Consider the following 110,784-nt stretch of genomic DNA (forward strand, 5'->3'; position numbering starts at 1 on the left):
GGGATTTGATGACCTAAAAGCGAGCAACGGATGGCTTCAAGGCTTCAAGAACTTGAATTCTTGAAGAATCCTTGGGTTGAAGAGAAACTACCAGCAATTATGGAGCGCTACGATGCGTCCAAAGTCTACAACTGTGACGAGACGGCTCTTTTTTATCAGTTGTTCCCGAACCGCAACCTTAGCCCGAAAGGCGACGTCTGCCACGGAGGCAAGCAGAGTAAACTTTGTGTACCTGTTTTGCTTTGTGTTAACTCAGATGGGACTGACAAGCGCGTCCCACTGGTTATCGGTAAGAGTGCCCGCCCCAGGTGCTTCAAAGGAGCGCACCGGATGCCCGTGAAATACGTCGCTAACACGAAAGCACGGATGATGCGGGCCATATTTGGTGACTGGTTGAAAGCGTTCGATGGAAGATATCGAGAAGCAAGGCAGCAGAATTTGCTTATTCCTAGATAACTGTGCTGCGCACCATGTTGCAGAGCTCGACCTTTCAAATATTGAACTGCAGTATTTTCCCGCGAACTGCACTTCACTAATTCTGCCGCTCAACAAAGGAATTATCAAAAGCGTGAAGTGCAGCTACTAGTGTAGACTCATCCAGAAGCGGCTCCAGAACATTCGCCTTCAGCGGAAAATGAAAGAGGACATTTTCCAAGCAGTTGAGATGCTTGAAGCATCGTGGCGAGAAACAAGTGTGAACATTATCACCAACTGCTTCAGAAAAGCCCGTATAACCAAAGAAGTTCACACTGCGCAAAGTGACGAAGAGGAGCCCTTAGGAGTGGAGCCTTCCGGGCCGCCCGATCTCGCCAAAGTTTGGGGTTTACTGCACGTGAGTGGAGCAGACCCTGATGACGTGCAGCTCTCTTGACTTTTTGTAGCAGACTGTGCCGTGACCACTAAAGAGATGTTGGATGAGGCGCTGGTTGAAAGTGTCCAATGTCAGACCGGCGATGATGATGGATCTCCAGAGGTCGAGTCAGCATGTGCTATGCCTTCTACAAGTGAAGTGTTGGATGCCATTAACGTTTTGCGACGCGTCACGGGCTCGCTAGATGATGGGGGCACAGCTTTAAGTGCCTTGATGTCCTATGAGCGATCAGTGGTGTCGACCGTCGTCAACAAACAGCAGAGCAAGATCACTCATTTCTTTTCAGTGCAATAAATGCATTCTGGGCAAGTTCACTGGCCTTGATTTTCACCTTAGTTTCATTTCTGTATGTATTTTTTGAATACTTGGCCTACTGTAGGCCTACAGTATGTTCTAAATAAATAAATAAATAAACTTTCTCGCGGAAACTGCATATAACGAAAACCTCCCTATAACGAATATTTTTCGGGCATCTTCAGTTTTGTTATATCCAGGTTTAACTGCATATGCCTGACCATGCCCTCGTCGTCAGGTTGTTGCTTCCTCTGTCTGGCATTTCGTGTAGCTCTTGCCAGGACGTTTAACCCTATTTCAGCAGTGCAGTGAGGCAGTTTTATCAAAAATCTTCCACATCAACACTGGGCAGGTTAAATGCAAAGATGCACTTCATCATCATCATCATCAGCCTGACTACACCCACTGCAGGGTAAAGGCCTCTCCCATGTCTCTCCAATTAACCCTGTATTTTGCCAGTGGCGGCCCCCGTATCCACGCAAACTTCTTAATCTCATCCGCCCACCTAACTTTCTGCCGTCCCCTGCTACGCTTGCCTTCTCTTGGAATCCACTCCGTTACCCTTAAGGAGCAGCGGTTATCCTGCCTTCGCATTACATGCCCTGCCCAAGCCCATTTCTTCCTCTTGATTTCAACTAAGATGTGATTAACCCGCGTTTGTTCTCTCACCCACTCCGCCCTCTTCCGATCTCTTCAACATTACACCCATCATTTTTCTTTCCATAGCTCGCTGCGTTGTTCTTAACTGAAGCTGAACCCTCTTTGTTAGCCTCCACGAACTGCACTTGGGCAGATTTAAAGCAAAATTTTTACCGTGGCGTTTCTGGAAATTCGGGCAGGTCTGTGCACCCATACGCATACCAAATGTGCAGACCACCACACTCGGTCCTCGTGCTGTCTTCGTCACACTGCAGTGGAAGAAATGCTGCGCAAGTATAAGCAAGGTGTGGTAAGGTATGACATGGCATGGTGCGAGCACATCAGGGAGATATCACTTACCAGCACAGGATGCTTCCCAGAGACACTCCAGCAGAACGTACCAAAGGTACCACACAAAGGTACCGGTGCCTAGCTGGCCCCTGCTGCATCAGCTGCATGTGAAATCTCGCTCACCCAACAGTCCCGCTGGCAAAGGCAGCCAAGTGCCGTAATCATCAGCCCAGGCCTCATCCTCATAAAGGCCAAGGGAATGGCCTGACTCCTCTGCAGCACAAGGATCCAGTTTCCGCTGTGCAGAAAAAAAAGAAAACATGCGCAACTTGGCACAATCTCCTAATCCATGCTCAAATACAGCACATGGTTTGAGTGGCAATATGTCAATTAAAAGCATGTCACCTATTCATGCGTCAAATTCAGGGTCACCATGCACAGATTATTGATTCGTATTCACTTCACTTTATTACATTAATCAGACAACTAGCCTATCAGACATACGTACACCCAAAGCTCGAATACGCCTCATCCATCTGGCACCCTTTGCAAGCTTACCTTACAAATGAATTAGAAGCCATCCAAAATCGAGCTGCGCGGTTTATCGTCACAGTACTCACGTGATAGTAGTGTCACCGCACTGAAACGAGCCCTTTCCCTCCCAAGTCTCCAATCACGTCGCATCGTATCACGCCTATGCCTCCTTCATTCCTTTTTCGACCGCCCTATTAACAGGCATCCTTTGCTACAGCCGCCATCAAGAATATCCCCTCGCCTAAACCACACTCATCCCATAGCTCCCATGAAAGGCCGCACGTCAGCGATGAATGATTCATTCTTTCCAGACGCAATAGCCCGATGGAATGCCCTGCCTGATAGTATTGCTTCTTTTATTTATTTATTTATTCAACATATCCCTAAAGGCCCTCATTCGAGGGCATTACATTCTTGCTCAGATCAAGCAATTTTCCGCACTAAATTAGCGAGTCATCTGTGTATTACGTGATGTATGCGGCTTTACCAAATAATCTGATCCTGTGTTACTGTCTCCTTTCATGATTTTTTTTTGCTTTGTTTCATTCCTTTTTTTTTTTTTTTGAGCTGGTATCATATGTTGTTACACACTGTTCTTGCCTCCGCCTTATGTAATGCCCACGAGCCCTTAAGGCTTCAATAAATGAAATGAAATGAAAGACCCCACTCTAGGGGTATTACATAAGGGGTGGGAGCACAAATATACCAGATTGAATATGATTGCCTACATGATATTTATGAAGTGCATTAATTGGCAGCAAGGCATATGTGAGCATTCTCTGATTCACATTTGTACTGTAGCTGTCAAAAAATAATGCAATGGCAAGACACAAAATATACTTCATGTACTCCTCAAAGATAAACTATTTGTTGAATTGCGGAGCTTTTTGACTCAATAAAAACATTCTAGACTTTTCACCCTCTTCTGGATGAGGAAATCACCACATCCACAGTACTGTTCTCCAACGTCCTACTTCCTTAGAGCATCTACTGCAAGGCACTCACCTGTACCACACTGTCACATGCTCATGTTTGACCACTCCGTGGTCAAACCAGATATTAAGGCGGAAGCCTTCTATGCCTCATTGTTGTAAGGAGTTGTTGACAGAAATGTCACACTTTTCAATTGGTCAAAATGGTCATGACGTCGCAGTGCACGAATTTCAAACGGAGCCAATTGTACCTTGGCTAGTAACCATGCAACCAATTAAAGGGATGGTATAGTGATGCTCCAAGTAAGTGGGAATGAGTTTAGTTAATTAACCAATTAGACTAACTAACCTTTCTAGTCAGACCAGACAAATAAATAAAACAGAGTAAGAAACTGGTCGAGCTGGGGAATCGAATCAGGGTCTCCGGAGTGTGAGACGAGCACGCTAACCACTCCGCCATGCCAGCTCGATGGTTTGGAATGAACAAAGGCGCGTCTAGTGAATAGGTGTCTTCATTCACTCCCATCTTCCTCCCTTCCCTTACAGCGAGATTCAGGTGTCCACCATGATATGCGAGACAGATACATTTCCTTTCCTCAAAAAAATGGCATTCTGTGGACTCCCTGGCAGCGCTGCAAGATGCTGTCGCGTTCCACTCTTAGAGGCGAAGCTTAACATCTTAACCTCACATCAATGATACAAGCAGCAACCCCATGCTTAACGCTTTCGCCTCACCGCACTTTAGGTCAACACAGTGCCCCCCTGAATTTTTCACCTGTGACAAGGCGATAAGCTGAAAGATATTCTGTCTACCCGAGGGGGAGTCCTTTGTGACAACAATACAACACACAAAAACTGCTAAAAAGTCCTTCTCTATGGGAAGAGGCTGCCATATTAGTCTCATTTTCAGTAGAGACTGAAAAAACCTCTACCCTTCTCAGATAGTTTGTCCAAACATATACAAAAATCTGAACAAAAGCTCACTTAGTAAAACACGTTGCGGGGCTAGTTGGTTATGCATTTTCTTTCGTTAAAATTTAAGCAGCGCTAACTTTTAGCACGAATACACAGAGGACAGCGCCCGTCCTGTCATGTCCTCTGTGTATTCGTCCTAAAAGTTAGCGCTGCTTAAATTTTAACGAAAGAAAATGCTGAACAAAAGCGGTTGCCTTTATTCCGCTTTCGCGCGTACCGGGGTACCGGGACGCAAAAACGATGTGGGCCCCACACATTCATTCGCATACCACAAAACAATGACCAAGAACAGCTGAAAATAATTTGGCAGTACTTTTCACGAAAAGTAGCCTTTCAGTCCGCAACCAACATGGCAGACAGTATAACACAAGCTGATATGTAGTTTTCTGCAGTTCACATTCACTTCCACTACCAGGCCCGCAACAAGAGCTCATTCCGAACTAACAACGACCGCAAAATGCTTTTCCGAGTCAAACTACAGAGGCATCCGATGAGATTTTGCATGCAGACACCACAAAAAAACTTCCGCCAGCGTGCACCCGGGAGAAATGCACTGTGTGATCAAGTAATCAAAAGTGTTTGTAATGCGCGGGAAAAGACCGAAAGGCGTTCTCCTGCAAGCCAACCACGCGAAATCGAAGGGCAAGCTCGCTTTCACTAACCTACAACGCCACAAACACGAAGGCTCAAGTGACAAGCACACCTTCACTCAACGCTGCACCCGACACGGCGGCCTTCGGATGAGTTCACTGACATGCCCAGCGGTTGCGCTGTTATGAATAAAAATGTGCCCTGTGGATTGACAGCCTTTGAGCTATTTACTTAGGCAGTCAAAAAAGTCTAAACGAAATGAAAAAAAAAAAAAAAACGTTGTCTTACTTCGAATACATGTGTAAACACTCGCCATGTGGTCCCGAGCGACTCGCTCAAACGCGGCTGAACGCTGTTGAAACGATGCATAGATGGATAAGGATGACAAAGCGGCCAGTTAAACCCTTAAAGTCGAGTGGCGGCTTGCGCCACCTAGCCGTGACTCGTAAATGGAAATGAGGAACACATCAGAACGCACCACTATTAAGGCCATAGAGATAATATAACTAACTATAACCAAGGCGGAAGCCTTTAATGTCTCATCGTTGTAAGCAGGAGTTGTAAATAGAACTGTCACGCTTTTCAATTGGTCGAAACGGCCGTGACGTCAGAGTGTGCGGATTTCAAACGGGGCTATTTGTACTTTGGCTTGTAACCATGCGACCTACTAAAAGGATGGTATAGCGATGCTCCAAGTAAAATAAATAAATCAATAAATAAAACCGATTAGGAAATTGGTCGAGTTGGGGAATCGAACCAGGGTCTCAGGAGTGCGAGACGAGCACGCTAACCACTCCGCCATGCCAGATCGATGGTTTGGAATGAACAAAGTCGCGTCTAGTGAAAACGGTGTCTTCGTTCATTCCCATCTTTCTCCCTTCCCGTTACGGTGAGGTTCAGGTGTCCACCGAGATATGTGAGTCAGATACATTTCCTTTCCTCGAAAACCAATTTCCCCATGGGCAAGGCGTGGAGCTGAACGGGCGCTGGCGTTCTGTGGACTCCCTGGCAGCGCTGCAAGACGCTGTCACGTTGCACTGTTAGAGGCCAAACTTATCATCTTAACCAACCATCAGTGACACAAGCAGCAACACCGCGCTTAAAGCTTTCGCCTCACCACACTCTAGGTAAACAGAGCGCCCCCCTGAATTTTTTTTGGTTATTACCCGTTTAATATCTATCTTTCTTCCCACTGTCCTTAAACCCCACTGATCTCCACTAGGGGAGCTGGATGCCGCATCGGGCGCCCGAAAGTGAAGCCACCGGAAGTAAGCGGCCTTGTCCCGGAAGTCAGCCTTTGGCAGTGCATGAAATCGGAGCTCAGCACGGTTTTTCAGTTCCAGTTTTGTTTTCACACTTAGCATTTCGTCTTTTCGCCGTTCTCGTCTTTTTCCATGACAATGCCTACCTTTTGCGCCGCCAACTGAGCGAGGAGACCAGTGAAGTCTTCGGGAAGGACGTTTCAAAAATAAGGGCCCATTGCATTTCAATGGGGCGACACTAGCAGACGACAGGACGCCGCTACGCACAGCAAGTATGGAGCCTCGTCTACTCGGCTCGGTGTCGTCTCGTTTGCCTAGTTTCGCCAACTGTGCTCTTTACTGCGATGCTTGTTCCCACGCTCAAGCCCAAGTTATGCTATCAATGGGGGATAAATATAAGAAAGAATAGGTTGAAACATTCACCAGGCAGCTTACTTTGCAGCGACCATTTTACCGAATTATATTTAGACCGAACCGGAGCGAGGGCTAGGCTACTATCTTGTGAGGTGTCGACGGTGTTCGGTTGGTTCACATTAGCGCCTCCAAAAGGTATGGTACTGCTTTTTCGACGGAGCGTGTCATGTACTGTTTCTTGCTATAGCAAGTTAAGCCTGAATGGTCTTTAATTCGTGGTGCTTGGTGCAGTTGACTTCTAACAGCGCTTCTCACGCGCACTGCACCATTCGCCTTTCTTGTCAGTCGTTCCTCTCGCGCTGTGCCTTTTCTTTGCTGCACGAAAATTCGGCTTTAAGATGGCCTAGCCTCATCGTCATTCCACTACTTCTCCTTTACGCTCGGAATACAAGAACCAGGCAAGAACATAGTGTTTAATGCACGTACCCCTTTGCCGAGGCAGGGTGAGACCTGCATGCCTGTTTTCTTCACTTTCGCAGAAATTACAGGGTTCTGCACACAATGCTCACATTTCTCACGTTCAGCTTGCTTGTTCCTTTCATATAACAGCAGACATCACACGAAAACAACGCAAAAAACTGAGAACGAAAGGGCGAAAGACGCGACTTTTTGCATTGAAATACACAGCAGACACCCGACTTCCGGGACAAGCGGTCCAACTTCCGGTGGTTTCACTCGCGCTCGTCTCGGAAAGCGGGAATGCGGCATCCAGCCACCTAGTGGAGATCAGTGTTAAACCTCAATGCTTTGAATAAATCAGCCCCGTTGCTAACTGATGTCTACCGGAGATGCATTCGTATTATATTAGGTATCCCTGAACCTCACAAAAGGCCTTAGGAACTGCGATTTTGTTTCTCTGGACTTTTGGATAGGCACAACTACATTGCAGTAACATGCACTCAATTGTTGCTTGCGGTTTAGTACAAACTACGGAAAATTTTATGAAGCTGCGCATTACAGGTTGAATGGAGAAGCGAGTGAACCCTGATCTCGCTGTGCGCAGAGGGATTGTCCCACGAGTTGTTAAATGATTAGAATTCTCCTTTTCCGCTTTTACACAAGCATTCCAGAGGCAGATCATGGAGAGGTCACACGGTGACATGCCGCCAATTTGCATTTATAAAACTTATGACATCACTAGGGAATACCCAAATACTTATGCATGTCGCTAGGCTATGGTGGGCTTTGACATATATCAGAAAATACCGAAGGGTTTTCTCCATATGTGCTTTAGGAGTTAAAAACTAAACAGCTCTTCGGTCGCCACTAGTAAAATGTAGCAAATAGCGCTAAGGATTATGATCTATCATTCAAGGCCCTTGCTAACTGGGTTTGATAACCAACTTGCTCAATCTCAAACATCCGTGTGGTTTGAGATAGTGCACTTTTTCTATATGAAGATAGACTGCAGCGCAAGCCATAACACCATGGCGGAAATTTTCCTTCCTCCAAGCATAACACGGAAAAGAAGATGCACGTATAGACGTACACCGGTCTGTGAAGTAAGATGCGTTGGCGTTGCTGTCGCCAGTTGAAGATAAATTATCGGGTTATTCTCTATAAAACAAAATATTTTAAAACACTGTTCTGTTTTCGTCGTGACCCTATAAAATCGTCTCTTCGTGAAAGAAACAAGCCGAGTATTTCCTACTTTGTCGAATCTTTTGGAGAAATCCATAAGAATAGCGTATAGTTACTGTTATATATATATATTGATGCGGCAAAGTCGTGAGCTGTTTCGACTAATTATGTGCATGAAAAATAGCTTCTCCTAAATCCGTGTTGAAATTTAGTCAAATCAATATGCTTATCTAAATGTTCTAATTGAAATGTGTTTATGTATAATATACTCGAGCATTTTGCAAACTGTAAAAGTTCCTGAAATCGGGCGGTAATTAAAATTTGGTTTTTCTTTCCAGTTTTCTCAAGTGCGGTGAGAGAGTTTTCGCTCGTATAATGAGATAACAAGATAAATTCCTTGTATGGGCTCTCCGGGACTAAAGTTAAATTGGTAGGAAAGGCCCAGCAGTACTTAGTAAAAATCGTAAGTCAGTTGATTAAAGTGAAGTTTAGTCTCTTTGGCTTAGGCCTTTGCAGCCTAGATTCTGCATATCTCCAACACAATTTCAGACACCAAAGAACTTCTTTTTCTGTGGTACGTCTCATACAGCCTTATAACACCTAAAATTGTAGAATTGGGGAAAGCCGATCGAGGCATAACTACGGAGGGCCACAGATGAACGACAGTGATGTGACCGAGGCAGCAAAAAGATAAATATAGACGCCTTGTTCACTGGAAATATTTCAAGCATGCCTTTATTGTAATAAGATAAAAATGGAATTTGCAAGATTACATTTTTTCTCATTAGCAATACAGCGCATTGTTAAAAGTTTGCGAAAATGTTCCTAAGATAAACTGCAATGCAGCAGTCCCCCAGTTACATGGCAGACTGAATGTACAAACTTGTGGCTGCCATTAAAATGTTTGCGGATCAGCGTAGCACTCTGTTCATTCCGAATGCCATTCTGTGCCTCGAAATTTAAGTCATTCGGCTCATAGTTTGAGTTAGAGTATTCGTGTGGCAACAGTCTAAATCATACCAAAAAGTTCACACTTTTTAACCTTTGCTACAGGCGTCGCTTGAAAATTGATCCCCCAGCTACTGAACGCAACGCGGAATTAATCGACAGGTGCGGTTCTTTTTAATTCTTTGTGACCTCACGTATACTCCCACCCGACTCCACAGGGAGAAAAGAGCACATTCCTGCCCTTTCCTTAAACTCTCCTCCTCCCACCATTCGCTTCCTCTCTGCGGAGTACGAAGCGATCTCTGGAATTAAGGCGCTAATCGCAGCTACTCTAAAACACCCGAGAAAAAGAAAGGGAGAGAATGTTTATAAGCTGCGCACGTGCTACGCGGAAAGTGAAGGTGTTTTTCTTGGCTCGTTATCGCAGCATCTTTCGTGCGGCCCATGACCGCAATGCGGAAATTTGGCGAGATAGCGTCGAGGGGCGCTCGGCATGAATGTTTGCCTACGCTTAGCGACCGGGACACGTGTGCTCGATCCCACCCCGTCGAATGATTGCTTGCATCGTTCATCATACTGTCTGGACCAAAAAAGTAGCGTTGAGACAGCGCACAAGAAAGCCGAAGAAAGGACGGGCGCTACACTTGCAAATGGATGAAATCAGGATACGTCCCATCAATGAGTAAATAACTTTGGTGCGTAATCGTTCAAAGAGTGAAGAAAAACAACGATGATAACAAAACCTGAAGACCAACGACTGAAACATTTATTTATGCCGAGTACATTTCGAAGTAGGGATCGGAATTCGACATTCCCTTATTGTGAAAATCGTACAGCCTTCGCTGTTATAGCCATTTTGTTAATAGCTTTTCACACCAGTTGCTTCAGAAGTGAAATGTAAAATATCTTAAATTACACTCACTGAAACTTTTTACGCTCTTTTATAAGTGCCTCTATACGTTTTAATACACGGTGTGGAGCTAAAAAAAGCGGCCAAGAAAATGCGACATGAGGATAGGGATAGTTAACGCTAGTCGTGGTCTGATGAATATCAAAAACAAGACGTCATCGACCAGACAGTGAGACATAAGCTCCCCCAGGAAGTGTGAGGGCTCGCTTCAGCTATTTGCTGAAGTCAACTTAGTATCGCTCGTGCATAATGCGATAAGCACGTGCCACCAGGCCAGGTATACACCTCGGGCGCTTTTTGGCAATGTGAATGTGTTCGTGCCTCTTATAGAAGGGAGCATTTTCTTCCGTTTTCATTTCGTCCTTATTGGCTGCTTCTTTGGAGTCAACGCGAAAACTTATCTCAAAGCGCAGCAGCAACGAATTCTCCTACACTTTCTAGGCACTCCTAGCTAGATCTAAGCGTTCCGTCAGTCCAGTCATGAAAAAGTGACAAAGGAGTTTTGCATTTTGGAGTTGGTCTTCTTTCTTTCTTTTTGTGTTGCATTGAAATTCGCCGCCCTAATATATCGACTCTTCCTAACTAGAGTACGTTGGCGCTCTCTGTCGTCAGCAACGATGAGTGCGCTTGTGGTATTAGTCCTGGCTCTCCCGGTCGTCGCCTGCGCTCAGCGGCCCACAGTGGACAACGCGACAGCGGCTGGCTTCGAAGGCAAGGAGTCGACGGCACTCGTCTCGACAGCGACGACTTCGGCCATGGGGCAGGAACGGGACAGCGCCAACTACGCACAAGCTCTGAGGGATGTTGTAGCCTGCGGCATGGCCACCATACCGGCGTCGATGCGCAACAAGCTACTCGGTGCGGAGATCCGAACCGAGTGCAGCGTCGCACTGCTCCGGACCATGCGCTCACTGCAGAACCTGGATCCGTGGGTTTTGAGGCGTGAGTGGACGGATCCTTCTTGTTTTTATTCTGTTTCCTTTTCGATTTTTTGATTTTAGATCGCAGCCTGTGCGGTAAGAAACGGGGACCAGGTTTTCATGTTGTGAAGGTGTAGGTTGCGCAACCATGGGACGAACAACGAAGAAAAGACACTGAGACACTGTCTCAGTGTCTTTTCTTCGTTGTTCGTCCCGTGGTTGCGCAACCTACACCTTCACAACATCATGTACCAACTAGGCCCAACCCACGTTTTATTCAGGTTTTCATGATTTAAGATGCCAAACTTTATTAAATTAACGACTAATCTGATGTTCTCAAGTATAACCCCGGAAAAGGTTGCTTCTACCTATGATGCTGCCAACGAACGTGCGATTATATTCTACAATTTAGCGCACAAAGCATGAAGTGAGGAATACGTTATTCTGACACGAGAAGAGTTTTACTTGGCCAATATATGGATGTCCTTTCTTTTCGATGCGAATTGGCAGAGTGTTGCGCTCTCAGAGAAGAAGTGATGCGCCTCGCACCGCAAATACTATGTATCTGCTCTTTTACTTTCACGCACATTTTCGAATCAGCTCTGCATAAACAATACGCATGCGGTCATTGCACTAGACGTGGCGCTAGCTTAAGAAGTAGGCTGGGAAATTGTATACATACTACTGGATGTCTGCCAGAACGAAAGGCTTCAGGGATATTTGCGGTTTGATTATGTTTCGTGGTGTTTTCCCTTGACTCAACATCTGAAAACGCTCATTGCAGTCCCGGCAGCGCCATTATTGGGCAAGCGTTTTTACCTGTAGTGACTACGTGTAAAATAGCGGCGTGCAAATCTTCACACCTTTTACACTCGTGTGTTTTTTTCTATTTTCTGAACTAGTATTTGTTTAGTTTTGCGTCGGTATTGCACCCGCCTTCAATAATGCTGGAATCGACCGCCACAAGCATTGCAATCAATTAACAAATAAATGCATGTATCATGCAAGAAGCATGGGTGATATTGTCATGCAGTGACGACTTCAGTCTGGAGAGCAAGAAGACAGCAAGAACGGCTTCTAAACGAAACTCTTTATTTGGGCTGACCTGGGCCCGCAAACAAGCGTAGCAACAAGCGTAGTCGGCGGTCGTCCAGCCGAATGCCGGCAGCTCCCGGCCATGCTCTTTTTAAAGCTGATAGCGAACTTTCCAGAAAAATCTTGGAAAGTTGCTAGAACTTTCTGGAACAATGTAGAATCAGCTCCGCCTGGATGCGATCAATAGAGATATATCTAGGCGCGTCTTGCACCACAAACAAAGCGATAAAGCGGCGTGCCGGCAACTTCGAAGAATGAGGAAACACTACAAACGTTCGCGGCAATATACACACGGCGCACAAGGTTAACATGCTCAATGATAAAAAATGCTCACGTGCAGAACTCTATTGCTGTGTTATGATAGCGGTAATCGAGGTCTCATGACCATGTTTTGTTCTAAGTGAAATCTGTATAAGTGATGGGGAAATGTCGGCACAAAAGAATCGTAGTTAGTTTTTCAAGAAACCCTGTAGTGTTTTTTTTTTTTTTTTTGGGGGGGGGGGGGGGGGAGGATTGCATATCACACCGTGTAGAAAATGTCGATTTTGCGTTTTCTCTAAATTGATAGTTTGGATCTCTGCAGAAGTAAAATAAAATTTTGCACGACCTGATTCTGTTTTCAATCAATGTGTGCGAAACTTACTGTGGGAAACAGTGCAAAAATATTTATTGGCTCTTAAAAATATGCTGCGAAAAAACCACGAATATTGCTGAAAAAGTAAGGCATTCCAGGAAGGGCAGTTGTTAGGACAACAACTGGACAAGAAGGAGTAAGAGCCTTAAGCTGAAATTTTTTCTCGGTATTAATCCGTTTTGTTTACTATCCGCAGAAGAAATTTGCACTTGCTGATCCGGCAGATGATTTTTATATTAGTCGTTGAAATCATCTCGAATTAGAAAAATTCGAATAAAAGCGAACTTTGACGGAGATTTAAAACAAAGACCTCTTCAATATTATTTAAACTTTCCCTGGAACATCTTCAGTACGTGAAAATTTTACACCCGGGAAAAAGATTTGCATTACATTGTCTAGACTATAAAATTAAAGGTCTAAAATAGAGCCCATTTCCTTCAGTTACAATTACTGAATGTGTGTAAAAAACGACAGCTGTCAAGAATTCTGCTCTGAACTGAGTGCGTGTGGCGGCATTTTAGTTGGCACGATGGCAAAGTTTCTGAAAATAACTCGTAAATATCGTTGCAGGTTCAATTATTGCTCTGACTTTTTCTACACAGGACACTGGCAGCACGCATTAGCCCAAAAGCGCTCTCGTCTCTTGCGTATATGGAGTTATAGGGTTATGATGGTCCTATATGTCATAGTCTTGACAAAACTTATACTGCACTTAAAAAATCGTTTCAATTTCAGTGCCTTAGGGGAAGCGCGAACTTTTCCAAATTAAAAAACTTTTTCAGACACATGACTCCGCTTCCGTAAGCCGTATTACCAAATAAACAGGAACCGTCCATTCTGTCCGCTATCCCAAACATTCGCCATCCCCCACAAAGAGTGGTCTCTAACCGGGTGATAAATTTTTACTGAACTGATTGCACCTTTAAACAGTGGTGTATGCCAGCCAAGCATAGCCTAAATTGTATTCAACCTCTTTACACGTTGAATCCGATTCATGTGGTTATCATAGACTAATGGGCTCAATCACGTTCACTCGACAGTTTGATGCCACCCTGCTCAATCTTAGGTCTCCAAAAATTTTACCGAAAATGGCGAAAAAAGTAGAAAGGTCAAGGAAGAGGAAGTAGGTGAGGTTTTTAAATAAAATTTATTTTTAATTTTTAATAAAATTTATTTATTTATTTTTAAATAAAATTTATTTTTTATTTAAAGCCAGCGTTTTAAATAAAATGATCGTCTTTCCTTCTCATCTGTTAGCGGAGTGCCCTGTCTCTGTCTCCGGACTTCGTCTGATGTCAAACGCGTCTTTCAAAATGGGTTTCTGAAGCTTGTAATGTAAACATTTATTTACGGTTACATTCCTCAACCTCATGCAATGCTTAATTTTATGGTTACTTTTTTTTTCGCAGCACTTTTGTTCGCCCTTGTATTTTTGGTTCTCTGCTCACCCGCTTTTTGTATGCTTTCTTTTTTTTTTAGAAGTAGCCTTTTCCGTAACGACACGTGTTTCAGTTAGTGTGCGCGCTGTTTGCATTCGACAGCTACTACTGCTACCTAACGTGCCTGCCTGCTGCATGTCCCGAGGTATGAGATGCTGGTCGCAGAGTGCTAACACGGGAGTTTAAAATTTAAATTCACCTTGAAGCTGATCGCTGTCCCCTAACGGCGTGTGGCATTGGGCTCCCGCATTTTCCTGATATTCTAATGCGTGCACCAGTGGCGTTGCCAGAAATTTTGTTCAGGGGAAGGGGGGGGGGGGGGGGGGGCTCATGTTGCAGCGCGGCCTCCTCATAGCATTTGTGGAGGGATCAAACGCAAGCATAATAACATAATAACTCTATTGCCATTGGCAATGCCATTTTGTATTAGATAACGGTACGCACTCTCTAGACAAGTGAAATATGTACTATATGAAATATGTAGAACGATGGCAGACATAACTGATAACAAAGCTTTCATGTTTTTCCGTATTTAATAAGTAAAGAAAATATCACACGAAGACTAGAACTATATCAGTCCAAAACCAGCAAAGCTGTGCATGCGGCTGATACGAAAAACGTAAAGGCCATGAAATTAGCAAGTATAAAGGACAAATATTTTAATGAATCTTTGTCGTTCAAGAACGTTGTCAGTTTTGTACATATGGAACAGCCAGGGAAAAATTCCAACGACGCTGTCCTTCGTTCCAGTGTACTGCGCAGCAGCAGCTATCACTGGTCGTGTATTGCAATTGCACCGAAATTTTTGTCGCTAGAACGAGCACATGTACAAACGAGGAGTTCTGCAAAATATATGCATTAGAAGTGCGAAGATAAAATGGAGTATTAGAAATGCGAAGATACAACTTGATAAAGCACAAAAAAGTGTCAATGGAAACAAAGTCAGTGTATGTATACACAAAACATCGCAACAAAGTATTTAAATACACCTATGCATCCATTATATCTATGTATCTAAGCAAAATTCACTCTATATAATGCGTCAAAAGAGGCAAATAAACATCTTGCGCAATCACAGATGGTGAACTTTACATACGGAAAGACAGACGATCCAGGCAAGAACGAAACAATGATAGCAGAAATTGCGATATTACTTCGGCCATGCTGCGGTCGCGACAGCACCATATTGTTAGAATAATACAGGAACAATGTAGAAATCAATACGAAAGTACGTATTTTTTAACTGCCTGCACGGCGAGAATTATTCTGCACGCATAATTACAGAAGGGCATTCCCTTCGTTCAAAAAATAAGTAAAAGCAGTTAGCTAAAAAGGAAAGAGAAGGACAAACGAAAGCCACGAATGATACCGCAACTTGAAATATCCAATATCCGAGTGTATATGTTGGGAAACGCCGCGTGGGCAGGGCTTTCAAAAAGCAAGGTCAGTAACGATCAGTTAATGATGTCCTCAAAATTTTCGTATTCGCGTGGTAATTTTGATCATGATGCTAACTGATGCTTGCGTTACGTGACTCCAGGTGCATGGGTGTTGCCACGAAATCCAACCAAAGTTAGCAATGTTCGAGCCAAAAGGTCTTTTCTAGTCTGAAAAAGACATTTCAGGTTACAAAATCCTGAAAGACTTCCGGCGCCGGTGGTTGTTCTGGTCAACGATGCGTGACAGTTCGAAAAAATTTCGGGGGGGGGGGGGTCTGAAGCCCTATAAGCCCCCCGCCCCCCTGGCTACGCCCCTGGCGTGCACATATTCGTCGACATCGACTGCAAAGAACGGTAGTTGTCGCCCTGTGAACTCAAAAGTAGCAACGCAATAGACACTCAGTGCTTTAGAAATCCCCCTGTGTGAAGTGCTGGATAAATACGATAAATACAGCCCTATGACACCTTGTTCATTCCCTCCATCAGGAGCGCATACTGCCAGCACCGAGTGCATTTTACTGCCTTCGGCGAACAAGTATTCAGCCGAAGGCGATGCTGTTCATCCTAGAGAAGGCCGCCCATGCAGATATTGGTTTAAGGACCTCCTGACTGCTCAGAAAAAAAAAAAACGAACTGCTGTACAACCGCTCTGTCACCGCCACTGCTTTGTGGTACTGTGTTTGTCGCAACAAATTTTTTTTCAAGAAAAACCACGGATGTCTCCTTGCATTAAACTGGCGCTCCCTTAATTGCAAATGCAGGCTGACCAAGTGAACTTGGTTCTAATAAGCTCTGTGGATTGCAGCTGCAACCAAAGAAACGAACACCAGCCACTGCGATGGCTCAGTGGTTACGGCGCTCGGCTGCTGACCCGAAAGACGCGGTTTGGACCCCGGCCGCGGAGGACGCATTTCGATGGAGGCTAAATGCAGAGGCCCGTGTACTGTGCGATGTCAATGCACATTAAGAACCCCAGGTGGTCGAAATTGTCCGGCGCCCTCCACTTCGGCGTCCCTCATAGCCTGAGTCGCTTTGGGACGTTTAAGGGCAACTGCACCACTTTTGGAGAATTCCGGGATCTTGAAGAATTCAAATCTTCATACATTGAAGGTAAAGCATGCCAAGTTTTTTTGCATTAGCATTTAAAATAGTGAGGTAATCGACTATTAAATTTTTGGCTTCTCCTCAAAATAACCGAGAAGCTCGGTGCGCCGTCAAGGAAGGTAGGATTTCAAATTTCCGCTGCCCCCCCCTTTGCGCTTTACGCTGTGGAGAAGCTTGAAGGCCATCGCGATTTTAATCGGTGATTACGTCGCCATTTCAAATGATAGCGCAAAAAGACTTCGCATGCATTACCGTCAAGTTTCACACATCGATTTCTAAAACCTACGCACTTGCTCTGTAAACCCTTGACCCCATAAAACCATGAAATAAGCAATGAAATGAGTGATTTTTTTTTAAACGACCGCGTCAGAGAAATGTGTCTGGTCTCACCACACATGCGAATGCCGCAGCCGCCGTATTCCGCGACCACTGTCCTTTCAGCTTGGTACTTGCTTTGCTTGCAGTGCTGGATGCGACGGCAAAGTTCCCCTCGGGAGTACTCCAAGGAACCCGTGCGGATGCTGGAGCCTTCGACGAGTGCCTCGAGACCATCGTCCGAGACAGCTATGGCAACGAAGTGTCTCGTGGCCAGTACTGTAACTTGGTATTCTACATTAACAACGCTACGGCCGCTGAACAAATGGTGGAGTCCGCCCTCGACATCATGCATCCGACGGTGAGACTGCATGCTGTCAGAACACTATGGCTAGGCGATGAGGCCAGTGTTCGCTCAAAGGTGTTGCATAACTGCTAGGTGAGACCTTCGGTAGGCTTCTAGGAAAACCGGGCTGAGCTGCTGTTCGAGGTCACCTGTTACACACACGAACTGTTGTTATCTTGTTATCATGCCAAGTCAACGCATGAATAGCGCACTCTGAGCTCCGTCACAGATGGTTCCGCTCACAGAAATGTGGCAGTAGGCCAGTTACCTTACAAGAGCACACGTCGGAGGCAAATTTTTATGCCCCGCTCCCCAAAAGACGCATTTTGATGCCAAACAATGATTCGCGGTTTGGAAAACCTGCGATCGCGTTTTGCTGATACTCCTATTAGAAGCAGCAAAAGGCAGTGCTTTGGAGGTACAGAACCACAAACGGGTGCGGGAAAATTTAGACGCTACAAGGTCGGTGTGGCTACTAGAGGCCGATGCTCGGGCATGTTATGGACGAAGCAGAACATTTTGCAGCCAGTGTAGATTGACTTCTGATAAGTTTCATTGCCGCGATGCCTAACTTCTGAATATTTTGACCGCCGTTGCCACTTCCATTGGAAAAAAGACAGACGCAGAATGGTAATTTGTGGTTTTACGAATCTGTGAGCCTTACAGATCTATGGACAAAAAGGGATCAATTGAGAAGCGCAAAAGCCAGCCGCTGCGGAAAAACTCACGCGGACATACATACTCACACACAGACACGCGCACACGCTCGCACGCACGCCTCCATCAATCGTGTGTTTGACCTTTTCATGTGTCAAAAGACCCACGTTTAAAATAGGAACAAATAAGGGGAAGCGAGGGAAATTTTCTTTGGACAACAGCAGTCAGCCATCGTACGAACCTAACCAGTGACAAATTTCGCTCCGTCGCGTCTCTATCCACACTCCACGGATGCGGTGAGCTAGCCGCTTCATCCCCGTGCTGCACAATCTTGAAGAGGGCCTCCTCATTTCCTCAGCGAAGGGCTTCGCCTTACCTATGCATTTAGTTTTCTTGTGCCGACCAATCTCCCATATGGTGGATATGTGGACCCTCAGCATTCCTGTCGCTACGGGTTACGGAGCAGCATTTTTATAGTGGTCTTACCTGGAACACAGCGGATAGGCTAAAGTTGTCCGAGTATAATCCGCTTCCTATTGGAAACTGAATATAGAGCCTGACCCTTCCTGTCCCAACTGCCCCTGTATCTATGCGGACCTGGCCCGTTGCCTCTCCTATGCCCGGCTGCTCAGCAGTCGGGCTCCTACCCCCCACGTTCTCTATCCATCGCCACCTGGCTCGGCTGGCTTGGCGCTGAAGGTTAGGAAGAACAGCGATGCTAATCTATAGTCCTGGAAAAGCGATGACGCTTAATTATGATGCCTCAGGACTTAGTAAGGTTGAGAGCACGGCTGAGAGAAATGTAATAGAAAGGTGAGAGCGCAGTGCAAATATGAGAAGCGTATACGGAACACCACCAATGAAGGGAGGAGTCCGCGATTGAAATCTGTTGTAAAAATATTGCTCAAAGCAGATGCAGCGAGACAGGGCCTTAATCCACGCATGAGACCACCACAATCTGCATTAGTTCTTCAGCGTTAGTAAGATGGCGTCAGAGAACGCAATGAGGATATTTCAAAATGCAACAGGCCTTAAAAAAGCATTGAGGATATGAACTTTCGCAGTTGGCGTCAGATCACTTTCGTATGTCCTGCACTGAACACGCTTTAGTAAATGAAAAGCTATTTTCACATAGATAACTGAAAGCTACGCAATAATAAAAACGCATAACGTTCACGGGAAAGCACAACACGAATTCCAAACGGAATTGGCACTTTTTCTTGCCTGCGGCAATGACATGCAAATCATTTCACTTGCATAGGAGAAAATATTGATGAAATTGTACCTGTTAAGAGCATTATATCAGTGCCGGTGCGTGCCTGTTATCGTGAGTTGCTGATGTGCAACGTGCCACATTTCCTTCTCTCGTCTTAACCACTCACCTTCTCTCCCCACAGCCCTATAAAAAAGCACGGACCGCAATAAACCACTATTCATTGTTCCCTGACAGTGCCGTTCGTCATTCCGGTGGACAGCCGATACATTAAGCCTCCTAATTTTTTGAAACCATGCTTCTCTAGCCTAACGTTCAAGATGCAGTTCGACGTTAGAAAAAAAAGATGTAAAATGATTATTCTGGAACTTAAGCGCTATCAATCACGTAAAGGACAAGTTTATGCCAAAATATCAGATTATACGAGGGTCATCCCAAAATTAAGGTCTCCAGTTATTTTATAAATCGAAAGAAGAGTTTATTTTAAGGAATTTACAAATCACTTAAAATGCAGACCATTCTTCTACTTTTCCACATAATTGCTGTTGCGGTCTATGAATTTTTGCACACGCTGGGGCAGCTTTTGTATGCCTATGTCTTACCAGCTCGCCGCCATGACGTTGAAGAAGCGTTTGACCGCATCTTTCACTTCATCACCATCAGTGAAGCGCCTTTCAGCGAGATGTTCATTTAGCTTTGGAAACAAGTGGTAGTCACTTGGTGCCAAGTCCGGACTGTAAGGCGGGTGGCTGATGACGTCCCATCCAAACTGTTGCAGGAGAGCAGCGGTTTGGCAGGCAACGTGGGGGCGAGCGTTGTTGTGGAGAAGACTCATGCCCTTGCTCAGCGTTCCTCTTCTGCGATTTTTTACTCGCACGTCTGAGTTTCGTAAGGGTCTCACAATATCTGTCCGCGTTTACTGTGCTGCCAGGAATCATGAAGTCTACCAACAATACCCTTTTTCGGTCCCAAAACAGAGTAGCCATGGCTTTACCGACAGACTGTGTTCGCTTCAATTTTCGCGGCTTGGGCCAAGAGGAGTGCCGCCACTCACGTGATTCTTCTTTGGTCTCAGGTGTGAAGTGCAATGCCCAGTTTTAGTCACCCGTAACAATGGAATCCAAAAAGGTCTCCTTTTCATCTCCATAAGGCCGAAGAAATTGGCGGGAGGAGTGAACGCGTTGGTGTTGATGGTCGTCTGTGAGCATTCGCGGAACCCATCTTGCGCACACCTTCAGATATTTCAACTTTGCTGTCAAAATCCTATGAATAGTGCTTCTAGAAATGCCAGGAACCAAAATGCAGAGTTCGTCGAGTGTGATCCTCCGATATTGCCGCGTCATTTCTTCGACCTTCACGACTGTCTCATCAGAAATTGACGGTCTCCCGCTTCTTTCTCCGTCGTTAATTTCAGTGCGACTAGCGGCGAACTCCCTACACCACTTGCGGACGTGTTTAACATCAATGCACGACTCTCCGTGCACTGCCGTCAACTGGCGATGAATTTCGATTGGTTGACCGCCATTTGCGTTCAAAAATCGAATAACTCTGCGAACTTCGCACCTGGCGGTAGCGACAAACGGAAGCTCCATTTCAGATGGCTGCCGTGCCAAGACTGACAGTCCCTTTCGCGCTGAGTCATGGCTTGTTTGGAAGACGGGAAACAATGAACACTGCAGTATGGCGAGCAGCCACGCAAATAGTTTCCCTGAGGCCGCAGCCCTTTGGAGACCTTACTTTTGGGATTACCCTCGTACTATTCAGAATAATTCTTCTCTCGTGGCTGTATCATTTGTTTCATGATGGCCACTCAAGACCAAGAGCTCTGATACCAACATGGCACGACCAATTTCGGTACTTGATGTCCTCGCGAATCTTGAACATTTTGCCTCAATCGAGTAGGTGTTTTTTTTCTTGTCTTCTAGGTGCGCTACTACAAAGCGCACATCTCATACCCGGGACTTCGCGTGCTTCGGCTTGGAATCTGCTTTCTAGATGACTGTAACAAGGAAGACCTACAAAACATCATATATTCAGGTACGTCCTTGGCACCATTGCAACCTTAGTACATGGTAAGCCCAATTTTCTCCAGTCTCTAAAAAAACTACGCTTTGTTCGCACTTAACCAATGATATGCCCTCAAGTAAAGGTGTAGATCCGAACTGGTGCCTGGTTGCAAAAGTTACGTTTTCAGTGCTGGAGGAGGAAGAGGAGGTTCTGAAGAAAAAGCACCATTCCTGTCCCACTCTGCGTGTACACGTGAATGACGTCGATGATTCTTCTTACAAGTGAAATCTTCGGCTGGCACGCATTCATCCTGAAGGATGAAGCAGACAGATTTACCTTATTGAGCGGACAGAACAACAGACCACGCCAAAATGCATAGCTGCGATGATTAGTGGTACAATCTCTGTGGTGGAGATCGATGCTCAGCGCATCTGTGCAGTTTAGCGCCTCTCTGAATGTTGCTTCGTTGCGGAGGGGATTATGGCTGTCTATGCTGCTGCCCTCTTCTAGGATCACTGATCAAAGCGTCTCTCTTTCCCGCACTATGCCCGCCTGTGTCCAAGAAGAGACTTCAAAAGGCGCTAGTTCAGATAACGTTAAACACGTGATAGGGCAGTTCACAGAGTGCCCGAAAATTTTTTTTTTCGGGTTTAACGACCCAACGCTACTCAGGCTGTGAGGGACGACGTAGTGAGGGTTCCTTTTAATTTTGACCACATGGGGTTCTTTAACGTGCACTGACATCGCGCAGTACACGGGCCTTTGGCATTTCACCTCCATCAAGCGCGACCGCCGCGGTCGGGATCGAACCCGCGTCTTTCGGGTCAACAGCCGAGCACCGTAACCACTGAGCCACCGCGGCGGCTGTCAACCGAATAGTTGGTTGCACTTGCTAAATTAAATATCGGAAGCATTCGAAACTGTAGTCCTTAAGAGGAGCATAATATGAGTAGCTGTTGACGGTGCTCAATATATGGAACAATAAGCCTTATTTATTAAGTCGCGAAACCCACGAGGCTGGCATCGTTATATATTTCAGTACGAGATCAGGGATTAAAATCGGGGCTAGAAATCAATCAGAACTCGATCGGAAAAGATCCGTTAGGCCAGAAATCACAAATGAGGCTGTGTAAGGCCATTGTCTTCGTGTTATTATACGTCGAATGAAATTAAGGTTTGAAATAATAGTAAACAGTCAGATATTACATATTAGGCTTAAAATATATCAACAAATAGCCTGATGGCGCCTCCCACCGTCATACTTGAAAGAAGGCTTTATCACAACTATGAGATCATGCATCACCAGTTGGTGGCGCATATCTTTGAGCCACCGAAACACCGTTCTCCATGAGGGTGACCGCTGCCAAGATAAGATGCTTTAACGTTGACAGCGGCACTGGAAGCACTGAAATGTCGATGCAGACACGCGGTAAACGTATTTCGTGGGCTTTCTTTCAAGGCCGAGAGAAAGAACTCGAATAGCTTATCGAAAATAAACGAGGCATCTGTTTCTGAAGGTGATCTGCAACATTTCAAAGAACAGAAACTTTCAGTAGTTAGCTAGCTGGTATAAACAATCCAATTGGCTGAAAAAAATAAAATGACGCCGCTAACGGCGCCTACTGATACCCAGCGTCTCGTATTTCGTTTCCCTGACGTAAAACAGTGCGAATTTTTTCAACCGTGGGTATTTTAGCTCAATACACAATACACATTGTGTATTGTGTATTGTGTCAATACACATTGGGACTATTTATAGACTTTCGCAAAGCATTTGACTGCGTTCAACATGACATCCTTCTGCGAAAGCTATCTGCCTATGGTGTGAGAGGAATAGCTTCTAATCTGCTGATGAGTTACTTAAGTAATAGATTACAGTATGTCGCGGTGAATAGTACCTGTTCTGACAAATTAGTTCTGATGCAGGGTGTTCCTCAGGGATCGATATTAGGACCTCTATTGTTTACTATATATGTTAATGATACTTCCCTGATACCAGAATCCCCTGACCTCGTAATGTAGGCAGATGACACGAATGTATTCTTCACAGACCGTTCGCTGCACACTTTAGAACAATTGGTAAATTCGTACCTTAGAAAGTTGCTTAATTGGCTACAGATTAACAAACTCACTTTAAATCTTTCTAAAACAAATTACATTATATCCCGACCAATTAATACTCTTGAACGGTATGTTTTAAATATCAGATACGAAAATACACAACTAAAACAGGTGGCTGGCGAAAATTTTTTGGTGTTTGGTTTAATGAAACTCTTTCTTGAAACACTCATATTGCCAGTCTAGTTAAAGATCTAAGTAAAGTAGCCGGATTCCTGTATAAAATCACTTGCCTGTATAAAATCAGTATGCTTAACATGAAAAACAAAAAAAGCCAAATCAAAAGCAATCAAAAAGCAATAAAAAAGCCAAAAGATTAAAGCCAATCAGAATTATCACTTTGGTTTGTTACAGTATATCATCAGCAGAAATTACATGTAGAAATTCCTGATAACAACTCAGTAGGATACGACCTTCGAATCCACACAGTTTATTCCTAAAGTTCGAACAAACTATGGTAAACAAACACTAATTTACGAAGTTCTCTCTCTTCTCAATAGGTTCAAACAGGACATTGACTTTTGTGTCACCAATGCTAAATTTAAAAGAAACATTAAACAATACCTATTTGCCAGCAATGTTAAATTTTGTTCCCTCTAAAACTTCCTTCGGATGACTTTGTTCGTGAGCGCCAGTAGGGCCCCGATCCACCTACGTCTGCTGTTTATTATTGCATGTATGCTATTGATCTTGCTTGTATATATAATTGTGGTTATGTTAGTCATTTGACTCTTGCTGTATAGTTTGTGTTCCGGCAGCTCTTGCGTGTGTACATTTCTACACATGTACATACTCTAATTGTGATGTGATGTATGTTTTGCTTTTATTATTTCACCCGCCTTTTCTGTCAAACTGACAGGGTGCCGAGGCCTCGTCAGGCTTTTCAGCCTTTTGTCTCGGCTGCCTCTTTCTGTAGAAAGGAAAACAATAAAGAAAAAATGCATTACATGTAATTCCCCTCGAAACACTCCATGCATTCACTGCACTGAGGTAATAAAACTTTGTTAACTAACAGAGCACGCAGAAGCCGGGAGATTCGCGCTTTGTTAATGAACACGAATGTCGAGGTTCTTCCGCTCAACGGACATGAAGATAACCCAAGATTCGGACTCATAAAAACCGTACATTTCAAAAGATGCCTTACAAAAATCTGAAAATATTAGTAAGAAACATATTTGCCCACTTAGGATTCGATTACCCAAGTATACACTTTTCATTCTGGGGTCTTGTGAATGAATGCATGTATATTGGACAATCTGCGAGTGGCCCCCGGGGCGTACTCAGCGCGCTTCGTGATAGCAGCCGGAGGAAATGACGTCAAACCTGCCCTGAGAAGCGCAGTAGACGAGCTGGCTGTGCGCAGCTGACGATTACCCGTTTCGTGCCATGCTTTCGAGATATGAGCGTTGCTAGATGGGAAGTAGATGGGAGAGTGACGGCAGGAATGGAGATGACGTCTGCAATTACGATGAGGGACCGTCTAACCGAGTGCGCATTTCAGATGTGGAAGCGCATTATTTGTGCGGTTAGCAAGAACGTCGGTGTATCAGTCCAGGTGGCTAGCGAACAAGTGCTCTTTATTGCTGAACGTACAGAGCTTTTATAGCCGAAGGGGTGCGGCAACCAAGGCGCATATCTAGGCCACGACCGCAGTCGTGGCCTAGAGGCATGGTCGTCCGCCTCGGCTGCAGGAGGTGGTTCGAAACCCACCGCCGGATACCCGCCGGTGAAAATGGGTACAAGCCACCCCCGGCCTGCAAGGCGCCCGGCTTCATCAGGGGTGTGCGCTTGGAAGTGGCTCCGCAAACCCCGCTGTGTCCTTTCGGGGGCAAAATCAGTTTCGAACACCATCAGCCTGCAAAGGTGGTTCGTGATTCAGTTGAGAGTTGACAGGTTCAACGGAGTTTCGAGAGTTCGATGAAGTTTAAACGAGTTCGCTCTAACGTGAGTTCAGTGGCACTGAGGCAACAAAACTGCGCCTTACAAGAGAAACAAAGTTGTTAAATACCTCCAATGCGTCGTCTCCGGCAGTGCCGAGCAGTGCTGTTTTGGCGGCCGTGACTCGGGGCTCGTTTGGAGATTCCGTTGCTTCCAGAAAAAGCTCGAATTTCTGCTGGAACGATCCCCAGTTCTTCGCGATATCCGCAGACAACAGTAGTGGTTCAGGAAGCTTCAGCAGTTGCTCCATCGTGTTTCGGTCGCTGCAGTCTTATCCTCAGGCCGCTGGCCCCCCGACGAGAGCTATCCCACTTCTGACACCATGTATCAGTCGAGGTGGCCAGTGCTTTTATAGCCGTACAGTGCTTTTATAGCCGCAAGGGGTGTGGCAACGAAGGCGCATATCTAATCTAGGCGAGCACGATGAATCGCCGCACCAGGCATGACACGTGCGTCATTCCCGATACAGTCGGTGACGCGCCACTGACCCTCTACGTGGATCTGAGAGAGCCAGGAGCAGCAATATGGTGCATACGCAGAACCTTGCATGAACGCGTGGTGACCGGGAAATATCAAACAGCGCTTTAGGTATGGTATCATATGTGGAAACCAGATATATACAGGTTGTCCCAGATAAATTGAGCGAAGGCTTTCAAAATGAAAGGCACTCCGGACGCGAACGGAGCCAGATGCATAACGTTGGCACAAGCCTATAACTACTGTGGCTATTTTTTATCTTCTCTTTAACTAATTGACTCGTCATGTTTAATTAACAAACTTTTTAAATATTGGCTGCAGACCCCTAGTGTGAACGGCAAAGTTGTAGAGCACGTTCAGCAACCGACGACATGACGGCGCAATTACAATCCGCTGGCCGAGCGTTGCCGAAGTGATAAAGCGGCCAAGGGTACGAAAAAAATGCAAGAATAAAATTATATTCTGCTTGAAAGAAGGAAAGTGCGTTAGAACGATGGAAGGCGATGACTGATGCTACAGTTTTGCCCTTGTATATAAACGACCTCCTAGTACTTTGCAAATTGACCGATGATACCACAGCTTTAAACCTTAGAGTTTGAATAAGGGCGGATAAATCACACGGGGACAAAACTGAGCAATGATAAAAAAAACGTTGCCTATATTCACGCAAGATTGCGCATGTCTTCTTAACACGACGACTCTTCGTACTGGCCGCGCCCGCGCTCCTTCTCGGACTTATGATCTACCAGACGTTCTTTTTTGATCTCGCACTACGCACGTGCGCATCATTTCGTGATCGCAGAACCGGGTGGCCGCGTCTCGTTCCACACTTGTGCACCGTGACCGGCGCTTCTGTTCGCGAGAGAGTGCGCCCGCAGGCTGTTCCGTCTTTGCCGGATGTATACGTCAGAGGTCGAGCCAGCTGCTTTCGGAGCGTAACTCGAAACCTACGAACGCTGTGCATGCATTCGTAGTTGAGGTATTCCAATGCTGTCATACGCGTCCGAGCTCAATGACGATTGTGCGTGCATATGAGACCCTAAGACAGGCTGGGACTTTTGCGAAGAAACGACATAAATCTTCAATCCAGGGCGAGGAAATGGAGACAGGTATTCTGTCAAAATTTTCTTCGCACCCGTCAGCCAGTGTTCGTAGTGCGAATGTTAAATGCTGGAGCGTCATTGTCTTCAGTGCGGAGAACGTTGAAGAAGACAACTTCATCCATTCCACGTGCAGCTGCATCCGATGTTGAAGCCCTGCGATTTCAAAATTCTAAAGGTTTTGCAAACCGGATTGTAATCAAGAAGGTAGAGGACCAAGGCTTTGTCAACAAAGTACTGTGGACCGATGAAGCTACCTTATCAGGCGATGCCTTAGTGATTATCCACAACGCTCACTATTGGAGTGAAGAAAACCCTCAATGGATCTTGAGCATATATGACGTGTATCAACAGTCGGTTAATCTGTGATGTGGAATTTACAGTGGAACTGTCATTGGCTCCCGTGCTTTTTGATAACATGCTTACAGGTGAACGATACGTCAACAATATCTTTAATGGGGCTCTAGAGAATTTTCTTTACGAAGTTCCATTAGCGAGGGTCGAGGATATTTGATATCAGCATGATGGGGCTCCTGCGCATAGCAGAAGAAACAGACGCCTGAGATGAGACAGAACTAAGATGCATCAGATAATAGCGGCCAGACTCGGCGATGCAAACAACTTTGGCCCGGCCTGAGAAAAAGCTACCGCGCAGATAACGATAAGTAAAATTTGTGGAAACCTGAGTTGGCGTGACTCGAGAACTGCCACACTCCTGATGTTAGTGATAAGTTATGGCACTTTGCTACAAGCAAACTGCGCTGCCCAGCAAGCTCCAAATTGTTACATTCGGTGAGCAAACACTTTTTTGTAACGGGCTGTTACAACTGCGAGAGCATGTTCTTAACGATGAGAGGCCCGCGTTTGGCTGATAACGTAGTTCGCTAGCTTCTCTCCAGCAGCATTGATAACTGACGCACGCCACGTGTGGCTCCCACAAAGCGCGCAAGCTTATGCTGATAAACGCCAGAAGGGGGCGTTGAAAAGCGCTACCAGTGGACCGAAAACTGCTTACTGCTCTCGCTAGGCTGTGTTAGGGCGCTGCAATCGACAAGACAAACTTCAGCACAGATTGCCTGTGGTGAGGCTGCGGTACGTGTTAGAGGTGAGGGGAGCAGGCGGCTTCGGTGCAGACACGCTGGTGCGCGGGATGTATTTCTGGTTGGTTGGTTTATGGGGTTTAACGTCCTAAAGCGACTGAGGCTATGAGAGACGCCGTAGTGGAGGGCTCCGGAAATTTCGACCACCTGGGGTTCTTTAACGCGCACTGACATCGCACAGTACACGGGCCTCGAATTTCTCCTCCAAAGAAATTCAAACGCCGCGGCCGGGATCGAACCCGCGTCTTTCGGGCCAGCAGCCGTGCACCATAGCCACTGAGCCACCGCGGCGGCCCGGGATGCATTTCTAGTGTGTAACGGCCTTTATTGACAAAAATTAGGGTGGGCGTGTAAAAAGGAAAGAAGAATAATAGCGCCCGGCCCGCACCGCTTAGAGCACAACGGGCTTGGCCTTTATTGACAGGAGAAGACTGGTTGTGAAGGCCGGTTAGAGCAGGCAAGGGCAGGTCCGGTCCCAGAAAAGTTGATGCTCCCGTCTCGCGCCGCGCGTCGGCTCTGCTGCTTCAGCCGCCGGTCGTCGTCTTCTCGTCTCGCGCTGCGCGTCGGTTCTGCTGTTCCGGCTGCTAATCATCTTCCTCTTTACATTTGGCCCCGGGGGAAAAAGAACCATACTGGCTATTTAGGGGGTCAACAGGACGCAGGGGTCGTAGTGCGGCTTCAAACGCGAAACGTGGACGGTCTCGCACCCGCGTCGTCGGAGATCGGGTGATGGCGTCACGGGCTGAACGATGTAAGTGACGGGAGAAGTGCGCTCAAGGACACGGTAGGGTCCGTGGCAGTTTGGCAGCAATTTGGTAGAGAGACCGGCTGCAGCAGAAGCCACACGGAGCCAAACAAGGGATTGCGGCTGAAAAGTGTCGGTGCCATGGGAGTGGTCGAAGCGGTATTTCTGGCGCTCTTGGTCGTCGGACGTGAATGGCCGGGCGAGCTGGCGGCACTCTTCAGCGTGCCTGGAGGCTTCAGATACGGTTGTGGATTTCGACGAATCAGGATAATAAGGGAGAATAGTGTCCAGAGGCGAGGATGGTTCACGGCCGTACAGAAGGAACAATGGTGAGAAACCAGTAGTGCTCTGCGTAGCGGTGTTGTAGGCGTGTGTGACGAAGGGGAGGACGACGTCCCAGTTAGAATGGCCTGCCGCGACGTACATTGACAACAGTTCACCTAATGTTCGATTGAAACGTTCAGTCAAGCTGTTCGCTGGGATGATAGGCAGTAGTGCTGCGGCGAGTAATGTTGCATTGCTGCAGAAGAGATGAAACGACGTCTGACAGAAACACCCGCCCACGGTCGTTCACCAGTTCACGCGGTGCTCCGTGCCGAAGTATGAAATGGTGCAAGAGGAAGGCTGCAACATCCCGCGCCGTAGCAGCTGGGAGGGCGGCTGTTTCGGCGTACCGTGTCAGGTGGTCTACAGCGACGATGACCCAGCGGTTTCCCGCAGCAGTGTACGGAAGTGGTCCATACAGGTCAATGCAACTCGGTCAAATGGCCTGGATGGACAAGGCAAAGTCTGCATAGGGCCGGTCGAATGGTGATGACCGGGCTTGCGGCGCTGGCAATCGGACCAGGAACGGACGAATTTTCGAACGTAGCTGTACATGCCGCGCCAGTAATAACGGAGGCGAAGCCGGTTGTAGGTCTTGAAAGCACCGCCGTCGCTATGAAAGGCAGCGCATGCGGATCGCTATGAAAGGCAGCGCATATTTCTGAGCGTAAATGTCCGGGTATCACAAGGAGGCATTTGCGGGCATCAGAGAGAATTTCGGCGGTACAAAATCGCATCATGAATAGTGAAGTGGGCAGCCTGACGGTCTGAAAGATAGCGTACAAGAGAAGTGATCCAAGGGTCCTTGGACTGCTCGTTGGGCATATCGTTCAATGACAAGGGGGCGCAGTCGATGGCGGGAGGAGAGGCACATTCATTGGCTAGAGGTGAACGAGAAAAAGCGTCGGCGTCGTTATGCTTTCTGACAGAGCGATAGATCACACGAATATATCGTACTCTTGAAGGCGTAAGGCCCAGCGGGCGAGGCGGTCATTTGGGTCGTTTAGGGAGGACAGCCAAGATAGGGAATGGTGCTCCGTGACGACCTCGAAAGAAATTTTCCGGTCGCCCAAACGATCGCCAAGCAGTCTTTTTCAGTGACTGAGTAGTTCTGCTCTGGCTTTGTCAGGGTGCGGCTCGCGTATGCAACAACATACTCCGCATATCCCGGTTTGCGTTGAGCAAGAACAGCACCGATACCAGCGGCACTGGCATCTGTGTGGATTTCAATTGGAGAAGCAGGGTCAAAGTGGCGTAGTATGGGCGGAGAGGTAAGTAGACGGCGCAACGTGATGAACGCTTCGTCACAGGCAGGACTCCAGCTTGATAGGTCGCTGCTGCCACGAAGAAGGGCTATCAGAGGTGCGATGATAGAAGCAAAATTTCGGATAAAGCGTCGGAAGTAAGAGCATAAGCCGAAAAAACTGCGAAGTTCCTTCATCGCAGAGGGCTTCGGGAACTCAGAGACAGCACGAAGTTTTGCTGGGTCAGGAAGGACACCCTGTTTCGACACGACGTGGCCCAAAATCGTCAACTGGCGAGCGGCGAAGCGACATTTCCTTAAATTGAGTTGAAGCCCGGCTGCCGCGAGACATCCCAAATTTGCTCTAGGCGAACGAGGTGCGTCTGGAAATCAGGGGAGAAAACAACGATATCGTCCAAGTAACATAAGGATGTTTTCTATTTCAGGCCTCGCAGTATGGTGTCCATCATCCGCTCAAAAGTGGCCGGGGCACTGCGTAGTCCGAAGGGCATGACGTTGAATTCATACAGCCCGTCAGGCGTCACAAAGGCCTTCTTGGAGCGGTCAGCGTCGGCCATCGGGACTTGCCAGTACCCCGAACGTAGATCTAAGGATGAAAAGAAATCAGTTGCCTGCAAGCAGTCAAGTGCGTCATCAATGCGGGGCAGCGGATAGACGTCTTCGCGGGTGAATTTGTTGAGGCGCTGGTAGTCAACGCAAAAGCGGATAGAGCTGTCTTTCTTGGTGACAAGGACGACGGGGGAAGCCCAAGGACTGTGCGATGGTTGTATGACAACGCTGCAGCATGTCATTCAACTGGGCGTCGATAACCTGGCGTTCGGTGGCCGAGACGCGATATGGGCGTTGGCACAACGGCAAATGGGCGCCAGTGTCGATCCGATGGGTAACAGCTGAGGTGCGGCCCAAACGGTGGTCAGAGAAGTCAAACAATGACCGAAACTTATCTAGCAGGGCCGCAAGCTGGGTCTTCTACGGTGGCGAAAGATTCGCGTCGATTGAGCGCGCGAAGATGGCCTCGGGAGCGGGATCAGGAGACGGTGGGGAATAAGTAAGGGAAGACACTTGCAGGCGGCAGAAGTCATCCTCATAAGGGTCCCAGGCAACGACGGAGGCGAAAGGGTGGACACATCCCAGGCATTCACCACGAAGAAGAGTGGAGGGGCACAGGAATGGATTCGGCGAGGGTTTCGTCAAGGATTCGTGCACGGCGAATGGCAGGGGTAGGCAGTGGCGAGACGCGAAAGAGTCTGACGGGACGAAGATGACAGGGCCGTTATGTGCAGAGTCGCAATGAACAGAGACGAGCACAGCAGAGCACGGCGGGATCATGACGTCATCATCCATAGTCACCTTGAAGCACTGCTTAGTGGAAGCGTTCACCGAGTCGTCGCCAAAGGGAAGAAGGGCGACTTTGGAACGAGTGCAGTCGATGACAGCGTCATGTTGGGAGAGAAAGTCCCAGTCTAAGATGACGTCGTGAGACGGCGATGCGAAGACGATGAATTCAACAATGTACAGAACGTCCTGAATAGTAACTCGGGCTGTACATGCCCCCAAAGGCGCGATAATTTGCGAATTAGCGGCGCGAAGCATAAAACCTTATAGCAGAGTCATCACTTTTCGTAACTGGCGGCACAATTTCTCACTTAGTACAGATATAGCAGCATCGGTGTCAACAAGCGCGAAAGCATCGGTGCCCTCCACAGAAACCTTGATCAAATTGGCCGGAGAAAGTCGAGGTCTTGAGCTTGGCGACGAGCACGCAATTCTTGCCTCCGGAATTGCGGGCACTAGTTTTCCGAAGGGGAAGAGGGAGGACGGCGCATCGGGAAACCGAGCGGCGGCGCGGAGATGGAGAACGGCGGTGAATAGAGGGGCTGAGATCGGAGGAACCAGTGGTCTCAGAAGGCGAAGTGCGGTGAAAAGGCTGGGGTGGGGCGTAGACGCAACCTCGAGGGTCGGTATCGGCAGCAGGGGACAAAACTTGGATGGATGGATGGAAAAAACTTTATTGTTAATAAATTTCAAGTGTTCTTGACCCTTACGGGTCACTGGGCGCCGTGGTCGATCCTTGGTCCAGGATACCGCACTTGACTGCTGCCATCGTGGCTCGGCGTACGAGAAATCGTTGGGCTTCCTCGTCCTCGCTGGCGAGCAAGTGCTCCCACTGCATCACACTCGGGTTTATTCTTGGCTCCAAGTCTGCCTTATCCATGGCAGGTCCATGTGACATGCTCTAGTGTAGGTTTACCCTGACACCACGGACATTCGTCTGCATATTGTGTAGGGAAAATCTTGTGTAGTTTGTGCAGGTGTGGGTAGGTACCAGTTTGTAGTCTGCGCCAGTCTACCGCCTCCTCTTTAGTGAGCCTTTTGGGTGGATCTGGGTAGCATTTCCGCTGACCGCTGTAATGATCGAGTATATCTGAGTACGTGGGGGTAACTGGGCCAGAGGTGCCTGTGGTGCAAAGTGCTGTGTCTGCTCGGTTGACGTACCCTCGAGCTAACTCGTCTGCTGCCACGTTGCCCCTCATCCCCTCATGTCCGGGAACTCACACTATACTATGTTTAGTGTTTTTGGGACAAAACTTGGCGGCGGCAGTGACGCATCACATGGCCAGGAATGCCGCAGGCATAACAAATGGGTAGGTTGTGCGGTGTCCGCCATGGACGGAAAAGTTGTGGTGGTGGACGGGCAGGACGAAATGGGGTAGGCTGCGGTTGATGTTGGTACGAAACGAATGTGTCTGGGCGGGGACGCCTGACGGCTTCGGCGTAGGTAAGTGGAGCAGCGACGGGAGGCACCGATGGCAGGGGGGGAACCGATGGCAGGGCCTCGGGCACTTGCTCCCGGATCACGTGCTGAAGTGTCGGAGCTAGGTTAGATGGACTCGGAAAAGTAGGAAGAAGCGAAAGCTGCCGCGTAACCTCTTCACGGACAAACTGCTTGATCTGGACCAGTAGCGAGCTGTCCTCTGTCGTCATGCTGAGGATAGTAACTGTGTCTGTCTGTGTAGAGGGCTGCCGAGTGAAAACGCGCTGTCAGCGGAGCTCTTCGTAGCGTTGGCAGTGGTCGAAGATATCGGTGACAGAGGTGACGTTCTTGCCCACAAGCATATTGAAAGCGTCGTCTTCGATTCCTTTCGGGATGTGTTTAACTTTGTCGGCCTCCGCCATGGACGCATTGACGCGCTTGCAGAGATTGACGACATCTTCGATATAGCTGGTGTAAGATTCACCACTCTGCTGTGCGCGAACGCGAAGACGCTGCTCGGCGCGAAGTTTGCGTACTGCCGGACGGCCGAAGGTGTCGGAGAAGCTGGTTTTAAATGCGGTACAAGTGGTGAAGTCCGATTCGTGGTTTTGGTACCAAAGGTGGGCAACGCCGGTTAGGTAGAAGATGACATTGGTAAGCTTCATACTGCCGTCCGATCGGTTATGAGCGCTCACAAGATGACAACCAATCCTCCACGTCGTGGTCGTCCGTGCCGCTGAAGACGGCAGGGTCGCGCTGGCAGAGCGCACCATGGCAAGCAACGGGTGCCGGCGAGGATCCGGCTGGCTGGTTGGCGTTGGCAAGCATGGGGGTAGCGGTGGTCCGGTTGCGTAACTCCGGGACGGAATCCCGCAGCCTCCACCAAAATGTAACGACCTTTATTGACAGGAGAAGACTGGTTGTGAAGGCCGGTTAGAGCGGGCAAGGGCAGGTCCAGTCCCAGAACAGTTGATGCTCCCGTCTCGCGCCGCGCGTCGGCTCTGCTGCTTCGGCTGCCGGTCGTCGTCTTCTCGTCTCGCGCTGCGCGCCGGTTCTGCTGCTCCGACTGCTAATCAGCTTATAGCCGACGAGAAGCACTTTTTTTTATTCGAGAAGTCTGCCATGAGGCATAAGTTTAGAAAAGGGAGAGTGGAATGTAGGTTACAAAAAGTTAAAAGAACGAGTGTAGACCAGTTTCTGCGAGGTAGTCGCATAGGCTGCTGGTGAAGTTATTGTCCATAGTCCACTTAACATATTCCCCTTCGCAGTTCCACCACAGGCCGACCTCCCTGAGGAGCCGTTTTCTAATAGGGGCCGTCGCTGGGAAGCACTTGACCACTGCTGCGCACAGCGGTGTGAATGTCGTCATCGCCGCAGAGGTGTCCCTGTCGTGCGCGCCGCTGGGCAGGAAGTCGATCGGCAGCAGGGTGGAACCAACGTTCCGCGCGCAGTCAGGTGCCTGCAGCCGAACGTCAACGAACAGGTGGTGCTTGTGAGCGAACTGAACACAGAAGCGATACGTAAGCGCTTTGTAGAAGAAAGGCGTGAGTTCAGCCTTCAACCCGTTTCGGACGAAGCAAATAGAACGCCAAACAGAAAGACTTGTATAGGCTCCCAAAGCATCGCCGGGTGGCGCTGCTGCGCCTCATGTGCAGCGCCATCTATGGAAGAAAAGTAAAAACTGGGACGTTGATCGCTGCTCGCGCTGCTTTCACCACGCTTCTTTGCACGCGCGCTTTCTTGCACATGCATGCGCCCGGGCTGTCACGATGTGTCGCCTGCATTGCGGCTTCAAGAAGATCGTTCAGACAGGCCCGCAGTTCCGCAATGCAAACTTAATTAAAGGGGAGAATCTGATTAGTCGCGTCAACTGTGTGGAGCAGACGATCCATTACGACGAGGCCCATTTGGCTGTAAAATGCGTTTCTCAAGTCAGTAATAACGTCGTACTGTACGATATGCAACCCGAGGTAAGTCCACTGTATAATTATAAGCTCGAAATATGCGAAGTTCGCATATCAGCTCTGTGAAACAAAGCGAGGCACTCGTTGCGATGCACAGGGTGATCCACTTACTTGCCAGTCGAAAGGACATGCGACCACGCAACAGCTCGACAACGCCATTGTTCGCACTTGCAAGCGTGACCTTCGGGTCACCTCGTTTGAAGCAAAAACTCGGAAATAACATTGTTCGCGCGCTTTCGAGAATTTTGTCTGCTTTGACTGCGTCTCCTGCGCTCGCGCTCGGTACTATTCGTAATGCACTACGACGACCAGGAGGATGTGATGTGCACCGCAGCTGTACAAACGTTATGATTACAGCCCTGGAGTAGAGTAATGTCAAAAATTAATCATTTTCTAAGGATCGTTAGCCAATGACAAGTTGCTGGTAGAAGTGATAACTGCGATACAAGCATATTTTTTCCCATAGCCGCTTTGCTGACGCCAAGTGCGGCTCGCTTGTCTGCTGGCTCTGCTGTTGAAGGCGTCGCGGAAATCGATCATGTCTTTATTTTATTATGTGACGAGGAACACGGTAAAACGGTGACTCGAGTAGCTCCTTTACTAGAGCGCTGGCCAGTTCCGAAGCGCGCCCTCAGCTGTAAAGGAAAAGCGTAATTTTTAATCGTCTATAACTTCGTTGTTATTGATGCTAGCTCAAAAATTCTTGCGCTGGGGTGACGAGTGATGGAATGCCTATCTCCCGTCTGCTTTATGTGATCTCAATTAGTTTATTGTATAGTCTCTTTAAGCGACAACACCTTACTGGAGCGCTGTGAAGAGCAATAAAGAAAACAAACAAGTTCCAAATTATGTGCTGACTTTTTGTACGCGCCCACCACAGCACGGTGCAACTGGGTCCACACTAGACGTTCTGCGCTGTTAAAGGAAAGAACGAATGCAATACAGCACAGAGCGCTCTAAAACGGCTCACGTCAAATATTTATTCGCTAACCAACGAAGCTTAGCACTTTTTTTTTGTTCGCCGGCGCTGCGAATGATGGAAATTTATTTCTGTTAATTCTCACACAACTAGCCAGTAGTCATACAAAGTATGCTATCAAGAAATGCAGGCGCAGAATCTTGGAAAATAAAAACGACGAACCCCAACAAAATTCAATGCACAGCTAAGCAAAAGCAAGCCAAACGCGTCCTTTTGGGCGGTTCATGCAGCGATAGCTTAGGGAAGGGTAGTGCGGACGTCAAATTCCGCGTTGTCGGTCCTTTATCGCGCTCACCAAAGCTGAATAATGGGCCTGTTGATAATGCTTCTCCAATGACTGAGACCATCCACGAAAAGATGCAGACAAAACGCCAGCAGTGCGTCATTGCCGGCAGAAAACAAGAAGGATGGATAGCTGGGCGAGTGTTCATTGTGGGTGGTACAGCACGAAACAGACGAGAGCACAGATAGCGCTCGTCTGTGGTGTCTCTTTCTTTTGTCCTTTCGTCTGTTTCCTGCTGTACCACCCACAAAGTAAAAAGAAAAGCTGCCCTGACAACTACAGAAACATGTATGCTAAATGCGAAACAGGATTCACTTATAAGATACCGCGCACCTGTCGAAAATTTTACAGCTGTAAGAGGGGAGAATGGGTTATCGAAAGGGGGTGTAAGCACCGAATGAAAATTGATGCCAGAGAGGGTGGTAATCTCACCGTGCAATGCAGCAGTTGCACCGGCAATAGCGCCCTATATTTAGGGGATGTTTCCTTTCGGGACTTGCCGGCGCGGTGGCTCTGTGGTTGTGGCGCTCGGCTGCTGACCCGCAAGACGCGGGTTCTATACCCCGGCCGCGGGGTCGAATTTCGATGGAGGCGAAATTCTAGATTCCCGTGAACTGTGCGATACCACTGCACGTTAAAGAAACCAGGTTTGTCGAAATTTCCTGAGCCCTGCACTACGGCCTCCTCATAGCCTAAGTCGCTTTGGGACGCTAAACGCACATGAACCGAACCAAACCTTTCGGAAGCACAGGAAAACGCGAAAGGTACATGAAGCCTTTGAGGTGACCGAGATAGCGAAACATGGTTACCTTTGCGTAATTTCACATTGGGCTTACGTTAGAGGAACTTGATTCTTAATTTCTGGCATAGGGACCGCAGCGGTGGCCTAGTCGCTTGAGCATCCGCCTCGCATGCGGGAGGTACGAGGTTCGATCCCCTGTGCCGCCAGGCACCCACCGGTGATACAATGGGGGCAACCCTTCCCCTGGTCTGTTGCTCGGCTTCTTTAGGGTGGAATGCTTGGGAAATGGGTCCTTGACCCCACCTTGGGTAAAAACGAAAAACTTTGTGCCATGGAGCTGTTTGGCCACAGATGCACTTGCGCTATAAAAATCCATGGTCATCAATTTCTGGTATAGGTTACCCCTCTCGGCATGGCGCCTGCGTGGCTGTTACTCGGGGCTCTAATTAGAATAAAAATTTCAGTTGTTAATCCAATCAGTGTCCTGTGCTACTCCCTGTTTGTGTGCTTTTTTTGTCTTGTTCAAACACTTCTTACCGGTGACCTCTAGGTGGGGTGGATTGATAAGTAGTCGATAGAGCAACTACTTTCCGCTGATTAAGGCAGGAGGAATGATTATATACCCCATTAACAAAGAAACCCGGCGTTGTTGTCGCCGTCCATGAAAAAAAGTTCAGAATACCGATGACGATATCATCTCCAAAAATAAAAAAAAAACTCTTCCGAAGGTGAGGTGAACTGAACCAAGAACATTATGATTGCGAGGCAAGCCCGAGAGCCACAGGCCAGAAAACCACGCTGCTATGCGAATAACATTGAACCGAGTGTATGCTAATAAATAGCAGACTCGTTAGAAAAGAAAAATCTAAATTAAAAATAATGCTTTCGCCTTCGAAGCCCGTAAGTAGATTTAAGTTCCTCCTGTAATTGTCTCTTCTTCCAGTCATCCCTTCAATGATAAAAGTTCAAGTCTCAAACTGCGTCACGGCGGAACCGGAACCATGGAATACAACGGAGACAGCAATTGTGTAAGTTTTTTTTTCAAATTAACCGAAATCAAATGGATCTCCCTAGTTTACTCTCTACATGGTTCTCACTATTTACCTTTATACTTTTACTGCTCAATCAAACTGTCTGTCTGAGCTTGGTATTGCCTTTGCAACTGCATGAGAGCTTTTACCAGTTCATGTATTGCAGACAGGACGACTGGAAACAGTTATCAGATTGTCAATTTTTTTTCTTTTTTACACAACCAGAATGAAATTTCAGATTTTATATGTGCCAGAAACTCAGGAGGATGAAATAAGCCCGAAAATAAATTGGAAGCACCTTTACAGTATTAAGTGCTCACAACGTAAATCGAAAATTTTCATGAGGTGTGCCACTTCCAGTTCCAGCTATTATCTTCTTCTCTTGTGTTCTGCATTTGAAATCAAGTTTCGGAAATTGTTTATGCCAGCAGCTGAGGAAAGGTGGACGCCGGCGTTCCTGAGTACTTTATTTGATTGCTACTATGCAGTGGTCTTCAGAGAGTGGTGCGATTGAGAATTTCAAATTTTCCGAAAAATAGACTGTGTATTGGTAGAAATGTTTGGCTTACTATTTCCTCAACCCCGTTAATGAGTAAAAGAAAGGGAAACCACTTCGACTGTGTTATATAAAGTTCATTTCTACGCATGCATTTTTTGAAGCCCGGTGACATTCGCATTTGCAATTTTAATATAGGATGGTTACTTTGTCACCATTTTCAGCCAGTAGTCAGAAGCAATAAACTGCACGCTTTCAGTAATAGATCAAATCAACGAAACTTTCCGCTCTCGAAGACGCCGTCCAGGCTTCACTTCGAGTGTGGTGCAACAATTTCATACCACAAATACGGTTGGTCTCTATTTTGCATACCACAACTGTGCTTAAGGCTTCGTTAAAACTTCTTTTCGAATGAGTTTGTGCGTATTGTTCTCTCAAAAAAAATTCAGCACAAAAAGACACCGACCGCGAAAAAGTTTTCAGCAGTCACTTAAGTGGCCAATGGACAAATAATGAAGTGGACTTCAACTTTTTAAACAAAACGAAATCTCCCCAACTGAAATAATGATCATTTCCGACTTGTTTTGAAAATGCGCATCTTTCCGTGTCCAGGGCATTTTTAGGCGTCCTAGCGGTGATCATTGCAGCTGCCACCGGGATCGACATCTTCCTGCGGATGCAACCAAAACGTGGAAAAAAACGAGGTACGTTCGGAAACTTTCATCTTCGTTGCTATATTAAATTGAAGTCTTTTTACGATTCAATAGCCATTTCCTTGTGCGCGTGCGGTATTGGGTATGGTGGAATTTAAGACTGAGCAAAACGAAACAAAAGCGGGCCAGTTCATATGGTTTGGTTTGGTTTATGTGGGTTTAACGTCCCAAAGCGACTAAGGCTATGAGAGACGCCGTAGTGGAGGGCTCCGGAAATTTCGATCACCTGGGGTTCTTTAACGTGCACTGACATCGCACAGTACACGATCCTCTAGAATTTCTCCTCCAAAGAAATTCAACCGCCGCGGCCGGGATCGAACCCGCGTCTTTCGGGTCAGCAGCCGAGCACCATAACCACTGAGCCACCGCGGCGGCCCAGTCCATATGGTCTCAAGATTGCACATCCTACGTGCTGGTCTTGAGACCAGTTCATATGGTCTCAAGACCAGCACGTAGGGTGTGCAATGAACAAGGACCCTAGTACGGGTGCCACAACAACCAATAGCGTTTATACTGTAAAACAATAGAAACGGAAGACATGAGGGACATAAACGTAAACAAAAACGCCGATTGGCGAAGCAGGCTGCGTTGAGCGAGCACTTCCGAAGTCTCCCGGAAATATATTGCTATCAGGAGCAGCTGCACATTACTTTGTAATATCAAGGCCCTGTTCCTTTTATGAGCCGGCGTAACTCCGAAGATTTTCAGGGTGTCAACATTTCACGGACCTCACAATATTGCGCCTTTCCTGAAACATAGAACGACGTGTGCCCTAACGCTGTACAAGACATCGGGTATGGACGCCAGCCTGAGTGAAGATGTAATGGGAGTAATGTGAATGTAGATGTAATGTAAGTGGAGCTTTCCGTTAAACACTGACTAGATCAGCTCCAAGTAAATTGCCATAAGACATCATAATGCGCCTAATTACACTAAGAAACGCAGCGCATAATTATTTTGTTTGTTTACTATAACCCCAGAGTAAAGCACATCGCACAGATGGGGGTCGAAAAATAAATATAAAAATCAGAAAACTTATACGCGCATATCAATAAGAACTGAGACACAATGTGGTAAATGTGCTGGTAAATACTATACGGAAATACTGTAGAAATACTATGGGGAATACTATACTTAATTGGGCTCAGAAAATATTTTTCTCCTATTGTAGCAGCATACGTATTTTGAATTTCAGAAAATGTAGTTCTGCTACTGCAGGCTGTTACTAGTGTGAGGTGTCAGGGTTTCCAGCTTTCAGCATTACTCCTCCCGCAGGGATTCATCTGCAATGCGTTCTTCAAATTGAAACCAAATTCGATTTAAAAGGTACATGACACAATGTATACAGTCCTTGGCAGAAAGAAAAAAAAACCTAAAGGCACGATGCTAATGAAAACACACATTGGTTAAACGGTCACTTAATATTCCAAGGCACAGCAACAAAGAGAACAAATGGAAATGACGTTATTCAGGAAGAGCATACAGAGTTAGTTAAAGAACTTTTGAAGAGAACGGAGTCTACAGTGTTGATTTATGATACAGGAAATTTATAATATTCAGTTACGCATGGAATGGACTGACGAAGCTCACTTGCAAAGTAAGCCGTATGCGAGCTTTTTAAAGCTTCATGTAAACTAACTATGTCATTGTGGCCATGGTGAGCAGAAAAAATCGACTGGGTGAATCTGAGGTTTCCGAGGTGGCACGTTATCATAATAAATTTTGCGAAAAAGAGAAATTCGTGCACTTTCCGCGGGTAGCAAGTGAGTGAATGTTTACAGCTGTTTTCATTTGTGTGATACTGGCAGTGCAGTTATAAATAGCCGATATAAAACGGACTGGTTAATTCTGTACTGCTTCTTTTGCTGGAGTTAATATTGGGTGATAAGAGTTCGATATTAACCAGACATATTCTAAATGGGCGAAGAAATGTTTTGTACGCCAAGCCGCAATGAAACGAATACACGCATATGCAAAACGGTTCTACTTTGCAGCGAGGTATTAGGATAAAACCGTTTTATGAATGTGTACTACTTCGGCAGTCGATTTAACAAGAAATATAAAGCAGGAAAGCCGTATACTGGAGATAAAGTACTTATGTTTTGTTGACAGGCGCTGTTCGCGTTTAATTTTGGCCTGACTGTAGAGCTGCGTTTTCAGTGGTTACGGCACAAGGTGAAAATTACATTGCAAGTATTCCGTTGTGCCATCCGTTTTGGTAGGCGAATGCCATGTGTGACTTGCAGTACATTGTGCTAATTATCTAACTCAAATTTTGTAATGAGATTTTATGTATTTTAAAAGTCGCTTGTTTCGTACCTATGTAGGACACACAGCGTTACTGCAAGAAGTCTGCAATGATTGACATTTTTAATCTTAGCTTCCATATACAATGTTCAGCATCGGTTAACCACAATATTCAGGTCGGCTTGAAGTACCGGAGCTTCTGTATTGTTTGAATGACTGCTTATGTCCTCCTGTATTACCCAGTCACCAGCGAACGAGCATATCTAGGAACAAACTAAATTTGGTAAGTTATTCTTGCATACTAAAAACAATGGAGGCCCGATATCTCATCCTTGGGGTGGTACCGATTTCATGGATGCTGAGAGAGACTTTGTGCCTTTCGCTGCGGCAATATGTAAAGGTAGGAAGCGAAGCTTGACTCCACTAATGCAAAGGTGGGTCAATGCTTAGAGAACGGAGTTTATGCATGAGAGGAGAGTGGTTCACTTTATCAAATGCTTTAGAGAAATGCCGAAAGATGCCACCAGTTATGCAACTTTAATACAGAACCATTTGCATGGTTTGGGTAAATTAAAAACGCTGTTTGTCACACGAGAACAATTTGGTAAATTCATTTTGTAATGCGAAAAATTCATATCTTCTAGAAGGTTATGAGGGCAAGATTTATGGTCCGTTATTTTAGAAGGTACTGACAGAAATGGCATGGATCTGGAATCGAATGCATGTCGCAAAGTTCGTGCATGCCTTGCGTTTCTTTTTCTTTTGCGGGCGAGGCGGCCACGGCGCCGGTTGTTCGCAGGCATATCGCGACACGGCGATGATGATTTTGTCATTATAGTGAAATATCTAGTTTACTATAATATGATTGTAGTAGGACAAGTTCTTCAGGCCAACGACCCCGACGAATCCATCGGCAGACGATCAGCCTTGTGGCGGCTGAGCGAAAACAGTGATGAGGCGACGGTGTGAATATGTTCGCGCTTCTACATTATCCATATTGGAAATGAGCGAAACGAACGGCTATATTTCAGATGCGCACACCTGAACACTCACCAGCAATAAACACTTGCCAAATTAATTTCAGTCGACGACGACTCCCTTCCCTTCCGCGACCACTAGGCCTAGCGAGTCGCAGGGTTGGATCTGTGATTGCGGCGGCTGTGAAGAGCGAATCACAAGTTTTAGCGAATGGAAATGGTCACCGAGTGTAGTTTTGGCAACAGTGACCTGAAATAAACTATTGCTTACATCGCAGGGCACGCATACGATGAACGTTCAATGCCGGTGTGACCCAGACTGCCGAGCCGGGCTTTACGGCCAGTAGCAGTCGTCGCCGTCTCTATCTTGTGGATAACAAGTTAGGCCGTTTCAGTTAAAGCGAACGGTCACCATACATACTTCTGGATAAAGTAGTTTAGAATAAAGTACTGGTCACGTCGGAGGAAGCCAGGACGAGAAGCGAGATGCGCCGATCCAGCGCGATGTCAACAACCTGGCTGTGAAATGTTTCTCAGGCGTGCGATCACATCATCGCTTCCCACACATTATCGAACTGTGTCAACAAGCACGGGTACCGGTAAAAAAAGCAAACAGTTGGTTTAATAGAACTAAAGCGCAGATTGCGTTTTATGCCAGGAAAACGTGCACTAGCTGTTCGTACGCAGTGATGCAAACAATAGTATGAGTGCAGTCGTCCTTATCGGCGCACTCCTGGGGAAATTTCATGCTGACGCTGTAAATGTTCATTGGCGTAATATCGCCTCCAAGCACTCACATAGACAGAACACGAGCTGTTCGCTAAACAAATAGCAGTAAAAAGCGAGCAGCGGGTATCGAAATGAAGAGCCGCAGAGCCGAAAGCAGTCGCGCGGCTGTGGGCGGGGCGATGCCACGGCGGCGCGACGGCTATTGGTCGGGTCGGGCTGTGTTCGCGTTTCGAAGGCATTCCAAAATCTGGAATGTCTCCGCGCAGCCCCATCGACTCGAATGTCATCTGAACCGAATGCTATTGAAAAACTTCGTGTAGCAGCGTTAGTTCGGCAGTCGAGTCGAATGACATTCGGTTGGAAGGCATTCGAAACGCCCGTGCAGCAGAGGTATTTATTAGCATCGCTCCTAGTTAGGACTGTAGCCTTTCCCCGCGTCCCTTCCCAGTTTCTTCGTGTTTCTTTTCCCCCTTTTCAACATCTGCAAATCGCTGTCGCGCTATGCCTTGGGTTTCTGTTTGTGGTTTGTTTGCGATGAGAACGCGGCGGCGGGAAAACCGTGAGCCGCCGCGGTGGCTCAGTGGTTATGGTGCTCGGCTGCTGACCCGAAAGACGCGGGTTCGATCCCGGCCGCGGCGGTTGAATTTCTTTGGAGGATTGGATTGGATTGGAGTAAACTTTATTTGTGCCTGCAGTTGGACGCTCGCGCGCCCCGACGAGGGCCTACGTCGTCTACGAGGCTGCCGTTACTCGGCGCGGGTCTCCGCTCGCCGTTGCCGGCTCGCTGGATCCCTGCCTTTCGAGCGCCCCGAGGACCTGCTGGACGGCCCATAGCTGTTGGTCATGGTCGTTGCTCTTCGCGGCTGCCTCCAGCCGCGGCGGGATTGTTCCTGAGCTTGCTTCCTTTGGATTTTTGATGCAGTCCCACAGGATGTGCGTGTGATCTGCCGGCTCCCTCCGGCAGACTCTACACGTATCGGTCGGGTAGGTCTCGGGGTACATGCGATGCATCAGTCTCGGGCTCGGTAGCGATCCGGTCTGGAGCTGTCTCAGTAGTACCGCCTCCGCTCGACTCATTCTAGAGGCCTGTGTACTGTGCGATGTCAGTGCACGTTAAAGAACCACAGGTGGTCGAAATTTCCGGAGCCCTCCACTACGGCGTCTCTCATAGTCTTAGTCGCTTTGGGACGTTAAACTCCATAAACCAAACCAAACCAAAACCGTGAGCCGGGTGTTGTCTTGGAGATTTCGGAGCGTGCGGACGTGGGTGAGGTCAGCCAGGGAAGTGGTGGGCAAGCGAGCTAAGGCGGGTGTCTGACGCGTAGAGCGCGGCGACGGCGGCCCCGAAGACGCGTGGCCCAAGATCGCCCGTGTCCGCATAAGTCCCGCGCGCTTCCGCAGCCCGACGCTCCCTGCGACCGGATCTTGCCACCCCGCAGCTAAGCCACCGTTTCTCCCCACTCCCTGGCACTATTTTTCTTTGTCCTGTCGCCCTTTCTTGTCGTAACCTTTTGTACAGTATTGCTTTGTTTTTGTAGTGTGGTTATATAGTTTTCGCCCTTCAGTTTTCCTCTTCTCGTTAATAGTTGTTTGAGTTCTCATTCTTTGTTTGTTATTCGCGTAGTGCTTGTGTATTCAAGCTACTTTGATGGGCTTGGTGTTGTAACTTTCTGTTGTTATCGTTTGCCCGAGTAAAGAAGTTTAGTAAAGAACTTGTCTACGCCTCATGCCTCCGGTATACGGCTAATCAGGCCCCTATCGCCGGTCAGCAGTCGAACCTCATCTTTTGCACGCGGGGTGGAGAAGTTTGTCGCTCCTCACCCTCCGAACTTACGGAGCATGCAATGGTGGGCAGGTTGGGCCGATCAGTTATAAATTCGGCGTCAACCAAGCCATCAAGTCGCCCCCAATATCATGGCAAATTTTAAACCCCCGCGAAAAGAATGTTATTCCTAATAACATTCACTCACAAAGCGCCAAATACGTGCATGCACTAACGCGGCTTGCCGAGGAAGGAAACGAAGATGAAGCTGTGCGCACTTCACTGGCACGAGCGCACACCACCTCCTCGTCGCGCCACCAGTTTTCTGCGAAGCCTTGCACAGTCGCGCACTGCGCACTTCACGCAGTCACGTCCCAGTCACTGCAAACTGTTCTGCACTGCACTTGGAATAGAAACAGTTCAACACTGCACACAACATACGCACACCTTGCGTTGCTAAGCATTCCAAGCATTAAACAACCGTCCACAAAGCATAAAGAAAAAAATGACTACCTATACGGAGATTTCAGTCACCGATCTCACAGTTTTTGTTTAGCTTATTTCAATTACACATCTGAATTTCTTTCATTTATTTCCTAAATCTTATTATTATCATTATTATTATTTTTCCCCATCATTTATTTTCTTGTTTAACATTCTGAGTACCTATCAGTTGCCTCCTGTGTCTTGGCCAATCCCCCGCAGTGGGTACGCGCCATTATTTAGAGGACAACAACAACAAAGAGCCTTCATAGCTCATGATCGTCTAGGTAACGGATAAGATAATCAGTGCCGGCCTCGCGTCCTCATTTACTGCTGCACTGAATGGGACTTCAGCGTACCTCTTGGTGCGGAACTTTCCACACAGAAATTTTCCCCCGCCTATTTCGACTGTGAGTCAGTTGGCTCGAGAGACCGCTCGAGCGTCGCATGCGAAGCTTTCGCGCCTTTTCTCTGCCGACTCTATAGCCAACACGTCCGAGCAATGCTTCCTAACTCGGCTGACATTACCGTCCAGCCTCTTCACTTTAGGCGTCCGCTAGCTCTCCTATACTCTCACCGCCCCTTCGAGCTCGGCCTTTCTTTTTCCAACATCATGAGGGCCGGGGCATTCCATAGCTCGTTGCTCAGTCAGCCGCTCAGGAGCCGCGACCTCGCCGGGAAACTTCTTCCCGAAAGTCTGCCCCAGTGTACCATCCTGCAGGTCAGGCGGCGCTGTCCCCGCCATTGTGACGTCTGAGGGTGGTACTTGCACTCGGCTGAACCGCTCTTCCAGCGCATTCGTTTCAGGCGTTTCCGAGCTAACCTCTACACCGATTGCACAGCCGAGCTCACCACCTCGTCCCTAGACGATACAAAATTCCTTCACTTGGAACGTGAGCTCCCTATGCTCGGGAGGTGTCGGCAAACGCACCTGATCTGCTGCCGATGCCAGTTCCGCTTCCGCCCCGCGGTCGCCTTACCGGTAATTCCTTTCGCCGGCCTCAAGCGCCTTCCGGGCTGTCTCACGTCTTACTTCGCTTTCGTTTGAAGCGGCATCAGAGCCTTTGCTCCTGCTAGCCTTGCTTCGGGCTCGGAGAGCCTCAATTTCTCTCTGCATCTCCAGCAGCGACGGCGCTCATCATCCGCTTTCAAGTGCTCGAGCCGACGAGCGGAGCGCGCCTTATCCCTTTCGTCCTCATCGCGAAGGCGCTACTGCTCTTCGCGACGACGGGGGCTGATGGGGTGTTGCGGATGCGGGCGATCTTGGACCACGCGTCTTCGGGGCCGCCGTCGCCTCGCTCTACGCGTCAGGCACCCGCCTTAGCTCGCTTGCCGACCACTTCCCTGGCTGACACGTCCGCACGCACCGAAATCTCCAAGCCAACTGCCCGGCTCGCGGTTTTCCCGCCGCCGCATTCTCATCGCAAACCAACAAACAAAGAGAAACTCAAGGCACAGCGCGCCAACGATTTGCAGATGTTGAAAACGGAGGGGAGAAGAAACACGAAGAAACTGAGAGGCAACGCGGGGGAAGGCCACGGTCCTAACTACGAGCGATGCTAACTTGCGAAGGTCGGGAAGGAGCCGGAGCATTGAACCGTCAGCTCCTCAACCCCACAACGTGCAAGCGCTCGCTAACAGGCGATAATACTAGGAGGGGGAGGAGTGGCCTTGACCGTCCAGCTTAGCGAGGGGTCAACCGTCCACGCGGGGCGGGGGGGGGGGGGGGGGATCACCGTTGCCGCGTCGCGACATGCTTGCGAACAACCGGCGCCGTGGCCACCTCGCCCGCAAAAGAAAAAGAAGCGCAAGGCATGCAGGAACTTTGTGGCAATGCATCATGTTTCATCATATTCGTAGATATGAACTATATTTCCGTTATTCTAGTCAGTGTTTACGGATGCAGAATGGTGAGTCCGTGTAAAAATATGCCAAAAAGATTTGAAGTGGTACTGAGTACTACACTTTGATCTTAGCCAAAAGGCCGAGACAGATACTTCGCATTTCTTTCCTCAAAAACCAATTTACCGACTTAACAATTTTTGTACTGAGTACTATTTTTAAAGTTTGTAACAACCATATTAACTTTGCAACATGATGTCAGTTTTACTTCCACGATGATGCATTTGATACCAGCAGAATGGAATACTATGGGGCTTATTCCATAATTGGACTGTGGGTGTTTAGTAAGCTGATCGCTACTTGAAGGCGATGGAAACTATTGAATGAAAGCGTTATACAGGAGTGAAGCGCGCTGCTGCCTGGGCGTTACGTTTAATAATGTTGCTTTTAGTGGGCAAGTGACAGGTGTGCTTTTTTTATTCTGTTATTTGGAACACAGTGTTTAACATGTTCAGAAATGTAGTTTTGAAATATGAGAATTCTTTGGCTGATATGTGCCAAAAATACACAAACTTCTGCTTTCACGAATTGGTTAAGAATTTCTTTTTCAAGCAATACTTTTTTAAACCTTCCAGACGGCACTTAATGCTTCAAATTTGAAAGAAGAAACAAACAGCGGACAACACTAACAAAGCTTGGAGTGACCCTGACTGCTATTGCACATTAACTTCAGTTATGTGCCACGTAATGTAGTTACTTGATAGCTAGCTCTCCGTATTTTAGGTTCTGTTTTCGGTATACTACCGCACCCCGAATAGCGCAGTACCTAAGTTAATTATATCAATTGCCTCTTCGTTAAAGCTATTGCTCAACACTGCAGACGCAGTCTGCTTTTTGTTTATACCTGCAATTTCAGAAAACGGGAGTTATGGCGCAGTGAGCCCAGTATTTCGAAGATCCACGCATGAGCACTATCATGCAGAATCGGAAAGTGCCTCTCCAGACGTACTGTCGGAGGTTTCAGTTTTCCTTCGGCATGTTAAACTTGTGAACAAAATTCTTGCGGGCTCTTTTTTGGTGCGCAAGGATCTGTTAACTTTCTGTTACATACGTTTCGCCCTAGTCTTTGCGTTAAGAGAGACTTGCACGCGCTTTCCAGGTTCTTTGGTTCAGACTTTGACAGCGTTATCTGCGGTGTCAAACACTTGCTACCTGTTCAGCGCTGCCGACCGGTCCGACACTGACGGCTACCGTCTGCAGTTTCTTGACGGCCTGCGAGTCTTCAGCATAGGCCATATCGTTTTCGGCCATTGCTCGGTTTCGATGTCGGACAACGCGTGTAAGTACGACACGGATGTTTTCTTTCCTTTGCATATCTGTGCTCTGTTTGAATGATTATGTGTGTGTTTCGGCAAAATTCGGCTGCTGCAGCACTGTGGACGAAGATGACGATCCATAGCGCACACAATTGAAGGGATACAACACAAGCGCTAAACTTCCACTGAGCGATCTTTATTTGGCACGGACAACCTTATAAAGATCACGTAAGGTACAGGTATAGATGACTAAGACCGATTGTCTTGTCAAGTTCATGACGTGTTAGGAATGAGAAAAAACACAATGCAAGCCACGAAACAGTGAGCACGTTTCACACTACCGCCCGCTGCCTTGAATCTAAGGAAGCTAAGTCTTTTTTTGATAATGACACCGAAGGATCACTAACTCAATTTTCCAATCCCTCTTTTTCCATCGCCGCGGCTTCAATTATCTCCCTCTTTTTTTGATCACTATTTTTTCCTACCGCTGAACACTCCTCGAACTTAGGCGCGCACTTGTGACCACGGCACTGACAAGTCAAATTACCTGGCCCCTCATCTCTTAACTTTTCTGTAGTGCTCGCTGAGTTGCTTATTCAGGCAGCGGCCTGTCTGTCCGATATACAACTTGCCACATGAAAGTGGCAACCTGTAAACAACGTTATCGGTGCAATTTACAAAGGGGTTCTGGTGCCGTACAGAGCAGACGCTCCGCTCCTGCTCATCGGGACGTGTGTCCTTACACATGCGGGACAACTTTTATTGCGAAAGCAATACTAGTTGCACTTTCAGTTCGTCGCGGTCGGTAGCTACCAATGACCTTTAGCATGACCCCCTGCTGTGACGTCATGCCGTCTGCCGCAAAAACCATGGGCCCAACTCGCACAATCGCGTAGCGAGGCCACAGCTACCAAGTGCGGCCTAACTCCCGCTCCTGCCGCGCGCGGCGCGCTTAGCGGCCTGACGTCATGCCATCTGCCGCAAAACCGGCCGCGCAGCGCGCCGGCGGCCAGACGTTGCAATGCCGCCTACCGCGAAAGCCGCTCGGCAGAATGCAAAGAGGAAGCAGCAGTGAGCTACGGAGACCGAAGAAGAGCGTGAACAAAGAATTTCTAAGCGGCGTGCCCAGTATGCAGCTCGGCGACAACGTACAGCCTCTGTGGAAGAAGCTATGGAAGAACGTTCTACTCTTATGAGTATGCTCAACGCCATGGATGACGATACAGAAGTGAACAGTGTATCTCTAGCTCAGCGGCAACGTGCAGTCTGTACGGCAGAATCTACTGAAGAAGCTATGGAAGAGCGTCCTGACTTTATGAGTGTGCTAAACGCCATGGATAGCGATACTGCAATGAGTAGCGTATCTCTCTCCTGTGCAGAACGCCGGAACGCGACTAAACGGCAGAGACGTGCCCAAGAAACTCCGGAACAGCGACAGCAGCGGCTCGATAAGGAACGTGCATTTCGGGCCAGGGAAAAGGAAAACTACCAGCTGAACCATAGCGTAGCTACGGATATTGCTTTCGCAATTACCGGGCTTAACCAAGCTAAGCCACAGCCAATTTTTTGGGGATGACATGCAAACTCTAACTCCAATTTTCTCTCCAGTCTTTTTGAGGCCGCGGGATAGCCTGTGAATACGGCCTGTGTGGGATAGCCTGGTGTGTACAGCACCAGAACCCCCCGAATCAGATCCAACAAAAGGACTTTGAAAGCTCAGTCCATGATACACACGTTTTCAGGTTTAAAAGCAGAAAGACGGTAATCAGTTTTCACCCAATGTGAGCCAGTAAACTACGATTTTTACGTAGACAACATGAAAAACTTTGCGATTTACCAAAACGGTGTGTAGCACATTGACGCCTACTTTTTCCCAATTTTTTTTTCGGGAAGCGTGCAATTCGATGCAGGTATGGAATCAAGCGACACGTTAGCGACTCCTGTCTGATTCCAGGCCACCGCGTGCGGCTGGGCTTGACATGCTCTTCTTTAGGGCCAAATCGGCTACTGACGTGAGAAGCTCAAGTGGATGGGCAGCAAAAACCAGCCCTTCTACCTGTTGTAGGAAGCTGGAGGGCAGTCATTGCCAGCAATATTTTGTTAATGAGCTTTTTTTACGAGCTCGGAATTGCATGATCCATCCGGGAGGACAGGCGTATTACCTCGAGGTTCGAAGGACCACTAAGCATGTGCGGGAGTACCTTGGCCTGTACATGGCATGAGTGCTATGGCAAAAACAGGCCATCGTCCAGAAACTTGGTGCGGTTTTGAACAGGGGTTTCGTAAGTGAACACAAGATGGGAGAGACCGTCAGAAAAAAAATCTACAGAATACTGTACACCTCATCTTCCGTTTGCATTTCAGTGCACTTAACAAAAAAAAAGTTACTCATTAGCAAATGTGAATGTTTTTACAGCCTTAGTTGTGTTCAGGCAGTCATTGAGAAAACGGTCACATTTTTCAAGATAAATGTCACTAAGTATGGGGGATATACAGGAGCCTATTCATATGCCTTTTTTTTGCAGGAAAATGAAAGACTTCCACCATGTGAATGTTGATTGCAGGTGCAGGGAGAGCAAGTGTAAAAACCTTCCTAAAAAAGTCATTAGCAAATGTGAATGTTTTTACAGCCTTAGTTGTGTTCAGGCAGTCATTGAGAAAATGGTCCCATTTTTGAAGATAAATGTCACTAAGTATGGGGGATATACAGGAGCCTATTCATATGCCTTTTTTATGCAGGAAAATGAAAGACTTACACCATGTGAATGTTGATTGCAGGTGCAGGGAGAGCAAGTGTAAAAACCTTCCTAAAAAGTCATTAGCAAATGTGAATGTTTTTACAGCCTTAGTTGTGTTCAGGCAGTCATGAGAAAATGGTCCCATTTTTGAAGATAAATGTCGCTAAGTATGGGGGATATACAGGAGCCTATTCATATGCCTTTTTTTTGCAGGAAAATGAAAGACTTCCACCATGTGAATGTTGATTGCAGGTGCAGGGAGAGCAAGTGTAAAAACCTTCCTAAAAAAGTCATTAGCAAATGTGAATGTTTTTACAGCCTTAGTTGTGTTCAGGCAGTCATTGAGAGAATGGTCCCATTTTTGAAGATAAATGTCACTAAGTATGGGGGATATACAGGAGCCTATTCATATGCCTTTTGTTTTGCAGGAAAATGAAAGACTTCCACCATGTGAATGTTGATTGCAGGTGCAGGGAGAGCAAGTGTAAAAACCTTCCTAAAAAAGTCATTAGCAAATGTGAATGTTTTTACAGCCTTAGTTGTGTTTAGGCAGTCATTGAGAAAATGGTCCCATTTTTTGAAGATAAATGTCGCTAAGTATGGGGGATATACAGGAGCCTATTAATATGCCTTTTTTTTGCAGGAAAATGAAAGACTTCCACCATGTGAATGTTGATTGCAGGTGCAGGGAGAGCAAGTGTAAAAACCTTCCTAAAAAAGTCATTAGCAAATGTGAATGTTTTTACAGCCTTAGTTGTGTTCAGGCAGTCATTGAGAAAACGGTCACATTTTTCAAGATAAATGTCACTAAGTATGGGGGATATACAGGAGCCTATTCATATGCCTTTTTTTTGCAGGAAAATGAAAGACTTCCACCATGTGAATGTTGATTGCAGGTGCAGAGAGAGCAAGTGTAAAAACCTTCCTAAAAAGTCATTAGCAAATGTGAATGTTTTTACAGCCTTAGTTGTGTTCAGGCAGTCATTGAGAAAACGGTCACATTTTTCAAGATAAATGTCACTAAGTATGGGGGATATACAGGAGCCTATTCATATGCCTTTTTTTTGCAGGAAAATGAAAGACTTCCACCATGTGAATGTTGATTGCAGGTGCAGGGAGAGCAAGTGTAAAAACCTTCCTAAAAAAGTCATTAGCAAATGTGAATGTTTTTACAGCCTTAGTTGTGTTCAGGCAGTCATTGAGAAAATGGTCCCATTTTTGAAGATAAATGTCGCTAAGTATGGGGGATATACAGGAGCCTATCCATATGACGTTTTGTGTGCAGGAAAATGAAAGACTTCCACCATGTGAACATTGATTGCAGGTACAGAGGGAGCAAGTGTAAAAACCTTCTTAAAACGCTAAAATGCTTATTAACGAAATCTTCTCCTCACAGACTGCACTCCATCTTCCTGCAACAGGCAGAACGGCTGCTTTCAGCTGCTTATCCACTTCTTACGTAAGTGGCCGAGTCAGCCCTAAAGAAGAGCATGTCCAGCCCAGCACACTACATGACCTCGAACCAGACAGGAGTCGCAAACGTGTCGCTGTGATTCCGTATCTCCATGCAATTTACACTCCCTGAAAAAAGTTGGTAACAAAGCGGGTGTTGATGTTGTGTTCGCTACTCCTGTTCGTCTGGCTGGCTTGCGCGGAGCTGTCAATGAAGAAAATGGCAAGGTGACTAATTGTACCGCGAAGCTCCAGCAGCCCCTCATTCCTTGTGATAAGGGGCTGCTTAGAAGATTCCTCTGCCTGGCAGTGGGCAGTACGCAAATCAGACTGGGCGCTTTATAAGTGAAATACTAAAAAATAAACACTGCTATAAAGTATCTAAAGTACTTTCTCTAAACCTCGGAATTGAATGTCGGGATTGTGAATGGGCAAAAACAAAGAAGAAAACAGTGCGTGACGCTATATCGTGCAACAACAGCGATCGCAAAAAAACGAGACAGCACTACAAGGGAAATAATCGAGGCATATAAGATACTGAAGTAGGGGAATTCATGTGTCAGCACCTCTTCGTTAACACTGCGGCAAATAGAGCTGTCACTTCTCGGGGACTGATAATCTCTATCGATTTCTTTTTTTTTGCGTGTTGTGCATCTTTCCATGCCGCTGTCATCTCTGTATACATACTTGGTGGCACGGAAATAAACATTCAAGTGATAGGGAGTGCTTTGTTCTTTTTCGTCGCCTCTTGCGCTTGTCCGTGTTCGCGCTGTTAGACACGGAATGCGCGACCAACTAATTAAATTTATAATCTCGGCGACAACTGTGACCGCACCGCACAGGTCGGCGCATTCAGCCATGAGTGCACTCCTATACCCTCTCCCACACTCAAGCCTTAGTGAGAGTTGGTGGATGTGAGTGTCAGTGGACGGGAGTGTGAGTGAGAGTGAGCGTTAAAGTGGACATGAGTATGACTGAGTGATGGTGAGTGGATGGACAAGTTGAGTGGGCATGAATAGACGTGAGTGTGTGTGAGTGGTCGTGAGTAATGTGAGTGGTTGGTAGATGCGATCGAGAAGTTTGCCGCGTGTGTTTTGAGACGACTGTATCCGCGTAACTTTTTGAATGCAGTTGAGGGAGCAAATATTCCCTGCAGAGGGCACTTGAAGGTTAGGTAGCGTGTCGATGTCTTTGGACGACCGAAGTATAGGATTCAGCTGGCCCGGAAAAGGCAGGCTTTCCTTCCTGTTCGCCTTGCTAGTTATTAAGAGTTAGCATGGTGCAGCCCCTTCGCTTGCCAGTGAGTCGCTTTGTGTCCGGCCCTTCGATCGAATGTTGCACTGCCACTTCTGGAAGGACGGATGTCTCTCGTAGCGCCTTCTACACTGCTCGAGCCCATATACGTAGAGTTCCAATGCTTGCTGCTGAAACAGCCATCAGCTTATCGGCGCTAATTAGCGTAAGGTCAAATGTTTAGGGGAAACCCCAAAGGTGGAGATTTGTAACAAGGGAGTAATTACTCATTGACATCCGCCCAGGCGCAGCCACAGGGTTACAAAGGAAAGCTATACAGCTTTCTCAGAAGCATCGTAGTTAAAGAAAAATTCGTCCTGGACAAATGTTCGAGCCCGGGACCTCCGAAGCGGTAGTCCCGGGTTCGAAACCCGGCCCACCGCCGGGTTGGAGTGTGTGAAAGGACGCAGCCGGTCCTTTAAAAAACACGGAAATTCTCACGCCGCGAAAAGTATTACTCACCCCATACGTTCAATGTGTTCGTGCAGACTTGGGGACTCATCACTGTCAAGAAAAGCTGATTACTGGTATTTAGGCACCGCCCAAGGCCATCTCCAAGGCGAACTCATTATTGGTACTTAGGCGCCGTTCAAAAGCTTGTCAAAGCATCGTAGCTGAGGCTAAACAGGCGCTCATCGTGTGAGCAGCACGCGCGGCAGCACACGTGCGGAACAGTGCCACGGGCCGTGGGAGACGCGTGATAAGCAAACACTGCCTTCGTGCAACGAAACTGTGAAAATTGGCCAAAGTGCAAGACAAAGCGCACTGACCATCACCACATCTTTGCAGGCCAGGCTATGCTGGGGGCGGGGGGCACGCATCGCTGGCCGGGGTAGCAGGTCTATCGCCTCTTCTGTCGTGAGCACACAAAGAGAAAGAAAACTCTAGGACGCCGTCCAATCACAAACATGCACTGCAAACTTCACAGCGAGCGAACATGAACGTGAGTGAGTGGATGTGAGTGTGAATGAGTGGATATGTGCCAATGAGTGGACATGAGTGTGAGTAAGTGGAAGTGAGTGTTAGTGGACAGAGTGTGAGTGTACAGTGGTGAGCAGCCTTTTCTAGAGCGCTTGAGCAGTGCGCACTTGGTAACAAAAACCGAAATTAGAGAGCAGCCCCTCATTACAGGGCAAAGTTTTCGTGCCTGCTTTGTTTACGAGGCTATCTGGCGCTACTTCCGTGCAAGCGTTGCAGCTGGACCCTAGGGGCTGCCACAAAATCTGGATTTGTTTGCAAGGAAGTGCACGGCCCGATCGCTCTAGACAAGGCTGCTCACCACTGTACATTACTGTGAGTGTGAGTGGTTATGAGCGCGAGTGGACATGAATGGGAGTGTGTCGAATGAACATGAGTGTGAGTGTCAGTGAGTGGATGTGAGTGCGATTGGACCTTAGTGTGAATGAGAGTGAGCCACCTCTCATAGTGCCAACTTAGCCTACTTAGCCTCCTTTAACGTCCAGGATATTCATGCCGAATAACTTAGGAGGCCTGTCCTGTGACCACTTTATGGAGGCTTACCGCTGCCTACAATCTGTTCAGCCAATTGTTTCGGACAATCTGTAGTCTTGCTTTCTGTATCATATCGAAGCGAAAAATGTTGTTAGCCGACCTGTGGGTTGTATCTGAACACCGCAAGTGGCTTGGTGAACAACTCATCTTCAGGCATTCGACTAATGTGTAGGGCTTATTTGGGTCAAGTCCTCGAAAACTGGATGTGTTTCTTGGCAATTTATGATATAAAAGTCATCACACTCTTTTCTTGAATGATCCGCTGCAAGCTGCAACGCAGGTGTAAATGCGCTCTCAAGCCCTGAGAATTAAAAGCGCGTTGTTTTTTTGCAGCACGTTACCTGAATGTCCTCATTGCCTCCCAGCACTGGCCATCCATGTTTGTAGCAGCAGCCTTCAACAGCGTTGACACGTTCTTTTTCCTCAGGTAAGTGATGTAAGCAAAAATGCATTTATTCAAATAAAGCATAAAAGAACACTATACTACAGCGAAAATAACAATCTTGGAACCATGAAATTCTCCCAACCCCTTTAGCCCCGAAATATAATAATGCAAGCGGGTCGACGATATCTGTAAAGCTAAGCAATCCTATGAATACTTTCTTCCGAAATATGATTTCTTATTTAATTCTCCCAGAGTTAAGGAAATTGTAATGACATTAGTTGGTTATATGAATGAAAAAAAACTGGCAGTCCCCGGCTTAAAAGTTTACCTGATGTTTCGAATTTGTTCAGTTTCCGTTGAGTATTGCCAATAACTAGTGCAGGTTGTTAAACAAGCGAAGTTATGACATACGTGTAACGGTATGCAATTACTTCACTTTTCCTTGCAATGCTCCAGGGTGGAGAAATACAGCTACCGTCAAAAGATTTGCGCCCACAGCTCTAAGTTGTTTTGGAATGAATATTCCTAGTATACTCAGTAAAGTGAAGCTTCCAAAAACTCCACAAGCATCAAGCTTGTGGAGTTTTCCGCGAGAAGAATTCTCCCGGATTTTCAACGCCCTGTGGTATTTATTGGCGGTATCATGTCTCCTTTATGTGGCTCAAACAAAAAGCCTTTGACCTAAACACTTTTGGAGACGACCGTACATTCAACGAGTCTCTAATTCTCTGATCATCTTACAGCGGATACGTCCTTTGCTCCAGTGTGGCCAAGCAGAACGGGAACAGATTCGCCATTTTCGTAATCGGTGTGCTTAGAAGATTGATTAGGTAAGCAAAATTATGATCAGCTAGTAATTATTTCCCTTACTTTATATTTGTGTTGTTATGATTTTCTGTATCGTGTTAACGGAATGACCACTGCAACTAATACACAGTAGACACATTTCCTGAGCAAAGAAAAGCGCATAGGAAAGAGGGGTAGCAATGCAGGACGGTTATTTTATTCCTGCCGAGCTTAAAGCCTAGCAAGATATTTAGTACCACTAATGAGCATGGGTCAGGGGTGCGGGGATGAAGTTAGCCTGCGTATTTGGCAGCTGCAAAGCGTATTAAAAAAAGCCTCCACAGCATCTAGGGTACTCATCAAATTCTTAGTGATTTATCTCAATACCTTTATAACATTTGCCCACGCCAGTTCGAAATGTGTACTGGTGTAAGTTAGACGACTGCGGGCACTACGGCGTAGGGCAGAGCGCAGATACCGACGCACAAAGTCGCGCTTAGACATCAGAGATGCAAGACGTCTACAGAACAAAATCCAGCGAAGAATTCAAGCCCTGCAGACACAACGTCGCAGGACATTTTGCGAGACACTTGACCCACGGTAGCCTTTGTCAGGCGTTTAGAATGTAATCCGTGGCCTTCGCACGTCCCCTCAACAGCGACACCCGCTTCGGTCCCTCGCGCTGCATCAAAAACGCAGCGAGGTCGCGGTAGGCGAAGAATTTTGCGCAAGGATAACAGGCCAACCGAACCCAGACACAATGCTGCACTGCAGTGATGTTCCACTTTCGCGGGATTCACGAATGAATAACCTGTTCTCCATGGAGGAACTTGACGCTGTGCTGGCTTGTTGCAGAAGGTCATCATCGCCGGGGCCCGATGGTGCGACATGCTGCGCACTCGCCAACCTTGGCCAAGAGGCTTGACGGGTTCTTCCGGATATATACAACAAGTCATGGTGTGACGGCATAGTTCCTAATAGATGGAAGACCAGTCGTCTTGTTCCACTCCTTAAACCGGGAAAATCACCACTCGACATTTCAGCATACCGCTCAATTGCACTCTCCAGCAGTGTCGGGAGAGTCATGGAAAGAATGTTGTTAACACGCGTGGAATGGTACCTGGAGCGATACCTACTCTACCGTGGATTTATGTCTGGGTTTCGACCTGGCCGGTCTTCCACCGACAATGTGGTTGACCTTATAACATCCGTCCAGCACCAAAAAAATTTGAAAAGATTGACCGTGGCACTATTCATGGACGTCAAGGGCGCCTACGAAAACGAAACACACCAAGCCATTGTGGACGCATTAGAAGCTGCTGAGATTGGAGGCCGCATGTTCAGCTGGATACGCAGCTATTTGGCAGAGTGGTCGTGTTTTCTCCAGACTGAAGACGGACCACTCTTTGCATCTAAATTCGCACGGAGTCCCGTAGGGTGGACTGCTGAGCCCAACTCTTTTCAACATTGCTCTCATCGGCCTGGTTGACTCATTGCCACAATCCGTTCAGATCTCAATATACGCCGATGATATCTCTGTTCGGGCATCAAGCGTGACCCGTCCCCAAGTTCGTGCGAAACTACAAAAGGCGGCAACGATACTGACGATATACCTTCGTCAGCAGGGCCTAAATATTTCGACCGAGAAAAATTCCCTCGTGGCGTTCACGCGAAAAAGAATGACGAGTTACCCGATATATATTAATGGCAACGCCATTCCCTATGAGAGAAGCCACGGCTTCCTTGGCATTGTTATTGATAGGAACCTCTCGTGGAGTCCCCATCTCTACGACATGCTTAAGAAACTGACAGCGATTGTTCATATTCTCTCCTTCCTCGGGGTAAAGTCCTGGAGCGCATCTATGTGCTCGATGCTAAAACTGTACCGTTCGCTGTTCCTGGGATACATGCGGTACAGCTTTCCCATTTTAAATAACATTAGAGACAAATCTTCAGACACTTCAGAGTGCTCAAGCGCAAGCTCTACGAATCTGCCTTTGACTACCTAAACGTGCCTCAATGGCAGCCACTATTCTTGTCGCTGGGGAGCATCCTGTTACTTCATACATTGCTGTTGAAACCATGAGAACACACATTCGGCACCTCACGCGAGTTCCGAGTCATCATCTTGCAGCTCTTCCCGTACTCAGACCACATACTGCATTTCCAAAAGTAATTCAAGCTCATCGTGCAGTTCGCCCATGCATCAAGACCATGCTCACCCATATGGAGTGTCTATGAACCGCGGGTACACCTCTATTCCAGGAATTACTAAGAAATCTGATTTATCGTTGCCCGCTCTCAGACAACTGACACTGCATCATGCATTTTAACCATAAACACCGCATACATGTCTACACAGATGGCTCAGTGACTTGAACAAGTTCTGCGGCGTCTGTAATGATACCGGCCAGGTCTACTTTAATGAATGTGAGGACTACCTATCTTACCTCTTCAACTGGTGCAGAACTAGCTGCCTTACGGCCGGCAGTTCAATTCATCAGTCAGGAATCTGCACATGACTGGACATTTTCACCGACTCTAAAGCAGCCCTTCAAGGCCTGCAACCTGCACTACGCCGCGGGTCGCACGAACTCGTTGCAGAAATCCGCAAGCTGTACGTACCTTGACGCCACATTGAAAGGACATGACATAATTTTCCAATGGCGGCCGGGCCGCTGCGGTATTCATGGCAATCACCAGGCCGACGATGCTGCCCGTTCTGCCCACAGTGACGGAATCCCTGTCAATATCCCTGTAACGAGAGCTGAGGCAGCGTGTGGGCTTCGTTCCTTGAGGCTGGAGCACGCACTTTCAGCGTAGAACACGGGAGAGTTCTGTAACCGGCGCCTCAGGGCATTGGACCCTGGAGTGCGCCTCCGTCTTCCATGTGATGTAGAGCGTCGTGAAGCAACTTTACTGTGTCGTCTATGGCTCGGCGTTGCCTTCACAAATTAGTATGCTTTCCGGATCGCGATGACCGACAGCCCTTGTTGTGTAAACAGTGCTGTGAAGAGACAATAACTCATCTCTTGTGTGAGTGCCCTGTGTTTGTGACCGAAAGACATAAGCTGTGTTGCGCTCAGGACCGCCTTGATCCTTGCCCTTTCACAGAGGCCAAGATCCTCGGTCCGTGGGCACAACAGTCGACTGTCATCAAGGCTTACAAGGCACTCTTTTGTTTTTGAGAGACTGCCTTGATTGACAGATTGTGACTGTCTTTCCCGTTCCTTCTCTCTTCCCTCTTTAATCCCCTCATTTCCTTCCCCTGTGCAGGGTAGCCAACCGGAAACCTTTCTGGTTAACATCCCTGCGTTTCCCTCTCTCTGTATCTATCTGGAGCACACCGAGACGCGGGCAGCCAGCAAAGAAGACGAAGAGAACGCTGGCTTACAATGTTTTCATTTTTACAAGCAGCGCGATACACAAGGCTGAAGACGAAGCAGTATGCATGGGTTTATTCTTATTGTAAGGTGTAGTTCTTTTCGGCTCTACTCAGATTTTCATTCTGTCCCAGCTTCTTTTATTCTACAGGCAATTTTTCTCGTTACCACGTGTGCTTGGATCCAAAAATAGAGATCAGTTTTTTGTCCGCGCTCTATTGATCGCTTCTTTGATTTTAAGGATCCTTAGAGCACTGAACCAGTTATATTTTTTGGGCAATAGAGGTAATAAATCTGTTCATCATGCAAACTGGGCTTAAGGTGACAGCCTCAGCACACTGAATGATAAAGACAGTGGTGAAAAGAACGACCGCAGAGTTAAATTGAGCGAGAAATAAGAAATGCATAGATGAACGTGACATTGATTCAAACTCTGCTGTGCTATGCGGGCAGGCCACATACCGAGATATTTGAATGAGAATCGTAAATATCTTTCTTTGATCATGTCTGTGATCGGTTATTTGCCCAGGTACATTTTTTAAGGCTCCAAATTTTGTCAAGATGGTTGTTTCTTTCTTGTCCCGGTAACATCTCGTTTCTTTCCTGTCCAATCTTCGTTTCGCCCTCAGGCATCTTTTTTTTTCGCTGATTTACTTATGGTGGTGAAACCAATTCGACCGGCTATAAGCTATCAGGACCGGTTGCGTCATCGATGTGAATTTTAGTGAAATAATTGCGCCTCACTTCAGAAATTTCATGTGTAACATAAGGCGAAACTTTAGAAAGCAGTACTCTGTGCCGACAAATCACTGCGTATTTTGTAACCTCCGTGCTCTCCACTTCCGCAGATTGTGTGTTCCCCTGTTCTTCATCCTCATGTGCTTCTACATCCTACCACTGTTCGTCATCGGCCCAGAAACAAAGGCGTTTTTTGCCAAATTTCACGAGGAGATGGTCGATCACTGGGGGCACTTGCTGCTCCAGACGAAGAATTCTTACGACATGGATCCAGAGGTAAGCTTCCCACGTGACACTGTAGTATCTGTTATTAGGCCTGGGAAATCCCACCGCTGCCACCACTATTAGGCCTGGGGCATCCCACCGCTGCCACCACTGTTGGCCTCCGAGCCATGAAACGGTCGAGGCGACGGTGAGTGAAAGGAAGTTTACGTACAATATGTACACTCGCCGTCAAAAGTAAATGGAAGGCGACTTTGTAAAAAAAAATCAATTTCTTCTAATCTAAAGGATAATGGTCCATGCTTGTTGGTGCACAGTGCAGTTCGCAAAATCACAATTGGGCTGCACATATGTATTCAAGGATGCATGAATTGGGGGCCAATGATTAAATTTTTTTGTGAATATTGCCTTACATTTACTTTTGACGGCACCTGTGCAAGGGCTTTTACATGGTAGATACAAGGGCCAAGAGCACCACGGGCTAGCACAAAAAAGAAGGCGGCCCCGGCGGCGAGCGTAGCTCCGGCGTGATGGCTCTTCTGTTGCCCGTCTGCTGCGCGGGCTCGGCGCGGCTCCGGTTTTATAGCCGCCGGTGCCCGTTGCGGCAGCCAGCCGTTCAAATCCTCAAATCAGGTCACGGCACTGGCCACCGTTCAAATTAGACGAATGGTCGAGAGGGAGCTCGGCCGTTAAAGGCTTGCGGACTGGAAAGGGCGGCCGGCGAAGCGTCGTAGGAGTTCGAACCGACGGTGAGGAGGGGGAGGAGGAAGGGTCCGCGCCTGCGAGGCGGGATGATTCACGCTGCAAGCCGCGACATTTCCGATGAGAGCGGGGGCTTGCTTTGCGCGACGGCGGGCGCGCGGCGCTGGTTTCCAGAGGCCTGCGGAATGTGGGCAAAAGCACAACACTGTTTACATGAGTGTGCTACTGGTATACACTGCCAAGTTTTTTTTCTGTGCACTTATGCTTCCTTTAGTATCATTTGAAGAACATATTTAACGCATGACGGATCTAAAGCGGCCTTGTTACCAAAACGAAAAAGTACTCGTGAGATGGAGCCATAATCGTAAAATTTAACTGCCTCTGACCCTTCTGCAGATGGCAACACTGTGGTGTTGTTGTTGTTTGCTCCTCCGATTGCTTGGTGGAGTAATACAACACTCTAATAATAAACTGCGACAAATCTCCAACAAAAATTTTAATTGAAAACCCGACGTTGAGAAGCAGCCTCGGCTCTTTCTTCAGAAGTGATTGTGGGCGGTAGCTAGCCTCTTTAACTTTATTATAAGCTGTCAGACCCAACTAGACAGGCAAATCTGCCAACAAGTTTTTTTTTCAATATGACAGTCTGAGCGCCATAACTTCTTGTTGCCGACTACTGTATTCTTGACGCCTATCTGCGTACAGTGGGCTTTCCAGTGCCCTTTTTTTTCTTATTATAGTTCACACATGATCGATGGTCTACGACACTACGGGGGATGGGCGTTATATTCGGCGATTTTAGAATAATACCTACAAACTGTTCATAAAAAAATAAAATTAAGTAAAGTTTACTCTTTAATTTAATTAAAGCGACTTCGATTTCAAAAGGAATATAACATGGTTCAACTGACCATTTTAAAAGCACAAATTCGCCAATAAGAGGAAAAATTCAGCAAAACAAACAAAACGGGTCCCGTAACATCATTTGTTTTACTCCATGTTTCTTCCTTTCGGCTAGTGTGTGTTTTTAAAACGGTGTAATGTTCTCGCCAGACGAGCTTTCGGCGAAATTTGGACTATGGTTCAATTGAATGGTCTGTCCTTTTCTTGTATTTGGTTGCCGATACCCATCCCTTCGTAACGACGTACTGACGCACAGAGCGAAGTCGGCATTTGACGCGCAAAATGATACGATTATCCAAAATAGCCCCTTGTACTCGCCATTGCTGTTTCTTTAATTAAACGTTTAAAATAAGCTAAACAACAAAAATGTTCGAAAAACTTCCTCGCATGAAGCTTGTGCGTCAGGCTGTCGAGCTGCTGTATAAAAGCTTGAAACACAAGCTGGTTGTTTAAAGTCCCCGTAATTGTCCAAGTAATTGCTGCGTTTTATCTCGAGTTCAAGGCACACATTCGAGTGCACCAGTGGTGACGTGCTGTCAAATTTCTTTTTTTTCGCCAATTACAGATCCTTCTTGCCCACCTTTGGTTCCTGTCTGCGAATTTCCAGCTCTTCATTGTAGCATTTCCAATTTTGCTGCTACTGAAAAGGTGATCCATTCCGGAAAAGTGGTAACAGAGTGGCACCGAGAATATTTTTAGACTTTCGCTCAGAAAATCTGAGGATAAACGTTGCGAGAGCCGCTCGACACAGTCCATCGTCTCCAATATTTAGGGGCAGCAGACGGCAATGCAAGGAAACAACGACACATGCACAAAAAAAAAATATCGGTGAAGGAAGGGTCTCAAGGCAGCTACAGCAGTGGAACCAGTTTCAAACGTGATTTGCAGCCAAATTTCGGTTGTCTTGTCATCAATTGCTTGGAGCCTATTCAATGCACATGACAACTTGTTTCAATAGTTAGTGTGCCATATACAGTACAGGTTTCAAAATAACGCAGTATAGTTGATGCGTGTTAGTATGTGTGACGTAATGCAGTCATGCACACGCGCCTAGCCGTACAGAAGCCGCCCCCATTTCTGTTTTCTAACCGCTTGCCTATATAACCGCTCGCCGTCTTGAATAAAGCGTCATTCATGCGCCATGCCTCGTCGTGTCTACAGTATGAAGGCCTGCACAGTGATTTAGTTGGGAGGCATTTTTTATAATTTCAATTTTTTATGTATCAAGCAGCTTTCAATGGCAAGGGTAAAAAGTTTTAACAGTGAAATACTCGTCAAAAAGCTGCTGGGCGGGAGATTCCCTGGTTACATATTTGTCGAAAAAGTTTTTTCTCAATCAGATAAATCTTATCGCTACTTGTTTCACGCTAAATCTGGCAATGATTTAAGTGCGGTAAGGGCATGGATTTATACAGCAGGAGTTTTACTTAACTAACAAGTGATGCTTATACGATTTTATAATGCCAGTTATGGAAGAAACCCAGTTACACTACGTTTACATGGTCCTTCAAGCACAACTGACTCGTAAAATGTGCAACCAGCATACGAATGCGTCCCGCAACGTGAATCCCTTCTGAGTCGCAGTGCAGATTTGGTGCAGCGATGGGGGCTGCATTTTTAAGAGCTTGCTATTTAGGCAGATTATTTTCATGTGATGCGAAAATGACTAGATCTACAAATAGATTAAAGGCACACTTGCCAAATCGGTTACGTCAACAACACTGTTTGTTGACAACAACAGAATTACGTTGTTTGCATCAAATAAATTATTAGAACTTGCGCACGCAGTAACAATCTCTTTAACATAAGGGCAAAAATTTAGGGTGCCAAGAATGCTTGCTTGCAGAACGCCAGCTGTAGTTCGTCTGGTTGATTAGTTATGGAGTTTACGTTAACATACGGCAAGCGGGTTTTCGGGGTAAGATGCCAGGATTGAGAGTGCTGTGCCAGAAACCCGTAGCTAGCAAGTATAAAGAAAAGCCGCCTATCATTAACATGGGCGCACATCTGCCACCTTAAGCTAGATCCCCGCCACAGAGTTTCACGATAGCGAAACCCGGATCGCGCTATGCTAAAGCTAGAGACCTTTGGCATGGCCCCTACCACTAGCCCTCTCTGTCGCCGCATACCGCGCGCCATCAGTGTGCATGCACAGATCGCCTTTAGCGTGCCAGATGGCATCAGGGGCCGCATTATGCTAAATGTCCACTGCCTAGTGGGGCTGCCGGCGGCAGCGCTGCTACCAGCAAGAAGCTGCTGTTTATATCTCTGGTAAACATCGCGAATAAATCTTTTATCCACAGAGATTTTTACAGGCACCTTAGAGCATTAAGCTTTATTTTTAAAACTGTCCTGCATTTCAGTTTATTTCAAGCTCATTAAGGAAAGCGTGACGGGGCGTCATTGTCGCTCTGCATTTGCAGGTTTGAAGGCGCCGAATGCCACGAGAACGCGATATTAACATGACGAAAAATTTCATTTTAAATTCCTGGCGGTGGTTTCTCAGCCTGACAGTCGGGTATAAATATAACTGGGCAGTGTGGTTTCCAACAAAGAATGTATGGTCGGTTAGTATCACTACTTCCTCTTTGAAGGAGTTGAGTCAGTCGGAAACATAGCAGCATTTGGCAGGGTTGCGTCGCCTATCAATAGCCCTATTATGGCCGAAAGGCAGCATGTGATAGAAAAGCACACGTTATTAATTAGTAGTAACAAGAGTGAAGGTGCTCTTGAAACGCAAATGAAATGAGCGCGTTACTGTGATTTCCTTTTCGCTGATGCCGCAAAGAGACTTCCGGATCTTTCACGCACATTAAGAAAACACGCATTACTACTGCTCAGCCGGAAAGCCATGGCCTTGGGAGTATTCCTCCTGCTGGCTCTGCTGAGCTACGCCGTCGCTGCGGAGACACTAACCAGGAATGCTGACATTCAACCATTCCTCATCATTCCTGCGACCACACCAGAGTGAGTGTCTGCCTACCTGTCCCTACCTGCCTGCCTGCCTGCCAGCCTTTGCTCTGCTTTTGTATACATTTGCCTGCCTTTGCCGGTCTACTTGGGCCTGCCTGGACCAACCTGGTTGCATGCAAATATAATGGTCGCAGGGGTCCACATGTTCTATCTAGCAGTGGCGCTGCCTCTTATAACGTGAACCAGAAAAGTACCGTCCAAGCTTCCTGGAACGTTGTTCGGCATTTTTGTCGACACAGTAATATTACAATGTGCCGGCACCCGATGCAAGAAGAAAGGGCGGATCAAAAAGAACACAGCTTGAGATCTTCTAACCGATAGCAGTCCACCAAGCTGGTTCCACATGCAACATTCGTATCATCTTTCCCTTCAGGCATGCCAGGTCCTGATTCTTCATCTTTTCGTTCACCAACTGCTTCTTTTGCCCTTTCCCCACTAGTCAGCTAGAGCTTTCGCGAGAAAGTCAGCGAATTGCGCAGGTAGCCAGCTGATAGAGCTGAAGTTACATTACATTATACATTATAATATTATACCTGTCAACAAACTATTTGACTACAGATTTGCATGTTTTTACAAAACAGTGGTAAAAAAGGGTAATTCATTTATTTCTCAGATTGTGCCAATGACATATCGCCAATCATCGTACGACATCCGATTGCTATGTAAGTTTGTACTACCAAAATGCAGAACTAACAATGGATTCTGTATGTTAAGGTATATTGTGCCAAAGTTCCTGAATACCTCATTCAGTGACCAAGTGAATATTTTGTCTTTGTCTGCCATCCGGAAAAGCTTTATTCAGCAATCTGTGCTACAGTGATGCGAAGCGTCTGGGTGTACTATGCCACTCTGTGTAATAACCTCACTGTCTTTTATTATAATTATTACTGCCAATTGCTAGATATCTTTTTCGTACAATACATTGTTCTTCATAAGCGCACTTGTATCCACTTTTCAACCGTGTTTTTTTTTCTCTTTTTGCCTCGTGCCAACTGCTGACTTGTAAGGATGGTGAGGCCCGTCAAGCGGTGTATCATTCACTGCTTTTTTCTCACCATCCCCAGTTTGCGTGTACAAACTGAAATAAAGATTTGATTGATTGATTGATTGATTGATTTGATTGAAGTCATTGTCGTTGTCTGCGATGAGTAATGGAGAAAAATGCGCAGGATAAATATTTGTTGCACAACATAGCCCAACTTCGGCTCAAAGACCAAATGATAGACTTTTTACTTCTCGATCGAAGCTTTGATGACACACCTCTTTAATGACTGTATAGTGACTTGCCCTTTGCATATTATGATTGGGCTACTGGCGTGTTAAATATTAACGATTCCTCACTCGCATCTGAGCTTGGGTGAGTCAATTAGCGCTCTCACGTAAGAGAAGCTGCGTAATCCTGGCCGCTGTACTGCAAAAGAAAAGCTCACCATGCCTGAGGTGACAGAGCTGTATTACGAAACACCACAGAAACTCTCCGAAGCCAGAATGAAACTACTAAACTCAGCAACAACTTCATCGCGAAGGCGCGGAACCTACACAGCCGAAAGGCGCACCCTCTTTCTACTCACCGAAATATAGTCCCCACTTGCACTTAATACTTTTCAATTAAATTATTTCATATAGTCAAAATTTGTTATTGGACGAATATCTCCAACATATCTCCCAGCCTTCAACGTTAAAACTCGATGGAAAACAGCTTTCTTTATTAGAACAAATTTGCTAGTCAGGACCTACCATTCTGCTCAGCCTGCCTAGATCATCGATCATGCTTTGCAGCTAATCTCGTGAGTGATTTAGCGAGGCAATGTGATCAGCGAATCGCAAATTACTTAGGTATTCTACCTTAACTCTTATCGCCAACTGTTCCCAATCCAGTCCTGAGAACGCCTCCTCTAAGCAGGCGGTGAAGAGCATTGGAGAGATCATGTCATCCTGCCTGTTGGATTTCGTTATTGAAATTTTGTTGCTGAATTTAGAAGTACTATGGCAGGCGTGCAGTCGTTATAGATATATCCCAGTATTTTCACATAAGGCTCTTCTGCACTCTTATTCCACAATGCCTGCATACCCACGAAGAATAAGAAGGAGGGGGGGGGGATATGGCAGGCTCTCTCAAATCATGATTGGTAGTTTACAAAAACCCTGAGAAGAAAAGTATGTAAAAGCTGTTTCTTACTGGCACTCACCTACAGGGCAGAAACGTGGAGGCTAAAGACAAGGATTAAGCTTAAGTTACGAACAATGCAGCGAGCTATGGAAATAGAAATGACAGGTGTAGCGTTAAGAGACAGCAAGCGGGTAGAATGGGTGAGGGAACAAACGCGGGTTAATGACATCCTAATAGAAATGAAGAGGAAGAAACGGGCTTGGGCAGGGCATATTATGCAAAGGCAAGATAGCCGCTGGTCCTTAAAGGTAACGCAGTGGATTCTAAGCGAAGGCAACCGTAGCAGTGGGCGACAGTAAGTGAGGTGGGCGGTTAAGATTAAGAAGTTTACGGTGATATGATGGCTGCAGCCAGTGCAGGACTGGGTTAATTAGAGAGACATAGGAGAATCCTTTGCCCTGCAGTGGGCGCAGTCAGGATGATGACGATGATTATGCTAGACAGGTCCAGTTACAAGACGCTTCGATAGGTGGCGCCAGCTGCTGCTGCAACGGAATGAAGTCGCTGCTTGTTGAGCAACATGCGAGGGTGCCAAGCGCACCGCCCGAATAATTTGGCGCAGTGACACCTATGCTCCGTCCCTTTATCCTTCCCTCTACTGCCAAGAAAAGCTGTCGTTGAGTATGATTTTGGTTTCACATATATATATTGGCCTGTGGCTTTGCTTTTTTTTTGCAGGCGAATGATAAAGACTTTTAATGAGTACTACCAGCGGCCCTTCATTCATGGCATGAGCTACTTCGGCGGATGCATCACGTGCCTCCTCACGGACAACTTCAGGAAGATCAAGTTGACCAAGGTGGGCTTCCATTCCGCAAAGAGGCCGAGCTTTAGTACTTTATGCACGCGGTAAGCGACTACACTGAGGCACAAACAGTAACCAGATGGGGCGGTTCTTGATTTAGTGATGTGTCTCATTCGTTCTTGCCAGTGAAACTAGCATTTTTAAATTGTTATGAATTTTTAGATGGCCTCTTCTTCCTGTTAACCCGCCCTCTTAATGAGAACCTGAAAAAGCTAGAACATTTTGGAGCGCAGCTCTTATGCGCCCGTTACTGCGTTTCGCGGCATCGCCGTTGTCCGTTGTCCATTGTAACCAGCAGTGGACACCATTTAAGCTGCGAAAGCAATGGAGCTGGAGCCTGGAAAGGAGAAAGTAAAAACGCAATCTCCTCCCCTCCTTAGCAACCAGCGCAGCTGTGCATAGCAACCATGACGTCACACAGTAGCGGCAGAACGAGCGTGCGCGCGTCGGCGGTGGCAGCTACACCGCCGCTACTTCGCCAGGCGTCTCGTTGCAGTCGAGTGAGTGAGACGCATGCCTCCGAAGGGGCCCCGTGATTCCGCGCCAAGCGGTTCGGGGAAGCGGCAGTGGGTTGACCACAAGGGTTTCGCCAAGCACACTTTAGAATTTCCAAAGTGTCTTCGGTATTTTTTTGAGTAAAGGAAATGCGCAGTATGTGTCTCCTACAGCTGAAAAACCAATAGAGCGGGGGCTTGAAAAGCGGAGGGTAAAATTTGTAAATAGGTTTTTGAGGAAACGAAATTCGCAGTATCCTTCTCACACATCTCGGTGGACACCTGAGCCAGAGGTACGCGCACAACTGCCCTCTTGGAACAGTGGACCCGTCAATCGTGCTTAAAGCTACGTGGCCATAGTGACAAATGCGCGCTGCATGCTTTGGCATTGACAACGTTGTGCCAGAAATGGTGCCACCTGCCAGGGTGGCGGGGCGGGAGGGGACTTTAAGGTAGATATAGAGATAAGCTGGAATTTCTTAGCACTTCTTACTTCTTACCTGGGCGCCTTTTTCGCAGCGTTGCGCTGTAAGAAAATATTCTATCCCGCTACTTCGGCCCTTATCGTGCGCTGCGCCAAGACACGGCCGTCGCCTATGAAATCGCTCCTGCGTTCCTCAACAGCACTTCCCGTCCCTCCCTGCCCGATATTAAGGCGAAAGCCTTTAATGCCTCATGGTTGTCGACAGAAGCTTGTCAGCAGAAGTGTCACGCTTTTTCTAGTCATACCCGAAAGAAAATCTTTGTGCATGATGGAATTGGAACCATCTTCCTTCCGTTCCGCAGCCGAGCGTGCTGATGGCTATGCTACTTCCTGCCAACGCATATGTATTTCTTCTTGTCTAGGAGGCTGGAGAGTGTTTGCAGAAAGGCGTCGAATCAGACGGATGCCTGCCAAACGCCCTCCAATTTCCCCAGCATTTTAGATTCATAGAGAATTGGGTACATAATTAACATCTTAACCACACATCAGTGACACAAGCAGCAACACCGCGCTAAAGGCTTTCGCCTCACCGCACTTTACGTCAACAAGTGCCCCCCTCAATTTTTAATTTTCGGAAACATTTCATGCCTGATGAGTGGCGTCACTGGAAGCTGTGGACGGAAGTTGTAAACAGACGCTGTGGACAGAGCGTGCCCACACAAACTGTACAAAAGTGATGAAAACGGTGGTGTAGTTGTGAATTGAATCCGTACCTCCGGCGTGCGTGATGGGAACGCTTCCACTCCGCCACGACCGTTCAACGTTTGCAGTAAAAGTTGAATAAAGGTAAGACTCGTGAACGCACATATGTCCCGGAAACCTATCTTCGAGATATGGATTTAGGCGCACATGAGTAATTATGAGCTGCCAAATTACAGATGTACGATTCTTATAAATTTCTTCTGTTCTTGGAGTGCAGTAGTGGCGCCATGGAGGAAGGAAAAAGAGAGGAGAGGCCCTTTCCACACAACACCATGGGAGAAAAATGTGGAGGAAATCACGTGGTTTTTTTCGCGATCGGGAGGCCATCTTGTCCGGGCAGCTTAGCAACGGCGTCGTAGTTGCTGCTTGCAAGCCGGGCGGTAGCAGACGACCGCGGCGTAGCAGTTGCGGTGCGGCGTACTTTTCTCAACTGCTCGAGTTTGTTTTTGATCGGGCTCGCAAGCTTGCGTTGGCGCCGTTCACTCATATCTCAGGCGGAATTCGCTGCAAAGCTCTCGTTGTTGCGTGCATTCATTTCAGCGTGCTCGACCACGATCGCACGGGCATTTCGTCAACTGCGTCACTGCTCGGAGCCGTCGGGAGACCGCCGCTGCTTACTGAGGAGCACTCGCGCTGTTCGTTTACCAGTGATTCAATACGCCGGGCGCTAGAGAGGTCGTCGGCGTATTGCGCGGACGTTTCGCGTCCTGTGCGTGCAGTGTGCGTGTGCCATTCGCGCTCCCGTTTCCATCGGCAGTGAAACCTCGTTGCTATTAGGCGTGCTCTTGCAACGCTCTAGTGACCGTTACTGGTGTTAGTGTAACTATTTTCGTTTTTCGCGATTGCGCTTGTGTGAGCAGCGGGGGCCATGACATCGGTGGAGGGCGATATTTTAAAGGAAGCCGCTGCGCTCGCTTTGCATGCTTGCACGCCCCTGTTATACGCCGCCGGTAAAAATGAAAAGAAAGAGACCCTGCGCTTAAACAATACCTTAGAGATTTTTTTTCTTTAATAAAGGCGAAGGGTTAGTTTTGTTCACTGCAATATCTACATAAAGATACGAATGCACACAGGATGCCGAGAACTTCATTTGTAAAAAACATTTATTTTCTCACAAAAAACAACTCGCACGAAAAAACGTGGCTATTTACAATATCTTCACATCATATACAACAACATAAAAGCTTCTGCTCTATAACAAAGTCATCAACTGCAAACAAATGACATTTGTCAAAACTTCAACCCCATACGCAAACCTGCGCTCGGCTGCAGATCCTTTAAAAAAAAAGCACTTTTTATTTTCGCGATACCTTCATTTGAGGAGAATGCAAAGGATTAAAAAGTAAAGTGACGTAAACAGGTCTGTTAATAATGGGGTGAACTGTGCCTAGAATTAAAAGGAGTGCCATACGCCGTGCGACGGTGAAGAATAAATGGGCACTCTTATTTTCGTTTCCACATTTCGTTTCCACATTTATTTTCGTTTCCAATAAATAAATAAAACATGTGCCCCCCTCGAACAAAATTTCTGGCTACACCACTGCTCGTGTGGAATTCGCGCGGCTAGGGGCCCGCGTTTCTCGCGTGTGCTTAGTTGTCCTTCGCCCACCGCAGTAATTGAAAGCGACGGTCACTTCCCGTGCTTACAAGAGTTGAGGAACAGGGAGGAGATTTTCGATACCGCACGAATGCCCTTCCCGGGCATCGGTGGCCGTCGTGTGGTTTCGCGCGACGAGGGGCCCACGTTTCTCGCGTGTCCTTCACCTCACCCGGTGAAGGCTACTTTCGAGCGCTGAGCTAAACAAGCAAGTATACTAGTTTCATCGAATGCAGCCTTCAACTTCAGAGTCCCAGGGATGGGCGTTGCCAAAGGGGGGCCACCGCAAGATGGGCCACCGCAGTAATTGAAAGCGAAGGTCACTTCCCGCGCTTGCAAGAGCTGAGATAAGTATTTTTCTCGGCTGCTACTAATTGTGACCAGGGCCGAGCAGTTGGAGACGGCGCGGAGACGACGCAGTACGAAGCAGTAACTGAAAGTAGCCGCCTGTCTCACACGGGTATTTCCGCTTTATTAACTTTTCCGCTGACGAACACCGGCATAGGGCGCCCTAAACCGGCCGGTAAGCAGCCAAGCGCCACCAGCGCGGGGATCTGTGCCCCTGCGGTAGCACGCTCCTTCGTTGGCTTTGAAACGCGCGCGCAGTAGTCGAGGGCGGGACTTATGCGATGACGTCAGCCCGGACAAGATGGCGCCGAGCTGGTTTCCGGCTTCACAAAATGTCACGTGACGGCCTCTCCTCTCTTTTTTCTTCCTCCATGAGTGGCGCTATCATGTGGCGCCCACTGAAACCCTCTTTTCGCAATGTACGGCGCTGGTCCAGCAGATGGCGCACGCGTAGGCGTGATGATGGAGGCTGCAGGAAAATAAGTCGTTTAGCTTTACTGCAGCTAAGGACACTTAAGTGCATCCCTGGAATTTTTCGTCCACGTCTCGCGCCCCAAGCCATATCACCTGCTCTGCCCTGACTGTCTAAGCACTGCGACAGTGCTTCTGCACCCGGAGGGCGTGATACGAGCCCATCGAACGGCAATGACGTGGACGAAGTTGTGGACGTATGGCGCCTGCTCGCTGGCCGAATCCATCGCGGCGGCCTGTGTCTTGCGTTGTGGGGTTCTACGTACTGCTACCATCACACGTGTTCATCCTTGATAAAAACATTCAATTTGTTGTTAAAGCTTTTCCTGCTACATAAAAAAAAATGTTAACCGCAAGACGTAAATAAAGGATAACACTTTAGATGCATCTGACTTGGTTGATCTAGTCTAACAATAGAACGCTGAATTTGTTTATTCCTGTCTGTAATTGGCGAGATACAGGGTGATGCGGACCGTGAGCCATTTTTACAAACTGGTGTTTTCTTAAGTTCCATCCTAATATAGAGGTTCCACCATTTTACATTTTTTCAGGACAGCTTAGCGCTGAAACGCGTTTATTTACATTTACTTGAATTGTCTTCGTGTAATTCTTACGCAGCTGCCGTAAGCTGTGCTTTCAACCACGGTACAGCATACAAATACCAGAAAAGCTGGTATTTTCACACACAACTAAGCGGAACGTATTGAACAGGTATTCTGGGATGTCAGCGCATCATCGCAGCGAGTGCCGGAACCTAGGCGCTGCGGTCGCTATCATCTGATGTCGGCAGCGATGACGGGACATGAAAAAAATACGCGTCGCTATGCCAGCACGCATAATTGTGGCGCGCATAAATTATTTCTCCTACTGCAGCTATCACATGTCGATGGATGGATGGATGGATAGGAGCGCCCCCTTTGAAACGGGGTGGTGGCAATTGCCACCATGCTCAGCTTTTCTTTATTTATTATTTTTTTTTTGTTTACTGTGTTGGCAATTCTCATTAAGATTCTCTATCACCTTTGCCTACGGTTTCCTACAATTCTAACCTTATGCCACATCTCTGCTTTTCAGCCACCAATCCTCCAATCGCTGTTTGCTGACTTCCACTGCAGATTTATTTACATGACCATTGTTATATTTAAACCCTAGGGCCTCAGAAAGAGTGACTGTGCCTGCATCGACATCCGGATGGATACCATCACATTTGATTATGAGGTGTTCAATTGTTTCCACAGATCTACCACACACTGCACATGTGTCATCTTCTTCGTTAAATTTCTTTTTGTAGCTGCGCGTTCTAAGACACCCTGATCTAGCTTCAAAAAGTAGTGCACTGCCTCTTGAGTTATCATAGAAAAATTCTTTCCTGATCTGCCTTTTCCAGAATCGATATAATTCTACACTATGTTTCTTTTCCATTGAATTCATCCAATTTTTAACTTCAGCGTTTTTAACCTGTCGTTTAATGCTCATTCTTTCTCCGTCCTCATGACAGGCATACTTACTGGTCCTTACTTACTGGTCCTTACTTACTTACGGCATACTTACTGGTCCTTACCCGCCGTCTGCGCCGGCGGTGACAGGGACGCGCATTAATAAAAGTGTGTTTGCTCAAAAATAAATGTTTGTAGGAAACAAACACAGCTGAGCACGCTATAGCGACTTGTTCTTGATGAAGCACAGATTACACCATTTCCGGCGTTGAACGCACTGGGGGCCTTTGAGTCTTATTTGCGCAGTTTTGGTATGTTCCGTTGCAATCGTAATGTTCTGTGTTAATTAGATGAAGGCTTCTGCAAGTGGACACGCTCAACCCTGCGATGAACGCAAGCCAATTAAGCGCTCTAGAGTTCTGCAGTGAATATTAGGACTGGTTGAAAATTGCGAGGTTGCTGCGTGACTTTCACCTGTGCCTGTTATTATTCGACATTTCCACTGTTTTTTTTTTCGCCAGGTTGTACAGATAGTGTGCTGGAGCACGGCTACAAGTGGATTATTCTGCGCCATTTTCATGAGGTTCGCCTGGTACACAAATCCTAACCCAACATCGGAGGCCGGAAAACCCCTGGCAGCCTTTATCAACAGCTTTCTTTGGACGGCCTGCCTTGCCTGGGTCACGTTGGCCTGTTCCACTGGACGGGGAGGTGAGGCTGCTCGATTCTCGGCGCATTCAAAATTGGGCGGTAAAAGCCTGCAAATCTTAATGTTTACGAAAGGTTGAGAATGTGATCAGGCCTCCAGATTCCAGTTATTCGTTTGCTTTTACTACCGTCTTTTTCACCCTTTTCAATCAAATCCTGCCTCTGATTCTTTTTTGCAGGCGCTTTCGGCAGGCTCCTCTCCTGCGGCGTTTTCGTGCCGTTTAGCAAGCTGACGTTTGGCCTATACATCATCCACCTGCCATTCATCGAGCTCATGATGTCTGCATCCAGAGAGCGCGTATTCTGTTCCTACTTCAACCAGGTATATTCTGCAGGTTTCGATTGTGCTCAAGAAAGGGCGATAACCTGTTAAACGATGGTGCAATGCTCTGCTCTTGAAACGTGCAGTTGCCGGCTGCAACTGTCCCTGACCCGGCACCATAGTCATATTACAATTTTGGGCCTGCAGATTTTGCACATCGGACAACATGCACAGCAGGAGAAGGATTCTCAGGCAGCAGGTGGTCTACCACGCAGGAATAACTCCCATTTATAAGGGGATACTACCTAGGACAGCCTTGGAAGGGACGAGCGCACCCCCAGTCACTGTTCCATCTAGAGCCCACCTGCTATTTAATAATATCCCGGCTCAGAGGCGTCGAGGCGAACCAGACTGCAAAGAGGCAAAGGGTTATGGCGTGCGCCGATTAGAGCGGTAGAGGGGCAAGCGTGATCTGCTAGGCTGTTACGGTTTGTGCGAAAATCCTTCCACTCATCGGCACCACGTAGAGGAACGCCGAGCTATTACGCCCCCTTTTTTTCACCCGGCAGCGCGATGAAGTGCGAATTCTTGCCCTGAAAGGAAGAAAAGACATGCAGTTGCGATAAATAGCGAACGCAATCCAAGGAAACATATCCGGTTATTACAAAACAAAAGTAATGAAATCACTATGCTGGGGCACATCTTTTGTGCCATGTCACTGTGCCCAAGGAACTACAGGTGGTCCAAATTATTCAGCAGTCCTTTACTACGGCATGGGTCACTGAGCGCCGTTAACTCGCTTAAATTTTAAAAGTTAACAATGCACTGTGCAAGCACTATGCTGTGCAACTAGAGGCACGCAGCGAAAGCACGCTTAAACGCTTTGTTTTTTTTACCCCCCCCCCTTTCCCTTTGCCCATCCTTGATTCCGCCACCGCGGTGGCTCAGTGCTTATGGCGCTCGGCTGCTGACCCAAAGGAAGCGGGTTGCATCCCGGCCGCGGCGGCAGAAATTCAATGGACGCGAAACTTTGGAAGCTCGTGTGCTATGCGATGTTAGTGCACGTTAAACCCCAGCTGGTCGAAAATTATGGAGCCCTGCACTACGGCCTCCCTCATAGCCTGGGTCGCTTTGGGACGATAAACTCACTTAAACCTTTCTTGATTGCTTCATGTATGGTATACGATGCAGGTGTTCACCCACGTTAACACTGCTTCCGCGACTTTTCTCTTAACAACTATAACCCGTATACAGCCTAGCCCATGGCAATGAAGCTGGCAACAAGAGCGAGGCGTGAATTGCGCGGACGGCGTGGTCACCCGTACCATTTTGCCGTACCATTCACCTGATCATGGCATCGAGTTCCGCGTCCTTCGGGAGAGCTATGCGTGATTGCGGCCAGGAATGTTGTAAGCAGCTCATGCTTTAAAACCAAGTCTGGAGGAGCTTCAGTGCCGGCACTTTAACAACGTAAAAACAAGCGCTCTCGGCAGAGTGCGCGCGAACACAGGCGAGGTGGCGCTGAACGACGCACGTATGCTGGCAGCTAGAGCCAGAAACACACTGGAAACAGAGCACCCTACGCGTTAATGAATTGGGGAGGGGTTAGTGTGCACCAAGGAGAACAGCCGAACAGTAGCCCGTTTCTATGGGCCCTTCCAGACATAAAATCTCACTCTTGTTTTGCATGTGCAGTCCGATGAACTGTAGATAACAGTCATTCTGCCATCTTATTTGTCGCCCGCTCTCTGCATTGCTTTTCAGATTTCCCTGTTTTTCTCGGTGTTCGTTTGGAGCTCACTGCTTTCATACTTTTCATACGTGGCTTGCGAGGGACCGACCGGTGCGCTCGACAAGCTGGCCTTTGGAAGGCTCCAGCGCAGCGGAAGTGAGCACAAACAGGAGGACCAGCATACCTTCCAGGACGGAGCGGAGGCTGAATTCCATAAGAAGTCTGAAAAAATTGCATTTTCGCGCTTCTAACGAGAAATGGAACGTACCATTGTTTAACACTCTGTTCGGCGACCTCGGAACTCCATGGTCTTGCTGGGGGACTGTCGCTGGGCACCGCCTATTAAGTTATTATTTTTATCAACCAGTTCATTGCAGTGGATCTACCCGCGTTCAGGGAAGCTGGTGCCGTCCTGCTTTTTTATCGGACAACGGTTGCAAGGTGGACACTCACCTACCTCTGTGGTCACCAGATCACCCTGGCGGCGAGAAATTTCAGAGAAAATTAATTGTATTGATTTTGTTGGGTGAAATAAACCGCGGCCAACAGGTCGTCTTGAACGTTATTTCTTAGTTCGGTATGGTCAGATTTGTTTTGTTGCGTAAATCTTGTTGCTGTAAGGCCTCACTACAGCTATTAACAGTTGCTGTTATGAATGACATGGTTTGGTGACTAAGACCGATGCGTTCCTTTTGGGAATTCGTGTACGCAAAATTGTTCATGAAGGAATCGAACGGACTCGATTTTATACTTTTGGAGAATCGCCTTGTTAGTTGCCGCTCGTATCTCGAAAAATTAGGGGACACAGAGAGACATTAAATGTGCATGAGTCGATAGATTACCGTGTTAAAATAGCAAAGCGGCTACTTTCATATAAACCAGACTTCTTGCACGTCAAAAAGGAGGGAAAAATACAATGCAGTTACTAATCCCCACTGCATATCTTAACCTCCACATTGTGAGGAACCCAATGCAGTTATTCAGGCGCGGATCCTTGAGGCTAAGCTGCACTGCCAACCGCTTTTTTAACGGTGGAAGTGGAGTCCTTTACCGTCCTGACGCCACGGGTTTCAGTAAAGTGACGGGGAAAATGTGTTACATTTTCAGATACAATATCCTCAGCTCACGGGACGCGACCGCTTAGGCAGCTACAGAGAGATCACCGAATACTGCAGAATTGCACAAGCCATATGCAAACCTGCAGAGCCCTTGAGATACAACAGTTAGGCAGCAACATGACGTTGCCTGCAAACAAACTCTCATCCTAACATGAAAGAAGCCAACAGCCACAGAAACCAATAGGCACAGGGGATTTTTAATTTATTTATTTATTTTGTGGTGTTGATCAATTTAGAATATTACTGAACTTGTTATCGCTTAAAGCTAATTGATTAGAAAAGCAGAAGAAAAAAAAACCACTGCCGCCGGTGGGATCCGAATCCACGACCTCCGGAGGTCGTGGGTTCGGAGGTCGTGGGTTCGGATCCCACCGGCGGCAGTGGTTGTTTTTCTTCTGCTTTTCTAATCAATTAGCTTTAAGCGATAACAAGTTCAGTAATATTCTAAATTGATCAACACCACAAAATAAATAAATAAATTAAAAATCCCCTGTGCCTATTGGTTTCTGTGGCTGTTGGCTTCTTTCATATTTATAACGAGCCCCTCATTCCCCTTCCCTTGTTTTCTCATCCTAACATGGTTACTTATAGCTGTGGCAGGGCTTATCGATAGGGCTTATCTCTATCATGATTTGGGATGCCCACAGACGCCATCTGAAGGTCAAAATATTAGAACGCTAGAATGATGAGATACCCTACAACTCCGCTCTGACCCAGAGACTCAACTACGCATCATCTTACTAACCGAACGCGCCGCTGGGATCCAAGGACTCCTAGCCGTCGTTTAGACGGGAGGGCTAAAGCCCTCCCTGTGTCTCTTGGACGTTAAAGCGATTCCATTCGTCCATCTATCTATCACCCATTACGGCGTCTTTTACCGGCATACAAGCAACAACGTCCTATAAAGAAGGTATGGAATATGTTTTCAGTAGGAACAAAAACCGGGCAGAGTTGTCTTTAGGGTCGCTTTAAGTCGTCAAGCATTCACGAGTGAGCAAAAAAGTTGTCGAACAACCGTGCGACGTCACAGGATTGTTATGCTGCTGCATGCGAACTTGTACATGTACTCCATGAAGAAAGCTTCTTCTGCACTCATACTTGAATAAATAACATACAAGGGCGGATACATATTGTCACTTTGATGTGACGTCAGCCATGGTTCTAGACGACATACAATCAAGCTTGCAACAAACTCATACGATTGCTAGCCACACATCTGCCCACAACCAGTAAACAAACCGGCGGCAACGATAGCAGCAAATGCTCGCGGCGGCCGTCGATTAGGATTGCTCCCTTTCCGAGGGGCGGTTATTAAAGGCAACAAAAACATTCCGCACAAGGCGTCTGAAACGTTGAGATTATGATGAGAGAAAACCAAGGTGGTAATTTTTCGACCAAAAAGTAAACAAATTTCGTCACAAGGAACCGTAATGTTTAGATCCGCAGCCATTGATGTGGTAGATACTGTCAAGGTGTTAGGGGTATATTTTAATTCAACTTTACAATGGAATGATCATGTAAATAGTATAATCAGCAAACTGAGCTGCATAACTGGAATTTTAAATCGCAACCGCTATACTCTTCCAAAAAAAGTTAAACTAATGGTCTTTAACGCTCTCTGTCTTCCACCTAAACTACTCTCATTTAGTCTGGTGAACAACAACAAAAACTAATCTGTTGAAGCTTGAAAGGCTACAGAAAAAAATAGTACGAATAATTGAAAACGTTGAATACACAGCACCTTCTTCGCATATCTTTGCTTCGCTTAATTTATTAAAAGTAAGAAATATATACGAATACAAATTATGCAGGCAGTACCGTTTAAGCGTCCAACGAAAGAGTACAGTTTTTACTGAAATGGCAGAATTAAGACCCAATTATCCCACCTACAGCACCAGAACTCCAGAACGATGGAAAATTCCAAAATGTCGCACTGCCTATGGACAACAAGCACTGCGGTATAATCTTCCGCGGTTATTGAATGCTGCAGAAAAAGAAGCCGCTGATGTATCCAATATGTCTCTTCCCAATATGTACAAATATTTTGCTACTCATACTTTTTTTTTGTGAATGAACGCACAGGTCTATCCTTATGTTCAATTACATTGCATTGTTTACGTTTAAAAAAAAGGGGGAAAAATGTTTTCCCAGGCGTCCAAAACCTGTGCTTTATTGAAACTCTTATTTAGGCTTATTTTATTTTGTGATGCGATATAGTGCTTTTTTTGTGTGTTGAAGCTTTTTTTCCTCTTTGCAACAAAAATGCGACTGTTTATTGCCCCACTCTGCTGCTGTATACACTGTAAGGGGGCGGAGGATTTTTTCAAGCCGCAAATGTACGGCTTTTCCCTCCGCCTCCTTCCACTTCTTTGTGGAGAATAAAACTTGTATGTATGTATGTATGTATGTATGCATGCATGCATGCATGCATGCATGCATGCATGCATGCATGTATGTATGTATGTATGTATGTATGTATGTATGCATGTATGTATGTATGTATGTATGTATGTATGTATGTATGTATGTATGTATGTATGTATGTATGTATGTATGTATGTATGTATGTATGTATGTATGTATGTATGTATGTATGTATGTATGTATGTATGTATGTATGCATGCATGCATGCATGCATGCATGCATGCATGTATGTATGTATGTATGTATGTATGTATGTATGTATGTATCTATGTATGTATGTATGTATCTCGAACATTGGAGAAACTGCTGTGTGTGGTCATAATCTTGCGAAAAAAAGCTCGTAGCATCGAGAGTCGTCAGGCTGCTTTCCCATGACGTTTTGACTAAGAAGTTTGGCGAAGCTAACAGTACAAACTTTCGTGGCAAAATTAAAGTTGTTCGATATGAACACCTCATAACATGTGCTTGCTAGTTATTTCGATTATGATATACTCGGCTAGATCAACGTTATGCATTAGGCTCTAAAGGCCCGTCCTGTAAACCAGCATTAGTACTTTGTTCCAAACCCCACCTATCATGGGCTGAAAAACAAACATAAACTGTACGATCGAAAATTCTTTCTCTCCAGCAATATATGAGAAAAGCCAACAGCCACAGCAAGCTGCATAGGGGATTTTTTTTTATTTATTTATTTTTGTGGTGTTCATCAATTTATAACATTACTGAATATGTTATCGCTTAAAGCTAATTGATTAGAAAAGCAGAAGAAAAAACAACCACATGCCGCCGGTGGGATCCTAACCCACGACCTCCGATTTACGCGTCCGGTGCTCTACCGCTGAGCTACGGCGACGGCTGTCAAATCTTCTGCTTTGGGGGGTATTTATGTTAACAAATAACCTAACCTTGGGAGTGTTATTTGGAGCCCCTTGGGAGCCCCTCATTCCCCTTCCCTTGTTTGCTTAATATATATATATATATATATATATATATATATACTAAACTTGCTTCTCACGGGAAGAATTCAGACCTAACCTTCGATTTGATAAACAAACTTCTACTCGACCTTCAAGTTGGTCTATTTCCTCTCTCACAAACGAGGAGACGGCATTGAAAGCTCTGGCAACAGCTTGACAAAAGGGCCCGGCTAATTGGAATCAAATGCAGCAGTCGTAAAAATAAACGTGGTCAAAATAGCGCTGTTCATACATATTACCGCGTGTGCTCCCGCCTTTAATTTCATAGAAAGGAGATACCTATATCTAAAGACAGAAATGTTATGAATTTTTTTTGGAACTAAAGTTCCTGCTTTTTATATTGAGATGTCATAACGCGATTGGTCATCCTCGAAAACGTTCGCTATAGCCGCCTGATTTGATTGTCAAGATTCCATGGACACTTATGTCAGGATAAATATTCATTACATCTTCGAGAGTATTCAAACTTTGCGAGTTAAAAATTATCTCAAAAGAAAACTGCGGCCTAATCGAAGGTGGCTTGTATCAGGATTGATCACTGCGCTGTTATGACAAAGGGGCTGATTTTAATAAAAAAGGGCAGTTCTAGATACTTTGATTTTTACGGACCCACCGTCACTCGTCGGAGCGATGGACCGGGAAGGGAGGGTATAAAATTTATTAAATTACAATGCAACAGCACACAATCCAAGCAATTTAAAGTAAAAAAGAACAGGATGATAGGATATAAGTGAATTGCGCAACAACTTAGACAGGACACAGAAAGAAACACATACAACAGTTCACGAGCGCTTTCCAGCTTATGCAGCCCACTCACCGGAAGAAAATTTCTAGGAAGACAGACAAAAAACAATGGCGTCCAATTTAGCATGGTTAGGCCAACTGCAAATAAGATGCGCTAAGTTTTTGGCACTTTGGTTTCGGTTCGAGGTTCGATTTTCAAGGTCAAGCGAGCTTCGGGCAAAGATAAAGAAAATTAAGCGCTGAAGATCAGCGACATCTACTAGGTGGATGCCCGATTTAATCCTTTTTCAATGGTAAAAAAAAATACAAGCGCTATATCTTTCATTTTACCTGGCACAAAATTTTCAACACCGCCGAACTTCAGCTCTTAAAGAACCTTAAAGATGTCTGCTAATGTAAATGAACGCTGTGCGAGGTGCCTATTACGCTTCCATTATGCAGAATCCGCCACCAAAATTTGCATTTATGCAGATGCGGGTTCGCTGTGACAAACCTTTGTGATACATGTGTGGAAGTTGAAGCAACATAGCGTTTACTTCTCTCTTGCCGGCGGTTCGCATTACAGAGAAGGAGGTTCCTCTTTACGTCCCTCCCAGTTTTCTCGCTTTCTCTTAACGCGAAGGGATTCGCGTTAAGTTGGGAGATACATTCACGACTATTTTATTGCAAGTGGAATGTTACCTTATTAACTGCATTGAGATTCCTATTCCTTCTTTTTATTCCTCGTACTTTCGAAATTATTTCATTTGGCAAAATTTTTCTGCAATTATCCTTATTCCCAGTTTCAGTCGTTTCTTTATTCTTATTCTCCACCTCATGCCTTTCCTTGGCATTCACCAGCAAGCCTTGGCCAGTACCCACATGGGTACGTGCCATATTTACTTAAGATTAGGGAGTAAACTTTACTGAAGAAGAGGTTATTGGGCGCGGGCTGGGCTGGTGTCACCCCCCCCCCCCCCCCCCCCCCCCAAAGGTGGCTCCTCTTCTAGAACGGGCTCCAGGTGGCCGACCGAAAATGTAATCGGCGACCTCCTCGGTCCGCTTCGTGACTGTTGGTTGAAACTCCGGGTCTAAGCTGAGCAGCGGGGCCTGGGTAGAGAGCTGCAGACTCTGCTACTTCCTGTCTTAATTACATGGTTATAAGATGTGTTGTGCGTCTGCCTTCTGGTGCCTGCCGACAGAACAGACGGGGCTGAACTGGAACCACGTGGAGCGAATGAACGGATTAATGAAAGTAAAGCTGCTGCCAACTGGATTGCTGTATTTTACTTAGAGATCTATGGAATTCTGGGAAGATTTGTCCACCTTTATTGAATTGGGTTGCGAGCAACGAGGAATAGTGAGCAACAAAATTATTTTTTTTTGTCGCGATGCTGTGTTTCATTTTCTTGGGGGGGGGGGGGGGGGAGGGGGACATACTTCAAGCAGTCTATTAAAAAAGATATTGGGATCAAGCACTTCACTATAACATATCTGTCTGCGATGATAGACTCCGGAATTCCATGCGAACTCTTCGTGTTTATAGGACAACTTAGCGTGTGGAAAGCCCGCATGATGGATGAACACGCAAAACTGCCGCGTTCAACGAGTTCAGTGTTCAGAGAACAGTGATCTTTACCGCAGGAGAAATACGCTCTGCAAGTTCAAATTCCTGGCTTGTTCTGGAATTTAGATGTGCGGGCGGAGTAAGAGAGTCATGGCGCGCGGCGCAGGACTTGTACCAAGATCTCTGAATTCGACGAGATCAAACGAGGCATGAGAAGGGTCAAAACGGTTCCTAATATTCCATCCAACAAAGATAACAAGAAGCCTCGGAGATGGCCGAATAGCCTACGGCACTCTCTAAACGGAGCTTTTCTGTTGCGCAGCCACTGGTACGAAACTAACTCGGAGTGTGGATACCCTTTTGGTTGTTCTTTCTACTGCGTCAGCAGTATAGCGTTGTTTCGCAAAAATAACTCACTGTGTGCGTGTGGGAGAGGGGGGGGGGGGGGCGTGTGCCTTGCGTGCAGCCTCCACCCTTGATTCACACCACACGCCGGTGCAGCCCTGCCCAAGCACATTTCTTCTTCTTGATTTCAACCAGGATGCCATTAACCCGCGTTCGTTTCATCACCCACTCCGCCCGCATCCAATCTCGTAACGTTACACCTATCGTTATTCTTTCCATAGCTCGCTGCGCTGTCCTTACCTTAAGCTGAACCCTCTTCGTTAGCCTCCATGTTTCTGCCCCATAGGTCAGCGCCGGTAAGATACAGCTGTTGTATACTTTTTTTCGTGATGGATATCGGTAAACTGCCATTCATGATCTGAGAGAACCTGCCATATAAGCTCCACCCCATTCGTATTCTTGTAGCTATTTCCTTCTCATGATGCGGATCAGTGGTGACTACCTACCCTAAGTAGACATATTCCCTTACTACTTCCAGCCCCTTGCTACCAAGTGTGAACTGCTGTTCCCTTGCTAGACTTGAAAATTACTTTGGTTGTCTGCATGTTAAATTCTAGACCCATCGTTCTGCTCCGCCTGTCTACATACTTTGCTGTTCATGTACTGAGTGACTTAGCAAGGCAATGTCATCAGCGAATCGCAGATTACTTAGGTATTCTCCACTAACTCTCATCCCAACTGTTCCCAATTCAGGCCTCGTAATACTTCCTGAAAACAGGCGGTGAATAGCATTGGCGAGATCGTGTCTCCCTGCCTGACACCCTTCCTAATTGGAATTTTATTGCTGACTCTGTGGGGGACTATGGTAGCTCTGAAGTCGTTATAGATACCTTCCATATTTGCGCATAACTCTCTTCTACGCCCTGACTGCGCGATGCCTGCACTACAGCTGAAGTTTCCACTGAGTCAAATGCTTTCTCAAATCAATAATTTGCTATAAATAGGGGTCGGTTATATTCGCATTTCTCTATCAAATGATTGATAGTATTGTGACGGACTAGAAGACGACGAAGCGGGCAGTGGCATGGGCAGGAGCGCTCGTGCTGGGCTCGCAGACATTAAATCATATCATCGCCATCGGTCATGCAGTCCTTTCTTCATCGCTTGCCGTCACGTAACAGTATGAATACGGTATATTGTCTAGTATCCTTTATGAAAGCCTGCCTGATTATTTTGGTGATTGAAGTCTAAGGTTGAACTCACTCTATTAGTGATTACCTCAGTAAATACTTTGCAGCCAACAGACAGTAAGCTGACTGGCCTGTAATTTTTCAAGTCCCTCACGTCTCCTTTCTTACGAATTAAGAAAATGTTAGCGTTCTTCCAAGCTTCTGGTACTCTCGAGGTCACAAGGCATTGCCTGTAGAGAGTGGCTAGTTTTTCTAACATAATCTCCCCTCCGTCCTTCAACAAATCTGCTGTTATCTGATCGTCACCACCTCCTTTCCCTCTTTTCATCGCTCCTAAGGCTTTCCTGAGGGTAACAACATGTGACTAAGACCTCGTGACTCGCCGCAGCTGCAGTCGCCACGCTAGGGCGGCCACGCCGCTGCTCCGACCGCGGTGCGCCAACCATCGCTTCACCAGATGTGGGCATGTGATTATGCACGTGACTCGGAGTTCGCTTAAGGAGACGACGCCGCTTTCTCATGCAGTGTCGCCATGGATAAGAGCGTGGCTGACAGTGTGCCTGGAACGCCTGCGAGGCGTTGCAGGCGTCTTACCAAGCGTAGCCAAGTGTAATGGAGCTTTCGCTCTATCTAACTGGGTTTAGAAGAGACAAACCACTGCCAATTTTTGAAGCGAAACCTTCACTACGCTAGCTACGCTATAGTTACTGCGCCATTTACTTTCCTCAAAAACCACCACAACAACGTTGTTGGGTTGTTGCGCTAATGTTTCTTATATTTGTGGTAAATGACGCAAAGAAAGGGAAGGCATTCTTAATCGGTGTTTAAACTACTATGCAGAACTAATTTCATCGCGCGTTTTCTTCTTTCAAATGATGCCCTAGACAATAGAATACCTGGATCACCGTGTGGTATTCGCCTACGGCCGCTGAATAATTTAGAAAAGAATTTATTCTTTAATGCTGTTTTGGTTTCATCAACCGAACGATGCTGTAACGTGTAGTTGAACTTTAGGTTCCGTGAGGAGCGGAAAAACTGCGATATAAACGCCGATACGTTGTTTTCACTAACTACAAAACACGAACCAGCCTCTCGGCTAGAATTACAACTAATTACATTTCAGCAGTCATATTGCCTTTTTTTTCGCGTCTCATGTAACTTTATTTCAACTACACGTCACAACCATCGCGCTGTTGATGAAACCAAAAGGGCGTCACGAAGAAATTTAAATATAATTTATCTCTTGGTCGTAGACGAATATCACGGGGTGCTTCATGTGAACCAATGTCGAAAGCATCGTTTGAAAGAAGAAAACATGCAAGCAAAATTTTGGTGTCTATAGTCCTTTATTGAGTTAGATCATTACTAAGAATTTGATTAAAACCATACGCAAACATGTAAAAAGGGAGGAGTAATAACTCATGATTTCACATAAACCTGACATACAATGCTTTAGAATCGGTGCTAGTACATTGCAGAAGCGTCAATTAGGCTTCTTTCGAGACACCAGACTTCATTCAATTTTCTTGTCGTATATACTGGATGCCATTTTTGCACTTTCTAGCGCAGACAGATTCGGATTGGCAAACCTAAACGCTAGAAAAAAAAAGCAAGTGTGTCGGGTGTGCAAATAAAAGTGGGGCTGAACCGAGCCCCGAACCGGATCGGAACGGCTCCTTTGAATAGTTCCGGTTCGGGTTCAGCTCCAAGATGGCGAAAAAATATGGGTTCGGTTCGGTTCCGGACGAAAATTCAGGTTCGGTTCCGGTTTCGGGTTCAGGTTCGGTCCCGGTTCGAAGCCCGGTCGGAAGGAGTTGGAGTTGTTGCGGCTCTGGCTGCCTCTTTTTCCGGTAGCACCCTGTTCCTCCTTAATGGGCCTTGACTGGTGTCCGTGCAGTGGTGAGCAGTTGTCGCCTTGCTTGCGTGTCTGGTTGCCATGGGGCGTTCCTTATTTGTTCTTGTTGATCAGCCGGAATTTGCTGTTCCGGCTTCCTGCGTAGTGGCCCCCGTTGCAGACGATGCAGACGGGTTGGCAGGCTGGCTTGTCTCCCTCAGGTGGCGGTGAGTGATTTTCTCCGCAGCGGCGGCAGAGGTGCGTCTTAGGTTTGCAGCAGACTTCAGCCCGGTGTCCTACTCTCGTGCAGTTGAAGAAAACTTCATGTTGCTCCCTGAAGGTTGGGCCCGAAAGACGCCGCATTCTTCTTAGATTACTTGGCTTGGTAGCTTCTTTCCAAAAAATGTGGTTTGTATCGTTCTGTATTGTCCGATCCTTCGGGCATCCACAACTTCTATTCCTTGGTTCCTGTTTCCAAACCCTTGGCGGACCGCTTCGGACGAGTCTGCCGCGTAGGCGTTGTAAATGACTCCTTTGACCGAGTCTTCGGGCCCCGCCACGTACGACGTCACGTTGTAGGTTTGATCTTTGAGATGCAGTTTTTCGATCTTGGCGTATGCAGTCGCCTATTGACGGTCGGGCGTGCATAACGTGAGTGTGTTCTTGCCCGCGTTGACTCTGATAATGTCTTCATTCTTCAGGGTCTCATACGGCAACCAGACCACTTCGCAGGCGTAGGAGAGTAGTAGTCCGGGACCAAAGTCCCTCAGATTCCAACCTTGAGGTCGGCAAACGATTTTGTAAGCATTGGTCGGTAAGTGCAAGAGAAGGGCTTTCTTGCTGAGTGCAAGTAGCTTTTTCCCGTTCTTTTGCTTTGGAAAATTCGAGTTTGACTTGCCGTAGCCGTGTCGCTGCGCAGGCTCGACGTCGGTCAATGCCGGCCCTTTAATCTTCAGGCTTGGTTGTCGGTCGTGATACCGAAGAACAATTTCCCATTTTCCGTCCGCGAGCTCGGACGGTGATATTATATTTATTTATTTATTTATTAAAAATACCTCAAGGGCCCTCGGGTGAGGGCTTTACATGAGGGGTGGGCTAACAACCTGGTGTTAATAACAGATTTTTTCGATGGCTTTCTTGAAATGGTCCAGGTTTGTACGAAGGATGGTACTTGCGGGAAGACTTTCCAGTCACGCGCTGTTTGGATGAAGAAGGAATGAAGATGGGTCACGGTGCGAGCAGGGGGTGGGTAAACGGCATTTTGGTAGCTTGTGCGGGCTGAAGAACGATGAGCAGGCTGAATAGGACAGCGGGAAGAAAAGTTATGATACATTTTGTGGTACAAGCACAGCCTTGCAACTGTGCGACGTTGCTTGAGGTTAGGTAGGCATGCATTATTTTTGAGGGAAGTCACACTGGTGGAGTATGAGTAGTTTGAGTAGATGAATCGAACGGCGCGATGTTGGGCAAGTTCAATACAGTTAGTTAGGTTAAGCAGAGCGGGGTCCCAGATGGCAGATGCGTATTCTAACTTGGCAGATATTTTCTCGCCTTCCACGGCGTATTCCAACAACCCGGGTCCCTGGGCGCTAAATGGCGGTGGAGAGGTGCGAGCTAGGCCTAGCTCGATGGCTAGGCCGGCAGTCGGCCGGCAATATGCCTAGGCGTCCGTATGTTGGCAAAATTCGGTTTCAGCTCGCACAGCACGATGGTGCGGATGTCTTCCGAAAGATTCGAGCCCGAAGGCTGACTCTTTCCGCCGAAAAGTGACTTCGAAGCGGGAGTCCATGCGACACACGTCATCGCAGCTCTGTCCTGGGGCAGCGCGTTTCGCTGTAGCAATACCCATACCAAGCCACACCCAATACAAGTGGTATACTGTTGCCATACCCTCCTCCTTCCCCGGTACCTACCCTCCCAGTGGTCCCTCGTTAATCACCGTTTGGTTGTGCATCCCCCCGCTCCCGCCGACTTACCTGCTTCCATGGTAGCCCTCCTCCTCCTCTTATTTCGGCGACGACTGTCGGCCCCCTCCTTCCTTGACAGCCACCCTCGAACTGCACGTTTCTACGCCCTCCCCTTACCCTCCTCTTTACACGGCAACAACCCTCCTCCGCCTGCTTCTGAGTGATTACTACAAGATTTCACCGACCGATTTATTCGTTTTGGTGTTGGTATTCCCAATTATTGTATTGTTTCGCTTTTTTGAATCATGTATTTTCTTGCAGCTAGTTTTCTTTTTGCAATCATGCGTATCATTTTTTGTAGGCATGTCTATGTATGCGTTACCCCCTTTTTGTAAGAGTATCACTTGATATCTATGTACCATTCCCCTCAAAAATGTCCTGTTCACCATGAGGGTATCAGAAATAAATAAATAAATAAATAAATAAATTAATAAATAAATAAATAAATAAATAAATAAATAAATAAATAAATAAATAAATAAATAAATAAATAAACACTTATCCTACAACAACTACGACAATCCCAGGGAAGGGATATTTATTAGCTTTCGTTGTAAAAGCTCATCAGCGCCGTTCACGAGCATGATATGTGCACAGGCCAAAAAGTTTGTTTAGACGACTTCTCTCGTCACCTGTCTCGTGCACTTCTAGCTGCCACATTTATCTTTAACTCGCTCTGTGACCAGCCCTGGTGGCTCAGTGGCTATAGCGTTCGACTCCTTAGCCCAAGATATCGCGATCGAACCCTCCACACCGTCAGTATTTTCATCGCGCCGAAATGCAAAATGGCGGCGTGCTGTGCGATACAAGTACACGTTAAAGCTATCTGAGATGGCCGAAATATATGCTGAGCAACGCACTACGCCGTCTTATATTCCTTTCACGTGCTTTGTACACAGTTGTGTAGACAGCAAAATCACACCTTTTTTAAGAGACTAGTGCACCTAGCAGTGATTTCACTGTTTCAGTCGAACTGAGCAGACTTCTTGTCGCAAATAAGTTGTTTTTTTTGCCATGGAACGAACGTAATAAATAATATTTCACGTAACAGTGAGCTAGGTAGCACATTATACGCCATTTCTGCGCAGACAGATCTTTCCGAGACTGAAAACATTGATTGTTTTTGCTAAATTTCGAGCATAATGTGGATCTTCGAAACAGACTGTGATTCCACGATCCTTATGGTGCTTACTTGACACATGAGAACATTTCAGTGTTACTATTTCTAACAAATCTGACACTGTACGAAATTCTCGAAATCATTGTAAAACCTCACCCGCTTTGTCTGTCACGCTCAAAAACTAGCAAATTCCCTTTCTTGAGGCCTGAATATACTACTAAGGTGAAAAAATAATTGATTTCAATCAAAACAAAAAATGGCGTCTGAAACACCGCCTTTCCTTTCTGCCTTCGTACTTTATTAAGATGGGCAGCTTCACATTCGCGCACTTTCACGTAAATTTAAGAGAACGCAAGTCGGACGCCGAAGCGAGCCGACGCGCTTCACATGGGTTCCGCGAATTTTGGCCTTTTCCGGCAGTCTTGCTTTCTTTGCCTTTGTGCTCAATCGACGGCGGAATACCAGAGGACCACGAGGATATGATTTTCCCGGAAAGTGGGACTTTATTTTCGCAATTTTTGGACTTTGCGTGTTCGACGCAGCACGTAGCTGAGTTGAGCTTAACGGCGCTAATGCTCCCGCGGCCGACCGGGCCCGCGTCCTCGCGTCCCCGCGCCATCCCCACCGGCGAAAGGTGTGAATCATGGACATTAAGGAAGGAGCCATGATTACACCCAAGGAACTTTCGGCACCAGGAAAATGGTTCGCAAGGGAAGGGGGAAGAAATATGCATCTGGAGAAGATCGGGGTGGAAATTGCGAAAGAGCGACCCGAGCAGAGGCAAGCAGGTTGCAAATTGGCGGCCAAGTCAATCGAGCGTCAACAGACGCGCATTCCAGGCGACGCCGAGAAAATTGTTCTCACACCACGTGGCGGCCTACTTAAGCGTACCAAATACGGAACGGCACATCGACGGCCACTATCACCGATCATCAATTATTCAAGACTGTCATAGCTAACATTGTCTAACTAGGATTCATTTTATACTGTGTTATCGTTTTTTTCCCTTTTCTTGTTTCCCGAACGCCTTAGCTATTAATGTCTGCTTAGAAGTCATGTTTGTACCTTGTCTGTTTCATTAACTCCTGTTTGTTGATTACATTTTTTGTTTTGTAACCTCTCCCCTCTGTAAGGCCGTAATAGCCCTGAGGGTATAATAAATAAACAAATAAATAAATAAATAAATAAATAAATAAATAAATAAATAAATAAATAAATTGTAGCAGGATTTCCGGGGAAAGTAACTTAGCGACAGCTAGCCAAAATGCCGGTCCGAGCTTCGGTCATCCAGCCAGCGATCTCGCGCCGCGCGCTAGCGGAGCGGCGGCCGCCGCTGCTCATCTTCCTCTTTACAATTACCCCCGGGCTGAAGGCGAAGCCATCCTGGCGAGTCAGGGAGACGACAACACACACGGATCATAGTACGGCTTCAGGCGTGACACATGAACAGTCTCGCGGCTGCGTCGGCGTTGATCTGTGGAGGGTGTCACCGGGTCGACAATGTAGTTGACCGGGGAAGTGCGCTCTACGATGCGGTAAGGTCCGTGGTACTTGGGGAGAAGTTTGGAGGAAAGGCCAGGGGAGGTAGACGGCACGTGAAGCCAGACGAGAGAGCCGGGTAGAAAACTGTCATCAGTGTGGCTTGTGTCGAAACGGAATTTTTGACGCCCCTGCTCGCCGGATGTTAACGACCGAGCGAGCTGACGGCACTCCTCGGCATGCTTGGACGCCTCCGAAATAGTGGTGCACTCAGTCACGTCGGGCCGGTAAGGAAGTACTGTGTGGAGTGGTGAGGAAGGTTCTCGCCCGTAGAGGAGAAAAAACGGCGAGAAGCCGGTGGTAGTCTGCGTGGCGGTGTTTTAGGCGTAGGTGATGAACGGCAGGATCCGGTCCCAGTCGGAGTGGTCGGAAGACACGTACATCGACAGCATATCGCCCAAGGTGCGGTTAAACCGTTCCGTCAAACCGTTAGTCTGAGGATGGTAGGCCGTGGCGGTATGGTGAGTTATCTTACACTGTTTGAGAAGAGATTCCACGACCTCGGACAGAAAGACGCGCCCACGGTCGCTCAGCAGTTCCCGGGGCGCTCCATGGCGAAGAATGAAGTGATGCAAGATGAAAGACGCAACGTGTGGTGCCGTAGCAGCAGGAAGAGCCGCGGTTTCGGCGTAACGCGTGAGGTGGTCGACGGCTACAATAACCCAGCGGTTGCCAGCAGCAGTGTAAGGAAGGGGGCCGTAGAGGTCAATCCCAACTCTGTCAAAAGGACGGGAAGGGCAAGGGAGAGGCTGCATCTGGCCGACTGAGTGGTGAGGAGCCGGCTTGCGACGTTGACAGTCAGGGCACGAGCGGACGTATTTGCGGACGTAGGTGGACATACCGCGCCAATAATAGCGGAGACGGAGTCGCGTGTATGTTTTAAAGGCGCCGGCATGAGCAGACTGCGGGTCGTTGTGAAACAGGGCGCAGAATGTCGACCGCAGATGGGCAGGGACGACAACCAACCACTTCCTGCCGGTAGGGACGTAGTTGCGGCGGTACAATAGACCATCACGAATGGCGAAGTGAGCAGCCTGGCGGCGTAGGGCACGAGGCACGGGTGCCGCCGAGGAATTTGAGAGAAAACTTACAAGCGAAGATATCCAGGGGTCCTTATTTTGCTCGCTGCCCATGGTATCTGTTGAAAACGACAGCGAAGCGCAACCGGTTGGCGAGTGGCAGACAACGTCTGGCGGCAGTGGAGAGCGGGAAAATGCGTCGGCGTCGTTATGTTTTCGGCCGGAGCGATAGATGACACGGATATCATACTCCTGTAGGCGTAGGGCCCAGCGAGCGAGGCGGCCTGTAGGGTCTTTCAAGGAGGCCAGCCAGCACAGGGAATGATGGTCCGTGACGATATCGAAAGGGCGGCCATAAACGTAAGGGCGAAACTTTCCGATCGCCCAAACAATCGTCAAGCATTCCTTCTCGGTTACTGAGTAGTTGGATTCCGGTTTTGTCAGTGCACGGCTCGCGTAGGCAACGACATACTCGGGAAATCCGGGTTTACGTTGCGTAAGGACAGCACCGAGGCCAACGCCACTGGCATCGGTGTGAATTTCAGTGGGAGCAGTGGGGTCGAAGTGGCGTAAAATAGGAGGCGCTGTGAGCAACCGACGTAAGGTGATGAAGGCATCGTCACAGTCAGGTGACCAATCGGACAGGTTGTTGGCGCCCCGAAGAAGGTTCGTAAGTGGTGCGATGATAGAGGCGAAATTTCGGACAAACCGTCGGAAATAAGAACACAGGCCGAGAAAGCTGCGAAGTTCCTTCTGAGTCGACGGCTTGGGGAACTCAGCGACGGTACGAAGTTTGGCTGGGTCAGGAAGCACGCCATCTTTAGAGACGACGTGACCTAATATTGTCAGTTGGCGGGCGCCAAAGCGACACTTTTTGAGATTAAGTTGGAGCCCCGTGGCAGTTAAACATGTCAACACGTGCTCCAAGCGGTGAAGGTGCGTCTCAAAATCAGGCGCGAAGACGACAATGTCGTCTAAGTAGCACAGGCACGTGGTCCACTTCAGGCCGCGTAAAATGGAGTCCATCATTCGCTCGAAAGTCGCTGGGGCATTACAAAGGCCGAAAGGCATGACGGTACAGGCCATCTGGTGTAGCAAAAGCCGTCTTGGCACGGTCAGCCTCCGCCACAGGGACCTGCCAATACCCCGAACGCAGGTCTAAAGAAGAAAAGAACTCCGCGCCTTGGAGGCAGTCAAAGGCGTCATCGATTCCCGGAAGCGGGTAAACGTCTTTGCGGGTGATCTTGTTAAGCCGCCGATAATCGACGCAAAATCGTATTGTGCCATCTTTTTTCTTCACCAGAACCACAGGAGAGGCCCATGGACTACTGGATGGTTGAATGACGCCTCGCTGAAGCATGTCGTCCACCTGAGTGTTGATAATCTGGCGTTCGGCAGCCGAAACTCGGTACGGGCGTTGACGAAGCGGCAAGTGGGCTCCGGTGTCGATCTCATGGGTCACGGTAGACGTGCGGCCGAGTCGGTTTTGAGCCACGTCGAAAGAAGAGCGAAACTGGTTCAGTAGGTGAAGTAGTCGGGCGCGTTGCGGTGTGGCAAGACTGGCGTCGACGGAATCGGCAAAGGCATCGTCTGTGGCCACAACGGGAGATGCGGGCAAAGTAAGAGAATTAGTAGCAAGAGAACATGATTCGGCGCATCGTTCGGGATCGAGCAAAGAGTCGACGGGCTGAATGTGGCCAAGGCATTCGCCACGGAGAAATATGCAGGGGCTCAAAAAAGGGTTCGAGACCGGGATGAGGCTGCAGCCGTCTTGAACAGTGAGCACAGCGAATGGCAGAGGCAGACCGTGTCGAGAGATGAAGACGTCGGATGGTGTAAAGACGACGGCGCCGTCAGATACGGTGAGGCAGGAGACAGGGACAGGAACAGATGAGCACGGAGGAATCTCGATGTCGTCAGCCACAGACAGTTTGCCCCACGAAGATGACGTATCAGGCGAGGGAGCACTGCACGGAAGAAGTTCGAGCTCGGCACGAGCGCAGTCGATGAGGGCCTCATGTTGGGAAAGAAAGTCCCAACCTAAAATAATTTCATGCGAGTACGATGAGAGAACGACGAATTCAACAGTATATAAGGAACCGTGAATGATGACCCTGGCTGTGCAGGCGGCTAAAGGCGAGATTCGCTGCGCATTAGCTGTATGAAGCGAAAATCCGGATAACGGCGTCGTCACTTTGCGAAGTTTGCGGCACAGTTTCTCATTCATCACAGAAACAGCAGCGCCAGTATCAACAAGCGCCAAGGCGGTGTGGCCCTCCACAGAAACGTCGAGCACATTCGCTGGGGACAAACGAGGCCTTGAACTTGTCGCCGAATACGCAGTTCTTGCCTCGGGAACTGCGGCAACTAGTTTTCCTGGCGCATAGGGGAATGAGGACGCAGTGGCGAAACAGAACGGCGCCGCGGGGATGGCGAACGGCGGCGAGAATACGGGCGGCGATCGGAGGCATCAAGCTGTTCGGCAGCTGACGGACGTGGCGGGGGCTGTGGTGCCGCGTAGACGTAGGTCCTGGGGTCATCCACGGGTGGTTGCACACGGCGTCGGCACAGGCGCGCAACGTGGCCAGGGACACCACATGCATAGCAAATAGGACGGTTGTCACGGGTGCGCCAAGGGTTGACACGAGCAGGAGGTGGTCGGGCTGGAAAGGCAGGCGGCGGCGTCGGAGGATAATACGAGACAAACGGCTCGGCTCTTGGTTTTCGAACGCCGTCAGCGTATGTGAGCGGCGCTGCAGCGGGAACCGGCGGACGAACAGGTGGTAGCGCTTCGGTCACTTGCTCGCGAATCACCGTTTGTAGGGTCGGATTCAGGTTGGAGGGAGGCCCCTGCACGCCGTGAAGAAGTGACAGCTGTCGAGCCACCTCCTCACGTACAAAGTCTTTTATCTGGTCAAGTAGCGGGCTGTGAGAGGTTGTCACAGCGAGGCTGGAAAGCGAGTCAGGCTGCACGGAGGGTGGTAGCACCGGAATGCGCTGCTTGCGGAGCTCATCGTAGCTCTGACACAGGTTGAATACTTCGGCAACGGTGGTAGGGTTCCGGGCGATAAGCATCTGAAATGCTTCCGTTTCGATGCCTTTCAGGACATGCTTAATCCGGTCCGCCTCGGTCATAGACGAGTCTACCCTTGAACAGAGTTTGATGACATCCTCGATATAACTCGTGAACGATTCTCCCTGCGGCTGGGCTCTCACTCGCAGGCGCTGTTCAGCGCGCAGCTTGCGTACTGCAGGGCGCCCAAAGATGTCAGAAAAGGCTCTTTTGAAGGCAGACCAGGTGGTAAAGTCTGCTTCATGGTTCTTGTGCCATAGGCTGGCCACGTCCGAGAGGTAAAACACCACGTTGTTCAATTTCATGGCGTCGTCCCACCGGTTGTGGCCGCTTATCCGCTCTTAGGAGGCAAGCCAATCCTCCACGTCGTGATCATCGGACCCGGTAAAAATGGCTGGGTCCCGCTGTCGGAGAGCGCCAGGGCAAACGACGGGCGTAGGCGAAAGGGAAGATGACTGGCTTGCGTCGGTGGACATGGCTGGAGCGATCGTTCTGCTGCGAAGCTCCAGGACGTTGGCCAAAGGCTGTACCCCGCACCCCCACCAAATTGTAGCAGGATTTCCGGGGAAAGTAACTTAGCGACAGCTAGCCAAAATGCCGGTCCGAGCTTCGGTCATCCAGCCAGCGATCTCGCGCCGCGCGCTAGCGGAGCGGCGGCCGCCGCTGCTCATCTTCCTCTTTACAAAATAAATAAATAAATTAATAAATGAATAAATAAATCTCATGGACATCATCAAAATGTCGGCGGGAATCAATCCACGCTAAAAGAAGGAGGATATAATAACTCCAAATATGAAGCAGCACTCCATTCTCGCCATCACTACGAGTGCAGAGAGGAAGCTGAAGTATATGAGTTTGAAACACCTGAACTTCGACGATGAAAAAATGGAGACTTCAGCCTAAGTGGCCACCCCCGAGCACTGCGGCAAGGGAGCCATCCACGGGGTTCCGCCCGAATACTCTATCGAAGAAATTTCTGACCGCCTAGACCCCAAGGATAACCGCGAAATTCGAGGCGACCGCAAGCTGGGCAAAGATTTCAAGTCGATCCTCACTCTCTTCAGCGAGAGATAAGTGCCAAGGTGGATTTATGTCAACGGGGCGCCGCACACGTGCCAGCAGCACCGCAAAAAATACAAAGTGTGCGTCGCCTGTGGCCGACTCGGGCATCGCGATGACATGTGCGCGGATCCGAAGAACATCAAGTGTTGTGGCTGCGGCCTGGAGAGCCCGTCACGTGAACAGAAATGCGAGCTAAAATGCCAGGTGTGTAGCAAAGGGCACGCACTAGAAGAGCGCAAGTGTGCTGAAATTCTCCGCATTCCATGCGAAATAAAGAAACGCCTTTGGGAGAAGATGGAGCAAGCAGCGACGGCAACTGGGGGACGTGAAAGTCGACAGCGCGAACCTAAAAGGACAGAAGGCTTCAAATTCTGTGAGGTGTCTTTCCCCAAACTTGATACGAATCAAGGCATACCACCGCCGCCGCCAGTCCAAGGGGCGTCCGAGCTCAAGGGATCCTGCGAACCCATGGAGACGAGGTATGAGCAAGGAGCGTAAGGGTGTGAGTTTTGCAGGGGAGGTCTCCCAGGAAAGTAATTACAGAGATAAATGGGACGGGGAAAAAATAACTTACAGCAAATGGTCGAAAAATAACGGGGATAGTCGAATCGCAACGGTCCGGAATCCAAAACTTAAATAAACCAGAGAAGCAGGCAGTAGTTAAAAAGGCAACTATTGAATATTTGTTAGCCGGCCTAGTAGTTAACACATCTTAGCTGTATTCTGATGAACTACACCGCTGGCAATGCTATGCTGTAAAAAAGCGCTCTTCCAACTTAAACAGCCTACTTTTAAACATCGTGTAAATCATTAGGTAAAACACCCTGTATAAGGGGTTGCTGGCAACAAACGGGGGACTTCTTCTGTTTGGGGCTTGCAGGGCTGTCTGTTGTGTGCTTTCTTCAGTGCGCCTGCCTCTGCACGGAGGCAGCAACGCGACATTTTTTTGTCTGTGTTACACTGCGCGCTCTTATGTAAGAAAGAAGTAATCTACGTGCCAGCAATGTGTTTTGCAAATAGCTTCTGAAGAATAAAATTCACATCCAGTGGAACCTTGTTCATATTAAAACCTCCATGAACATATTTCCAAGGCTTTTTTGCATAGCTTGGGTTTGATTGCAACCATCAGTGCAAACGAACAGCTGACCATTTTTATATTGCATGAACGCGCACAAAGTAATTTTAGCACCTTCAATTGCAGAATCTGGCTAGGGTAGAACCTTAAAGCTTAAGCATATCATAGCAGCATGCTGAAATCATTGCCATGTAAAACCATGAGAATAAAATGGGTCAACATAACAGGTCTTACGCTGATTTTTTCGTAAAGAATGCAAATGACAACAGAAAGTAAATAGAAACAGGGCAACATAAGTGACGTTGAACCGAACACAATGTCAATTCTGCTGACCCTCTGTTCATTCAACAGAGAATCAAAACCCATTTTTTTGTAAGGATGGGGCGCTGACCAAAAGTTTACCGCCTCCTTTCTCGGACCGGGACAAGAGGTCACCTCAGGGGCTTGTATCTACGATGTGAATTATGAGAGTTTACATGGATAAGGATAGGCTAGGCTTAGATGGAGGCGTCTACAAAATAATTAACGGTTAACTACCACCCCTTAAATTTACCGTAGATTTGCTTAAGGTTATGTTAACTTTAATGACGAATTTTTTCGTATTGGTATAATATCCAGATTTTCTATTGGGTTTTCATATCGATATTAAGGGTTTCCATTTAACGATAAAAAATTAACATTTACTATCGCGGGTTCAAGGCAGTTTACTGCAAGCATGGTTAGTGAATGCTAGATTGCGTTCTAAGTGCAGGCGTTAACAATTAACGGCTATCAAAGGAATAACCGCCTAAGTTCATGACAGCTGATCCCGATGCTGCTGTCGGCGGCGCCGTGGTGGCTCGGTGGTTAGTTAGGTAGCTCAACTGCTGAGCCCGAGGACACTGGTTCGACCGCCCTGGCCGCTGCGGCCGACGCAAAGCGCCCGTGTAATGTGCGTTCTCGTTGTGCACGTTGAACAGCTCCAAGTAGTCGAAATTAATCCGGAGGCCTCCACTACGGCGTCCCTCATAGTCCATGTCACTTTGGGACGTCACATCCCGCATACCATGCCAAACTAGACTCTTATCAACTTTACTGCAGATTTGGTAACGGTTGCTTTGAAGGTTAGGTTCAATTACGTCTGTTTCAAACACAGGCGTTAACAGCTAAACGTTCTGCTGAGAGACTAAATCTTCGGTATTGTGAGGTTTCTTTTTTTTTCAATTTTGGAAGAGAAAGTGGTAAGCTTTTATCCGGGCCAGTTCAAAATACTCGTAGGTGATCTTTCTACCAGTGAGTTCATGTCCAGTGACCTTTATCTGTGCATTCATGCCCACATTACAAATACTGGAGATCGCGGATAAGGCGCCATCTTCACGTTGCACTAAAACGCGATGAAAATTATCATGGCGCACTGTCCGAGCGCTTGAGACCGAACTAAAACGTGTTCCTCTAACGCCAAAGAAGCCGCGCGCTGTTAAATCGCGTCAGAACCGTTTTCGCGGGGCAAATTTCCATTTTTGACTCTTCATAATCAGACTTAAAGGTAGCTGCTCCGTGCCAACGTACATATTTAGCCATGTGCAGCCGTCAAAATATCAGTCATCGCTGCAATGCAGGCACGGATTAAGGGCATAGCAAACGAATCAAAACAAGAAATATAATCATAAAGAGTCACGTCAGGAACCCGTTCCACGTACGACTCGGGACATATTTCAATTATGTCAGGAGTCGGGCGACAACGAGCCGACAACGCGGGCACGACAACGCGCCAATTTCGGGCACGACAACGCGCCAAGGATGACGCACTCACGATGGTTAATGTTACAGGGAACTCTCCCCTGGGCGGTGTGTTCTGGGCCGCTAGGAATGGATCAATACCTGTCTACCTACCTACCGCCCACCTCACCTGCCATGATGCGACGAACGCCAACTTTGGATGAAGCCTGCTTCTTCGTCAGGCAACCCGGCACTACTACACCAGAGCTCGACGCGGCCGGGCCACAGCATAAAAGCCACCCAGCAAGCGTCCACTTCGGGCACGACAACGCGCCAAGGATGAGGCACTCACGATGGTTAATGTTACAGGTTAGTTACCTGAACAATGCGACTTGCGTTAAAAGTAGCAATTACTCCCATTTTGCGGTGTCGTGGCCCCCAGCGTTGAATGATTTGTTTAAGCGAGTGTTAGCATCTTTGTCAGGTATTTGTCTCACACTGTTTGACATTTTGCTCATGCTCTCAGGTGATGTAGAGTCAAACCCTGGCCCGATGTCAAAAGCTGAGGCTGAAGTATTTGTCGAGGCTCTGGATGCTATCCGTAAGCTAGCAGAAGGACATGCTTCATTACTGGAGGAAATTAAAAAATTACCGACGATTACGTTACTTCCTAATGCGAAATTTGAGCGCAGCAAATAAGCTGTTTCACCTTTTCGATAGATTGAGGCAAAGAAATCGAGCAACACATGTATGCGCTATCACAGAATTTTTTTTTTAGCAGACGGAGGACTTCCATCGGTCGTCTCGCTCATGGCTCAGAAAGAACTGGCAGATAATTTCGCAGTGGCGAACGGCAGCGGCAATTTCGGCTCGGGCGGTGCACATATACAGATCCGCCGCCACCGACCTGGCTCTCTGATTGCCACCGCACAGGGCGAACGGCAGCGGCAATTTCGGCTCGGGCGGTGCACATATACAGATCCGCCGCCACCGATCTGGCTCTCTGATTGCCACCGCACAGGGGTTGCATTGGAGGAGGAGCGAAGAAAGGAATTAAGTTCGAGCCGGCGCTTTGACAACCGGAAACTCGCAGGAAGAGGGGGGAGGGGGGCGGCGTGTACACCCAGCGGCAAACGATGGGGGCAGAAGCGCGCGCAGCAAGCGGACAACACGATAAAGGGAGGAGGGAAGAGATAGCAGCGACTGACTGATGCCGCTGACGCCGATAGTGAGTCAACCCCAGCTGCGGATGAAAGGGGGGCGGAGCTGGTTACGAGGCCGACGACGACGACAACGCCGACGACGACGCGAAACCCAGGAACGGACGCCAAAGAGCTGCGCTCTAAAACGCAAAGGAAATGCAGGTAGCAACCGAAAATAAAGTTCAACTGCTGACTGCTAAAGTGGCGGCATTGGAAGCATCCATAGCCTCGAGTGGCGCAGCAGAAGACAGGCCAAATGCTTATGCTGAAGCTGTGCTTGGTGTCTCGGAACGTCTCACAGCCATTACGTCAAGATGTGACGACACTGAAAATAGGATGCGACGCTTCAATCTACTCTTCTTTGGGGTGGATGATGACGAACAGGAAGACTGGGCAATGTCTGAAAATAAAGTAATTAATCTCTGCTGGGATAAACTGAGTATCGCTACAACTGGCCAACAATTTGAGCGAGTCCACAGACTGGGCAAATATGATTCTGAAAAGCAGCGACCTATTATAGCTAAGCTCACTTATTTTAAGGACAAGGAACGCATCCTATCTTTTGGGTATAAACTGAAAGTGACAAATTTTGCCATTCGTGAAGATTTCTCAGTTACAACACGAAAAGCCAGGGCAAAGCGGATTCAGTTCGCAAAAACGCACAAAATGGAATTCAAGCTATCGGTTGACAAGGTACGTATGGATTCATAAACATATGTCTACGACGTGGCTATTGACTCAGTCATCCTGTCTGATCGGTAGCCATTACCCATCTCGTGTGCTCGTAACTATCAAAAACCTAAACCAGCCGTCGTCTCTTCACCTTTATCAATTTCATTTGCTAACATCAGAAGTATCCTATCAAAGCGCGCTCTTGTCACATCTTTTCTGCAGGACAATGATCCTGACGTTATCGTATTCACTGAAACGTGGCTGCACCCCGATATCGGTGATCATGAAGTTATTTCAGCCTCCAGTCCTTTCAACATATACAGGTGTGATCGCCCGCATAAACGAGGGTGCGGAGTCCTATTAGGTATAAGGAAATCAGTTGCTTCCTTTGTTATTGATACCGATTCAGATCTCGAAATAATCTGGGCAGCAAGCATGATTTCTTCTAGAAAACTTCTAATAGGTAACTGCTATCGAGCCCCAGATTCCGATAATTCTTTTTTAAATAAGCTTCATGACAGCATGGCTAAGGCGTTTAAACTCTCCAGATTGACTGGACAAAGCTCTCATCCCCTTGTAATGCCTCATTAAGATTCATAAGCATGTCTTTAGATTTTAACCTATTTCAAGTAGTTACCAAGCCCACCTGTGGCTCCAATATACTAGATCTCATCTTTACAACAGCCCCTGAAACAGTCGGTAACATTTCATACTTGGATGGATTTAGTGACCATGATTTGCTTCAAGTGACTATTAACATTCCGCTTCCCTTTACTGGAGTCACAAGAAAGCAAATTCGCGATTACAACAGAGCTGATTATGCCCTTATTAACACCGAACTCAAGAGTTTGCCGACAAAATACTACTGCCTTTCTTTCAAGATAGGTCAATCAATGATAACTGGATTCTTTTCCGAGAAAAGCTGTCAGAATAAGTAGCTAATTATGTCCCGCTCATCACTATAACTAATGATAAATCCAACCCTTGGTTCACGAAACTCCATCACAGAATGAGAAAAAACGGCTGTACAAAAATGCAAAGCGTGTGAGTTATTCAAGTGCTTGGAATAAATACAAAAACTATCTAAACCCTTACTGCTTTGCTATTTACGACGCTAAAGATAAATGTCATTCATAAGACCTTCCAGCACTGCTCAGGAACAATCCCAGCAAGTTCTGGAAGGTAATAGGTCGGCGTAACATCAGCAACGATATTTCAATACATGACAACAACAACATTCCCTACTCTGATGCTGACAGCGCAACAGCATTTAACTCATTTTTCACATCTGTATTCACTACAGAAGACAGTTCCTACATTCTTTGCGTGCCCGATTTTGACTACCCATACATGGCTTCGATTGATATTACTCTCGAAGACATAACCCGATTGATCACTAACCGGAAAGTGTCTTCTTCATGTGGCGTCGATGAAATTAATTCCAAAATATTAAAGAACACCCTATCCTCGTCTAGTAACATCTTACTTCATATCTTTCGGCAGTCATTATTAACAGGCATGCTTCCGAATGACTGGAAAAATGCAAAAGTGGTACCAGTTCATAAAAGTGGTAATAAACATGCACGTGAAAATTATCGCCCGATTTCTCTAATATGTATCTGCTGCAAGATGCCCGAGCACATTATTGCGTCTCATATTTACGGTTACTTGGAATCTGTTCATTTCTTTTTCCCTAATCAGCATGGCTTTAGGAAAGGCTTTTCATGTGAATCACAGTTATTCGAATTCACTACTGCCCTTCATTCCAACATGAACAACAACTTACAATCTGATTGTGCATTCCTCGATTTCGCAAAAGCATTTGATCGTGTAGCTCACTGTCGCTTAATATCTAAGCTTTCGGCGCTCAAACTAGATGCTCTAACTTTTTCATGGCTCCGTAATTTCCTTTCGAATCGGCAACAGTTCACAGTCATTAATAATCACTTATCTCCTCTTTCTGATGTTATGTCAGGTGTGCCACAAGGGAGCGTCCTTGGTCCCTTACTTTTCTTAATTTACATAAATGACCTGCCGTGCCACATTTCATCCCGCATACGAATGTTTGCTTACGATTGTATTGTATGCCGATCCATAAAGAGTACTGACGACCACATTTCACTTCAAAGTGGCCTGGATTTAGTCAAATGTTTAGGGGAATCCCCCAAGGTGCAGTAGATTTGTAATAAGGGAGTAATTACTCATTGGCATCCACCCGAGCGCAGCCATACGGCTACAAAGGAAAGCTATACAGCTTTCTCAGAAACTTCGTAGTTAAAGAAAAATTCGTCCTGGTCCGGGGTTCGAACCCAGGACCACCGCTACACCGGAGCAGTCGCTCTACCAATTGAGCTAACCAGGACGGCAAGCTTATGGTAGGACGAGAGCGAATTGATCAATAACTCGAAGTGGGAACTGTGTTGGTCAAATGTTTAGGGGAATCCCCCAAGGTGGAGTAGATTTGTAATAAGGGAGTAATTACTCATTGGCATCCACCCGACCGCAGCGATACGGCTACAAAGGAACTCTATACAGCTTTCTCAGAAACTTCGTAGTTAAAGAAAAATTCGTCCTGGTCCGGGGGTCGAACCCAGGACCACCGCTACACCGGAGCAGTCGCTCTACCAATTGAGCTAACCAGGACGGCAAGCTTATGGTAGGACGAGAGCGAATTGATCAATTGGTAGAGCGACTGCTCCGGTGTAGCGGTGGTCCTGGGTTCGAACCCCGGACCAGGACGAATTTTTCTTTAACTACGAATTTTCTGAGAAAGCTGTATAGCTTTCCTTTGTAGCCGTATGGCTGCGCTCGGGTGGATGCCAATGAGTAATTACTCCCTTATTACAAATCTACTCCACCTTGGGGGATTCTCTTAAACATTTGACCAACACAGTTCCCACTTCGAGTTATTGATCAATTCGCTCCCTTCCTACCATAAGCTTGCCGTCCTGGTTAGCTCAATTGGTAGAGCGACTGCTCCGGTGTAGCGGTGGTCCTGGGTTCGAACCCCGGACCAGGACGAATTTTTCTTTAACTACGAAGTTTCTGAGAAAGCTGTATAGCTTTCCTTTCTAGCCGTATGGCTGCGCTCGGGTGGATGCCAATGAGTAATTGACCTGGATTTAATTCATTATTGGTGTAGAACATGGCTAATGACCCTAAATGTTTCCAAGTGAAAATAATCTCTTTTTTCTCGAAAATCGGCAAACTTTTACTTCCCTTACCACATTAATAACAACATATAAGGTCGGGCTACTCAATAAAAATACTTAGGCGTTCACTTCTCACCAAACCTTTCGTGGACTGCTCACATAACCACCATTGCTGCCAATACTTCACGATCATTAGGTTTCCTGCGCCGCAACTTACACAGCACTATTGCTAATGTGCGTAAACAAGCCTATTTAACTTTTGTTAGATCTCAGCTCGAGTATGCGTCTTCCATCTGGTCTCCTCACCAGAAATACTTAATTGACAAGACACAAAGCAATAGCTGAAAAACAAAAATTTCCATCCGGAGCAGGTATACATGAGGATTACAACCAGCCTCTCACACTGCAAGAATTAAATAAGGTATTATCTTCTGGAAAAAAAGACAGCACCAGGACCAGACAACGTGCATTACACTATGCTTGCCCATCTCTCCGAGGCTGCTGTAGAGGCACTGTTAAAATTCTTTAATAAAATCTGGATAACTGGAAATATACCTGACGAGTGGAAAAAAGCAGTCATAATACCTTTTCTCAAACCCAGAAAACCACCAACAAGTCCTAGCAGTTACAGACCAATAGCCCTCACCAGCTGCATTGCTAAATCTTTCGAAAGTGTAATAAACATTAGACTGACCTTCGTACTTGAATCTCGGCAACTACTAGATACACATCAATGTGGGTTTAAGAAAACATGCTGCACCACAGATCACCTTGTCCGCCTAGAAAACACCATCCGGGAGGCGTTCATCCACAAGCAGCACTTTATTGGGGTCTTCTTCGACCTGGAGAAGGCCTACGATACCACATGGAAGTTCGGCATCCTCCGTGACCTAGCGGAGCTAGTTATCCGCGGCAGGATGTTGAACTGCTTGAACGACTTCCTGGCTAACCGCACATTCCGAGTCCGCCTAGGAGCAACTCTCTCCATGACTTTCACCCAAGAGAACGGCGTACCCCAGGGGTGCATTCTAAGCACGACACTCTTCATAATAAAAATGAATTCCTTAGCTAAAGAAATACCCAAGTCCATAATGTATTCAGTTTATGTAGATGACCTACAAATAGCATGCACGTCCTCCAGCATATCAACCTGTGAGAGTCAAATACAAATCACACTAAATAAACTAGGTGCTTGGGCAGACAGAAATGGATTTAAATTTCCTCCTCAAAAAACAGTAGCTGTTCTTTTTTCATTGCGACGAGGCCTACAGGTCGATCCCAATCTATACCTGAATCACACTGCGCTACCAATTAAACAAGAACACAAATTTTTAGGCCTAACTTTCGACAAGAAACTCACATTTCTACCACACATTAACAACCTTAAAAAGAAAGCTTCTCAAGCCCTCAATATCTTAAAAGTGCTCTCACGGAAGCGGTGGGGGTCCGATGGAGCAAGCCTTTTACAAATATATCGCTCTCTGGTGCGCTCCAAGCTGGACTACGGGTGCATAGTATATGGTTCTGCAAGAGCATCCTACTTAAAAATATTAGACCCCATTCATAATCTTGGTCTGCGCCTATCATCTGGAGCATACAGAACATCACCAGTAGCCAGCCTTTACGTTGAAACTAATGAAGCCGCTCTTGAGGATCGAAGAATCGCCCTTACATGCTCATATGTCTTAAAATTCCGTTCTCTTCCGAAACGTCTCTGCCATCCAATTGTCACCAAGTGCCGATCTAAAAGATTATTCATCAACCAACCACATTCTATCAGGCCATTACTACTGTGCTTTGAAGACAAATGCGAAGAGCTAACAATACTAGACTGCTTACCGAATATTGCACAAAGGAATGAATATTTGCCACCATGGTACAGCCTGCCTTCAGTATGTTACTTCACAATGACACATTTAGACAAAAAGCAAACGCCAAACGAGTACATATTACAGGAATTCTTTGCACTGCAAGAAAAGTATGACACTTACATTGAATTTTATACCGATGGCTCAAAAACAGAGTCATGTTGGAAGTGCAGTAATCCAGGAAAATACTAAACAGATAATACGACTACCAGAATGCGCATCAGATTTTACTGCTGAGTGTTATGCCGTCTTTGTAGCTGTAGAAAAAATAGTGAGAGAGAACATCAAAAATAGCATCATTTACTCCGATTCCCTCAGTATGCTCAAAGCACTGCACTCCAGGAATGCTGCTGAACCCATAATAGGAAACATCGTACATAACATAGTTAAGATCACAAAACAAAAGCATGACATTAAATTCTGCTGCGTTCCTAGCCATGTTGGAATTGTGGGCAATGAGAAAGCAGATGTATGCGCTGCACAAGCCCGGAATGGTCAAATAAAACAAATACCTCACAGGGATTGCTTAAAGTTTATATACAGTAAACTCAAAAATAAGTGGCAGGCTGCTTGGCAAGAGCACGTAAACAACAAACTACACTCTGTGAAGCCAATTTTAGGGGAATGGCAATCATGTAGGCATCAAGAACGTTTTACCGAAGTTATTTTATGTCGGCTCCGCATTGGACACACCCACCTCACGCACAGCTTTCTGCTAACCAAACAAAACAGACCTCTCTGTGAAATGTGCGGTGCTGAACTCACAGTGAACCACATTTTAATTTCATGTATAAAACTAGAAGAACTAAGAAAGAAATATTTTACAACATTTTACAGGGAAAGCATCCCATTACACCCCATGTTACTTTTAGGTGATCGAGCACTGGTTGACATCTCATGTATTTTTAGGTTTCTCAAGGAAGCCAGCATTTTAAACAAACTCTAAGCATAGAAAGCTTCACCTTTAACAAAAACTCTAACCTTGTGTTTGGCGCATCATAGCCTCAGTTGCTTTTGCGCCATTAAAATCAATATAACTAACTAACTTAATTGACAAGCTAGAAGCAATCCAAAATAGGGCTAGTCGATTAATTTCACGAAATTATAGTTTTGAATCAGGCGTTACCCAAATAAAGCTAGAACTTTCTCTCCTTCCATTAAGAACCCGTCGAGACATAGCCCTTTTATCTCTTTTTCACAAATTAATCCATGCCACTCAGTCACCTTTATCGCACCTGCAATGACCCTCTTATTCATCAACCAGAGCGCACAATAACCTCAGCTACGCGCGCATTTATGGCAGTACTCACGCCTTTAACTTTTCTGCGCTCCCACGTGCTATATGTGTATGGAATGATCTTCCAAACTGCATTGCATCGCAGAGAAACCACGTCACGTTTCATAATCATCTGGTCAAACAGTATATCGATAACACCTAGCACGTTTTCTTCTTTGCCCGAGTCATGCTTGTTTTTTTTTGTTTTTTTTTTGTCACACCCTGTTTATCAGCCTATTTGCCTTCCTGTGCATTGCGGATGTTCTTTTTTTATCGTTACTATTGCGTCGTGCTTATATTCTATTTTTTTTATCCAATGTTTTTCTGCATGTATTTTGTACTGCCGTGATAATTTGTAATCAGCTTTTAGAACGTAACAGTGTTTGTTTCTACGCATTTTTGGTTTTTTCTAGCTACTGTTGCACATATTTATTGCTCTCCCCTTACACAATGCCTCCCTGGAGGCCTGTAAGGTATCTGTAAATAAATAAATAAATAATGCTCTTATCAGTTTTAAAACTCCTCGACGCGAGGAAGAAACCATAAATAACGGTAAATTTTCCCTCCGGCAGTGCGATGTGTAATTGTAACAGCTGCCTTAAATGGTAGTGTAAATATGGTTAAACGTGAAATACAATCACTAGTTTTCCTGGTATACATTTTCGCTTAATAACTGATTTCCGGACTGACTCAACAAAACACGAAGGTACGAAAATCTGCTGTGTTGAAGAAAAGTTCAGTTTTGGTTAAGGATTTATGGCGGTTTAACGTCCCAAACAACTCAGTCTATGGGAGATTCCGTAGTGAAGGGCACCAGAAATTTCGACCACCTGGGGTTCTTTAACGTGCACTGACACAGCACAGTACACGGACCTATAGAATTTCGTCAGCATCTAAATGCGACCGCCGTGGCCGGGATCGAACACACGACTTTCGGATCAGCAGCCGAGCGCCATAACCACTGAGCCACCGCGAGGGCCCAAAAGTTGATTTTAGAAGACACAACGTTATTCAAACACTTTTTATTACAGCAAAAGCAGTGAATGCTGCTGACGTGATATTCGGGAAAATCGGGATTGGACACATCCTATATACTGGCATTTCAGTCTCACATTTCTGCATGAGACCTCCTCTTCAAACCCTGAGAGTCAAGGCTGCAAGCATATTATGCTCGCTTTCGCATATAGGAAAATGATTTTATGACGTTCAGATCGACGAGTGAATCGGGCGACAGGCTATTTTGCCGACCTTCTTTTCATTTTTGATTGGAAACTATCAGGATCACAATTGTATTCTGGGTAAAGACTGGCTAAGCACAGGAATGGAAGGTCTTAGTCAAGAAGAAAAATGTTTATCTGACGTACCTTGAAGGGCAACTGCAGATGTTTGAGAATTCGAAGAGCCTAAAGGCGTCGAATGTGTGAAATCTGAAGGTAAAACATGCGAAGACCTTTTCAGCTACCATTAGGAATGGTGATGTAATCGCCGATTAAAATAACAATGGCCTTCAAGCTTCTCCGCAGCGCACAGTACCAAGTGGGAGGCGCATGTTGACGTCATCTATGGTACCGGTATATTTCCAATACATTAACGCTTGCTTTGAATTAAACGAACCAACGCCACCTAAGGCAAAAGTCGCCGAGCGTTGTTTGGCAGGATCGAACGATCGAAAGACGCATGGCAGGATGTTGTTGACGGCAGCGGAAATTGAAATCTTGCCGTTCGTCACGCCGCACCGATCTTCTCCGCACATCTATGGTGGTTGTGGGGAGAAGTGGATTACACCACCAACTTAAACGCTAATGCGAAAAAGTGTTGGCATGCTTTACCTACAGCCTATATAGATTTGAATCCTTAATTATCGCGGAATTATCAAAAAGTGCTGCGGTTGCCTTTAACTGAACAGGGGAAACAGCTTATGCAAAGCGGTGCCACTTATCCTCGCTTACGCTCCCCCGAGTTCCGACTATTGAGAGTGTCTTACTGCATATTGTCAGCATATGGTTTGCAGCATATGATTAGTTCTGAACTATTCCGTTATATGATCACTATATTGTCATGGAACATGGGCTTAGTTGTGGCTGATTTCAGGACTAACTCAAACCCTCGTGCCACCAATTTATCTTGAACCATATGCACGAAACCGTATGCTTGAAAAACCGCTGAAAAAAGCCAAGTGACGTGGGCGAACGCCAGAGTTGATACTTCTAGTGTTCCCATGTTGATTGACCCGGCTTCTCGCTATGATACGACACAGGTTTTATTGTTTTTGTTGCCCTCCGTAGAAATTTTTTCTTGGAGAAGCAGTATACTGCGATTATCTCTTTCTGTGTGAGTGTGACAACAGTTAGTCACAACAGTGAGCATAACAACTGTGTGAAAATAATTAGATGGCAGAGCTAATTTGTGGGCTAGAACTGCTATCTGGGCGAATTCCTAAGGTTTCATGCTATTTTAAAGTGCTCAGCAATGACAAACAAGGACCTGCGCATGCAACAAAGCGATTTGCTGTTGGTGCCTTCCCTTGGGTGTCGTCGTTGCACGCTGGTCCTTCGCAATGGAGTCTATTTGGGTGCGTGCTTTTACTGCCTGTTATTTCGGTCCACTGATTAAGCAATTAGAAATCTAACATTGCGAACGAAATCTTGCTTGGAATTTCCGACAGCTTTATTTCACCCTTTTTCCCTGGATTTTGGATGGGTTTTTTTTTCGCGCCCTTAAACCTCTGTACTTACCTTCTTTCTGTACAGAGGCCGCGCTTTATAAACATCACAAGTGTCCATTGTCGCG

General features: G+C 46.9%; 1 protein-coding gene across 1 annotated transcript; it reads left to right on the forward strand.

Annotated features, from left to right (window-relative positions):
- The first annotated feature begins 10,614 nt into the window (after positions 1-10,614).
- LOC149361130 (nose resistant to fluoxetine protein 6-like) lies at positions 10,615-77,433 on the forward strand. Its single transcript, XM_089572590.1, has 15 exons — positions 10,615-11,184; positions 17,338-17,549; positions 21,330-21,441; positions 38,144-38,228; positions 39,340-39,431; positions 48,640-48,819; positions 56,125-56,218; positions 56,920-57,006; positions 61,194-61,359; positions 63,476-63,558; positions 65,752-65,877; positions 68,732-68,852; positions 74,912-75,101; positions 75,278-75,420; positions 77,125-77,433. Exons 1-15 carry the CDS (start codon positions 10,860-10,862, stop codon positions 77,341-77,343), a joined length of 2,235 nt encoding a protein of 744 aa, XP_089428716.1. The 5' UTR covers positions 10,615-10,859; the 3' UTR covers positions 77,344-77,433.
- Positions 77,434-110,784: the final 33,351 nt, after the last annotated feature.

Source organism: Amblyomma mixtum, chromosome 2 (assembly GCF_055824585.1).
Source record: "Amblyomma mixtum isolate Tamu chromosome 2, ASM5582458v1, whole genome shotgun sequence".
Lineage (NCBI taxonomy): Eukaryota > Metazoa > Arthropoda > Arachnida > Ixodida > Ixodidae > Amblyomma > Amblyomma mixtum.

What these genes read in the sequence shown, in the direction of transcription:
- LOC149361130 (XM_089572590.1), top strand. Translation starts at nt 10,860, where the DNA reads ATGAGTGCGCTTGTGGTATTAGTCCTGGCTCTCCCGGTCGTCGCCTGC. An exon ending in AAAACGTGGAAAAAAACGAG is followed by an intron (nt 39,432 to 48,639) that starts GTACGTTCGGAA and finishes CGCGCTTTCCAG; the next exon opens with GTTCTTTGGTTCAGACTTTG. An exon ending in CTTACGACATGGATCCAGAG is followed by an intron (nt 61,360 to 63,475) that starts GTAAGCTTCCCA and finishes CGCCAATTACAG; the next exon opens with ATCCTTCTTGCCCACCTTTG.